This window comes from Schistocerca piceifrons, chromosome 2 (genome assembly GCF_021461385.2).
Source record: "Schistocerca piceifrons isolate TAMUIC-IGC-003096 chromosome 2, iqSchPice1.1, whole genome shotgun sequence".
NCBI classification, from domain to species: domain Eukaryota; kingdom Metazoa; phylum Arthropoda; class Insecta; order Orthoptera; family Acrididae; genus Schistocerca; species Schistocerca piceifrons.
In genome coordinates, this window is record NC_060139.1 from 930,374,672 (window position 1) to 930,495,066 (window position 120,395).

Genomic DNA, 120,395 nt, shown 5'->3' on the forward strand with positions numbered 1-120,395 from the left:
GGGCGAAAACTCGCTGAGTTCTCTTACTGGCGGAGTGGAAAGACTCTCATTTTGCCGGCTTTAAAGGTTGATCCGAACGACAGACATACTGCCTCACAAATGTGGACGAGAGACTGACCCAGACTGACCGACTGGCGAGCTCATAGCGCCCCTTAAATACACGTGAACAGGCAACCTTTCCCCTTTCTCACCAGAGGGTGAAACCAAAGCTGCGACTGCCACAGCGGCGCCACCGCCAGAATCGGAGGGCGACTGCTTCACACTACGCGCTGCGGCGCGCTCTTCAAAACAGCAATTTTTACCACAGCTCAGTCACATTTCAAAACCTCTAAGTCTCTTTTTGTCTGAACTTTTGCTGAACATTTCACTCCATACAAGGATTTACTCCATAGAAATACCCTCATAAAACACTTTTGTCCTGCTGCTGCCAATCTGCATTTTATTTTGTCTTTACTGTGGGCATCGTCATTTATTTTGCTGCCTAAACAGAAAAACTCATCGACTGCTATTAGTGTCTCACTTTCTAATCTAATCCTATCAGCATCACCTGATTTAATTGGACTACGTTACATTACCATTGATTTATTTAGTCTCATAATCTCTCTTCAAGGCGGTATCCATTCTGTTTAGGTGCTCTCGCGAGTACTCAGTCGTCTCTGACAGAATTACGAGTATGTGCTCAAAAGTAATGACTCCGAAATTTTATGTGAAAACTCTTAAGGCGTTTTAAATGTTATGAACGGCCTACATCTTCATTCTTCCTGTCTACATATTTGCAGCCCTCTGCCGCTAGGGGGGCTCCGACTTTCAGCGTGTAACATGGCGGCGCATTACATAGCTATAGTGTAAGTTGATCTCTGACAGATTAAAAGGAAGGTCAGCGTTGGTCGTAATATTGATGTTTTATTAATAGCAGAATCGATTTTCGATCACATAATGATCATCTTCGGTGCTGTACACATTAAACTCAGACATTGGTATCAAGTTATCAATAACCAAAACAGAGAAGCGAGTTATTGTGATCGCTCTCAGTTTTGGTTGCTGATAACTTGATACCAATGTCTGAGTTTAATGTGTACAGCACCGAAGATGATCACTATGTGATCGAAAATCGATTCTGCTATTAATAAAACATCAATATTACGACCAACGCTGACCTTCCTTTTAATTTAACATATATGGTCGTTGTGCACACAGCACTCCATGGAGTCGCCAATCAATAACGATCTCTGACAGTTGCTGTGGTCTGGGCATGGCAGTCTTGCGCACATACCTCAACCAATAACGTAACACTATTTTGTAAACGTCCCCATGGCAACGCCTCAGCGTTGTCACATCTGTTTTCCCTTGGAGCCGTCAGCATTTCACAGTTGATAGCTGGCAACAGCGCTGCGTGCTGTCAGATGACTTCTTACACTGTCTCAACTATATGCCAGTGCGTGACAAACATTATGCTGCAATTCAGTTTCGAATTCCAAGTGTTCGTCCACATATGGGGTTCCCTCTCCTTAAGCATGAAAGTGCCAGGTGACACACGAGCGCTGCATATGCGACAATCCGACGCCTTGGGTTCACTGTCAGCAATCATACTTCATACAGTCCCATCTTAGCCAAATCCAGTTTTCATCTGTTTACAAAATTTAAAGAACACCTTTGAGTACTTCACTTCGATAGCGATGAATTGGTCCACGGCAGAGGTGAGGAGGTAGCTCTGTTAACGAAGTCAAATATTCTACAGTGATGGTATCAAAGAATTTGGAGAAATGTGTTCCTTGCCAATGTGACTGCATTGAGAAATAAATAAGACGACATGCAAACTAAAGAGGCACAATGTTAACGTTTTTTTAAATTTAAATAACTTTATCAATTTTTTCATAAAAAATTCGGAGGCTTTAATTATGAGCACGCCGTCGTACAATGCACTAGGCAAAACGAAAGGCTTTTACTTCTCCTCCCTGAACATTAATTTCTTTCGAAATTTTTACTTAGTTTTCTTTAGTGCGTGTTTAGTGTACAGATCGAACAACACCAAGAAGAGGCTATAATTCTGTCTGCCATACTGCCTTCTCAACTACCGCTTTCCTTCCACGCCCTTTGACTGCTCTTGAAATGTCTATGTGTTTCTATACTCAGTGACTCAGGTCAGTGGGGCAGTCAGAACTTCTAGGAACGGAGTTACGTGGATGAGTAATTAAAGAATGTATGTGAAATTACTGTGGATGATGAATGAATGTAGGCGAAATGTGATGAGAGGAAGAATATTAATTAGTACTGCATGTGGAGGAACCACTTGCAAATGACTCTAAAAACAGAATTGTCCAAAAGCAAATAAAGGGTTGGGGTTGTTTTTGGGGGAGGAGACCAGACAGCGAGGTCATCGGTCTCATCGGATTAGGGAAGAACGGGGAAGAAAGTCGGCCGTGCCCTTTAAAAGGAACCATCCCGGCATTTGCCTAGAGTGATTTAGGGAAATCATGGAAAACCTAAATCAGGATGGCCGGGCGCGGGACTGAACCGTCGTCCTCTCGAAAGCGAGTCCACTGTGCTAACCACTGCTCCACCTCGCCAAATAAAATAACAATGAAACGGCGAAAGTTTTATCACTGAGGGTAATCTGTACGACTCACAGAATAAAATTATCAACATGAATAATGCTGATTTCTGAGTACATCCCCGCATTGGACAGTGAAACGCTGGATCTCGAATGCAGAAAAATTATACCCACATTCAGTTCAGTAGACTTTATTTGATTTTTGAATACAGTCTTCATTGCAAGTCTCAGAAAAGAACAGTCTGTTAGACTAATACTGCGCTATCATGTCGGTGTAAGTTATGAACTATGCGACATGGTCGATACAGCAAGAAACACGTGGTTCAAACTCTGCGTACAATTTTTGTAAGTTGAAATGCACTTGACCTTAAACTCAAAGACAGTATCATTGGTTCTTGTGCTTGCGCTTACTGCGTTTCACCGCTGCTATTATTCGCCGCACAATGAAGAATGCGGCGCAAAAGATGGCAGCCGCTGCCAGCAGCAGGATGGCGATGGCGTCGAGCAGCAGCAGCTGCCACCAGTACAGGTCGCGCGCCGCAGTGCGCATGTGCGGGGCCCCCTTGTGACGTATCACGTACTCCACCCACCACACGGCGCGCTCCTCTGCCTCCGCCTTGTGCTCGCGGAATATTGCTGACAGTTGCCTCATGTTGTCTCGGTACCTGCGGATGAAATGCAAGTGTGTGTAAAGCCGATTGAGAGGGATACAGTATCTGAATAAGATTAAAACTTGTAACGAGGCCGAGGAACAAAGGCAGATTGTTATCTCTGTGAGTGGCGCTGCAAGACGTCAGATATCGCCTAAACAAGCAACACTCTTGGGGAAAGGAGATGACTGTTAGAATTAACAAGGGGAGCGGAAGGAAATACGAGGGGCATTCAATAAGTAATGTTGCGCTTTTTTTCTCCAATAATTTCCGTAGAAAAATGCGGAAATCGTTGTGAGACGTAGTGGACGTTTCCGCTTAGCCCCTATAGTTTCATGAACTTCCGATAGGTGGGTGCTTACGTAACCTCGAAAATAACGTCTCTTTCCAAGAAGAGAGCTCTCATTGAGTTTCTTTTGGCGGAAGACGAGAGCATCACAGATCACAGGCGCTTGCAAGAATGTCTACGAAGACCTGTCAATGAACAAAAGAACGGTGAGTCATTGGGCGTGATTTCTACACTACTGGCCATTAAAATTGCTACACCAAGAAGAAATGCAGATGATAAACGGGTATTCACTGGACAAATATCTTATACTAGAACTGACATGTGATTACATTTTCACGCAATTTCGGTGATCTTGAGAAAGCAGTACCCAGAACAACCACCTCTGGCCTTAATAATGGCCTCGATACGCCTCAGCATTGAGTCAAACACAGCTTGGATGGCGTGTACAGGTACAGCTGCCCATGCAGCTTCCAACACGATGCCACAGTTCATCAAGAGCAGCGACTGGCGTATTATGACGAGCCAGTCGCTCGGCCGCCATTGACCAGACGTTTTCAGTTGGTGAGAGATCTGGAGATGTGCTGGCCAGGGCAGCAGTCGAACATTTTCTGTATCCAGAAGGACCTGTACAGGACCTGCAACATGCGGTCGTGCATTATCCTGCTGAAATGTAGGGTTTCGCAGGGATCGAATGAAGGGTAGAGCCACGGGTCGCAACACATCTGAAATGTTCAAAGTGCCGCCAATGCGAACAAGAGGTGACCAAGACGTGTAACCAATGGCACCTCATACCATCACGTCGGGAGATACGCCAGTTTGGCGATGACGAATACTCGCTTCCAATGTGCGTTCACCGCGATGTCACCAAACACGGATGCGACCATCGTGATGCTGTAAACAGAATCTGGATTCATCCGAAAAATGACATTTTGCCATTCGTGCACCCAGGTTCGTTGTTGAGTACACCATCGCAGGCGCTCCTGTCTGTGATGCAGCGTCAAGGGTAACCGCAGCCATGGTCTCCGAGCTGATAGTCCATGCTGCTGCAAACGTCGTCTAACTGTTCGTGCAGATGGTTGTTGTCTTGCGAACGGCCCCCTCTGTTGACACAGGGATCGATACGTGGCTGCACGATCCGTTAGAGCCATGCGGATAAGTTGCCTGTCATGTCGGCTGCTAGTGATACGAGGCAGTTGGGATCCAGCACGGCGTTCCGTATTACCCTCCTGAACCCACCGATTCCATATTCAGCTAACAGTCATTGGATCTCGACCAACGCGATCAGCAATGTCGCGATACGATAAACCGCAATTGCGATAGGCTACAATCCGACATTTATTAAAGTCTGAACCGTGATGGTACGCATTTCTCCACCTTACAAGAGTCATCACAACAACGTTTCACCAGGCAACGCTGGTGAACTGCTGTTTGTGTATGAGAAATCGGTTGGAAACTTTTCTCATGTGAGCACGTTGTAGGTGTCGCCACCGCCGCCAACCTTGTTTGAATGCTCTGAAAAGCTAATCATTTGCATATCACAGCATCTTCTTGCTGTCGGGAAAATTTCGCGTCTGTAGCACGTCATCTTCGTGGTGTAGCAATTTTAATGGTCAGTAGTGTATTATTTTCGAAAGAAGGTCACATAAACCTGTCCAATTTTCTGCGTCCCGGCCGTCCGTACACAGCTGTGCAATGTTGGAATGTCCGGATGCTCTTACTGGAGGTGATCGATGGATCACAAACACCTCGCTGCTGAAATGGAAATCTCTAGTGGTAGCCTTGACACAGTCGTCCAAAACCGGAGGGGGACTCAAAGGAGAGTGCCCGCAGCGTTTTTTTCGGTGTCTAGCAGAAGACCATCCGTGTGGAACTGCTCGCACACTACGAAGCTGATGGTGACAATTTATTGTCGAGCATCGTTACAGATCATGAAACATGGGTTCATCGCAAACAATTGGAAACAAAACGGCAATCCATGGAGTGGTGCAACACCACCTCTCTTCCGAAGGAAAAGTTCAACCCGCACGCTCAGCTGGTAAAGTCATTGGACTGTTCTACCTCATCCACTCTACAGCTATCTCGCGCCTTGCGACTACCATCTGTTTGGTCGAATGAAGTATGCACTCCATGGGCAGCAGTACTTGGAGGATGGGGAGGTTACTGATGCAGCAAGACATTGGCGTCGACGCCATCCAGCAGATGATGATGATGATGATGATGATGATGATGATGATGTTTGGTTTGTGGGGCGCTCAACTGCGCGGTTATCAGCGTCTGTACAAATTCCCAACCTTGCTCAGTCCAAACTCGCCTCTTTCTTGAATGATGATGCAATGATGCGGACAACACAAACACCCAGTCATCTGGAGGCAGGTGAAAATCCCTGACCCCGCTGGGAATCGAACCCGGGACCTCGCGCTCGGGAAGGGAGAACGCGACCACGAGACCACGAGCTGCGGACCATCTATCAGAGTGGTACCATGGGGGTCAAAGGCACTCCCAGTAAAGTGACCTAACGCCGTGACATAGGACGGAGTGAAACGTGCTGCAAGGGCGATACCTCGCTCCCGATTCGCGAGTACGTCTGTGGTGCTGCGATGTGAGGCTCTCTTTCAGTTGCTTAGACAGACTAGGCTGGTGCCGCGGGCTGAGCTAGATTTCTGGTCGTTGTCGTTGAAAGAGGTCGCTGGCGGTCTGGTTTGGCTACGAGGCGCTCGGTACAGAAAAATTCCGTTGGAGTTCGCTGGCAAGTAAGAAGAAACAGTGTAAACACGGCAAGTGTTGGGTTGGAATGTTTGGGGGAAGAGACCGAACAGCGAGGTCCTCAGTCTCATCGGATTAGGGAAGGACGGGGAAGGAAGTCGGCCGTGCCCTTTCAGAGGAACCATCCCGGCATTTGCCTGGAGCGATTTAGGGAAATCACGGAAAACCTAAATCAGGATGGCCGCACGGCAAGGAGGACGTTCCTCCGCTGAGGACAAGCCGTTACTAGCAGACGTGCTGGCTTGTGTCAACGTCTGTTTTCCAGATCTCGCTGGCGGAGTCGGTTTACCCGGAGGACGAAGCCTTGCTGCTCCTGGACTTATTGACACTGGGTGAGTGCCGTAATTATCCGCGTGCGTCGGTGGTTTTTCTCAGATCCGGGAAGTGGATTGTTTAGCACGATTCTTGGAATATTATTCGGCAGCTTGTCAGTTTGCCCCGTTGTGGTGCATCACTTTGTTCTTTTTTTCGACATGTACCCATATTGCTTGTTTAGTGCCCTTGTGGCGTGTTCATGTCGCTCTAGCAACGCCATATTCAGCCTCCCTCTTGGATGTAATTTTGGCTTCTATTGCAAAGCGTTTCTGCTTTATTGTGTTCACCTGTTGACTGAGCTTTAGGTGTTCAAAAAGGTTCAAATGGCTCTAAGCACTATGGGAGTTAACATCTGGGGTCATCAGTCCCCTAGACTTGAAACTACTTAAACCTAACTAACCTAAGGACATCACACACATCCATGCGCGAGGCAGGATTCGAACCTGCGAACATAGCAGCAGCGCGGTTCCGGACTGAAGCTCCTAGAACCGCTCGACCACAGCGGCCGGATTTGTGTGTTATCATGTCCGTTCTAGTGCCCCGCTGTAAATTTTTTGATGGGTGTTTGGCTATTTGTCACCTTTTGGTATTTCATGTTTGAATTTGGTAAACGCTGCAACCTTTCTCGAAGCACCCTTTTTTATAATTGCGTTAAAAATGGCGGTTGTGTTCAAGTGTTTTGGTGTGTTACAAAAGTCAGTTATAATCTGGTCCCTTAGGCCTGTGCCTGCGTGACCTGGGTGGACCCTGTGCATGCCTGTTTTGGTAGACGTGTCGGCTGAGAGCCTTGACCGCTTTTAGAACACGCTACTAGGGGTCACGCTTTACAGGGACCACTCTCTATCCTGCCCGTTATCTTTGGTATCTGTTTGTGAAGTTCACTATGTGCGTCTTTTATTTATTTATTTATTTTCTTAACTACAGAATCTTAAACCTGTTTATTAGGACATTTGGATGAAACCTAAAAGACTCCTGAAAGCGCACGCAAATTCTGTTACTATCTTGAAAGTTTTAATTGTTTTGTTTTATATTATTTCTAATGAAAGAATGATTCCCTTATTAAACTCACTTAAATACACGATAATTGCCTGGTGCTCAGTTCACATTTGTAATAATAATAATTTTTTTCCAATAAATTCAAAAATGTTTTAAACAAATAATTCTCAATTCACCCCTCCACGATAGCACCATTCCTAATGGGTTAAACCGCCACTCGAAGTGGCCACGCGGTTTGAAGCGCCATATCAGCGATTGCGCGGCCCCTCCCGCCGGAGATTCGAGCCCTCCCTTGGGCATGGATGTGTGTGTTGTTCTTAGCGTAAGTTAGTTTAAGTACTGTGTAAGTCTAGCAGTTTGGTCCCTTAGGAATTCACACACATTTGAACATTTTGTGTTAAACCGAGCACATGCAGTGGTACCGTAGTACTACGCTCCACGAAGAACACGTTCAAAACTAGGTTTCTGTAGCCAAAAAAAAAAAAAAAAAAAAAAAAAAAAACGGTGGGGAATAATACGGTGTGTTGGAATCGTGAGCAAAACCAACCTACCTTATAAGAAACATATATTTTGCATTACTTATTGTACGCTCCCATATGACGAATGTGGATCAGCCTGTCTATTAAGAGAGACAAGACAAATTTTTGAAGTGCAAGGACTAAGAAGTATTGTTAAACTTTCAAACGCACAAGAGATGAAGCATCAATTCCAGACAGTACAAGACATGACAGCAGACGGAAAATATGTTTAATGAGGAGACACCTGTAGGGGAATCTTATAGAATTGGGTTTACAGCTGGTAAAAGCACTTACCTTTTTCAACGATAACATTTTGATAAGTTAGTTAATTAATTGTAAGTTTCATGGTTAATAATATCGACCTGTCGCTAAGATGTAAACTGAGTCTATTTTACAATTATATTACAATTTCCAGTACAGAAATATGACAAAATGCTGACCATTTACACAAATATCTTCAGCTACGTTCTTTTTACTATCGTACAGTGATTTATATTTAACTATGCTCAATCATTCTCACTTAAACAAAACACACACACACACACACACACAAGTGCACACGCACGCATAGCAGGTGAAGAAATATTTTTGTGGCTGTATGCCTCACGCCTTCCAGTAACTTTCTAAGGCTGATTCATTTCTCTTTCTCGTATTATTTTTGTGCATGTTACTATTATTTTCAGTCTAAGGCGATGTGCTCCTTATGCTTTAGAATTCAGGTTCTTAACCTTTTCCACGTATCTTAATTTAGAATATTTTGAGTCATTTATTGATTTACCATTAGCTATTATTTCTAAAGGTATGTTCAGGGCTTGTACTGTTCTGAATTGTATTTATTATGTTTTATCTGAAATCAGTAACAGCCAGTTTCCAGAGACCTAGTCATCAGTTTTCAAGAAAATATCATTTGTATATCGAAGTATTAAAGTCTCCCGATTTGGCATGATTATAATATTTTCTTTAATAACGATACCCCCTCCGCAAACGATGTTGCAGACGCACACCTTTACAGTGGTGTTCGACCCCGATGTACATCGGTTTGAATCCTGCTGACAGATGAACTTTTCACTGCCGGTATTTGGCCAGCAAGAGGAGCAGTATGGGGCAAGGGAGGAGGTGGGTGGGGCGTAAACTTTCCGAACATTAGTCTTTACGCCTATGTACTGGATTAAGTTCCAAACTGGTCTGCAGAGCCTCGCAAAATGAAGGCATGTGGCACTGTTGATGGTAATATGTCCTTCGGATGGGGATTTTAAACTTGGCGACCCTCTGGGAGCTATGCAGAGGAGTAGGCGAAGCACTAGCACCAGATTTCACTACCTCCTTTCTTGCATCATCGTCATCATCTAAAACAAACTGAACACTAAACTATACACGCAGTCATTACACTTATGTATATACACTGCACAAATACATGTGTAATGCAGTTCTCGCTTATCAGCAAGGAAAGGAGTCAATGTGTGGAGAAGAAAAACCCCATTTCCAACTGAGCGACTGAAGCCACCTTGTGTTATATCTCAGCTAGAAATACCACAAGATATTTAATTGAATTTAAGAATTATAATAGCGGATCCAACATCTATCTCTGTGATACATTTGTAGTGATTACTCGTCATTCTGAAGATGCTGTTTCGATCTGTACACATCTTCGTTTACTTAATGCGACACAGTCAATCCTTTTCGTTAGATATCATGAAAGCCAGCTACCAGCAAGACCTCCATAATACTTGAGCTTCTCTTACTTTGTTCACTAATTTAGAAGTCTACACTACATGTACAGTTAATAAACGATTTCGGTTTCAATTAACATTGTTCAAATCTTTTTATCTAAATTACATCAGCGCGCACAGTGGCATTATGCAGTCTTTCTTTCCACCCTCCGAACAGGAAAGAAACGGGGGAAAACCTCATACGTGGTACAGTGAAAAGCGCTCTCTGCCATAAACGTCATAGTGGTTTACAGAGTCTCGACGCGGTTATGTGTGTAGAGCATTACATCGGATGCCCGAAGCAAAGATGACATCCTAATGAAGCTAGCAGAAACGAAGAAAAAGCTTACTTCCACAAAAAACAGTAAACTGACATCTCTTGAAATCTACGTCTTCACCAAAGTGTACATCTACGTATACATATATACATACATGGTGCGTGACGGATGGTACTCTTACCACTATCGGTCATTTGCTTTCCTGTTCCACTCGCAAATAGAGCGAGGGAGAAGTGACTGTCTCTAAGCCTTCTACGAGTCCTGATCTCTCTAATCTTATCTTCGTGGTTCTTACGCGAAATGTACGTAGACGGCAGTATAATCGTTTTGCAGTCAACTTCAAATGCCGGTCCTCTAAATCTTCTCAATAGTGTTCCTCGAAGAGAACGTTACCTTCCGTTCGCTGAGTCCCGTGTGGGTTCCCGAAGCATCTCTGCAGTAGTTGCATGTTGTTCGAACCTACCGGTAACAAATGCAGCAGCCCGCCTCTGAATTGCTTCGACCTCTTCCATTAATTCTACCTCGCGCGGATCCCGAACACTCAAACAGTACCCAACAACGTGTCGCACTACTGTGATAAATGCGGTGTCCTTAGAGGTGAATCATACTTTTTCTTCCAATAAACCGAAGTCCGCAATTCGCCTTCCCTATTACAGTAGTTACTTACTCACTCCATTTGATACTGCTTTGCAACTTTAGGCCTAGAATTTTTGTCGACGTGTGTCAAGCGGCATGCTACTAATGCTGTATTCAAACATTATTGTCTTATTATTCCTACTCATCTGCAGTAACTTCCATTTTTCTAGTTTTACAGCTTGCTGCCGTTCATCAACTAGAAATTTTATCTCAGTCATCTTGTATCCTCTACAGTCACTTAGCACATGCACTGTCCCATACATCTCACCATCATCAGCAAACAACGGCAGATTGCTACTCACCCTGTGGGCCACATCATTTATGTAAACAGAGTACAACAGTGGTCCTATCACACTTCCCTGGGACACTCTTCAGGCTACCCTTGCCTCTGCTGAGCATTTGCTGTTGAGGGCAGAAAACTGGGTCCTGTCACTTAAGAAGTATTCGAGTCACTCACGTGTCTGGGGCCGATTCTGCGTGCTTGTAACTTCGTTAACAGTCGGCAGTGTGGCACCATGTCAAATGTTTTTCAGAAATCTAGGAATATGGAATCTGCCTGTTTCCCTTCATAGTTCACAGTATATCATGTGAGGAAAGGACAAGCTGAATTTTACACGAGCGATGCTTTCTAAAGCCATACTGATTTGTGAACAGTAGCTTTATCCTCTCAAGGAATTGTGTTATATTCGTACAGAGAATATTTTCAAGGATTCTGCAGGAAACCGATGTGAAGGATACTTGTCTGTAATTGTGCGGATCCGGTTTTTTACCCTTCTTCACCTGCGCTTTTTCCCGGTCACTTGGGACTTTGCGCTGGGCGAGAGATTCACGATCAGTGCAAGCTAAGTAAGGGGCCAGTGCTGTTGAGTATTCATTGTAAAACTGACTAGGGATTGGATTAGGACCTGGCGACTTATGCGCTTTCAACTCTTTCAGCTAGGCCAGGGATGTTTATTACTATGTTCTCCGTACGGGAGTCTGTGCGATGGTACAACGACGGTACGTTGGTAAAATTATCCTGCATGAATAATTTCTTAAATGCGAAATTTAAAACTTCGGCTTAACTTTTGTTGTCTTCTACTGCCGCAACACATCAACGAGAGAGAGGATAGAAGCCCCAGACCCACTCAGCGATTTTAAATAGGACCTGTATTTTCTGGGGTTATCGGCAAGATCTTTTGGTAAGGTATGACGGTGGTATAATTTTGTAAGCTCCACGCATCGATCTTTTTACAGACGCACAAACTTCTGTTAATGTTTGTCTTTCGTCATCTGAGCGTTCTCCTTTGAACCGAGAGAGGAAAAACCTTTGCTTCTTCAGCATTTCTCGAATTTAGTTATTAAAACACGGTGGGTGTTTCCCGTCCTTAATCCACTTACTTGGTACATACTTCTCGAGAAAATCATCTACAATCCATTTAAACTTTGCCCACAATTCCTCTACGTCCGTTGTACTGGAACTAAATAATATCAATTCATTGTCTAAGTGGGATGATAACAACTGTCTGTCTGCTCTTTCTAGTAGAAATACTCTTTCTAGTAGAAATACTCTCTTAGCCATCTTGATTGTTTTACTAACTTTAGTAACCAAAGTCTCTGTAATGACATCATGGTCACTAGTCCCTGTCTCTACGCTGACGCCGTCGACTAGGTCAGACCTGTTTGTAGTCACAAGATCGAAAATATTTCCATCATGTGGGGGCTGTGGAACTAGCTGCTCAAGACAGTTTTCGGAAAACGTGTTCGAATGAACGTCGAACCACTGTCTGTCTGTACTCCCGGCAATGAGTCCATAGACGTCCCAGTCTGTACTCGGTATGTTAAAGCCTTTTCCAGGTAATATTGTGTAATCTGGGTATTTCCGTGATGCTGGCCGTATAGTTTCTTTGAAATGGTCTAAAACAGTCACAGCGGAGAAGAAGTGAAACGCTGAACGTAAGAAACCTGAAGAAGAAACTGGAAGTATTAGAAACTGGGTGCAACAGAGCGAAGATAATAATTAAATGGAAACAGTACAAAATGAGGAAGTAATAGAATGAATAGCTAGAGAAAAGAATATGTGAAAAACCTTGGCCAGAAGAAAGGAGAAGTTAAGGGAACATACGCCGCTGTCACAAGGAATAAGAACAGTACAAAGAAGATGGAGAACGGAATAAAAACTACAATAGTAGTAGCATATGGTATCAAAGCAAAGGAAAAAATGAAATGGTTGTATGGCGGTGCTGGCCCAGACTTCCCGTCTTGAGTTATTCGGCCACCTGTTACAAGTTTGGCTTCAAATGGCTCTGAGCACTATGGGACTTAACATCTGAGGTCATCAGTCCGCTAGAACTTAGAACTACTTAAACCTAACTAACCTAAGGACATCACACACATCCATGCCCGAGGCAGGATTCGAACCTGCGACCGTAGCGGTCGCGCGGTTCCAGACTGTAGCGCCTAGAACCGCTCGGCCAAGCCGGTCGGCTGTTACAAGTTTTTCTACGAGGGTTGGTCAATATGAAATGCAACATTTTTCTCTGAACGCAGATTGGTTTTATTCAGGATTCAAACACATAATAAAATTTCCAACTCTTTTTACTGTAGAATCCCATTTTTTACCATAATCTCCGTTCATTGTGACGGTCTTACTCCACCTTACTGGAAGGGTCTGCATGCCCTCATGGTATCACTCTACTGTTCGACGTTGGAGCCCACGTCTTACTGCTTCAATAGCCTCCCAACCAACTACGTACTGCTTTCCGCCAGGTGCATCATTAATTGGGCCAAACAGACGGAAGGGGCGAGAACGAGGCTGTAGCCGCGCCGGGTAGCCGTTCGGTCAAAGGCGTCTTGCCGCTGTTCGCGTGGCTCCCTCCGTCGGGGGTTCGGGTTCTCCCTTGGGTGTGTGTGTGTGTGTGTGTGTGTGTGTGTGTGTGTGTGTGTGTGTGTTGTCCTCAGCCTAAGTTAATTTAAGTTAGGTTAAGTATTGTGCAAGCCTAGGGACTGATGACCCCGTAAGTTTGTTCCCATAGAACTTACCACAAATTTCCAATTTTCGGGGCTGTAGGGTGGATGAGGAAGAACAGTCCAATGAAGTTTAGTGAGCTCCTCCCTGGAGCACAGGCATGTGTGAGGCCTTGCGTTGTAGTGGAGAAGTTCGTTTGCATTTTTGTGACGACGAACACGCTGAACTCGTTTCCTGAGGGTAGCTCAATACACTTCCGAGTTGATCGTTGACACCACGATGGAAGACGTCAAACAGAATAACCCCTTCAGTGTACCAGAAGACCGTCGCCGTGACTTCACCGGCTGAGGGTGCGTCTTTTAACTTTTTCTTCGGAGGCGAGGTGGTGTGGCTGGCACACGGGAGAATCAACAGGTTTGCGCGACCTTGTTGCGATGAGGACAGACGCCTCTCCCAACGACTCACCGAGCTTTTGTTCTCTGCCAGGTCGCTGCTTACATTCTGCAAGCGCCTATGAATGTCTGCGATATACCAGTTTTCCGCCAGCAGTGACAGCTCTCTGACTGGAACGTACCTTCGTTGCAGACACCATTTTAGCCACACGACATTTCCATTTACCATTTTGAAGGCTACGTACTGCAGTGCCACCTATCGGAAGTTCATGAAACTATAGGGTCTGAAGCGGGAACATTCCACTATGTCGCGCAACGAACTCTACAGTTTTTCCTCCTGATATTAGCCGAAAAGAAACATGTGCTGCACTACTAACTAAACGCCCTTCGTATTTGACGCCATTCCGGTAACTTGCGTGTCTTTGCGATGAATAGGAAATGATGAGGACAATACAAATACGCAGTCCTCGACCGAAGAAACTCTCTGCTGCCACCTGAAATCGAACTCGTGGCTCCACGATCTACAGGCGGCGACTCTAACCAGTTGCCCACGAGCAGCGGGCAAAGCAGTGTGAAGTATGGCGCTTAAATTATTTGCAGTGATTCTGTACTTTGCCGGAACCTCTCACACACAGTAATATCGTTTTCTAATGTGTCTGTTTACGTTTTCATGTCGAATTGATCTTTCATGTGTTCAAGTTTCTTAACGCATATCAATATTTTTCATTTAATATATGTGTGTGTGTGTGTGTGTGTGTGTGTGTGTGTGTGTGTGTGTGTGTGTGCGTCTGTGTGTGTGTGTGTGTGTGTGTGTTACCGTGTTAGCGAGGTGACAAAATTTTGTCAAGTGCAACTGCTAACTGCCATGCGATTACTCGTAATCTTAATCAAAAAGTTTCAGTTAAAGTGAGAGGAGAAAGTACAAACTGGATCAGACTAGGAAAAGGAGTAAGACAAGGATGCTGTCTATCACCTACTCTTTTCAACCTCTACTTGGAAAATATGATTGACCAATGCTCATTAGATTACAAAGGAGTAGAAATTGGAGGAAGAAGAGTAGGGTGTTTGAGGTTTGCTGATGACATGGTCCTTCTAGCCACAGGGGAAAAAGAATTACAGGATATGGTGGACACCATTGCAGCTAACGGAAAAAAATATGGAATGAAAATTAAAAAAATAAAACAAAAGTATTGACTCTAGGAGGAAATAAGGAAATAAAAATTATGCTGAATGGAGAAATACTAGAACAGGTGCAAAATTTTAAGTATCTTGGAAGCAGGATAGACACCGGCTGGATAGCAATGGAAAAAGAGGCGTTTTATAAGAAAAGGAGAATTTTCTGCAGCGGTCTGGACAGAGAACTCAGAAAGAGACTCCTAAATGTCTTGTATGGAGCGTTCTTCTATATGGCGCTGAAACATGGACTATGAGGACAAAAGACAGAGAAAGGCTGGAGACTTTTGAGATTTGGACATGGCGGAGGATGGAAAGAAAAAGTTGGATGGACAGAGTAAAAAATGAACTTAGAAGAGTGGGAGAGAAAAGACAGTTACTAGATGTAATAAAGAGAAGAAAAAGAAATTAGATTGGGCATATATGAAGAAAGAATGACGGACTGATAAAAACAGTTTTAGAAGGTTATGTAGAAGGGAAAAGGAAGCGAGGAAGGAAGAGATACCAGATACTGGCTGACGTGATGGACGGTACAACATACAGTAGCCTTAAGAAGGAAGCAATGGATCGCAGTAAATGGAGAGGCAAAGGACCTGCTAATATAGCAGATAACTGATGATGATGATGATGACTCGTAGGGGCTAAAACATGAAATATGTGCCGAGTCACGAGAATGACTGGTTATTATCATAAATTAGCATAGATGTGTCAAAACTGACTGAATTCCATACACGAAAGTACTTACTTTGGATCATCAAGGATGGAACGTGTGCGCTGCAAGACGGTGTCCTTGCTGATGTCTTCCAGTAGTAGCTTCAGCCCGATCTCTGCTTCCTCCACCTTAGCCGCGTTGTGCTTCTGATCAGCGAAGAACGGGATGATCAGAAACGGAACTGCGTGGTACGCTGCTTCGTTCATGCTCTGAAGACCTCCCTGCATGATGAAGAGACGCACGTTTGGATGACCTGTGAAACGGAAACATCGCTGTATTCAGGCTGCAGTAGAACAGTGACTTAAATTCTATGAGAGTAAAAAAATCCGTAGCAGCTTGGTTTTATTCAATGATATCTATGTAATGGGTTGGTCATGGTTTCACTGGTTCTTGTTCTGAGTGCACTCCGAACCAGAACTACAAGGGACGTCTCCTCGCCAACATCTAAAATACTCCGTGAATGGCCCAATATCTAAATGACAATGCGTGTTAAAAGTGAATCAGCACCGGACGACATATTGAAAAATGTCAAATACAAAGCTAATCTCAGATTCGTCATCTACTAGTTGTGAGCATAGTGAATATGAAGATATGACTGATAAAGCAATGTAGCAAAGCGTAAATATTATAATTTATTATAAACTAACGAGTCATTTTCTATGTATAATTCTGTGGAACTGAAACCGTGGACAGAAAGGGTCCTTACCCCTTGCTCAAACGCTTTCCGGATCAACAGGAAGTTACTGATGTATCGCGTCCGTACAGACAACATCCAGCGAACGGAGCAGATGCTGAAACCATAGTGATGACAGTGGAATTCACTACGGAGGAATCATACAAATTTTTTTATGGATAATGTCGTTGCACGAGATGTGACTTGGCGCTACCAGTACTGTCAAAACGACGCTCACTGGAATCACGTATTTTATTACTCTTTAATGTAACTATTTTATTGAACTTTTAATATGTTTATTTTTCAGGTAGATTACCTAAAAATCAGGCCTACTATAATTCTGAAATAGTATCTTCATGAAAACTATTTTAGTAGGCGAAGTAGAGATTCATACGTTTATTTCTTTTTCTTATTGTTACTTCATCCCTCTCGTCCCACAAGGGCTGGGGTTGGTGTGTCAGCAGTATGCCATTCCGGTCTTCAACCAACAGCCTCAAAATATAAAGAAACACGAAAATAAATATAATTTGAAGGTGAAGGTGTTACAGATGTTTCTAAAATCATTAAAGTAAAAAAATTTTGGTGTTCACATAAAAATATTAAAATTGTGTCTTCCTTTGTTGCTTCTGTTTAAAAACGAATAAATAAAAAATAAAAACAGAAATATATGTTTAAAACACATTGCAGAAATGGTGACGTTCGTCTAACCACAGTATCGTACCTTTACTAAAAAGCTGAAGGACTTTCTCTGGGAAAAAAAGGATTTGGGAAGGAGAAGATTTGTTCTACAGAACTGAAGGGTGCGGGTAAGAAGTATAGAGTTCCGTTAGGTAGAAACTATGGAACGTAGGTGTTGGTGTGGAAAGTGGGGAGACAGAAAGTGAAGAGGAGGCTGGTGGGTGGGACACATCTGTGCTGTCAAGACGAGAAAGGATGGTGCAAGATGGAGAAGGAAGGGATAAGGGGGAGGGGCTGATATGGAATGGGAGACGTTGGGGAGAGTAATAGTTCGTAGGATGGATAAACACTGGGGCGGATTTCATTTTTTGGGAGAATGAGTCGGTTGAAGTTGGTATGGCATAGGGTATGGAGTGTGTGCAGATGCAGGGACTGTCGGATCTGTTTGTAAAGTGAAGTCAGCATAGCAGGTGTGGTGATCAGAGGGGAACAACGCAGTTACAGAAATCTATACTAGTGGCCATTAAAATTGCTACACCAGGAAGAAATGCAGATGATAAACGGGTATTCATTGGACAAATATATTATACTAGAACTGACATGTGATTACATTTTCACGCAATTTGGGTCCATAGATCCTGAGAAATCAGTACCCAGAACAACCACCTCTGGCCATAATGACAGCCTTGATATGGATGGGATGGCGTGAACAGGTAGAGCTACCCATGCAGCTTCAACACTATATCACAGTTCATCAAGAGTAGTGACTGGCTTATTGTGACGAGCCAGTTGCTCGGCCACCATTGACCAGAAGTTTTCAATTGATGGGAGATCTGGAGAATGTGCAGACCAGGGCAGCAGTCGAACATTTTTTGCATCCAGAGAGACCCGTACAGAACCTGCAACATGCGGTCGTGCATTATCCTGCTGAAATGTAGGGTTCCGCAGTGATCGAATGAAGGGTAGAGCCACGGGTCGTAACACGTCTGAAATGTAACGTCCACTGTTTAAAGTGCCGTCAGTGCGATCAAGAGGTTGTAATGGTCACCCAATCGTTGATATTCCTAAATTCGCGCTATATCACTCCAATATGCGAAGCTTGTTAGCACTTGATGTGGAGTATTGGGCTGGCGCCATTAAATTGTATTGTAGTAGTTGCTGCTGCTGCTGGCTGGCTCACTGCTGTCTCTTGATGTGAATGTTGGCTCTATATGTATTCGCCTAGGGGTAAAAAGATGAGGTCCGGTGTTATTGATGTGCTTGTTCATAAATAATGCACAACAACATAAGTGAACTTCAACTATTTATTGGCATGGTAGCCATCTTAACTCCGCTGACCATCCAAAGACGTTGTCACACTACAGAGTAACACTTCTTTTACAACACCTTTGAATTGTTTTTCCGCATAAGACAATAACACACACGCTTTACAAAAGTTCTATCAAGACTGAGCTGACGCGGCTTCTTGCTGCTTGTATTTATAACCTTGTCAAAGAACTGTTAAGAAGAGATGTGTTTTATAAGTCAGGCATCCATCTGTTATCGTAATTTGTGCAAAAAAGTTATTAATTTACATCGAGTGACATCATTTAACAGGTCATTAAAATGACAGACAGATTTGTCAACTTGTCAGAACAATTCTTAGTTGCAAAAATGCCGTATTTCAAAGGTACATCTATTGACTTCTCTCATTGGCATACATAAGTAAATAATTTGAGTTATTAAAAATTTCAGTGGTTTAAAATAGATGTGTTTACGTGAGTAGTGAGTGAAAACAGTCCTAGTGAATAAATAGGTTTCACTGGGTAATTTTTATTTGAGGAGATCCAAAATACGCAAATTGACCAATATTATTCGTATTTCATATTAATTATTTCAGTTGAATATAGTGTTTTTACATAATGACATCTGCTGTATCAGTGTTCAAGTGATGTTAACATTTGTGTGGGTCAGTTATTAATTATATTTTAATGGGTTGACTGTTTATCTACACATGTTATGCAGTCATTGCTAAAATACACAATTACTTTTCTATTATCATAATTGGCTCTGGCTCTGAGCACTATGGGACTCAACTGATGAGGTCGTTAGTCCCCTAGAACTTAGAACTAGTTAAACCTAACTAACCTAAGGACATCACACACATCCATACCCGAGGCAGGATTCGAACCTGCGACCGTAGCGGTCTCGCGGTTCCAGACTGCAGCGCCAGAACCGCGCGGCTTATCATAATTGCTAGTTAAATGGTTGAATTAGGATTGTATAGCATATTTCATTATAATAAAGCCTTTAATAAGTCCCGTTAGAAGGTGACCGAGACGTGTAACTAATGGCACCCCATACCATCACACCGGGTGATACGCCAGTATGGCGATGACGAATACACACTTCCAATCTGCGTTCACCGAGATGTCGCCAAACACGGATGCGACCATCATGATGCTGTAACGGAACCTGGATTCATCCGAAAAAATGACGTTTTGCCATTCGTGCACCCAGGTTCGTCGTTGAGTACACCATCGCAGGCGCTCCTGTCTGTGATGCAGCGTCAAGAGTAACCGCAGACATGGTCTCCCAGCTGATAGTCCATGCTGCTGCAAACGTTGTCGAACTGTTCGTGCAGATGGTTGTTGGAGGAGGAGGAGGAGGAGGAGATTAGTGTTTAACGTCCCGTCGACAACGAGGTCATTAGAGGCGGAGCGCAAGCTCGGGTGAGGAAAGGATGGGGAAGGAAGTCGGCCGTGCCCTTTCAAAGGAACCATCGCGGCATTTGCCTGTAGCGATTTAGGGAAATCACGGGAAACCTAAATCAGGATGGCCAGAGACGGGATTGAACCGTCGTCCTCCCGAATGCGACTCCAGTGTGCTAACCACTGCGTCACCTCGCTCGGTATGGTTGTTGTCTTGCAAACGTCCCCATCTGTTGACTCAGGGATCGAGACGTGGCTGCACGATCCGTTACATCCATGCGGATAAGATGCCTATTATCTCGACTGCTAGTGATACAAGGCCGTTGGGATCCAGCACGGCGTTCTGTATTACCCTCCTGAACCCACCGATTCCATATTCTGCTAACAGACATTGGATCTCGACCCACGCGAGCAGCAATGTCGCGATACGATAAACCGCAATCGTGATAGGCTACAACCCGACCTTTATCAAAGTCGGAATCGTGATGGTACGCATTTCTCCTCCTTACACAAGGCATCACAACAACGTTTCACCAGGCAACGCCGGTGAACTGCTGTTTGTGTATGAGAAATCGGTTGGAAACTTTCCCCATGTCAGCACGTTGTAGGTTCACCACCAGCGCCAACCTTGTGTGAATGCTCTGAAAAGCCAATCATTTGCATATCACAGCATCTTCTTCCTGCTGGTTAAATTTCGCGTCTGTAGCACGTCATCTTCGTGGTGCAGCAATTTTAATGGTCAGTAGTGTAGTTTGCGGATAGCACAGGATATGCGGAAAAATTGACGTTCAAAGACTTAGATAGACTAATAGACCTTAGTTGAAGTGTATGTCCATGCAGCATTCGCATAGGAGAGGACTCGTCGGATCAAGGTTTTATAGGCATGGAGGGTAGCGGGTGATATAATTCCCAAGTTTAGCCAGTTGACAGTGTTGGCTGTTTCAATCTGTTGTAGGCTTTTGCTGGATGATTTGTACCTGAAATGGCCATTTTGGTTGCCATTCGAATGTTAGTCTAAGACATTTTAGTGTCTTAGTTAACTGCATAGGACGGTACTAAATCGTGAGGTAGTATTCGTGGAGGCAGCGACTGTATGTGGTTCTTCTTATGGTTATTGTGTACGTTTTGGAGGAGTTGACCTTGAGGAGTCATTGGTGGCACTAGAAGGAAAAAGATTAAGGTGAATTTGGAGGGATCATTGGAATTTTTCGAGTCTGTGGTAAAGGGCGAGGAAAACGATGTCAGTAGCGTGCTGAAGGAAGTGAACTGATGGAGGGTGTTTGGGCATGTCGGCAGTGTAGCAGAGATAAACAAGAGAAGAGAGGATGGAGCCTTGGGGCGCTCTTGCAGTAAGAAGAAGGTACAGGAATTGGCATTGTTAATAGTGACAAATGATGGGCAATTAAATAGTAAGGCTGGAATGAGACGAACATTATGAAGTGAAAGTGGATTTTGAAAAGACGACCGGAATGTCATACATGTTCATCGGATTTTTTAAGGTAGAGGGATACAAAAACAGCGTATTTTTAGTTGTCGTGCGTATGTGTACTGATCAGTTTTTATTATACGATACGGCAGGGTAGGACAAAGGAACGAACATCGAACATAGCGAGTAAAGAGCCATCGAGCTTTTTTTCTGAACATTTTAGACGGAAGGATGCAAACCACAGATAGCGAGTCTATAGACATTCTCACCCAGGACACCCTCTGAAAATGATGAAGCCAGCCATTCCATAAAGGCAAGCTGTTCCAAGGCTGCTCCATAGGACCACCTAGTGGCAAGTACTTATAGCTAGTTTTTGTAACGGTAGTCCGTGGTCAATTAAGCACCAATCTCAAGACTGAATTCATGTGACACAATATTATGTATTAGGTCCTCTTATAAGGTACGTAGCTTACTTGTCAATGTATTCGAGTATGCTACCACATATGTTCGTTGTGCTTGAACTTTCATGAAAATTATGACGTTCTTGGCCGGTGTTCTGATGATAAGCTTTGTCCGAAATGGGTAAACAAATTTTTAGAAAGCAGACTGTAGTTATCAGTGACCAAATCACAAGTCTCCACAACGGTTTTATATTGTAACATATATGTTCGATCAAAGCTATGTAGGATTCGAAAAGGGGGGTCTGCTGTATGAGGACATACTCCGATCTTTCAGCGCACCTTTTCGACTAAGCAGCACAAAACTTTCACCGAACATGCACTGTACTCCACACCTTCTGATGGTAATGCAGCGAGACACACATTTTGCAGATATACCAATATTCCAGGACGCATAATGTTAATGCTTCAATCAATTCCAAAAGACGCTCTCACAAACAATTTGTAGGAGCCAAACATATATCCTGTACTGACAGACAAACGAAGAAACAGAATACATAAAACAATTTTTCAGCTTCATTCAAGTTTATTTACCTATATTCTTCACCATGGCAGCATGCTGCCTTTATTGGGTGCTTTACAGTTAAGCTCACATAAACTTTTAAATATACTGTATATGCCTTTGGAGTACGATGAGGTCTATTTCCTGGGTGTGCCAGTGAGGTTACATAAAGACCTATGTCCTGTTCAGAAAGATTTATTTATTTTTAGGGTGCACCATTGTTTTTGTTATGGGCTTCAGTCCGAGGAATGGTTTGATGCAGCTCTCCATGCTACTCTGTCATGTACAAGCCACTTCAGCCCTGCATAACTTTATTGGATGCTTTACAGTTAAGCTCACATAAACTTTTAAATATACTGTATATGCCTTTGGAGTACGATGAGGTCTATTTCCTGGGTGTGCCAGTGAGGTTACATAAAGACCTATGTCCTGTTCAGAAAGATTTATTTATTTTTAGGGTGCACCATTGTTTTTGTTATGGGCTTCAGTCCGAGGAATGGTTTGATGCAGCTCTCCATGCTACTCTGTCATGTACAAGCCACTTCAGCCCTGCATAACTTTATTGGATGCTTTACAGTTAAGCTCACATAAACTTTTAAATATACTGTATATGCCTTTGGAGTACGATGAGGTCTATTTCCTGGGTGTGCCAGTGAGGTTACATAAAGACCTATGTCCTGTTCAGAAAGATTTATTTATTTTTAGGGTGCACCATTGTTTTTGTTATGGGCTTCAGTCCGAGGAATGGTTTGATGCAGCTCTCCATGCTACTCTGTCATGTACAAGCCACTTCAGCCCTGCATAACTTTATTGGATGCTTTACAGTTAAGCTCACATAAACTTTTAAATATACTGTATATGCCTTTGGAGTACGATGAGGTCTATTTCCTGGGTGTGCCAGTGAGGTTACATAAAGACCTATGTCCTGTTCAGAAAGATTTATTTATTTTTAGGGTGCACCATTGTTTTTGTTATGGGCTTCAGTCCGAGGAATGGTTTGATGCAGCTCTCCATGCTACTCTGTCATGTACAAGCCACTTCAGCCCTGCATAACTTTATTGGATGCTTTACAGTTAAGCTCACATAAACTTTTAAATATACTGTATATGCCTTTGGAGTACGATGAGGTCTATTTCCTGGGTGTGCCAGTGAGGTTACATAAAGACCTATGTCCTGTTCAGAAAGATTTATTTATTTTTAGGGTGCACCATTGTTTTTGTTATGGGCTTCAGTCCGAGGAATGGTTTGATGCAGCTCTCCATGCTACTCTGTCATGTACAAGCCACTTCAGCCCTGCATAACTTTATTGGATGCTTTACAGTTAAGCTCACATAAACTTTTAAATATACTGTATATGCCTTTGGAGTACGATGAGGTCTATTTCCTGGGTGTGCCAGTGAGGTTACATAAAGACCTATGTCCTGTTCAGAAAGATTTATTTATTTTTAGGGTGCACCATTGTTTTTGTTATGGGCTTCAGTCCGAGGAATGGTTTGATGCAGCTCTCCATGCTACTCTGTCATGTACAAGCCACTTCAGCCCTGCATAACTTTATTGGATGCTTTACAGTTAAGCTCACATAAACTTTTAAATATACTGTATATGCCTTTGGAGTACGATGAGGTCTATTTCCTGGGTGTGCCAGTGAGGTTACATAAAGACCTATGTCCTGTTCAGAAAGATTTATTTATTTTTAGGGTGCACCATTGTTTTTGTTATGGGCTTCAGTCCGAGGAATGGTTTGATGCAGCTCTCCATGCTACTCTGTCATGTACAAGCCACTTCAGCCCTGCATAACTACTGCAACCTACATCCATATGAACCTGCTTACTACATACACTCAGAAAATTTTGCATCATCCTTTTATTTTGAAATTCATCTCACAGAAAACAAGAGTTGGCTATGTGCCATGCGTACAACTTCATTTGATCATTCTCAAAGCACCCAGATAAAAAAATAAAAAAATAAAAAAATACGTTCTGGACTGTCCCTTTGTTCGAATGCATGCTTGAATCCACCGTGGTATACCGTCGGACACATCATCGAGCCAGCCCTGGTGCCAAGTCCCACTGGACTCGCATTCGGGAGGATGACGGTTCAATCCCGCGTCCGGCCATCCTGATTTGGGTTTTCCGTGATTTCCCTAAATCACTCCAGGCAAATGCCGGGATGGTTTCTCTGAAAGGGCACGGCCGACGTCCTTCCCCATCCTTCCCTAATCCGATGAGACCGATGACCACGCTGTCTGGTCTCCTTCCCCAAACAACCAACCAACCATCCAATGGCGATCCTACGCATATCACGCATGGTGTGTGGTCATTGCGAAGTCCCAAACTAGCTTGTTTCAATCGATTCCACACATTTTCGATTGGGTGAGTGCCCGGTTAACTGGCAGGCCACTCCATTCGGTTGATCCTAGCATGCTGAATGAGTGTGTTCACGAGAACAGCATAATGAGCACGCTAATTATTATTCATCAACATTAAATCATTACGAAAATGTTAGGGATACAGTCATACTACTGGCTGCAGAACCTCGTCCTTTTAGCACAGAGCATTGATATTGCCCCCTACAACCACGAGAAGTGTACGGTGGCACCGTGTAATGCCACCCCCTAACATCACTCCACCCCCACCATGTTACACGTATGGGATACGGTGTTGGAGTTGTTCCATTTTACCGAGTTGTCTCGAAACACGTTGTTTGCGATTATCAGGGTACAAACATACGAGTTTCGCCTGTAAACACCCGACTCCAATCCTGGGGCTTCTATTCTGCACGACTTCTTGCCCATTTGTAATAGAGTTCATGTAATGTATGTCGTGGTACTCGCCATGCTCGTCGGGTATGGAGATTCACATCTAGCAATCATCTGCTAACAGTATGACGAGATAAATGGTTTCTTGTAGCCTCTTCGAACGCCGAATTAAGATTTGAAACACTTAGCCCAGGATTCCTTTGAATCCAAATTCGTAGATACCGATCATACTGTGCACCTGTCGAACGTGGAAGCCCTGTGCGGTGAAAGTATCTGTCAACTGGAAACCGATTTGAAGTGAGAGCCACATCACTTCGACTTCGGTACATATGTCTAGTGACGTCCGTGTTTGACAAGTGTTCCGCATGTAACGTGAAGACGCGAACTCGATCATTGTATGTGGTTCTCCTTCGTGGCATGATGGGCTTCACTCTGTTGTTCCACAGAGATCTCTATTGTGTCGCTACTGACGATTTAATTATAAGTGAAATGCTGAAATCCATTCGAGTGTGGCGCTCTACCCGCAGGTAGCGCTACGTTGACGATGTGTATGCTTATAAACAACGTCAGCGGTGACCCTTCGATTGGCACAGGAACAGTCACAAAATCAACACAGATGCACCACATATCGAGGAGACGGGAAACTTTTGCATATACTCAGACCATGATCTCCCTCTACATTCATTGCTACCAATACTTCCCTCCATTGCCAACTTAATGATTCTTTGACACCTCAGGATGGATCACAGCAACTGATCCTTTCTTTTTATCAAACTGTGCCGCAAATTCCTTTTTTTGTTTTTTTTTTTTTTTTGCAGTTTGGTTCAGTATCTCGCCTGTTATTCGACGTATCCATTTAATTTTCAACAGTCCCTTGTATCACCACGATTCATGTGCTTCTCTAAACTGTTTATCGTTCACATTGAATTTCCATACAAGGTTATATTCCACACAAATCATCTTCAGCAGAGACTTCCTAACAAATTTGTATTTTATGTTGGCAATTTTTTTCTTCTTGAGAAACGCTTTCCTTCTTATTATCAGCATGTATTTAGTATGGTTTTTACTTTGGCCGTCGTAATTGTGTTATAAATACCTACGCTTCTGCGTCCAGTGTGAATCCTTCTGGATGTATTGTCAGGTTACATTATAAAATACTTAAAATTCTCAAATACTAAAATAATAGACAGTTAGACAGTGTTGCCGTCATTATGTTATAGTCTCTGTGCATGATGGAGAGGTTGATTTTGAAATGGATGCATATGTATTCAACCATCCGCCACAGCACACTCAACGTACACTGAAGCGCCAAAGAAACTGGTATAGGCATGAGTATTCAAATACAGTGATGTGGAAACAGGCAGAATACGGCGCTGCGGTCGGCAACGCCAATATACGAGAACAAGTTTCTGGTACAGTTGTTAGATCGGTTACTGCTGCTAGAAGGGCAGCTTATCAAGATTTAAGAGTCTGAAGGTGGTGTTATGGTTGGCCAACGAGCGATGGGACTCAGAATCTCCGAGATAGCGAAGAAGTGGGGATTTTACCTTACCCCCATTTCACGAGTGTACTGTGAATATCAGGAATACGGTAAATCATAAAATCTCCGACATCGCTGCCACAGGAAAAAGACCATGCAAGAACGAGACCAACGACAACTGAAGAGAATCGTTCAACGTGGCAGAAGTGCAAATTGCTGCAGATTTCAGTGCTGGGTCATCAATAAGTGTCAGCGTGCGAACCATCCAACGAAACATCATCGATATGGGCTTTCGGAACCGAAGACCCATTTGTGTACCCTTGATGACTGCACAACAAAAAGCTTTACACCTCGCCTGGTCCCGTGAGCATCGAAATTTGACTGTTGATGACTGGAAACATGTTGCCTAGTCGGACGGGTATCGTTTCAAATTTCATCGAGTGGATGGACGTGTACGGCTATGGAGATAACCTCATTAATCCATGGACCCTGAATGTCAGCAGGGGATTTTTCAAGCTGTAGGAGGCTCTGTAATGGTGTGGGGCGTGTGAAACTCGAGTGATATGGAAGCCGTGATACGCCTAGATACAACTCTGAGATGTGATTTGTACGTAAGCATTCTGTCTGATCACCTGCATCCATTCATGTCCATTGAGCATTTCGATGGACTTGGAAAATTCCACACATAAAATTGCTACAGAGTGGCTCCAGGAACACTTTTCGAGTTTAAACATTTCCCCTGGCCACCAAACTCCATAGACATGAACATTATTGAGCATATCTGGGATGCCTTGAAAGGTGCTGTTCAAAAGAGATCTCCACCTCCTCGTACTCTTACGGATTTATGGGCAATCCTGCAGGATTCATGGTGTCAATTCCCTCCAGAACTACTTTAGACATTAGTCGAGTCCATGCCACGTAGTGTTGCGGCACTTCTGCGAGCTCGCGGGGCCCTGCACGATATTAGGCAGGCATACCAGTTTCTTCGGCTCTTCAGTGCACAACAGTGAAATATGTCAACAGAAAATCAACCGGGCCAAAACGCAAATAATCAAAGTAATAAGCTAATGAAAAATATTTATAAGCTAAGAAATATGTAAATAACAAATATAGTGTGTAAGAAAAATGTTAAGGAAAATGTTTTGTGAAATTCATTGAAGTTATTTGCATATCAATGGTGACAATGAAGTATCCGCACCAAGCTCTTTGTTGGCGGGAGAGCCCACGCATTGATACATAGGTAGCGGGGCGAGAAGCGCGCAGCATTGTCGACAGAACGCCCTTGAGTCAACCTTTCTGCAGTGAAGTTGTGTGTAGAGACAGAGCGGTGTGCCTGTGCGCCAACAGCTATAATTACTTGAAGAATACTATAATTATATAACTGGTAATTATTCATGATTTATTAAAAATCGACGTCATGAAGACATGAAAGGTATTTAAGTGCTGACTGCATATTGTAAGTTCGTTGTTACATTTTTAACCTATTTTGTGTAAACTATCCCCAAACTAAAGTTTTATAAATTGATTCATTATAAAGAGTTAAAAATTTATATTCAATCATGTTCAGAATACAAAAATGAAATTTTCACTCCACAGCGGAGTGTGCGCTGATATGAAACTTCCTGGCATATTAAAACTGTGTGCCGGACCGAGATTCGAACTCGGGACCTTTGCCTTTCGCGGGCAAGTGCTCTACCAACTTTTTTTTTTTTTTTTTTTTTTTTTTTTAACAAATAAAAACCTCTTGGGTATGAAAATAAAAGACGACGTTCTTCATAAATAACACAATATCCTTTGAAAACGTAAAACATAAAAGGTAGCTATATTTCTGCAACGGCCTTCTTTTGTATTTTTTGGTAACATAAATGAGTGTACAGTCTCACCATCAGCACCATTTCTTTTTTTTATTTTATTTTATTTTTTTTTTATTTTTATTTTTATTTATTTTTTTTTTTTTGGAGCACAAGAGAAAGAAAACAAATAGGCTGCAGATAGAGAGCTAGTTGTGAAAGGGATAAACATGTGTAAGGAGAAAAAAAAACTTAGAAGAGGAGGAGGAAAGAGAACTGAAATAAAATAGGAATACTTCCCGCGCCATGCTCCACTTTGGCGCGCCAGCAGAACAAAATGCATTCTATCATTGACCATTGAAGGGGAACGTGGGATCGTCCAGCCTTGGCTGGCACGGTTCGTTGAGATTCCAGCTTTGAGGCGGGTTGGTGAAAATGCTCTGTAAATAGTTCGCGAAAGTGGCCCGATAGTGTCGATGCCGGCGAAGGGTGTGGTGATACACTTGGAGGCGTGTCCAAAAGTCCGCCGGATCGACGATGTCGTCTCGGAAGAGGTAGTCGACAGCCATGCCACTGATCCATGTGATGGCGTGCCACTTAGCCGATGGAAAGTAGGTCGTGTCGGGATATATCATCATAGTGGGAGAAACGTGATGTGGTGGTACTCGGAGGTAGAATGCCACAATCTTCTGTACGAGGGTCCAGACAGCTGCTGCTGGCCCACACTCAAAACGATGTAAATCTGTATCTTCGACATTGCACTTGAGGCACAGGGGTGAGTCCACCAGTGCGATGCGATGTAGTTTCTGTCTTGTAGTATACTTGCCGTTGACGAGAAGGTACCACATAGAGGTGGTGTCAGTGGTGTGATATGGTTGGTGGATCGTTTTCCAAACTGTAGGCCATGAAACCTGGGGGTGACGTGTTTCGACGGGGTTGCGGGGTGGAGACTTTCGGAGAAGGCGGTAGATGTCGCGGGTGGTCGTCTTCCTGGTCCTGGGGAGCTCGGTGCATATGTAGCTGTACTCCAAAAAGAAACGGCCGATATGTGACATCGGAGGTGGGATGTGTGCCAAAGACGTCGGTGGGCGTCTCGAAACAGGCGCGAGCTCGGTGGTCAACATTCCAGTAAAACTAGCATTTTGGCTTTTCCATAACCGGAGCATAGTATTGGTGTAAAGTGCCGTTGTCCTGGCTCTCACATTAACCAGATCGAGGCCACCGTCCCGCTTCGGTAAGGTGAGAGCTTCATACTGGACTTTGAAGATGTGTCCAGAACAAATGAAATAGCCGAATGCCGCCTGTAACCTGGCCGCCATTGTCGCAGTGATGGGCAGAATCTGCGCTATATGGGGTATCCGAGCTGCCAGATGGGTATTGACGAAGGTGACTCTCTGGCACATATTCAGCGGGCGTAGTATGTGATTTTGTATGTTGGCCCGGATGCGTTGCAGCAGCGCACGAAAATTGATCGCCGAGGTGCGGCGAATGTCTCGCGTGTACACCAATCCGAGACAACGAATGGTGTCTACCAGTTGAAATGGAGCTACGCTGTCTGCGGGAAGGCCGCGGCCGATCTTCATGGCGCATGATTTTGCCACGTTCATAGCGCTCCCTGCCCCTGCACTGTAACGGGTAATCCACTGCATCGCAGCTTGTACTTCAGCCGCTGAACGTACGACGAGGGCCAAGTCGTCCGCGTAAGCTCGGCAGCGGAACATATGATCCCGGAGTGGAAAACCTGTCAAACGTCGCCGTAATCCGCAAATGAGTGGTTCCATCGCAATGGCATAAAGTACCGTCGACAAAGGGCAACCCTGCCGTACTGAGCGTTCAATCCGTATAGGTTCTGTAAGTCTGCCGTTGACGAGAAGTCTGGACGTTGCTCCACGAAGGAGCCGCATAATCACTTGCGTGAACGTCGGGGGAATTGCCATTCGGTCCATCACTGCGTTGAGGAATGCATGATTGACGCGGTCAAACGCTTGTTTGAAGTCGATGGAGATTAAAGCGCCTGGCAGTCGCGAGTGTGTTGCCACAGCGATCACATCTCGATATTCACTGAGGGCCGTCTGTATATTACGATCGCCGCCTAAGGATGTTTGTTCGTGGGAGACAATGTCCCGTAATACATGTTTGAGTCGCACTGCCAGAAGGCGTGTGAAAATCTTGAAGTCCGAATTGAGTAACGTGATCGGCCGATAACTGTCGAGTCGTGTTCCTCCTGCGGGTTTCGGGACTGGTACAAGTAAGCCTTCCATGAACATTGGTGGCGGGTTCGCCGCGCCGGACAAAAGTTCCCAGTACATGTCCCTCCATCGTGGCATCATCAAATCTTGGAAGGTTCTGTAAAATTCGAGAGGTAAACCGTCCGGGCCGGGAGATCGATTCAGAGACCCCTTGGCCACAGCGCCCTGGACGTCGTCGGTGGTCACTTCAGCAGTCAGGAGGGTTGCAGCTGCTGCGTTTAGAGTACCAAGTGTCTCATGGGCAACCTCAGCAATGGCCTCTGCACCGGCAGGTACTTCTTGATAGAAAAGTCTATAGTGCGTTGTGAATGCATCCGCAATGGTAGCTTGCGAAGTCAGCCGTCGTCCATCAGGTAAGTCTAAAGTTGTCATTAAAGCCTGTCGGCGTCGACGAACATTTTGAACAATATGATGCATAGAAGGTTCTTCACCATTAATCCTGTCTTGGCTGCGGGCTCGTACAATGGCTCCCTCTAGACGGCATCTGGTCAAGGATAGAATCTTTGCCTTGATGCGTTGAGCTTCTTTGAGGCGATCCGGGGATGGAGGATGATCCATGAGTTCACGTAGAGCGCTATAGTAGAAATCAGTTGTATGGTGATTCCACCTGGCTTTTGCTCTGCCATAGTGTATCAATGTGCGTCGGATGGCCGGTTTGGCGCACAGCAACCACCACTGCAGTGTGGTCTCGTAACGCATAATGCGTTGAACACAGGTGTGCCACGTGTCGGTGATCTGTTGTCGACATTCAGGGTCCCGCAGTAGCGCGACATTGAGTTTCCAGGGTCCTGCACTGCGCCATATAGATTGTCGACGTAGGTTCATGGTACAGATATAGATGTCATGATCCGAAAAGGCAGACGGCCAACGTTCCGCGTCGAGGAGTACTGATTTTAGAGCGTTAGAGATGTATACTCTATCAAGTCGGCTGGCGGAGTGGCTCGTGATGTGTCTATACCCCGGGCGGTCGCCGTGTATCACTCGCCAAGTGTCGAGGAGACGAAGGCGGCGGACGAGGAAGCGAAGTTCGGGACATGTGGTGAAATGGGGGTATTGGTCTGTGCGCTCGAGAACACAGTTGAAATCTCCACCTACGATGAGATGATCGTATCGACCGAGGAATAAAGGCGTGATATCTTCTGCGTAGAACTGGGAGCGATCCCTCCGTTTATCAGTGCCCGATGGGGCGTAGAGATTTATGATTTTGAGTCCTTCAACTGTTATGGCCACCCCTCGCGCTGTTGGGAGGTATGCGACATCGGAAACTGCAATTCCTTCTCGGAGGAGGATGGCTGCGCCTGTGTGTTCCATAGCTGCAGGGGCGGCGTACGTCTCATATCCATAACACCCAGTCCAAGTCGCTGTCCTCAGTTCTTGTAACAGGGCGATGTCGATGTCCGCTGCTCTTAGCGTGTCACGGAGCAGTTGAAGTTTAGCATGGGAGCCGATATTATTAGTATTGATAGTAGCTATTCGGTACGCCTGATGGGAGATCCGTGCTGTTGATAGGGTCGTAGCTGGTGAAGATTGTTGTTGTGGATGCTGGAAGTCCATAGAAGTCGCAGGATTCGCCGTAGAAACTTCCCCCATTTTAGTTTTGGTCGAACGGAGAAACAGATCTCATTTCCGCATCAGATGGAGGTGGGAAATCCGTGTCATCCGCCCATGAAAGGTGTCCGACAGGTTTGACATCGGCGAGAGGTGGCAGCGCTGGCCGAGTCGGCTCAATGGCGTCGGTGACAACAGGCGTGCTATGTTCCATGGCTTCTGGGAGCGGGGCTTGCGCACGATCTCTGTCGGACGGTTCACCGTCTTGTGGATGACGCGTCGCCGTGGCAGAGGAGAAAGTGTTATCGTGTTCTCCGTCGGAGTGATGTGGCATTTCTTCGTCCTGCGGAGGGGGCTCAATGGTCGATTCTGATGTCTTGCGGCGTTTTTTTCGTCGTTTGGGCGACTTCTGCTTTCGGCAATGAGTTTCGGTGTCTGAGGAAGGAAGAGATTCACGTCGTTCCGGTACAAAAGCCGCGGGTGCTATGATGCGGTCTTCATTCTCCAGAACACTCTCATTGGTATCCTTGTGATCTTCTAGCGTGGGTGTGTCCGGCTGTTGGACATGTTCACGGGTGGCATCGCCGGTGTCAAGGTGCTGGGACGCCTCCGGGTGTATCGGACCAGAGAGACGCTCGTGAACGGCGCCTTGTGAGGGCTGGACGTGCAGTGTCGCCGCATAGGTGACTGGAAGGGTGGTCGTGGTTCTGTGCGTGTTCGTATCGTCGGGCCTTAGTTGTGTGATGCGGCGTTGCAGGCATTCATTACGGACGTGGCCTTCTTGGCCACAACCGGAACATGTTCGAGGTTGTCCGTCGTAAATGACTACCGCACGGCAGCCGCCGATAGAAATGTACGATGGAACGTGCCGTTTGAGATCGATTCGGACTTGTCTCACACCATTAAGCACCGGATACGTCGTAAACTGTGCTCATGTCTCGGCTACGTGGCTCTGGACTTTTCCGAACGGACTTAGCGCCGCGATGACTTCATCTTCAGCCACCTCGAAAGGCAGTTCGAATACACGGATCGTCCGAAGGCCAAGTCCTGCATGGTCGACATCCACAGGCCCGACGTTTCCGTCGGAATGCCGAAATTTTAGTCCATGTCGCGTCCTTTGAATGATCTCGTTGCAGGCAGCGTCGGAAGTCATCTTAACATAAACGACGCTGCTAATGATCGATAGGTGTATGCCGATGAGTTCGTCACGCGGGATCTTCACGTCTTCGCGTAGGAAGCGTTCGACGGCCAGTGCTTTGGGTCGTGCGTATTCGTTTGAGAAGGTGAACTTAAGAGTGTTCTTCCTGTAAGAGTTGGCCATTACAGCTTGTTCGACTGAGAAGCGCGGTGACGAGGAAGTAAACAAAACACTCCGCGCGCGCAGCGGCGTGGACGGCCGAGCGCGGTGCGCACTGCTGCCCTGCCGAACGCAGACTACTGCCAACTGAGCTACCCAAGCACGACTCACGACTCCTCCTCACAGCTTTCATTCCGCCAGTACCTCGTCTCCTACCTTCCAAACTTCGCAGAAGCTCTCCTGCATACCTTGCGTACCTTATCCAGAGGAGACCCAGTAAAATATTGCGGAGACATGGCTTAGCCACAGCCTGGGGAGTGTTTCCAGAATGACATTTTCACTCTGCAGCGGAGTGTGCGCTGATACGAAACTTCCTGGAAGATTAAAACTGGGTGCTGGACCGAGACTCGAACTAGGATCCTTTGCCTTTCGCGGCAACATCCTTTCTTCCAGGTGTGCTGGTTTTGCAAAATATGCAGGAGAACTTATGCGAAGATTGAAAGGTAGGAGACGAGATACTGGAGGAATTAAAGCTGTGAGGACGGTTTGTGAGTCGTGCTTGGGTAGCTCAGTTGGTAGAGTACTTGCCCACGAAAGTCAAAGGTCTCGGGTTCGAGTCTCTGTCCGGCACGCAGTTTTAATCTTCCAGGAGGTTTCATTTTCAGAATAGATCAGTTTATCTCAGTCAATATCGTATTATTTTTCATTGAACCCAGTAACCACAAGATTTAACTGTTGTTGAGTTTCGTCAATTTTTTAAATTCAATAACGGCATTGAATTTTGCACCGGTAACTTCAATCAAAAAGGCAAATGAGTAATAAGTATAGTTTTAACTCACATGTTTGCAACTCTAGCAAATGAATGCCAACCCAAATAATTATCAACAGTAGATCAGAGTGAATATATTCCGACATGCAGTCAGATGATCTTATCCAGAGGTGACCCAGTAAAATAAAAGGTAAAGAAAATGTATATGTACGTTTTCAGGTTCACTGCATAGACAACCAGTGCTAAGGGCCACGGCGTAAGATTATGTGTTCACGTCGAATTAATCTTCTTCTTATCAGTCACATTAATATTGTTACCAACAAAGGCAGAAGGCGTAGAACATTGTATATGTTAAAGACTATCAGATCATACATGCTGTCAAAAGCAAGTCCGGACAAGAAAGCTGCAGGGCACAAAAAGTTCAACTCTCTTTCTTTTTTTCACTAGACGGAAAGTAAGTTAAATTATTTTATTCTTTGCTGGAAGGTTATCGTATAAACGCATTAAGTTCAATCATTATTTCTTTTATTTATTCGACGGAAAGGTTTGAACGGGTAATGTGGTGGGGTTTGAGACTGATGTAAAAACATTCTACCGATTTATCATAGCAGTTGACCGGCGTTGCAGGGTGAAACGTCATTGTGATGCCTCGTGTAAGGAGGAGAAATGCATACCGTCACGTTTACGACATTGATAAAGCTCGGATTGTAGCCTATCGCGATTGCGGTTTATCGCATCGCGATATTGCTGATCGCGTTGGTCGAGATCCAATGACTTTTAGCAGAATGTGGAATCGGTGGGTTCAGGAAGGTAATACGGAACGTCGTGCTGGATCCCAACGGCCTTGTATCACTAGCAGTCGAGATGACAGGTATCTTATCCGCATGGCTGTAACAGATCCCTGAGTCAACAGATGGGGACGACTGCAAGACAACAACCATCTGCACGAACAGTTCGACGACGTTTGCAGCAGCATGGACTATCAGCTCGGAGACCATGGCTGCGGTTACCCTTGACGCTGCATCACAGACAGGAGCGCCTGCGATGGTGTACTCAACGACAGACCTGGGTGCACGAATTGCAAAACGTCATTTTTTCGGGTGAATCCAGGTCCTGTTTACAGCTTCATGATGGTCGCATCCGTGTTTGGCGACATCGCGGTGAACGCACATTGGAAGTGTGTATTCGTCATCGCCCTACTGGCGTATCAAACGGTGTGATGGTATGGGGTGCCATTGGTTACACGTCTCGGTCACCTCTTGTTCGCATTGACGGCACTTTGAACAGTGGACGTTACATTTCAGATGTGGTACGACCCGTGGCTCTACCCTTCATTCGATCCCTGCGAAACCCTACATTTCAGCAGGATAATGTACGACCGCATCATAGCAGTTGACCGGCGTTGCCTGGTGAAACGTCGTTGTGATGCCTCGTGTAAGGAGGAAAAATGCGTACCATCACGTTTCCGACATTGATAAAGCTCGGATTGTAGCCTATCGCGATTGCGGTTTATCGCATGGCGATATTGCTGATCGCGTTGGTCGAGATCCATGTACGGGCCTTTCTGAATACAGAAAATGTTCGAATGCTGCCCTGGCCAGCACATTCTCCAGATCTCTCACCAACTGAAAACGTCTGGTCAATGGTGGCCGAGCAACTGGCTCGTCACAATAAGCCAGCCACTACTCTTGATGAACTGTTGTATCGTGTTTAAGCTGCATGGGCAGCTGTACCTGTACACGCCATCCAAGCTCTGTTTGACTCAATGCCCAGGCGTATCACGGCCGTCATTACGGCTAGAGGTGGTTGTTCTGGGTACTGATTTCGCAGGATCTATGCACCCAAATTGCATGAAAATGTAATCACATGTCAGTTCTAGTATAATATATCTGTCCAATGAATACCCGTTTATGATCTGCATTTCTTCTTGGTGTAGAAATTTAATGGCCAGTAGTGCATGTATGTTACAAATATCCTTCCTAAACCAATCGACCGATTTCAATCAAATTTGGTACACATATCACTTAGTGACTGCAACTCATCGCCGTGCGGGTCATAACCACGTACCTAACAAAGGGGTGGAAGTGTTTGTCAAAAAGCAATGCAAATCACGACGCGCTATTATCCATCCTTTAATCAACCAGTATTTCAGAATATGAGCTGTTAGAGTCTTACAACAAACTTTACAAACAATTTCGAATCGTCGCGATACTTCCTCTATCCGGCGAGCCCCACATAACGATAAAAGAAAAAAATTTAACGCTTACTACAAAAAATGGCTCTGAGCACTATGGGACTCAACTTCTGAGGCCATTAGTCCCCTAGAACTTAGAACTAGTTAAACCTAACTAACCTAAGGACACCACACACATCCATACCCGAGGCAGGATTCGAACCTGCGACCGTAGCGGTCTCGCGGTTCCAGACTGCAGCGCCTAGAACCACACGGCCACTTCGGCCGGCTAACGCTTACTACAGTTTCGCTGTTCGTGCAATAAAACTTCCTAGACAAAGCATAACGTCTTAATTTGTTAGTTCTTCACTACTAACTGTAGCCAACGGCCTTGTCGCAGCGCTAACACCGATTCTCGTCATATCACCGAAGTTAAGCGCCGGCGATCTATTGATCGTCGTCTGGGTCTGTCGAGTGCTGTTGGCAAGGGGTGTGCACTCGGCCCTTGTGTGGCTAATTGAGGAGCTACTTGACTGAGAAGTAGCGCCACCCATCACGAAAACTGTCAACGGCTTGGAAAGCGGTGTGCTGACCAGTTGCCTCTCCGTGTCCGCATCCGCTGACGACTAAGAGCTGAGGATGACTCGGCGGACGGCCGGTACCGTGGGGCCTTCAAAGCCTGTTCGGACGGTGTTTGTTTGTTTTACTGCTAACTGTATTCGCGACGCATTTTGCAGTTCGTATTGACATATACCATTGAATGTACCAGCAAAATTATATCGTTGTACGACACATAGCTCCGGAGATATGACGTCAAATACGGAGACGCCTAAAAACTGTCGTGTCATATATAACGTTTTAATTTATTACTTCTTTACTACTGATTCTATTCACAACATATCTCGAAGGCATACGCGGACAAAGCCACACGTAAAAAGCTCACCCTAAACCCCTGGAATAATTTAAACAAAGTTTGATACACATTAATTACGATCTAGACAGAAATATTACGGGTGTAGGAAGCACCAGCCTCTTGCTGGGTTGAGAGTTAGAACGTTGACAGAGAGGCTGGGGAGATAGCTGTGGGGAACGAGAAGATGGATACAAATAGGGTGGGGGAGGACGAGATGGACAGAGAGGGGGGAAGAGGAAGAGACGGGCAGAGAAGGAAAGAGGAAGAAGTAGACAGAGAAAGGGAGAAGCAGATAGAGACACAGGGAAGGGGGAAACGAATGGAGAGAGAGGGAGCAGCAAATGGATAGAGAAAGATAAGAGGAGGAGATGGACAGAGAGTGGTGAGAGAATGAGATGAACAGAGAAATAAAACAGAAGGCGGTAGACAGAGAGAGGTGAAGGAGGAAATGGACAGAGACATGCTGAAGAAGGAGACGTAAAAGAAGACTGGAATAAATATATACTCTGGCAATGCTGGGTACTCAGCTATCTTCTGACTGGTTTGATGCTTCTCGCCACGAATTCCTCTCCTGTGCCAACCTCTTCATCTCACAATGGTACTTGCAACCTATCTCCTAGGTATGCGTTATGTATTCCAATCTCTCTCTTCCCCTGTAGTTTTTACCTCTACAGGTGCCCTCAGTACCATGGATTTCTTAACCATGATTTCTTAACAGATGTCTTACCATCCTGTCCCAACTTCTTCAGTATTTTCCATACATTCCTTTCCTCGTCGATTCTCCGGAGAATCTCCTCATTCCTCTTTTTACCTAATTTTCAACATTTTTCTGTAGCACCACATCTCAAATGCTTCAATTCTCTTCTGTTCTGGCTTTCCCACAATCCACGTTTCACTAACACACATGACCTACACGAATATCCTCAGGAATTTCTTCCTCAAATCAAGACGAATGTTTGATACTACGAATGTTTGATACTAGTATACGTCTCTTTGTTAGGAATGCCATTTTCGCCAGTGTCAGTCTGCTCTTTATGTCCATCTTGCTCATTCCGTCACGCGCTATTTTGCTGGCTAGGTAGCAGAATTCCTGAACTGCATCTACTTCGTGATCACCAATCTTAATGTTAAGCTTCTCGCTGTTCTCATTTCCGCTACTTCACATTACTTTCGTCTTTCCTCGATTTTCTCTCAGACCATATTCTGTACTCATTAGACTGTCCATTCCATTCAGCAGATCATGTAACACTTTCTCTCTTTCACTGAGGATAGCAGCGAATCTTATCACTGATATACTTTTCCCTTGAATTTTAATTCCACTTGTTAACCTTACTTTTATTTTCGTCAATGTATATATTGAAAACTAAGGGCGAAAGATTACATCCCTGTCTTACATCCTTTCTAAGCCGAGCACTTCGTTCTTGTTCTCCTGCTCGTATTGTTCCCTCTTGGCTCGTCATCTAACACATCCTGAATTTTCTTTCCCATTCTTCTGTATATTATACTTGTAAGCAAATTAGATGCATTCGCTGCTAAGCTGATTGTGAGGTAATTCTGGCAGTTATAGGCTCTTATATCTTCAGATTTGTGTGAATAATGTTTCTCCGAAAGTCAGATGGTATATCACCAGGTTCATATTTTCTACATACCAACGTGAATATTCGCTTTGTTGCCACTTCTCCCAATGATTTTAGAATTTCTGATCGAAAGTTATCTACCCCTTTATGCCTTACACGATTTTAAATCGTCCAAACCTCCTTACTTATGATTCCAATATTAGATTCCCTATATCTTCTATATCGACTCCTGTTTCTTCGTCTATTAGTTTATCAGATAAGTATTCCCCTTCATAGAGGCCTTCAATGTACTCTTGCCACCTATCCGCACTCTCCTCTGCAATTGACTGTGGGATTCCCGTTGTACTCTTACTGTCACCACCCCTACTTTTAATTTCACTGAAAGTTGTTTTGACTTTTCTATACGTTCAATCAGTTCTTCCGACAATCATTTCTTTTTCAATTTCTTCACATTTTTTATGTAGCCATTCGTCTTAGATTCACTGCACTTTCTGTTTATTTCATTCCTAAGTGACTTATATTTCTGTATTCCAGAATTTTCCTGAACATTTTTGTACTTCGTTCTTTCGTCAATCAACTGAAGTATTTCTTCTTTTACCCATGATTTCTTCGCGGTTAGCTTCTTTGTATCTACGTTTTTCTTTCCAAATTCCGTCGTTGCGCTTTTAGACATGTCCATTTCTCTTGAACTGAAATACCTACTGAACTATTCCTTATCGCACTATCTATGGCCTCAGAGAACTTCAAGAATATCTCTTCATTCATTAATACTTCTGTATCCCACTTCGCTGCACACTGATTCCTCCTGACTAGTCTACCGCGTGAGGTGGCGCAGTGGCTAGCACACTGGACTCGTATTCGGGAGGATCACGGTCCAATCCCGTGTCCGGCCATCCTGATTTAGGTTTTCCGTGATTTCCTTAAATCGCTTCAGGCAAAAATCCGGGATGGTTCCATTGAAAGGGCACGGCGGACTTCCTTCCCCGTCCTTCCCTAATCCTATGAGACCGATGACCTCACTGTCTGGTCGCCTCCAAAACAAGAACCCAATCCAACAATGATTAGTTTATTAATTTCAGCCTACTGTTCATCATTACTAAATTGTGATCCGAGTCTGTATCTGGCCCTGGTTACACATTACAATCCAGTCTCTGATTTGGTAATCTCTACTGGAATATGACGTAATTTAACTGAAATCTTGCCGTATCTCCCGGCCTTTTCCAAGTATACCTCCTCTTCTTGCAGTTCTCGCACAGAGCATTCGTTATTACTGGCTGAATTTTATTGCAGAACTCAATTAGCCATGCTCCTCTTCCATTCCTTTTTCTAAGCCCTTACAGCCGCAATCACATCCCCCATGACTCTTAGATTTTCATCTTCCTTTGCATACTGAATTACCCTTTCAATATCCTCATATACTTGTTCTATCCCTTCATCTTCAGCTTGCGACGTCTGCATGTCTATCTGAACTATCATTTCTGGTATTCGTTTGCTGTCGATTCTGATGAGAACAACCGTATCACTGATCTGTTTACAGCAACTCACTCTCTGCCCTACCTTCCTAGTTACAACGAATCTTACTCCCTTTATGCCGTTTTCTGCTACAATTGAAATTACACTACACTCATCTGACCAGAAGTCCTTGTCTTCTTTCCATTTCACTTCACTGACCCTCATTGTTTCTAGAATGAGGCTTAGCATTTCCCTTTTCAGATTTTGTAGCTTCCTTACTACGTTCAAATTTCTGACATTGTACGCCTTGACTCGTTGGTTTTCGTTGATTATTCAATTTTTTTCTCATGATCAGCTCGCCCTTGGGAGCCCCTCCTGGAGACGTGGATGGGGGTTTATTTCGGTATATTTTTCCAGTGGAGAGATCATCATGACATTTTTCAGTTACAGGCCATATGTACTGTTGGTTCAAATGGCTCTGAGCACTATGGGACTTAACTTCTGAGGCCATCAGTGCCCTAGAACATAGAACTATTTAAACCTAACTAACCTAAGGACATCACACACGTCCATTCCCGAGGTAGGATTCGAACCTGCGATCGTAGCAGTCACGCGGTTCCAGACTGTAGCGCCTAGAACCGCTCGGCCACCCAGGCCAGCTGTACTGTTGATAGACATTATGTGACTTTAATGCAGTGGTTTCCACTGCCTTCTGCACCCTCATGGCGTTGATTATCGCTGATTATTCCACTTTTAGAGACAGTTTCCTATCCCAAGGGGGAGAGAGTATACTTAATTCTGTCCGCTCCTCCGCCCCCTTTGATCAGGCCGTTAGCAGAATGTTGGTGACTTCTTGTTCCGGAAGTCTTCGGCCGCCACTGCCGATGAATTTTGTTCAAAATTTAAACGATGGCGGGGTTCGAACCAGGTACCGAGAACTTTTGATTACCAACCAACAAGGCAAACCCCTAGACCACGGGTTGTATAAAGTAAGAATAAAGGCAATGTCGCAAATATTACTCTGTACCAATTTATTTTTCTTGCATCCTCAGGGGGAACTGTTAGACGATGTCACCCTCTCGGCTGAGATGAGTCTCCGCACATTAATTGCACCTTACAGTTTCCGGAAACCGGATATCCGCTTGTGTCAATGATGTACAAAAATTCTCAACGTCCTGCTCAGAGCTTCCACTTGTAGACCATCGCTTCTATGGCAAATCTGCGCCTCTTATATCATCCCCCATCACTACTGCCAATATTGTTCCACGTTAAGGGTGAAAACTAAATGGTTTACCTCAACTCCCTCAACTCTATGGCGTCCGTCGCACCACCTTCAATTGATGTAGACACTATTTGTTCCTTTATTAGCAAATTATATTTTACATCTCAGAAAAATATTTTCTGCCATCTAGACGATTTGGAAAACCCATATTTTGATTTCAAATTGAGATTGAAATTTGGGTTATTGCTTCGGAGCACAGAGCGCAGTTTGAAAATGTTGATTTCATTTTAGCACAGTTCACAAAAACAATCGATTAACCCTGCTTCAGACAGATTTAGTGCAATGGAGAATGATAACTTACGGAGAACATCTTGCTGAGGTATCCATTTGCTGACCATCACATTGGCTGACTGCCCCGGCAAGGACTCGTTTTCCCACTTCCAGAGGACCCTCTGCGGCAGCTCCTGGAAGGCATCAACGAAGGCCTGGACCTTCTCCCGGGGCAGAGAGCTGCTCTTGGCGAGGGAGCCGAGGCTGAAGTAGACCGCCCCGTGCTCAGCGCCGTCCAGGAATTCCTGGATGTCCTGCAATCGTCAGAGCACGTCAGTACCTGCAGGAGACGCCAGTCAACGAACAGATTCTGTCTTTCTAAAGTAGCGAAAGCAGTCGAAAGGTCCTTAAAGAACGATTAAAATTTGCTGAATTCGTGGTCAGTAAAAGCGAAAAACATCTTATGAATGACTTTTCAGTTTTCAGATCGCATACAGGAGGTGGTTTACCTAGTTGAGTGTGGGACGGAATTTCTGTGCAGCGCTTCAAAGTAGTCCGATTTTGCATGTTTTTAATTCCTGGTTGTTTCACACTGACGACGCCTCTAGACCAGTGGTAGTCAATCGTTTTGCTCAAGTGCCAATACTGACATTGTAGGACGGCAACTCGGCCCCTATATTAACCGATCTTGTTAATTTGTAACCTACATAAACTGATATATGATGAGCTACAACAGACTGCTTATAAGAAGGGCGCGAAAAGTTGGCTGTCGGTCCCAAACCACTGATTGTTAAAAGGCGGAACACCTTGTCTATTGTTCTGTGTTTCAGTGTGCTACCAGCCTCAGCGACCCCAAAGTTTTGACATTATACTTGCCGACGAAGTGTTGCCTGAGTGACTGTTTGGTTAAGAACAGTAATTTTACTTATTTTTAAATGCTGTATGCAACATGTGACACCATCACAGATGTCTGTTAAATGTTTTGAATGTCATTTTTCTTCTACTCATTGCGTTATGCTGCAATAGCCTTAATTTAACTGCATATTCGTTGCTACAAATATGAAGCGCAGCTGAAGATGACCGTCTCTGTAATGCACATTCACGAATCCATGTTACCTCGCCGGCCGCGGTGGTCTCGCGGTTATAGGCGCTCAGTCCGGAACTGCGCGACTGCTACGGTCGCAGGTTCGAATCCTGCCTCGGGCATGGATGTGTGTGATGTCCTTAGGTTAGTTAGGTTTAATTAGTTCTAAGTTCTAGGGGACTGATGACCTAAGATGTTAAGTCCCATAGTGCTCAGAACCATTTGAACCATTTGAACCATGTTACCTCCATCTGATATTTATACCATGGCAGCTGATCGTTACGAGCCAATCACGTCCGTGAGCTGTCAGTACAGTAAGACAAGCAACAAAATATTCCAATTCACACATACTGTAACCTCCAGCGGGACCACTACTTACGCCGCTGCTCCTGAGTTAGCGACCACCTGTCCTTAGATCACAACCAAATTGGTCAACGTCAACTAAAATTAAGCACATCTTAAAATATTACTGTCTCTGTATTTTTGTCTGTTACTGAATCGGAAATCTACCGTCTTTACCCTAGAAATAGCAACGCATTTTCTTTAACGCGAATTACCAAGCATAGTTACTTCATGCACACTATAAAAAAGTTGAAAAAATCCGTTAATTGTTGTTGCCTTAGGTTAAAAACATGTTTTTTGAAGTGATACTGATGGCTAAGTAGGGTTCATGACCTGAAAATATATTTTAGCACACTCTGAGCAGTATCAACATACTTCCAGTAAATGGAAATGTCGTGTGGCTAGGGCCTCCCGTCGGGTAGACCGTTCGCCTGGTGCAGGTCTTTCGATTTGACGCCACTTCGGCGACCTGCGCGTCGATGGGGATGAAATGATGATGATTAGGACAACACAACACCCAGTCCCTGAGCGGAGAAAATTTCCGACCCAGCCGGGAATCGAACCCGGGCCCTTAGGATTGACAGTCTGTCACGCTGACCACTCAGCTACCGGGGCGGACCAGTAATTTGTATTATTGACATGCGGGGAGGGGATGGTACCCTACGCCCACCTTAAAATAATTAAAAATGCAAAATTCAGTCATTTTTTACTCAAAAAATACATGTTGATGTGTGAGTAACGACCTGAACCTGAGAATGTTGAATATGGCAGTGACTGGGAAACCTGACAACCACTACTAAGACTAAAATTTTATCATTAAATTTAATTGAAAAATTTAAGAAATTTATGAAATTTGGAAGAAGAAATTATTAGAAACAATAAACATTTTTTTTCTAAGCTTTAAAATGTGAAGTAACTGACTAGACTACAATATATTCGAAAGGTGGTTTCAAAGTACCCCCACTCCCCTACCCTCCTTGGTACTGCGAGGAATAAACATTTCTTAACGTTAGTAGTTGAATTCGGCTGCTGGTTGCTAGATCATATTATTACACAAGGTACGTCGGAAAAGATCGGGGAATGATCTCAGACAGTAAAAGAAACAATAATTACGAACAAAATATCGTTACTGGCCATCACAGTGATCACCGTTACACAGGAGAAACTTCTGTCACCGGCTGTAAAGTTGTTGGAAATTGTCAGGAAACGCTTCTTCCGAAATCTTTCGAGGCACACGTAGTCATGCGTTCTTGGATATCCACCACGTCTGCGTTCTCAGCGGTCTCAGTCGGCCCAAGTTAACTGGTCTTTAGTACCCTAATTATTCTCCAAGTATGGCGCCGGAAACCACCTTTTTGTTCCTCCTCCTTAAATTACCTCTGAAAGGCTTACGCTTCGCAGACATAGCTCGTCGCCACGCTGCTCCGAGCGACTCCAAAAGAAGCATTTGCTGACGCTTGCCAAGAACTTTACAACCCTTGTCGGAAGTGTGTTCTAGTTAACAGTGATTACTTCGAAGGCTAGAAAACGTATTCTGTTTGTAACTATTGTTTCTTTATTTTCTGAGACCATTCAACGAATTTTTCAGACGCATGTTGTACAATACGGTTGAGAGTCGGGGGCCTCTGGAATAATTGAGTCGGGCCGCAGTTTGACGACCACTACTCTGAACTATCAGACCATTTATACGAAAATTAGCGAAGCGTAATTGTTTATACAGACTGCTAGTTAAAAATTACAGTACTTGCGAACAAATCTCACTTAGTGGACAACGCTGATTGTAATCTCATTTCATCTTGTAAAGTTTTGGAAAGGCGTAGTAACGCTTGCAAGATAGGCCCTGCGCACATCAGCTTGTCTCCTGATAACTAATGCTCACCGGTCCTTGCTTAGCTAAGAAAGTTGGGGTGACGTAAGTAGAGCGAGTTTTTTCGCTTTGCTGTAGTCATTATCTTATATTTATCCACGTTTAAAAAGAGATACCTTTTATCACATCAACTGGAAATTTTATCCATGTCTTTGTGAAATTCGTTAGAACTGTCCAGCGGCGATATTTTTCTGTAAAAGCGGCATCGCCGGCTAACAATCTTACAGCACTGCTGATCGTGCCTGGTAAATCGTGTATGTATACTGAGAATGTGAGCTGTGCTCTTATACTTACTTGGTCGAATGTTTAATTTCTGTGGAACAATCGCCGTACATACTCCGTGTGTTCTGTTAATCAAATATTTTTCGAGTCAGTCACGTATCTGCGGAAATATGCCACGTGATCAACTGGATGAGTGCTGATGAGCAATGGTGTTCAGAGTAAATTCTTGTAGCACAAGCTGTATTACACGCTTTTTTTCCTGTAAATACTTTATCAATTTAAGGCTGTTAGTAAATTCTATACAGCTTTACAAACCTCGGCATTACTGTTTGAACACTAAGAACATTCTGTATTTTTGTTTCTCGGAATGTTACAAACCATTATATTACAAACAATGTATCATTTCTTCTCGTATGTGTGAGGATAGAGTCATGGTCTCGATTGAAAGATCAATTTTCCTGTTACCAATAAAAATTGATTTTGTTTCCACTTGGCGTTTCAGAGAGCTAAACCATCACTAACAGGTGGATTTATATGGGTAAGCACATGTGCATACAGCTTAAGGATACTTGCGGTCATCTTTGTTAACTTATGTGATTCATCTTTGCTCACTTCAGTGGTTAATAGGTGTATGTTATGTGTATGTGATGTAACACGCCAGAAAGAGGGCCAGATACCATTGGAGACAACGCCAAAGATTACCCAAAGTCGTAAATACTCATCTACAGGTACATACATATTCTTTAACCCATGATGTGGAGCAAGGAGGAGGATTTGCGTTATATTGTATTGTATTGCACTGGGGACCTAAAACGTCGGAGAGGCTTCGTCCCCGACGTAGCCCTCAGTCGTACACAACCCCACAACAGGCTACAGCAGTCCACTCACCCCACCGCCGCCCCACACCGAAACCAGGGTTATTGTGCGGTTCGCATCCCCCCCCCCACCCCCCACCCCCCCCCCCCCCCCCGAGGCAGATGGAAAACCGCCTTAAAAAACATCCACAGACTGGCCGGCACACCAGACATCGACACTAAGCCGCCGGGCGGATTCGTACCGGGGACCAGGACGCCTTCCCACCCGGAAATCGGTGCGTTTGACTGCACGGCTAGCCGGGCGGACAAGGCAGATTATACTTTGCACCACTGCTAGCCATTCCCCTTTCTGTTCCACTCGAAAATGGTTCAGGGAAAACTGCTATCTATATGCGTCTGTAAGTGCTCGAATTTTTCCTGCCTTGTCTTCGTGGTCCTTGCGGGAGATGTATGTTGATGGCAGTAGAATAGTTCCGCAATGAGCCACAATTGCCGATTCTCTGAACTTTCTCAATAGCTTCTCGCGAAAAGAAAGTCATAATCCCGGGGATTCTCATTTGAATTCACGAAACATCTCCGTAATATTTGCGTATTGTCCGACCCCGCCTGTTACTTAGTGCTTCAATGTCTTCCTTTAATCCGACCTCGTGGGGATCTCAGACACTCGTGCAGTACTCAAGAAAGGGTTGCACTTGTGCCCTACGCGCGATCTCCTCTACGATATGGCTGGTTCAAATATCTCTGAGCACTGTGGGACTTAACTGCTGAGGTCATCAGTCCCCTAGACTTTAAACTACTTAAATCTAACTAACCTAAGGACATCACACACATCCATGCCCGAGGCAGGATTCGAACCTGCGACCGTAGCGGTCGCGCGGTTCCAGACTGTAGCGCCTAGAACCGCTCGGCCACTCAGGCCGGCTCCTCTACAATAGACGAGCTATACTTCTCTCAAATTCACTCAATACAGCCAAGTCGAAGATTCAGCTACCTTACTACCGACCATACGTGTCCATTACATTTCATATCGCTTTGCAACGTTACGCCTAGATATTTAATCGACGTGGAAGCGACTAGCAGCGCACCACTAACACTGTATTCGAAAATTACGGGATCGTTTTGCCTGCTCATCATCATCAACGTACATATTTTATATTTAAAGCAACCTGCCAGTGCTTATGGCAAACATATTTTTCAAAAATAATCATCCAATATCCTCATACAGTCGTTCAACGACGACACTTGTCTGTACATTACCGCATCATTAGCAAACAATCGCAGATTGGTGCTCACCCTGCCCATCAGATCATGTAATATTAATTGACGTAAATCCACTTGACGAAGGAGGTTTCAATCTCCGAAAAGCATAGTTGAAATAAATTGAAACTGACAACAGTTAACATGTAATTTCAACCGATATCAAATTTGTTCCCATTCCAAAATTACATCCTGTCTGCTATCGCAGCAATACGGATCTTATACAGGGTGAAAAGTATTTAAACCGACAAACTCTGGGAGGGTGAAGCGAACTCAAAACAAATATTTTTCCCTAATGTCAATTTTTTCCTATGTGGATTATTTAAACCGTTGGAGGCCATATTACGAACTTCAGTTGTTAGAGGGCGTATTAAGCTCTTCTGTTGTAGGCAACTGCTGTCCACCAGTGTAGCAGTGCATTGTCTCTGTTTACTAATGGAGCGATACACCTGGAGTGAGTACACTGATATGGTTGGTACGTGCTACGTAGCGCACCACAACGGACGAGCTGCACAGCGGGTTTATCAACAACAATATCCTAATCGTCGTATCCCGCATCATACGGCCTTTGCTGCTGTGTACCAAAGCCTGCGTGAGACCGGGTCATTTAGCAGATTACCTGGGCAGGGACGCCGTCGCACGGTAGGAACGCTGAAATTTGAGGAAGCGGACTTGCAGCATGTGGAGCGGGATCCTTCAATCAGCACTCGTGCCATTGCACGTAACATGGGGACGAATCAGACAAATGTAAGAACAGTCTTTCGAGAGCTATTGTTACGTCCATTTCATTTCCAGCGTGTCCACAACCTGGAACCAGTTGATCATCCATCCAGAGCACAGTTTTCGCAGTGGTACCTGGAACAGTGTGAATGGCATCCCACATTTCCATCCTCTGTGTTGTTTGCCGATGAAGCAACGTTCGGGCATAATGTCTTCAACATGCACAATTCGAATGTTTGGAGTGAGGATAACCCACATGTCACAATTACTAGCGTTCAAGCGCTCATCAAGTGCGGTTCTTCAAAAATGCTTCAAATGGCTCTGAGCACTATGGGACTTAACATCTGTGGTCATCAGTCCCCTAGAACTTAGAACTACTTAAACCTAACTAACCTAAGGACATGACACATATCCATGCCCGACGCAGGATTCGAACCTGCGACCGTAGCAGTCCCGCGGTTCCGGACTGAGTGCCTAGAACCGCTAGAATACCACGGCCGGCCTGCGGTTCTTCTTTGTTTACGTGTCAATGGAGGCATTTTCGAAAATCTACTGTAATTCAAATTGGGTTGTGTTAATGTGTTGTCTCTTGGTCATAAAAAAATCGGAAAGTGTTTGTTGGTTTAATTAATATGCCGCCAGAGAAATCTTCCTCTACCGGTTTAAATACTCCTCATAGGAAAAAATGACATTAGGGAAAAATATTTGTTTTGATGTCCCCTACAATCTCCCAGAGTTTGTCGGTTTAAATACTTTTCACCCTGCATGCTGCACTCACCTTGGGTAGAGGTTCGACGTCTGTTTTCACGTGGATGCCAGGGATCTCGATGATGTTTGGCAGGTGCGGGCGTGGATACTCCAGACAGAAGTGGTTGTTGACGATGAGGAGGCTGTAGTTGCGCTCCGTCTCGTACACTGACGGAGGGTCCGGCCCAAACACATCCCTCATGATGGCCTCCTGGCCGGCCATCAAATCGTAGAACCACACGTAGTGGATCCAGAGGTAGAAGAACGCGTTGTACGCGCGCTCCCAGAAACTCATGTGGTGGGAGTAGCCGATCCAGACGTCCGGCATGTACGCGGGGTTCATCGGGTTTCCCATAGCGTAGTAGATGGGGGCGAATGGCGTCAGCGTGATGACGCCTACCATGGGAGGCGATCCAACCTTGTGGATCAGCCCGTAGAAAGCATGGTACGGAAACCACTCCATGACTACGAGATCAAAACTGTGGTTCCTCCTGAAAGAAATAGAACAAATTTGGGCAACTATATCGTAAGACACGAAACAAATTGTCAACGCTTTCTACAATGCTTCACTACCTTAGAACAATTTTGCAATATTTAAACTGTCTTCCCCTCCTACCAGTGAGCCTGACACTAAAATTGAGGACAAATGTTACAAGCTCTCTGTTGTTTAAGGAGCAATGAACGATTAAGAAATTATAATAATTATGATTCTGCGCTTACGAAACAAATATTGAACGTTATAAACAGTAACTACAGTATCACGAGCCGGTGAGATGATTCAAAGTAATGATAAAGATGGTCATATGTCGAGGACTTGCATCACACGTTTGGATATCTTGGATGAATGGACGAGAGCAGTTGAATACTTCTAATGCCATTGGGTGTAGCAACAATGGAGTCTGTGTTTATTATGAATTAAAAATGATTTTGATTGACCGAATCTCTCGGGTTATCAGCCGAGTCGGGGCGTCGTAATGTAACGTTTCGACGAGTTTCCTACTAGTCACCTTCAGACTTCGCTTGACGAATAGGAAACTCGTCGAAATGTTACGACAAGACGATGTTATGATTCGGCTGGTACTCAGAGAAAATTTAATCAATGAAATTAACCGAAAACTCTCCATTCTCATAAAGGATTTTGATGATAAGACGATTATATAATTTAGATATGGGTCATAAGCAAACTTTAATTAATGATATGGAGGGGAGAGGACCCCTGATTTCTAGTTGTAAAGGAATTGTACATTCTAGCTGGTAGGATGAATATATGCAGTCTGTTTTAGGAGACAGTTAAATTTGATTTGGGTAAAACGTCTAAAATTTTTGTTCTTGGTAGGATGTGTTGGTACAGTTGCTTTCAGTTGTGTTGGACAACGATAAGCGAATGCGAAGTTTGAAGTACATATTGATAAAAGTTAGGCAATATATCAGTATTAGAGATAGGTGTATGTTTTCAAAGAAATAGAAAATTGTGCACAGTGCCGATCGAGGTGTGTCTGATGAACTTTGAAACGATTCATGATCCTAAAGGTAGGAAGGTATAGAAAAAAAGGGTGAAGTGCATGATATTCGAGGAATTAGAAGAATGTATTTTATTTCTAATGAAGCGTAAATGTAGGGAACAATTTTTAAGGAGAATCCTTCGCAGGTCTTAAGGATACTGCATCAAGAGAGTCTACTGGAAACCGCTTGAAATGGATTTTAGAAGTTGTTGGAAATTCTAGAGCGTAGAATAAAAAGTTATGGAAATGACGTCATGAGCATATAGCCAGAGGTGGGTTTGGAATGTTGATAATTTAGAGCTGTTCAGGAGTGGAGAGAGGACAGACACTTGTGACACGCCACAGATAGAGTAGACGATATGGGAATTGGTGCTGTTAATAGCTATCCACTTTTCTCGAGTGACTAGATAGAAATTATGATGTATTACACACACACACACACACACACACACACACACACAGACTTGACCGTTGAGCCGCGCGTGATTAGCCGAGCGGTCTAAGGCGAGCCGGCACGGTAGCTCAGCGTGTTCGGTCAGAGGGTTACGTACCCTCTGTAATAAAAAAACTGAGTTAATCGATCATCAACGAACTTAATCAGATGTCTTACGACGTCCGCCCCGAACAGTTACAACGAACAAAAGCGAACAAAACGAGATTAAAAAAAAAAAAAAAGGCGCTGCAGTCACGGACTGATGGACTGTGCGGCTGATCCCGGCGGAGGTTCGAGTCCTCCCTCGGGCATGGGTGTGTGTGTTTGTCCTTAGGATAATTTAGGTTAAGTAATGTGTAAGCTTAGGGACTGATGACCTTAGCATTTAAGTCCCATAAGATTTCACACACATTTGACCATTTTTTTGACCGTTGAGCGACCCTCCACCCCAAAAACAACAACACGGAGAGCAGAGCAAAATGTCATATAGCTAGTAGTCTTTTCCAAGTTCAAAGAACATAGCAAATATTTTGTTGTTAAGTTGAAATGATGGGAGGTGAGTAACATACATGCGTTTGTCATCAACAGAAAAGACGGCTTAATGCGAGTCCCTTTGGGTAACAGGAACGGATAGGTACTGGTTTATGTTTTTTATTTATGCGTCGTAAGAAGGTAGATTTAGAGGTGTTGGTTAAGATGAGACTGTTGCATAGGGCTTTAACGACTGCGAGAAGGAACCATAATTTCTTTCAGATGTCTATTGCTGTTGTCGTGTCTAGGCTCACTGTTGTTTTTTATGTAGAATAATTGTTTTATGTCATGTTTTGCGATTTTTGTGATTCTGTCTGGCTCTCGAGGTTGCCCATGTACTGGAAGTTAGAAGTAAGTCGTGCGACAGCAGCGTCGGTGTGGTTACTGATTCTTTACAAAGGTGGAAGTTAAAGTGATGGTCATAAGAAAATACGAAGTGTTCAGAGAGATACAGAATTGTTGGATTTTATTAGATTCTAACATGGAGGGAGGCTGTTGTGGAAGAATGAGTAGAATGGCGGGTAATTACTGACCGTGAGGAATTGGAGTACTTTCCAGTTATTGAGATATTTTGTATGAATGACGCGCTACGCTTGATGCATTCCTTCTGGCGCTTCTCAGCGTTTGGTACAATTATGGGTATTAGTATTTGCTGCTGACACGTAATTTTATCCAATTTCATAGAGTAAAATCGCCAGGTTTCACAATAAGAAGTAGAGCTTGTGGAGGAAATGTGGTGCAGTCATAATTGATAGACACTGCTGGGAAGAGATCTCGTAAGGTGTGGCACAGAAAAGAGCGGCGATAGGTTAAGAGACAATTCCTGACAGGGACTCCAGTTGGATTGAGAATACTCTTAGAGAACACTCTGTTGGACGTTGGGGTTGGATAGGACAGGTATGTGGTTGCTTTGAATTGGTTCGAGAATTGTGTCATTAACGTGCTCAGAAACTTTAAGAAGTGCTAGGGGAACATCAGCCTAGGTTTATCACATAAGTTTATCAAAGAAAACGATTCCCTGACGTATCAGTTCTAGACGCCACTTCAGACTGTGTAACCGTAAATGTTTGGTGAGCAATCAAATCACAAGGCGAACTTGCAGCCAATAAACATAATGCAGAATCAAGACGAGCAACAGTGGCAGTAAGCCACGCTTGACCATGCTGAACATCCGCATCAGTTGATGATGATACCCAATTGGATGGGGACTGTCCCCATAGCAATTCTGCCATGCTTGTTAGCACATACGGGGTGTTTCAAAAATGACCGGTATATTTGAAACGGCAATAAAAACTAAATGAGCAGCGATAGAAATACACCGTTTGTTGCAATATACTTGGGACAACAGTACATTTTCAGGCAGACAAACTTTCGAAATTACAGTAGTTACAATTTTCAACAACAGATGGCGCTGCGGTCTGGGAAACTCTATAGTACGATATTTTCCACATATCCACCATGCGTAGCAATAATATGGCGTAGTCTCTGAATGAAATTACCCGAAACCTTTGACAACGTGTCTGGCGGAATGGCTTCACATGCAGATGAGATTTACTGCTTCAGCTGTTCAATTGTTTCTGGATTCTGGCGGTACACATGGTCTTTCAAGTGTCCCCACAGAAAGAAGTCACAGGGGTTCATGTCTGGCGAATAGAGAGGCCAATCCACGCCGCCTCCTGTATGTTTCGGATAGCCCAAAGCAATCACACGATCATCGAAATATTCATTCAGGAAATTAAAGACGTCGGCCGTGCGATGTGGTCGGGCACCATCTTGCATAAACCACGAGGTGTTCGCAGTGTCGTCTAAGGCAGTTTGTACCGCCACAAATTCACGAAGAATGTCCGGATAGCGTGATGCAGTAATCGTTTCGGATCTGAAAAATGGGCCAATGATTCGTTTGGAAGAAATGGGGGCCCAGACCAGTACTTTTTGAGGATGCAGGGACGATGGGACTGCAACATGGGGCTTTTCGGTTCCCCATATGCGCCAGTTCAGTTTATTGACGAAGCCGTCCAGGTAAAAATAAGCTTCGTCAGTAAACCAAATGCTGCCAACATGCATATCGCCATCATCAATCCTGTGCACTATATCGTTAGCGAATGTCTCTCGTGCAGCAATGGTAGCGGCGCTGAGGGGTTGCCGCGTTTGAATTTTGTATGGATAGAGGTGTAAACTCTGGCGCATGAGACGATACGTGGACGTTGGCGTCATTTGGACCGCAGCTGCAACACGGCGAACGGAAACCCGAGGCCGCTGTTGGATCACCTGCTGCACTAGCTGCGCGTTGCCCTCTGTGGTTGCCTTACGCGGTCGCCCTACCTTTCCAGCACGTTCACCCGTCACGTTCCCAGTCCGTTGAAATTTTTCAAACAGATCCTTTATTGTATCGCTTTTCGGTCCTTTGGTTACATTAAACCTCCGTTGAAAACTTCGTCTTGTTGCAACAACACTGTGTTCTAGGCGGTGGAATTCCAACACCAGAAAAATCTTCTGTTCTAAGGAATAAACCATGTTGTCTACAGCACACTTGCATGTTGTGAACAGCACACGCTTACAGCAGAAAGACGACGTACAGAATGGCGCACCCACAGACTGCGTTGTCTTCTATATCTTTCACATCACTTGCAGCGCCATCTGTTGTTGAAAATTGTAACTACTGTAATTTCGAAAGTTTGTCCGCCTGAAAATGTACTGTTGTCCCAAGCATATTGCAACAAACGGTGTATTTCTATCGCTGCTCGTTTAGTTTTTATTGCCGTTTCAAATATACCAGTCATTTTTGAAACACCCTGTATATAGTATAATATACGATAATTGAGAGTTTGAACAAAAGAATAAGCATGTGGTATTCACTAAGAATGATGAGCGGGGATTTGTGGTCCAATGGTGATGCTCTTTACGTCTCCAGTATTTACAGGCAGTGAGTCGTCTTAAAGGTGCAGGACGTAAGTCGTGATAATTATAGGAAGGTGCAATATGGAACTGGTGATTGGAGAGGGAATATGTGAATTACCTTTCATTTGTTCTGTACGAACGATTGTGGCGGAATAGAATACACTGCTATAGCATCACCATGGTTCATGATTACGGATCAAATTTAATATAAGTGAGGACTGAGGCGTTTAGACTAGGTAGATGAGTTGTTTAAAAAGATGTGAAATTGTTGATAAGAAAATGGTGCTCAAATGTTTGGTCGGGATATGAAACGAGTATCAAGAAAACTTTGTTACAGAATTTGAAGATTTTGGGGTGACAAATGCTTGTTGGATGTTGATGAGGAATCTTGAAAAGTGAAATGAAGAAGGGGTAGCAATGATTCAGGTAAGTATAGTTATTTCTGGCCTGTTAAGTTGTGTCTTGGGTTTACATTTGTAGAAGTTGATGAAATGATTTGGTTACAAGTAGTTCATGGAAGGGAGGTGGGGTTTGGAAACTATTTGGAAAGTGACGAGGTCTGCAGTACCGAAAAGTGGTTGAGGTTAATTCTTAGTCTACCAGTCAGGTAACAATTCTGGTCAGGACACTTTCGGCAGCAGTTGCACTAGGGACGGATTTTTAAGGATTCGATTTAATTTCAGCACGAATAGATAATTCCATAATCACATGTGAAATCATTTGTCGTGAAAAGGACTCATTGAATTTGCGGGTGAGGGTGGTCTGAATGTAGGACGTGATGATGTGAAAGATGTTAGTGATTTCTACCCTGGGAGGTAGTCTCAAGGTGACCTCCATGATAACACTGCGACAGCAGATGACAGAGATGAGTTTGTTTTGCCTACAGATAGCGAATAGGCGTAAATGTGGTATTTGGACCAAAGATGTTACAAGGAATTTTTTTGAAGAAGGCTGCTCCCTGTTAAAACTATCAAACTGCAACTAAATCTCAACCCTTGACTCTCGAAGGTAATAATACTCTTACCGAATAAGTACACAAACATGCCCGGAAACAAACCCTAGTTTCCAGAATGACTCTTCTACTCAGCAGAGAACTGTGCACTAGTTTTAATCTTATTGGCAGATTAAAACCGTAAGACGGGCAGGGACATGAACTCAGCATTCGGAGGAAGTACCTTTCCGAATTTCACAGTCTGTTCTCCTGCAAACATTGAGGGAAAAGAAGTGATATCGCGGAGAAAATGATTTATTCACAGTCTACGGTTATTTTTTCAGAATTAAAATTCCTTTTTTCCAAGAGGACTGGTCTCGGCGAGACGTAGGCCTTCAAGAGAGCTTTCAAGTTTGCTAATTAGAGAAATGAATTGGGGAAGTGAAGGAGTGAGAAGGGTAGAGGATCGTAAGTCGTGCCTGGCTAACTCACTAGATAAGAGCATTGCCCCTAGAGACGAGATTACATTTTCATGTCCAGATCTGGCAGACAGTTTTAATCTACCAGTTAGTTTCAGATCCTAGACTGTGAAGGGCCATTTTTGATCACAGCCTTTCTCCCGGGAATGTTATTTCGGTCAGATGTTATGAGAGCTAATAAAGAGTTCAGAACCTAAGAGACCGATAGGTTGAAGCTGGCCGGCCGGTGTGGCCGTGCGGTTCTAGGCGCTTCAGTCTGGAACCGCGTGACCACTACGGTCGCAGGTTCGAATCCTGCCTCGGGCATGGATGTGTGTGATGTCCTTAGGTTAGTTAGGTTTAAGTAGTTCTAAGTTCTAGGGGACTGATGACCTAAGATGTTAAGTCCCATAATGCTCAGAGCCATTTTTTTGATTGAAGCTGTGAAACAGCGAGGTCTACCCACAGAGTTCTGTGAGCAGCAGTATTGGTTGCAGAAGGCAAGGATTATTGCAGCAGTACGAGTTCGGGTCCCCGCTACGACATACCACATAAGCTGTTTAGGGGTTGAGAGATTTCATTTGGCGGATCTTTTTACATGCGTTTAATGGCAGAAGTCAGGATGTACTTAGTGATTTCTTGAGTTAAGAATTTTGGGTTGACAGCCGGCCGGAGTGGCAGTGCGGTTCTTTGCGCTACAGTCTGGAACCGAGCGACCGCTACGGTCGCAGGTTCGAATTCTGCCTCGGGCATGGATGTGTGTGATGTCATTAGGTTAGTTAGGTTTAATTAGTTCTAAGTTCTAGGCGACTGATGACCTCAGAAGTTAAGTCGCATAGTGCTCAGAGCCATTTGAACCTTTTTTTTGGGTTGACAAATGTTGTGTCCAGGTAGAACAAGAGGAAAAAATGGCCGGTAGTGAAGGTTGAAGCAACAAGTGGATACTGATTTTTGTTATCCATATTTGGCGTATAGGTTTAGAGGTTTGACGGTGATGAGTCGATTGATAAGCTACGTACAGACGAAAGGATGGGTTGTGGGATAGGAGAAGGTTGAGGATGTGAAAAGACGTGATGGTGTGGTTGATGTAAGTGGAGAGGGGAGTGGGATGTTTGTATCGCTCTAGCCACAAATATTTATGTGCATGTGGCACGAGTCGCTTTCAGAGAGTTCCGCAAGTCGGCAGTGTTGTTGTAGAGTCTATGTGTTTTCACGGGTTGATTCCGTTGCTCTTCTACTTGTAACTCGTGTTACTGTAGTTGTGTGGTGAGTTTCAGTTGTGTGGGCATTTCTAGTTAGACGAACATATGCGGACTGGGGGAAGGGATTCTTGTAAAGGAAAAGTGATGTAGGAGACATTTGAGGATATGGAGTGGGGTAGAAGGACGTTCATATAAAATTGCGTAAAAATACTTCGTTGATCGAGGTTGTATCTGCGTTATACTCACCTCATGAAGTCCAGAACTGCCGGTTCCTTAAACAGCAACGGAATAAATTTTGGCGGGGGATCTCGAAGCAATGAGAGACTCTGCGTTGGCGGCTGTTGAGCTAGTGTCACTTGGTCAATGTTCTTGTATACTTTGTATCCCACAGACAAATCAATTTCTGTTAGATTCTCGTTAGATATCTGCAATAGAAAAACACAATGACACCAAATTTAAAAGTCCTAGCAATGTTTACGTCACTGGCTTCTATAAAATGAGGGATAATCACAAAACTGCAGTAACTTCGCTCGAAAAATAAACAAAATGATGCAAAGCGATTCTTATCATTGTAGTAATGTAAGTTAGTTACATGTTTCTAGGATAATTTGCACGACTTTTTCGAAATGTTATGGAATGAGTGAGTTTACTAGCTACGCATTCTTGCTGTTTTTGTGAGCATCGATACAAACTGACCACTTACTGGTTACTGAACAGCATAATGGTTCAAATTAAATAAGAGAAAATGTATTAGCCTTCAACACAGTGCATGTAACTAGCGACACATTCAAAATATCATCTTTTCAGCTACATATGCAATCATTTATTATTAAATATTCACTTACTTTAGTGGATGCCTGTTGAACTCCGTTGTGAGCCATTCACAGCTAAGGTCCTTTTTCTATCGTCCACCATTGTAGCTGTGGGCATCACTAGTCTTTCCAAATTGTGAAGGATTAATTATTACACAAGATAATTGAAATGAAACTGTTACTACTTGCGTCGTCTGTACATAGTTGACGACTGCGTTTTAATGGCTGTATATCGATGCAAAGTGAGAAGTCTGTTAATTTGGTCTAAGTGCACCGGAGTGTCGCTCACTGGACGAACTGAGGCGGCGGGTGGTTGTCATATTGGAGACAAATCAGATATTTAATATTACGTGTTTCCTTGTTCAAAGACTGTGACAACAGTTTCTAAGTATTGAGTTAGTATCTAGAAATTTCAGCCACGGACAATCCAAGACCTACAGTATACAGGGTGTTACAAAAAGGTACTGCCAAACTTTCAGGAAACATTCCTCACACACAAATAAAGAAAATATGTTATGTGGACATGTGTCCGGAAATGCTTAATTTCCATGTTAGAGCTCATTTTAGTTTCGTCAGTATGTACTGTACTTCCTCGATTCACCGCCAGTTGGCCCAATTGAAGGAAGGTAATGTTGACTTCGGTGCTTGTGTTGACATGCGACTCATTGCTCTACAGTACTAGCATCAAGCACATCAGTACGTAGAATCAACAGGTTAGTGTTCATCACGAACGTGGTTTTGCAGTCAGTGCAATGTTTACAAATGCGGAGTTGGCATATGCCCATTTGATGTATGGATTAGCTCGGGGCAATAGCCGTGGCGCGGTACGTTTGTATCGAGACAGATTTCAAGAACGAAGGTGTCTCGACAGGAAGACGTTCGAAGCAATTGATCGGCGTCTTAGGGAGCACGGATCATTCCAGCCTATGACTCGCGACTGAGGAAGGCCTAGAACGACGAGGACACCTGCAATGGACGAGGCAATTCTTCGTGCAGTTGATGATAACCCCAATGTCAGCGTTAGAGAAGTTGCTGCTGTACGAGTACAAGGTAACGTTGACCACGTCACCTGTATGGAGAGTGCTACGAGAGAACCAGTTGTTTCCGTACCATGTACAGCGTGTGCAGGCACTATCAGCAGCTGATTGGCCTCCACGGGTACACTTCTGTGAATGGTTCATCCAACAATGTGTCAATCCTCATTTCAGTGCAAATGTTCTCTTTACGTATGAGGCTTCATTCCAACGTGATCAAATTGTAAATTTTCACAATCAACATGTGTGGGCTGACGAAAATCCGCACGCAATTGTGCAATCACGTCATCAACACAGATTTTCTGTGAACGTTTGGGCAGGCATTGTTGGTGATGTCTTGATTGGGCCCCATGTTCTTCCACCTACGCTCAATGGAGCACGTTATCATGATTTCATACAGGGTAATCTACCTGTGCTGCTAGAACATGTGCCTTTAGAAGTACGACACAACATGTGGTTCATGCACGATGGAGCTCCTGCACATTTCAGTCGAAGTGTTCGTACGCTTCTCAACACAAGATTCGGTGACCGATGGATTGGTAGAGGCGGACCAGTTCCATGGCCTCCACGCTCTCTTAACCTCAACCCTCTTGACTTCCATTTATGGGGGCATTTGAAAGCTCTTGCCTACGCAACCCCGGTACCAAATGTAGAGACTCTTCGTGCTCATATTGTGGACGGCCGTGATACAATACGCCATTCTCCAGGGCTGCATCAGCGCATCAGGGATTCCATGTGACGGAGGGTGGATGCATGTATCCTCGCTAACGGAGGACATTTTGAACATTTCCTGTAACAAAGTGTTTGAAGTCACGCTGGTACGTTCTGTTGCTGTGTGTTTCCATTCCATGATTAATGTGATTTGAAGAGAAGTAATAAAATGAGCTCTAACATGGAAAGTAAGCGTTTCCGTACACATGTCCACGTAACATATTTTCTTTCTTTCTTTGCGTGTGAGGAATGTTTCCTGAAAGTTTGGCCGTACCTTTTTGTAACACCCTGTATACACATCAAAAAAGTTTTGCATCATCCCGGTTCCCAGAACTCCTGAAGATAGACGTGGACTGTGGTTATTGTATCTCAGCCACAGTCCCTTTAACTGTTCAGAGATGTCACCAAACGCTCCCAAAGATGTAGACAACCATGCATGAGCAGCGCCTGTTAGAAGGAGGGGGTTCGACAGCCGATCAGTACCAGCCATTCCACGAGGAAGGAGGTACACAGCTCGTGTTGTCTGTAGTTTAACCATGCCTAGATTGTCAATACCGCAGTTCGATCGCGTCCGCGTTGTTACTTTGTGCCAGGAAGGGCTCTCAACAGGGGAAGTTTCCAGCCGCCTCGGAGTGAAGCAAAGCGATGTTCGGATATGGAGGAGATACAGAGAGACAGGAACTGTCGATAGCATGCCTCGCTCAGCATGCCAAAGGGCTACTACTGCAGTGGATGACAGCTACCTACGGATTATGGCTCGGAGGAACCCTGACAGCTACGCCACCATGTTGAATAATGCTTTTAGTGCAGCCACAGGACGTCATGTTACGACTCAAACTGTGCGCAATAGGCTGCATGACGCGCAACTTCACTCCCGACGTCCTTGATGAGGTCCATCTTTGCAACCACGACATCATGCAGCGCAGTACAAATGGGCCCAACAACATGCCGAATGAACCGCTCAGGATTGGCATCACGCTCTCTTCACCGATGAGTGTCGCATATGCCTTCAACCAGACAGTCGTCGGAGACGTGTTTGCAGGCAACCCGGCCAGGCTGAACGCCTTAGACACACAGTCCAGCGAATGCAGCTAGGTGTTGGTTCCCTTCTGTTTTGGTGTGTCATTATGTGGGGCCGACGTACGCCGCTGGTGATCATGGAAGACTGTACGATACGTGAATGTCATCCTCCGACCGATAGTGTGGCAGCATATTGGCGAGGCATTCGTCTTCATGGACGACTGTTTGCGTCCCCATCGCGAACATCTTGTGAATGACTTCCTTCAAGATAACAACATCGCTCGCTAGAGTGGCCAGCATGTTCTGTAGACATGAATCGTATCGAACATGCTTGGAATAGATTGAAAAGAGCTATTAATAGACGACGTGACGAACCAAATATAATGGGCGATATACTCCGAATCGACGTTGAGGAATGGGTCAATCAGGACCAACAGTGCCTTGATGAACTTGTGGAAAGTATGCTACGACGAATACGGGCTTGTATCAATGCAAGAGGACTTCCCACTGAGTAATAGAGGTACCACCGGTGTGTACGGCAATCTGAAGGTCTCGCTCTATGGTGGTACAACATGCAATGTATGGTTTTCACGAGCAATAAAAAGGGCGGAAATGATGTTTATGTTGATCTCTATTCCAATTTTTTGTACAGGTTCCGTAACTCTCGAAACCGAGGTGATGGGCGGCCGGAGTGACCGAGCGGTTCTAGCCGCTTCAGTCTGGAACCGTGCGACCGCTACGGTCGCAGGTTCGAATCCTGCCTCGGGCATGGATGTGTGTGATGTCCGTAGGTTAGTTAGGTTTAAGTAGTTCTAAGTTCTAGGGGACTGATGACCTCAGAAGTTAAGTCCCATAATGCGCAGAGCCATTTGAACCATTTTTTGAACCGTGGTGATGCAAAAGTATTTCTGACGTGTGTACATCGAAGACCGATATTTGTTGTTAATGGCTAGAGGGAATTATTTTCGACCCAATTCCAATTGCGCCCTGCGCTCTCTGCAGACATGTAGATAGATCATCATGTCGTCGACTACTGTGCGTAGAAAGCTTTTTGACAGTGGGCGAGTATTTGTTGTGGACGCACGAACGTTAACGCTGGAATGAAGATTGTTGTACTGATTACAGACACTACCTCGGTAAATAGGCAAATCATGCACAATATTGTGATCACTATCTGAAGTATATACAACCACTGTGACATTTCCAGTTCTTGGAGCCATGGTTATTTTATAGTCATCCAGGCAGAAAGCTATTGATTGTTGTTTCTTACCAAGAAAACTTGCCGAGTGTACGTTTGTTTTCACACGACATTGCGATTCAGTAAGCTGCTTTTGGTTGACGGGGAAACAGCGGAGAATACTACGCCCCGATTGGCTACTTTTGCGCGCGCCAAGACCTGTAGCTTCAGTACAGTTATTATTTGAATAAGACGTCAATAAGAATCTGCGAGTGTAAAACGTTTCTCTTCAATGAAGTCATTGGGATGTACGAGGGCGTTCAGTACTTAATGAAACACATTTTTGTTTTTGAGGCAATTTTGGTTGAAAAATGCGGAATTTGTTGTGGGACAACGTGGAATATTATCCCTTCAGCCTCTATAGTTTCATGAAGTTCCGATAGGTGCCGGTGCTATACGTAGCCTTCAAAATGGCGTCTGCCTCGGAGGGGCTTTACAAGCATAGGGCTGTCATTGACATTCATTTGGCGAAAAATCAGAACATCGTAGGGACTTGCGGAATGTCTATGGAGAATTGACAGTGTACAGAAGCAGGATGAGTCTTGGGCGAGACGTCTGTCATCATCTCAAGAATGTCACGCAAACATGTCCGATCTCCCGCTTGCTGGCCGGCCGCACACAGCCGCGGCTCCTGCGATGTCGGAACGTGTGGACACACTCAGTCGAGGTGATCAACTGATCACAAACATCCCGCTGCACTACTGGACCTCTTGTGGTAACACTAACACACGCGCCCACGTTGGGGTATTGAAAAGCGTGTCTGTGGGGTTGCTTGCCGCCTGACAGAAGACCCTGAAGAGCAGCGAGGGATTATCTGTGTGGAAATTCATGCTCGTTACGAGGCTGATCGTGACAATTTTTTGTCGGACATCGTCACAGGCGACGAAACATGGGTTCATCACCGCCAACCGGAAATAAAACGACAATCCATGGAGTGGCGCCCCACCAACCCTCCTCCAAAGAAAAAGTTCTAAGTCACATCTTCAGGCGGCAACGTCATGGCAGCTGTCTTCTGGGAGTCTAAAGGGGGTATCCTGTTTGATATCCTCAACCAAGGGGCAACGAGCAACTCCGAAGTGTATTGTGCTATCCTCAGGAAACGAAGAAAGGACTTAAGCATGTTCGTCGCCACAAAAATGCAAACGAACTTGTTCTTGTCCATGACCAGGCAAGGCCTCACAGAGAGAAGTTCACAAAGCTTCACTGGAGTGTTGTTCCTCATCCACCCTACAGTCCGGCTCCAGCACCTACCGATTTTCATACGTTTGGCGCAAGGAAGGATTCACTCCGCAGGAAGCGGTACGTAGATCTACATCTACATCTACATTTATACTCCGCAAGCCACCCAACGGTGTGTGGCGGAGGGCACTTTACGTGCCACGGTCATTACCTCCCTTTTCTGTTCCAGTCGCGTATGGTTCGCGGGAAGAACGACTGTCTGAAAGCCTCCGTGCACGCTCGAATCTCTCTAATTTTACATTCGTGATCTCCTCGGGAGGTATAAGTAGGGGGAAGCAATATATTCGATACCTCATCCAGAAACGCACCCTCTCGAAACCTGGCGAGCAAGCTACACCGCGATGCAGAGCGCCTCTCTTGCAGAGTCTGCCACTTGAGTTTGCTAAACATCTCCGTAACGCTATCACGCTTACCAAATAACCTTGTGACGAAACGCACCGCTCTTCTTTGGATCTTCTCTATCTCCTCCGTCAACCTGATATGGTACGGATCCCACACTGATGAGCAATACGCAAGTATAGGTCGAACGAGTGTTTTGTAAGCCACCTTCTTTGTTGATGGGCTACATTTTTTAAGGACTCTTACAATGAATCTCAACCTGGTACCCGCCTTACCAACAATTAATTTTATATGATCATTCCACTTCAAATCGTTCCGCACGCATACTCCCAGATATTTTACAGAAGTAACTGCTATCAGTGTTTGTTCCGCTATCATATAATCATACAATAAAGGATACTTCTTTCTATGTATTCGCAATACATTACATTTGTCCATGTTAAGGGTCAGTTGCCACTCCCTGCACCAAGTGCCTATCCGCTGCAGATAATCCTGCGTTTCGCTACAATTTTCTAATGCTGCAACTTCTCTGTATACTACAGCATTATCCGCGAAAAGCCGCATGGAACTTCCGACACTATCTACTAGGTCATTTATACACTCCTGGAAATGGAAAAAAGAACACATTGACACCGGTGTGTCAGACCCACCATACTTGCTCCGGACACTGCGAGAGGGCTGTACAAGCAATGCGCACACGCACGGCACTGCGGACACACCAGGAACCGCGGTGTTGGCCGTCGAATGGCGCTAGCTGCGCAGCATTTGTGCACCGCCGCCGTCAGTGTCAGCCAGTTTGCCGTGGCATACGGAGCTCCATCGCAGTCTTTAACACTGGTAGCATGCCGCGACAGCGTGGACGTGAACCGTATGTGCAGTTGACGGACTTTGAGCGAGGGCGTATAGTGGGCATGCGGGAGGCCGGGTGGACGTACCGCCGAATTGCTCAACACGTGGGGCGTGAGGTCTCCACAGTACATCGATGTTGTCGCCAGTGGTCGGCGGAAGGTGCACGTGCCCGTCGACCTGGGACCGGACCGCAGCGACGCACGGATGCACGCCAAGACCGTAGGATCCTACGCAGTGCCGTAGGGGACCGTACCGCCACTTCCCAGCAAATTAGGGACACTGTTGCTCCTGGGGTATCGGCGAGGACCATTCGCAACCGTCTCCATGAAGCTGGGCTACGGTCCCGCACACCGTTAGGCCGTCTTCCGCTCACGCCCCAACATCGTGCAGCCCGCCTCCAGTGGTGTAGCGACAGGCGTGAATGGAGGGACGAATGGAGACGTGTCGTCTTCAGCGATGAGAGTCGCTTCTGCCTTGGTGCCAATGATGGTCGTATGCGTGTTTGGCGCCGTGCAGGTGAGCGCCACAATCAGGACTGCATACGACCGAGGCACACAGGGCCAACACCCGGCATCATGGTGTGGGGAGCGATCTCCTACACTGGCCGTACACCACTGGTGATCGTCGAGGGGACACTGAATAGTGCACGGTACATCCAAACCGTCATCGAACCCATCGTTCTACCATTCCTAGACCGGCAAGGGAACTTGCTGTTCCAACAGGACAATGCACGTCCGCATGTATCCCGTGCCACCCAACGTGCTCTAGAAGGTGTAAGTCAACTACCCTGGCCAGCAAGATCTCCGGATCTGTCCCCCATTGAGCATGTTTGGGACTGGATGAAGCGTCGCCTCACGCGGTCTGCACGTCCAGCACGAACGCTGGTCCAACTGAGGCGCCAGGTGGAAATGGCATGGCAAGCCGTTCCACAGGACTACATCCAGCATCTCTACGATCGTCTCCATGGGAGAATAGCAGCCTGCATTGCTGCGAAAGGTGGATATACACTGTACTAGTGCCGACATTGTGCATGCTCTGTTGCCTGTGTCTATGTGCCTGTGGTTCTGTCAGTGTGATCATGTGATGTATCTGACCCCAGGAATGTGTCAATAAAGTTTCCCCTTCCTGGGACAATGAATTCACGGTGTTCTTATTTCAATTTCCAGGAGTGTATATAGCCTGAGGCTACGTATATTTGTGCTCACAGAACTAGAAAAGTAGTCTGTCGATTGACTTGAAATTTTACGTTAGGACAAATACAGAATATTAAAGAAACATAAATGTGAAGTGAACTTTTCTCTATTGCAATATTATACATATGTAGCCCACATTCGTCCAAATGTTTATTAGAATAACGTGTAAAAAAGCAGTCAAGTACTTTTTGAAATCAGTAGGTCAAGAAGATTACGAAATTTTTGCTGAAAACTTTCAAATTTGTGTACATATAATAGAAAAAGTTGTATGAAAAAACCTCGAAAAGTTCTTGCCTGACTCCATTCAAATTAATGCACAAAAAACTTAGACAGAAACAGCCTACTTACCTAAAATAGAAAATAAAAGAATCTGGCAAAATCAACTGCGAAAAAGAAATTGCTCCACTGTAAAAATGTGCAGTTTGGAGCATTAAAACCCCTTAGATAAATTTTTCTCCCATAAAATTTTTTTCTCATTATGTATGTTTTTGTCCGCAGCTCGTGGTCTCGCGGTAGCGTTCTCGCTTCCCCAGCACGGGGTCCCCGAGTTCGATTCTCGTCGGGGTCAGGGATTTTCACCTACCTCGAGATGACTGGGTGTTGTTGTGCCGTTGTTCATCATCAGCATTGATCCCCGTTACGGTCAGAAGAAGGAAACGGCAAACCACCTCCATTAGGACCTTGTCTGTTACGGCATTGCGGGTCTCCCGCATCGTTCCCCTAGGCTCTGTCTAGAAGTATGGGACTTCATTTCATTTATATTTGTAAACGTAAATTGTATACACAGCAATGTGCTGTTTTGTTCTTCACAGACGGTGTTCAAAGAAAACGGGGTGTTGTGTTTATGGCTTGTCGGCTTATGACAGAATAATACTACAGAATCTGAACTTGGAATAACAACAAACAAGGCTCGATGTCAGAGCGTGGAGGAAAAGGAGATGGAGAGAGCGTAGGAGAAAATAGACAGGAGAAGATGGACAGAGAGAAGGGGAGGAGGTGATGGATAGAGAGACGGAAAGAGGAGATAGACTAACAGATGGGAACGGGAAGATCGGCAGAGGCAGGGAGGAGGAAATTAGAACGTATATCCAATTCCCGTTCATATTAGGAGCCAGTGTTTTGTATTTGCTTTCCTTTCCACTTAAGCAGACTGAGCCACAGCACCGCGTCGTCGGGTACAGATACTATTGTATAAAAATGTACTAGCGGAACATGTACACTACTGGCCATTAAAATTGCTACACCACGAAGATGACGTGCTACAGACGCAAAATTTAACCGACAGGAAGAAGATGCTATGATATGCAAATGATTAGCTTTTCAGAACATTCACACAAGGTTGGCGCCGGTGGCCACATCTACAACGTGCTGACATGAGGAAAGTTTCCAACCGATTTCTCATACACAAACAGCAGTTGACCGGCGTTGCCTGGTGAAACGTTGTTGTGATGCCTCGTGTAAGGAGGAGAAATGCGTACCATCACGTTTCCGACTTTGATAAAGGTCGGATTGTAGCTTATCTCAATTGCGGTTTATCGTATCGCGACATTGCTGCTCGCGTTGGTCGAGATCCAATGACTGTTAGCAGAATATGGAATCGGTGGGTTCAGTGGGGTAATACGGAACGCCGTGCTGGATCCCAACGGCCTCGTATCACTAGCAGTCGGGATGACAGGCATCTTGTCCGCATGGCTGAAACGAATCGTGCAGCCACGTCTCGATCCCTGAGTCAACAGATGGGGGACGTTTGCAAGACAACAATCATCTGCACGAACAATTCGACGACGTTTGCAGCAGCATGCACTATCAGCTCGGAGACCATGGCTGCGGTTACCCTTGACGCTGCATCACAGACAGGAGCGCCTGCGATGGTGTACTCAACGACAAACCTGGGTGCACGAATGGCAAAACGTCATTTTTTCGGATGAATCCAGGTTCTGTTTACAGCATCATGATGGTCGCATCCATGTTTGGCGACATAGCGGTGAACGCACATTGGAAGCGTGTATTCGTCATCGCCCTACTGGCGTATCAAACGGCGCGGCGTGATGGTATGGGGTGCCATTGGTTACACGTCTCGGTCACCTCTTGTTCGCATTGATGGCACTTTGAACAGTGGACGTTACATTTCAGATGTGTTGCAGTACGACCCGTGGCTCTAGCCTTCATTCGATCCCTGCGAAACCCTACATTTCAGCAGGATAATGCACGACCGCATGTTGCAGGTCTTGTACGGGCCTTTCTGGATACAGAAAATGTTCGACTGCAGCCCTGGCCAGCACATTCTTCAGATCTCTCACCAGTTGAAAACGTGTGGTCAATGGTGGCTGAGCAACTGGCTCGTCACAATACGCCAGTCACTACTACTGATGAACTGTGGTATCGTGTTGAAGCTGCATGGGCAGCTGTACCTGTACACGTCATCCAAGCTCTGCTTGACTCAATGCCCAGGCGTATCAAGGCTTTTATTACGGCCAGAGGTGGTTGTTCTGGGTACTGATTTCTCAGGATCTATGCACTCATATTGCGTGAAAATGTAATCACATGTCAGTTCTAGTATAATATATTTGTCCAGTGAATACCGGTTTATCATCTGCATTTCTTCTTGGTGTAGCATTTTTTATTTATTTATTTATTTATTTATTTTTTATGGGACTTAACGTCTCAGGTCATCAGTCCCCTAGAACTTAGAACTACTTAAACCTAACTAACCTAAGGACATCACACACATCCATGCCCGAGGCAGGATTCGAACCTGCGATCGTAGCGGTCGCGCGGTTCCAGACTGTAGCGCCTAGAACCGCTCGGCTAATAGGCCGGCTGTAGCATTTTTAATGGCCATTAGTGTATGAATAATCTTGAGTATGAATTGTAGATCACTGATCGTTGTGAGCTCACTGCGTTGTGAACGTTGTTTGCCTAAGTCTAAATATTCGGGTCGTGTACGGTATCATTCCATGTGAGACAGCAATATCTGATGCAGAACAGCCGCCTCGCTTATCACTGCGTCGGGACCAACTACTTATGTTAGTAAAACTTACAAAACACTAATTTCTTTTCGGATTCGTTAAGGTCCAACTGCGTCCCCCACATGAAGTGTAGTATCACTATGGAAGTGCCTAAGCTCGAACGCTAAGAACCTTACTAAAATGTACTCAGAATATAAGTCGCTCATCCCATAAATAGTGTTACGAACCAGTCCCATGCATAGTGCGCTATTTGACGGTGCCATGCTGTATCTGAACTAGCAGGTACTTTACTTGTGTGCGTTGCATGGCTGCAGTAGGAGACTGTTAGTTTGAGTGTTCGCTTGTGGTTTAGAGTGAAAAGAGAGTTTAGCGGTATCAGGAGGCAAATTAAACTCTTGAATGTTGTCAAAATGTTAGAAGCAATGTTGCGACCTGCTAATAAGAAACGTAATAGGAGCATATGTTATGGAATTCACTAATATGTTATATAGCTTAATCATCCAAAAATGCAATCGAGACGACGCAAAAATGCATGAAGATACGAAGAGCTTGTACCTGGAGTTGGCTCATCCAGCACTACCAGGCTTTCACCGCCAGAGCAACAGGAACGTTCAATTGGAAGTCAGTACGAACCATCCTGGTCAAAATGTCGAGGATCAGTATACTACAGGATACTACTACATCCTGGCTTCAATTCCTATAGCAGACTTATGATGCACCTTAAATGCATCCGAAGTAAATCAAATTGCAATATAATAGTAGATTGTGTTGAGTAGCAAAAATCATGTGTTTTTGGTCCAGTTATATTGATATTATGTTTCTTCAGACTACCAAAACTCTTCTCATAGATATTGAACAGGAGATCGATTAAATGACTCTCCTGATGAAAAGTGCAGTTTTGTATGCGAGTGGACCACACCACTGTTTTTGGGATGAGCGATTGATATTCGAAGCAAATTTTTGTGCGGTTCTGTGCTTTTGATGTCACACACTTCCCTTGCCTATTCAAGTGAGGTAACGTTTGCAGGGGGAAGTTTATCTTCTCCCGTAGACTATCGTACCACCGTTAAAGAACTGAAGACGATACGCAGAACACTGACTGTATCGTAAAAATAAGCGTTTTGTTACCTTCATTACAATGTTCTTCATGTATTTACCTTGTACGACACAAGTACTGTATTGTCAGGCACCCATATCTCTCCACAAATTCTCGGTTTAGCTTGGGTTGAGACAGATTTGTTGTGATTTAGCAAGCACATCATTAAACAACCATTGAAACGAATACCTGCGGATTAAGCAGTACGTGGAAGCGGGGAGATCGAAGGGGCAGGAAGCTGGTCCCGGCGGAGGTTCGAGTCCTTCCTCGGGCATGGATATTAGTGTTTGTCCTTAGGATAATTTAGGTTACGTAGTGTCGGGGCGTGGAATGTCAGAAGCTCTAACGTGGTAGGGAAACTAGAAAATCTGAAAAGCGAAATGCAGAGGCTCAATCTAGGTATAGTAGAGGTCAGTGAAGTGAAGTGGAAGGAAGACAAGGATTTCTGGTCAGATGAGTATCGGGTAATACCAACAGCAGTAGAAAATGGTATAACAGGTGTAGGATTCGTTATGAATAGGAAGGTAGAGCAGAGGGTGTGTTACTGTGAACAGTTCAGTGACCAGGTTGTTCTAATCAGAATCGACAGCAGACCAACACCGACAACGATAGTTCAGGTATACATGCCGACGTCGCAAGCTGAAAATGAACAGATAGAGAAAGTGTATGAGGATACTGAAAGGGTAATGCAGTATGTAAAGGGGGACGAAAATCTAATAGTCATGTGCGACTGGAATGCAGTTGTAGGGGAAGGAGTAGAAGAAAAGGTTACAGGAGAATATGGGCTTGGGACAAGGAATGAAAGAGGAGAAAGACTAATTGAGTTCTGTAACAAGTTTCAGCTAGTAATAGCGAATACCCTGTTCAAGAATCACAAGAGGAGGAGGTATACTTGGAAAAGGCCGGGAGATACGGGAAGATTTCAATTAGATTACATCATGGTCAGACAGAGATTCCGAATTCAGATACTGGATTGTAAGGCGTACCCAGGAGCAGATATAGACTCAGATCACAATATAGTAGTGATGAAGAGTAGGCTGAAGTTCAAGACATTAGTCAGGTAGAATCAATACGCAAAGAAGTAGGATACGGAAGTACTAAGGAATGACGAGATACGTTTGAAGTTCTCTAACGCTATAGATACAGCAATAAGGAATAGCGCAGTAGGCAGTACAGTTGAAGAGGAATGGACATCTCTAAAAAGGGCAATCACAGAATTTGGAAAGGAAAACATAGGCACAGAAAAGGTAACTGTGAAGAAACCATGGGTAACAGAAGAAATACTTCAGTTGATTGATGAAAGGAGGAAGTACAAACATGTTCCGGGAAAATCAGGAATACAGAAATACAAGTCGCTGAGGAATAAAATAAATAGGAAGTACAGGGAAGCTAAGACGAAATGGCTGCAGGAAAAATGTGAAGACATCGAAAAAGATATGATTGTCGGAAGGACAGACTCAGCATACAGGAAAGTCAAAACAACCTTTGGTGACATTAAAAGCAACGGTGGTAACATTAAGAGTGCAACGGGAATTCCACTGTTAAATGCAGAGGAGAGAGCAGATAGGTGGAAAGAATACATTAAAAGCCTCTATGAGGGTGAAGATTTGTCTGATGTGATAGAAGAAGAAACAGGAGTCGATTTAGAAGAGATAAGGGATCCAGTATTAGACTCGGAATTTAAAAGAGCTTTGGAGGACTTACGGTCAAATAAGGCAGAAGGGATAGATAACATTCCATCAGAATTTCTAAAATCATTGGGGGAAGTGGCAACAAAACGACTATTCACGTTGGTGTGTAGAATATATGAGTCTGGCGATATACCATCCGACTTTCGGAAAAGCATCATCCACACAATTCCGAAGACGGCAAGAGCTGACAAGTGCGAGAATTATCGCACAATCAGCATAACAGCTCATGCATCGAAGCTGCTTACAAGAATAATATACGGAAGAGTGGAAAAGAAAATTGAGAATGCGCTAGGTGACGATCAGTTTGGCTTTAGGAAAAGTAAAGGGACGAGAGAGGCAATTCTGACGTGACGGCTAATAATGGAAGCAAGGCTAAAGAAAAATCAAGACACTTTCATAGGATTTGTCGACCTGGAAAAAGCGTTCGACAATATAAAATGGTGCAAGCTGTTCGAGATTCTGAAAAAATTAGGGGTACGCTATAGGGAGAGACGGGTCATATACAATATGTACAACAACCAAGAGGGAACAATAAGAGTGGACGATCAAGAACGAAGTGCTCGTATTAAGAAGGGTGTAAGACAAGGCTGTAGCCTTTCGCCCCTACTCTTCAAACTGTACACCGAGGAAGCAATGATGGAAATAAAAGAAAGGTTCAGAAGTGGAATTAAAATACAAGGTGAAAGGATATCAATGATACGATTCGCTGATGACATTGCTATCGTGAGTGAAAGTGAAGAAGAATTAAATGATCTGCTGAACGGAATGAACAGTCTAATGAGTACACAGTATGGTTTGAGAGTAAATCGGAGAAATGCGAAGGTAATGAGAAGTAATAGAAATAAGAACAGCGAGAAACTTAACATCAGGATTGATGGTCACGAAGTCAATGAAGTTAAGGAATTCTGCTACCTAGGCAGTAAAATAACCAATGACGGACGGAGCAAGGAGGACATCAAAAGCAGTTTCGCTATGGCAAAAAAGGCATTTCTGGCCAAGAGAAGTCTACTAATATCAAATACCGGCCTTAATTTGAGGAAGAAATTTCTGAGGATGTACGTCTGGAGTACAGCATTGTATGGTAGTGAAACATGGACTCTGGGAAAACCGGAACGGAAGAGAATCAAAGCATTTGAGATGTGGTGCTATAGGCGAATGTTGAAAATTAGGTGGACTGATAAGGTAAGGAATGAGGAGGTTCTACGCAGAATCGGAGAGGAAAGGAATATGTGGAAAACACTGATAAGGAGAAGGGACAGGATGATAGGACATCGGCTAAGACATGAGGGAATGACTCCATGGTACTAGAGGGAGCTGTAGAGGGCAAAAACTGTAGAGGAAGACAGAGATTGGAATACGTAAAGCAAATAATTGAGGACGTAGGTTGCAAGTGCTACTCTGAGATGAAGAGGTTAGCACAGGAAAGGAATTCGTGGCGGGCCGCATCAAACCAGTCAGTAGACTGAAGACAAAAAAAAAAGTGTGTAAGCTTAGGGGACTGATGACCTTAGCAGTTAAGTCCCATAAGATTTCACACACATTTGAACATTTTTTGGAGGGGCAGGATGAAGAGGATGCTGCTTCTCACAGTCCCTCTTGTAACTACATGTACAACTGTGACTGCAGTACTGTACAGATGACGTCCATGATGATCTCTTACGCTGGTGCAACAGAGTGTAATTTTTCAGTATGACGCCCAAGCTCGATCACAAGTGGCAGGATTTGTCTGCTCGACTAATGTCTTCAGTAGCAACAGAGTAATCATGTAGAGAAGTCCGTAATATCTTCCGGCCTGAAATTCATAGAGAATATTTGGGATCATCTCCGGACGGACGTTACAGTTCTGAGATCGCCCTCCCCCACACTCTCCCCAAATCTTTGGCATACTGAAAGGAAAAAGAAGGAAAATTAACGTTTAAACATCCGTTGACGACGTGCTCATTATCGTAGGAGCATGAGCTCAGTGACGCATTGGAGTATAACTATAACTACATAATTACTCTACAATTCACGCTTACGTATATGCCAGAGAGTTCATAGAAACCCTTTCAGAATATTTTTCTCCACTCTCGAAAACAAGCACCTAAATATTCCAGTGCGACCTCTGATTTCTCTTATTTTCTTATGTTGGTCACTTCTCTCTATGTAGATGGCAGTCAAACGAAATGTTCCCGCATTTCGTGAGAAGACGAAAAGATTTTGCCGCAACGAAGAACACTTGTATTTTAATGAATGCTACCCCAACTCGCTTTTCATATTTGTGACATTCTCTCCTCTATTTCGCGGTAATACAAAACGAACTCCCCTTCTTTGAAGTTTTTCAGTGTCCTTTGTCAGCCCTATTGGGTAAGGATCCCATACAGCGCAGAAATACTCCAGAAGAGGGGAAAAGCGTTGTGTAGGCAGTCTCTTTAGTAAATTTGTTGCATCCCCAACGTGTTCCGCCAATAAAACACAACCTCGGTTCGCATTCCCTACAACAAATTTTATGTGATAGTTTCACTTTAAGGCGTTTGCAATTGTAATCGTTAGGTATTTGGTTGAATCTACAAATTTTAAATTAGTGTTATTTATTGTGTAACTTAAATTTAACGGATATTTTTGGTAGGCACATGGAGAACCTCACATCTTTTTTAGTTCAGGGTCAATAGCCACTTTTCTGCCATACAGATATTTTGTCTAAATAACTTTGCAATTAGTTTTGATGTTTTAATGTCTTCACTAGACGCTAAGATCTGCAAAGAATCTAAGAGGGCTGCTGAAACTGTCTCTTAAGTCGTTTGTATAGATTAAGAACAGCGGAGCGCCTATAACACTCCCAAGGGAAACCCCAGATATCATTTCGTTTTCACCACATGACTTCCCGTTAATTACCAAGGACTGTAATCACGAAGCCAGACGCTCACAATTTGAAAAGAAGCTACTTGTAAGGAACGGTACTAAAATCCTTCTGTAAATCTAGAAATATGGAATTAGGTTAAGATCTGTTGGTAGCTGTCATTACTTTGTGCGAATAAATAGCCAGATGTGTCTCACAAGAACGATGTTTTCTGAATCAGTGCTGGTTATGAGTCAATGGAGCGTTTCCTTTTAGGTATTTCATAACGTTCGAGCCTATTATATGTGCCGAAATCGTACTGCAAATCAAAGTACGGTAAATCTGGATGCTGCATCTCTGTCCTCCCGAATACGAGTCCAGTGTACAGACGTAATGATATGTATCACGAAGAGACAGAAACATTGATAGAATCAGAAAAAAATTGCAAATGCGAAGACGAAACAGCTCATTAGCTTAATCGCCAAAGTGGAAGACTGTGGATGTATCTGTATTGAACAATACAATAAATTATCGTAACTCTGTCATTGGCTGATACACCCCTGCTCTCATATTTGATATACAGGGTGAGTCACCTAAAGTTACCGCTGGATATATTTCGTAAACCACATCCAATACTGACGAATCGATTCCACAGACCGAACGTGAGGAGAGGGGCTAGTGTAATTGTTTAATACAAACAATACAAAATGCACGGAAGTATGTTTTTTAACACAAACCTACGTTTTTTAAATGGAACTATGTTAGTTTTGTTAGCACATCTGAACATGTAAACAAATACGTAATCAGTGCCGTTTGTTGCATTGTAAAATGTTAATTACATCCGGAGATATTGTAACCTAAAGTTGACGCTTGGAACCTCCGACAGCTGCAACATACATCGCGTTTCTACAGAATGATCTGCCAACGTTGCTCGAAATTGTCCCACTGGAAAGGCGTCGACGTATGTTGTATCAGCATTATGGTGCACCTGCACATTCCGCAATTAACACTAGGCTGACCTTTGACACGATGTTCGACGGTCGTTTCATAGGACGTGGAGGACGCATAAATTCAGCCCGTTCTCCTGATCTTACACCTCTGGACTTCTTTCTGTGGAGTACGTTAAAGGAGAATGTGTACCGTGATGTGTCTACAACCGCAGAGGATATGAAACAACGTATTGTGGCAGCCTGCGGCGACATTACACCAGATGAACTGCGGCGTGTACGACATTCATTACGCCAGAGATTGCAATTGTGTACAGCAAATGATGGCCACCACATTGAACATCTATTGGCCTGACATGTCGGGACACACTCTATTCCACTCCGTAATTGAAAACGGAAACCACGTGTGTACGTGTACCTCACCCCTCATGGTAATGTACATGTGCGTCAGTGAAAAAGACCAATAAAAAGGTGTTAGCATGTGGACGAAATGTGCTGTTCCAGCCTCTTCTGTACCTGAGGTCCACCACCGTTCCCTTTGGATCCCTACGTAATTCGGTGCTCTCCGATACACACGATCGAACAGCGGAGGAGTGGTACTCAAGCGTCAACTTTAGGTTACAATATCTCCGGATGTAATTAACATTTTACAATGCAACAAACGGCACTGATTACGTATTTGTTTATATGTTCAGATGTGCTAACAAAACTAGCGGGGTTCCATTTAAAAAAACGTAGGTTTGTGTTGAAAAAACATACTTCTGTGCATTTTTTAATGGTTTGTATCAACCAATTACACTAGCCCCCCTCCTGACGTTCGGTCAGTGGAATCGATTCGTCAGTATTTGATGTGGTTTACGAAATATATCCGGCGGTAATGTTAGGTGACTCACCCTGTATATCTGCTACACTGCCGGAAAAAATGCAACACCCTCAAGAAAAAAGTCATTTCATTGGCAAGTGAGATGACACGCAGTTCATCGTTCTAGGAATATATGATAAATTTAGACCAAATGAAACGCACATGTCACAGTAAAGAGTTCACTAACAGTCGCATCAGTACACAATGTACCGCCCTCTGGGGACAGGGTGTATCCTCGCATGCAAACGATCATAAAGGTACCGGACGGCTCCCGACAATGGACACTTATAAGCATCCTGCGACCTCTGTTGCAATTCGGCAGGGGTTCCTACAGGCCCTGTTGAACGAGTAAGTTCCCGTTTCATCGCGTTTCATACGTGTTCAATTAGCCAGAGATCTGGAGATCTTGCTGGCCAGAGCAGTTGTTTTACACCAGGAAGACCATGGTATCTCGCAGAAACTATATGTCGATGTGCACTCTCCCGCTGTAAAAGCACACCACCTTCCTGCCGAAGAAATGGAAACGACGGGGGGATCACAGACTGTGCAATATAGCGGGCACTGGTTAGTTTGCCCTGCAGAAACACCAAATCTGTCCGAGAGTTTTAATTGATGGCTCTCTACGCCCTGAAGTCTGGAATGGGACCCGTTGTCGTGCGTGAGTGCTGTGTGGAATAGGCAGCTCACCAGGTCTACCCCATACATGTTCACGTCCGTCACTCGCTTATAGACAGAACCTACTCTCGTCACTGAAGACAATAGAGCGACAATCAACTCTTTCACGACACCATAGTAAACATCATTGGCGGTGTCATGGTATCAGCCTGATTTTAGTTTTGCTGCAAGCTGACAGTTCCCGATGCTTCCTGATGAACTAGCAGGTTCACTACATGACCAGACTTCGTCCTTGACTGTTGTTCGGTCGGCCACCATTGGTCGTACAATGCATCTGTCCTATGTGGACATCCAGAATCTGTTCTACAGATGTGGGAACGTTCCACGGACGAATTTTGAATACAGTGACACACCACCGATGCATTGTTACATGTGCAGTAATCCATCAATACGTCTATCCAGCTTCCCGCAGGCCACAATGCGACCCCAATCAGGTGGCTGAAGCTTACTCGTCGGTGGAGCATGGTTTTTACCCTAGAACGAATGATGCAAACACTGTTTACCTCCAAAATCAGCACAATCACTGCTTCCTAAGTCAAAACAGAAGGCCAACAGACAGGCCTCCTTAGCAGTATCGATCGCCAATGGCTGTGAAAAATGAGTCACTAAGACAACAACGTCTGAGTACGCTCATATTACGCCATGTTTCCGCTGAACAGTCTTGAGAGTGTAGCATCTTTCCGATAGTGTAACTATCCTGTTCAATACTAGATAGGTTTTCAAAATTAAATAAGAAAGAAGTAGGAAAATACATGTGATGAAATAGAAACTGTTAACAAGTTCACAGTATGTCACAACGAAAAAAAGAGAAACTTTTAAAATTTGTAGCTCACATGGAAAATTAGTGAGAAGACTATTATTTTAAAGAGTAGCATATCAATTTGAAGGCTCAATCAAAGACGAAATTAGGATAATTAATTCACACATGGACAAAAGAAATCCCGACATATTTTGTGGATATATTTTCTTTATCATTAAAGGTGTAAAGAGTCCGTTAACACTTACGTTGAGTGGGTTTGCTGTGAAGAACGTGACCCGGTGGCCCCTCCGCAGTAGAGCTTTTGTGAGGTATCGGAACGGCTGCTGGTGGCTGTAGGACGGTGCTGGAGCCAACACCAGTATGTTGTAGGCCAGACAGCCACTAGCCAGCATGGTGAGCACCAGAAGTACAGTTCCTGAAACAAGTCGTCAAGAGGGCTACATGTGAACTGTAATATTTGCGTATTAGACGCTTGTGGTGTAAGATGGCAAGAACTATGCCCTTTACATGAAGTCATTAAAGATCACCTAACTCACGTTGAGCGAACAGTAGGGTTGAACAAAATGACTGACAAGGCACAATACATTTTGTAGAGGGTATAGTATGGATGTAGTGGAATAATTAATGTCGGGTGATGGTTTTAAAGTAATTCACACGACATGAGAACTTTGTGGAAACGAGTCGATTTACTGGACGCTAGTTTACCCCAGGGAAATATTTAGAGTTGACGATGGGCGGCCGGGGGAGCAGCTAAGGGAAGCGACAATTGGCAGCTTAGGGCGGCTCAAGCTCTGAGAAAGCGGTAACGGTGCGCGGCCTCCAGCCGCCTTAAGATGAGTGACAGTGAGTGGGTGGTTGACCCTGACTCCATGCTGGTGTACCAGGAAACAGACGGAGAACTTGTACGCCTGTTGATAAATGTCCGTTGTCTCGTTTTCTGTGAAACATGAGAGAAAGCCACGCAAAGCTACGGTGGAGCGGTCAACAGAGGTCAAAATATGCGCGTTTGTGACTATAGCAACTTCACGCTGAATTCACGGTCCACAAAGTCTGAAGTAAATCAGGTGAAGAGCGACAGAATGAAATACGCCAGCCTCTGATGGGAACGTAGGACCGAGGAATTTGAAGTACTCTCCTGGGAGTCAGAATTCCGGAAAACTTGGTGTTTGTGCAGACGCTAACCTTGATGGGTGGCCTGGGGGGGGGGAGCTAAATAGAAGAAGTTGAGAGGAAGGGAAATTCTGTGGGAATTTGTTCATTTCCGAGAGCAGGCATTGGTCAGCGCTGGGAAGCGACGCATAATTAACGCGACTTGCGCTGCAATTGGCGTAAGTGATTTTGCTGGAGGGGAAACCGAGGCGAAGAGCGGACTGGCAGAAATCTCAATAGAGGTCTTCTGTTCCCAGCTTGCCTAGAGTGTGGACGTGGCATTCTTTACTCACCTTGCCTGGGAAAGAGTGAGCATCTCTGCTGTTTAGGACCTAGCAAATGGAACGATTGAGCTTGGAGATAGGAAGTTTTGGTTCAGCTATATACTGAGCAAGATAGCTAGGAGTGAATAGATGTGCACAGCCTTGCAGCACCACGTGTTGGCTGACGTCTGCACAACGACGCCGCTCCGCCATGCTGAATCCGGTGATATCGCGCCGTCTCCGGCCACTGATTAATTTGTTGGATCACGTCGGCAAAGTTTCCACGAGGGTTTCATGGGCCGTGTATTGTAGAATTCTTCTCGCACTTTGCATTACGCCTGGGTCAGTGGATAGGAATTACTTTTGAGTTATCGCGCTTTACTCCACACAAACGCAATTTATTACCACTGCCTGATATGAGAGTCTTGTAATGTGATGACTGAAGGTCGGGAGTTAAAATAAATTTGTGCTAATCGACTGCATCTGTTTTCAATCAAGTGGTTGAAATCCCAAATTACTTTCTTAATTAATTTTAGGTTCAACATTTGCATCTGGTGTTCAATAGCTTGAATATAACATCTGTGGTGTCACCGCCAGACACCACACTTGCTAGGTGGTAGCTTAAATCGGCCGCGGTCCATTTAGTACATGTCGGACCCGCGTGTCGCCACTGTGTGATCGCAGACCGAGCGCCACCACAAGGCAGGTCGCGAGATACGGAATAGCACTCGCCCCAGTTGTACGACGACTTTGCTAGCGACTACACTGACGAAGCCTTTCTCTCATTTGCCGAGAGACAGTTAGAATAGCCTTCAGCTAAGTCCATGGCTACGACCTAGCAAGGCGCCATTAGCCTTACAGAGTTTGATAGTTATCGTATGAAATGTCTCATCAAGAATGCTGTATTCACAACAAGGATAAATTAAAGTTAAGTATTCGAGGAGCTGCATACTTTTCTTAATAGCATTCAATACTTATCCTGTTCCAGAATTCACGCCCGTCTGCGTTAGATAGCGTGCATTTCGGCCTCCTCTATCTACAAGGTGTTGGTACATTTGCCAACACATCAACATCAATGTGCACCCCTTTTTAATTAAAAGTGATCAATTCTGAATAAATTAATGTCAACACTGCCACCGCAGTTCAATCAGGAGTCACAGAGCCATATTACTTTTTTGCGTTATCCGGTATTGTGAAAGTTTTTGCACTCTCTGTTGATCTGTTAGTCAATTAATTGGGGTGAACAGACGCCAAAACCAGCTAAGTGACGGGTGGGGTGTTACAGTGGATATAACACACCATAGTACAAGAATACGCCACTGTAAGGAACAATTCAGAGACCATTAGGTTATTCTCGAATGGTACAAACAATTGCACTATTGTGACTCCAAACATTAGAACAGACTTCTGCACTGTTCTGTCACATTAATGTGACCACCTGCCAAAGCCTGAATGAAGACCGTTTGTAGCATGCACCGCTGTGAGACACGAAGGAAGAGAGTCGGTGAGGTACTGGAACGTACCGACAGGGATATGGAGCCTTGTCGACTCCAATGCCGTGGGTCCACAGCTCGTGGTCTTGCGGTCGCGTTCTCGCTTCCCGACCTCGGGGTCCCGGGTTCGATTCCCGTCGGGGTCATGGATTTTCACCTTCCTCAAGATGATTGGGTGTTTGTGTTGTCCTCATCATTTCATCATCATTCCTTAATGTGGCGAGTTTGGACTGAGCAAAGGTTGGGAATTTGTACGGGTGCTGATAACCGCGCAGTTGAGCGCCCAACAAACCAAACATCATCATCATCCAGTGTCGTGGACAGCTGCGTTAGATTTCTGGGCTGAGGATCCATGGTGCGAACATCTGGATCGAGATGGTCCCACAGATTCTCGATTGGGTTTCCATCCGGAGGTTTGATGGCCATGTGAGTAAAATCCTCGTACACCGCGAGCTGTGTGACACGTTGCATTGCCCTACTGGTAGAGGCCATCGTGCTGAGGGAAACCAAACTGCATTCAGTGATGAACGTGGTCCCAAGGATAGATGCACACTTGGGTTGGTACAGTGTGCCTTCCAGAATGACAAGATCACCCAGGGAATGCCACGAAAACATTTCTCAGACCACAACGCTCCTTCTTCGAGCCTGTATCCTTCCGTCGATTGTTGCAGGGTGTTTGTTTTGAGTCAGATGGAGCATAAAACATGATTCATCTGCAAAGGCAACCTGTCGTCACTCAATGGACGTCCATTTGTGCTATTGGCGTGGAAATTTCAGCCTTCATCGCCAGTGAACAGGAGTCATCGTGCTGCATGAACCAGACCGCCTGCTGCAGGGGCTCATACGCAGCAACGGTCGCTGAACGGTTGTTGAGGATAGCCCCTTGGTTCGTCAGGGCGGTCAATTGCTCAACAGATGCACATCCATTAGCTCGTACACATCTCCGAAGCCGTCTTTCACCCGTGTCATCTGTGGCCCATAAGGAACAATTTCCTCGGCTCCAGTTTCGGATACCGCAATTTTACCAGGACGGTACACTTTTACCACTGCAGCACGCGAACGGTTTACAGACTTACTCGTTTCGGAATGATCATGCCCGTTTGAATGTCAGATAAACTGCTCCGTTTGCACATTGCGACAACGGCTGCACTGTTTTCCATGTCCTCCGACACGCTTTATATACCCTCCCCTTCTAGTGCTTCCACCTGCTGTCTGAGAGTTGACGGAGAACATAGGTGGATAGTTCAGAACAAAGCTGTAATGTAAGTAGAAGTTCCTAAGCTTCCACGGCCAGTGCCAATATGAATAGAAACATTTACAGTATCAGGCTGTGTCATTATGAAACACTATTTAGTGTCTTATTTCTGTTGTAAGGTGGCTACAGAAGCCACATTCTGCGATACCACTGGACAGTTCGAAGTAAAGTTTGCTACGGATGGGTGGCTGCTTAGTAGGCTACTGCCTGTGTTACTCTCCCTGGTGACTGGTAGCCTGTATCCAAGGGTAATGTTCTCCTGCAGTGAGACACCTTACTAAATATAGGCTTCGATCAGAAATCGGCAGTTAAGGTAGAATATTCACAATTTCTAGGTGTATGCATTGATAAGGGGTTGAACTGTAAAAAACACACTGCTTTCGTATGGCATCATATTCTGGGGTAACTCATCATTGAGTAAAAGAGTGTTCATTGCACAAAAGCGTGTAATCAGAATAATCGCTGGAGCTCATCCAAGATCACTGTAGCCTCACAATATATATATATATATATATTCACTTATGAAATTTATTATTAACAATCGAAACGAATTCAGAAGTAATAGCAGTGTACATGGCTACAACACTAGGAGAAAGGATGATATTCACTACTCAAGGTTAAATCTAACTTTGGCTCAGAAGGGGGTAAATTATGCTGCCACAAAAGTCTTTGGTCACTTACCTAACAGCTTTAAATGTCTGACAGATAGCCATATAGCTTTGAAAAGGAAATTAAAAGAATTTCTTAATGGCGACTCCTTCTACCCATTAGATGAATTTTTGGATGTAGTAAGTGGGTAATTGCCCCAACCCCCACCAAAAAAAAGTAAATAAATAAATATTGAGTGTCGTGTAATATTTTGTGTAATGTAATATCTTGTATAGACACCTTTTATTAATCTGACACGTTCCACCTCATTACGAAGTGTCGTATTCATAATCTATGGAACAAGTACTAATCCAATCTAGTCTAAAGATGCTGCACGGCAGTTCTCTTACGGCCGCTTGGTGATGGTGTTGTGCTCGCCCGATGTGGAGCTACTAGCAGGCGAACACACGCGGCCCGATGGATTGGGATAGCTAGCAGCCAGGCCGTCATTAACTCGTACCCATCCTCCCCGTAAATGCTATTAGGGCGTTTAATTATTCCAATAGTGTTTCCAGTTTTTGGCACCTGCATAAACGACTGTCGAGCTAGCACATGGAAATTAACAGATCGGTCAGAGTCCTCTAGATGTTCAGCTATACCTGATTCGTAGTGTTGACCCAGTCGCACGCAGCGTTCATGCCTCGACACTTGATTGCTAATCGGTCTCCTGGTTTCATCGATATACGCTTCGCCGCATTCACATCGAAGTTTGTGGAGACTTGCATTGTGGAGAGCATCGTGGGCCTCAACAAATTTCTGATGTTGCGCCTGCTGTGGAATGTTGGTTTGATTCCTCTGCTGTGAAGCACATGGCCTGCATCGCACACACAATCTCTACGCCTCTCATATAACATAAGGGAGCAACGGGAAGATATTCTTTTCTTCTTTTGTCTGTTGTTGGACTCAAGCGCAGGGAGAAGTAGGTACTTTAGTTGTCTTATTGTTTCGTAACGACGCTGCCTAATACCCAAAATAATTTTGCTGTATTATAATGTTATACTTTGTCTGAACTATAGTGAAAACATTGATGTCAAGCTCAAGCCTTTGAAAAATTATCGAGAAAGGTTTTCTTATCCAAATCAGTGTCTTTACTTGTGATTTTTCTTCTCTAAAGCTTCGTGTAAGGTCAATATAACTAATCACGAATGCTCCCAGAATGAATTTAGCTCTAAAGTGGAGTGTGCGCTGGTTTGAAACTTCCTGACACGTTAAAACTGTCAAACTCCATTTCTTCACGTGCAGTCTTCCAGATGTGCTGGTGAAGCAAAACAGCAGGAGAACGTATGAGAAGTAGGAGAGTAGGAGACATGTACTGGCCGAAGCGCAAAGCTGAGAGGACGGGGGGGGGTTCGTGAGTCGCGCCTCGATACGTCTGTCAGCAGAGAATCTGCACCCGAAAAGCAAATTTTTGGGTTCCAGTTTCAGCACTGCATATTGTTTTATCATGACTGTGGTATCAGATACTTCATTGAATTATTCATTCTTTTGGTACGACTTGTTTACCAATTTCTTTCAAATATTCTACCAATTATTGCGAAATAAAATACATGTCCCCCGCCACGATTTCATCTCTTGTGCCAACGTCTTCATCTTAGAGTAGCACTTCCATCCTTCGTCCTCAGTTAATTGGTTGCATGTATTCTGATCTCTGTCTTCCCTACAGTTTTTACCCTCTGCAGCAGGGCCGGCCACGGCGCACCAAACAACACGCGAGATGGCTGTGCGGGCAGCGTGTGGCCCGACGCTCGATCTGTCTCAGCTCTGCAGTGTCCTTTTTGGGAGTACCTGGTTCAGCGCGACATTTCACTTGGCATTGCGGTGTGGCATTTTTCGGCCGGCAGGACTCTTAAGTTCGACAGAATCGTAGTGTCACCGCTGTTTACCCTTTGCTATATGTTCGTCGTGTTAAGTATGTTCAAAGTAGGTCTAGTGGCTGTTTGCATAAAAAGAGGTAGTCTAACGATGTATCATGATAAGCCTTTAAAACTGAATGGAAATGACAGAAGAGAGGGATGAGAACTGTCAGTATCTACTGTACGGTCGCACAGTCGACGTGGGCCGCAAATTTGCTATGAGGCGACATTACCATTCCATGCAGAAACAATTCAATGGTTTAGTTAACAATGAAAGGGCAAAGAATTACGGTCGAGAGACAGAGTGCATTGTTCGGCACGTCCATTGAATCAAATCGTTCAAATGGCTCTGAGCACTATGGGACTCAACTGCTGAGGTCATTAGTCCCCTAGAACTTAGAACTAGTTAAACCTAACTAACCTAAGGGCATCACAAACATCCATGCCCGAGGCAGGATTCGAACCTGCGACCGTAGCGGTCTTGCGGTTCCAGACTGCAGCGCCTTTAACCGCACGGCCACTTCGGCCGGCTCCATTGAATCTTCGCGCTAAACTTGCAATCATAGAGCACGTGAAGAAATTAGTGTATGAATAGTACACACACCAAAAAAAGTTTTGCGTCGCCTCGGTTTCAAGAGCTCCGGAACCTGTACAGAAAATTGGAATACAGATCAACATAAACATCATTTCCGCCCTTTTTATTGCTCATGAAAACCACACATTGCATTTTGCACCACCATACAGCGAGACCTTCAGAGGTGGTGGTCCAGATTGCTGTACACACCGGTGCGTCTGATACCCAGTAGCACGTCCTCTTGCTTTGATGCATGCTTGTATTCGCCGTGACATACTATCCACAAATTCATCAAGGCACTGTTGGTTCAAATTGTCCCACTCCTCGACGGCGATTCGGCGTACATCCCTCAGACTGGTTGGTGCGTCACGTCGTCCATAAACCGCCCTTCTGAACCTATCCCAGGCATGTTCGATGGGGTTCATGTCTGGACAACATGATTGCCACTTAGTCGAGCGATGTTGTTTTCCTGAAGGAAGTCATTCACAAGATGTGCACGATGGGGGCACGAACTGTCGTACATGAAGCGATTGCCTTGTCAATATGCTGCCGATATGGTTGCACTATCGGTAGGAGGATGTCATTCACAGTATCGTACACCCGTTAAGGCGCCTTACTTGACCACCAGCGGCCTACGGCGGCCCCACATAACCACCTCAAAACAAGAGGAAACCTCCACCCTGCTGCACTCGCTTGAAAGTGTGTCTAATGTCTTCAGCCTGACCGGGTTGCCTCCAAACACGTCTCCTACGATTGTCTGGTTGAAGGCTTATACGACACTCATCGGTGAAGAGAACGTGATGCCAATCCTGAGCGGTCCATTCGGCGTGTTGTTGGGGCTATCTGTACCGCACTGCATGATGTCGTGGTTGCAAAGATGGACCTCGCCATGGACGTCGGGAGTGAAACTGCGCATCGTGCAGCCTATTCCGCACAGTTTGGTTCGGAACACGACGTCCTGTGGTTGCACGAAAAGCACTATTCAACATGTTGGCGTTGCTGTCAAGGTTTCTCCTAGCCATAATCCGTTGGTAGCGGTCATCAACTGTGTAGTAGCCCTTGGCGGCATGAGCGAGGCGTATCATCTTAAGTTCCTATCTCTCTGTATCTCCTCTATGTCCGAACAATATTGCTTTGGTTCACTCCGAGACGCCTGGACAGTTTCCTTGTTGAGAGCCCTTCGTGGCACAAAGTAACAATGCGGATGCGATCGAACTGCGGTGTTGACCGTCTAGGCATGGTTGAACTACAGACAACACGAGCCGTGTACCTCCTTGGTGGAATGACTGGAACTGAAAGCTGTCGGACACCCTCCGTCAAATAGGCGCTGCCCATGCATAATTGCTTACATCTTTGAGCGGGTTTAGCGACATCTCTGAACAGTGAAAGGGACTGCGTGATACAGTATCTACAGTCAATATCTATCTTCAGGAGTTCTGGGAACCGGGCTGATGCACTATTTCACTTCCAGTTGCGACTGTTTTCGATGAAATTCAGCGAAGAGTATGGAGACTTTATATTCTACTGAAAAGTGCATTGGTTAAGTCAGGGGGTATGCCTGGAACGATTTTTCAATTTAAAACCCATCATCGTTGAATTTATGAAGGAAAACGTAGGGCAGGAACGAAAATTAGGACAACAGGAATGGGTTCCATACGCCATTATTTAAACAGGTTTGACTGTACCCTGCCCATAGTAAGACTTTGTAAGGTGGGAAACAAGTTATTTGTGATCTGGTTGGGATACATTTAAAAAGAAAATCGCTTTGTAGATGGGACGCAAAAAAAAAAAAAAAAAAAAATGGTTCAAATGGCTCTGAGCACTATGGGACTTAACATCTGAGGTCATCAGTCCGCTAGAACTTAGAGCTACTTAAACCTAACTAACCTAAGGACATCACACACATCCATGCCCGAAGCAGGATTCGAATCTGCGACCGTAGCGGTCGCGCGGTTCCAGACTGAAGCGCCTAGAACCGCTCGGTCACTCCAGCCGGCAATACACAAAACAACAAACTGATCAATATTCCAAGTTAGCTGTTTAAACAAGTTAATAATTACGACAGTAAAATTTGTTTTGACTAGCGTAGACGCACAGCGTACCTAAAATAAAAATTATACGTAACGCAATACGTAAGACAAAAATTTGTATTCACTCTACTATGTAAAACACAATTTTTATTTTTTTTCACATAGGGGTCACAATATACCAGTTACCTGAATAAAGTTTCATTCTAATATCAATTAAGGTGTTCGAGTTATTAAATTTCAAAATATTTGTAAAATCTGAAGATCATGACAATAGTAGGATGATAGGGCTTTGAGGACACTTTTGATCTCAAATTGATGTACAAATTAATTAAATCGATCAATTAGTCGGACAGTGAAGTATCGTACTGTACAGAAACGCACCCAGTCACTTACCACCATAGGTTCTTCAGATGCTCTATTTTCGATATGTATATGTCTATGCTTGTGTTTCGGATTAATACCATGATCCAGGATAGGCCTGAGTTAGTGTTCGAATGTGGATCCAATCCGCGTTATATCCAGAATGCTGTCTAGAGGTGGATCCACAATCCGCTACGTGCGAGACGGAGTTCGAAGGTGGATCCAGCAGCGAGAGGACTGGGTCAGGTTTATGGGAGCCCTCCACGACACTTGCATAGACATAGACATGCAGAAAATAGAGCTAATGCACTGCATCTGTAGAATATATGGTTGTAAGTGACTGGGTGCATTCGAGTACAGTGCTATATTACACCGTCCGACTAATGTGCTGTTATATCTTGTACATAACAATAATACTTACGAAGGAGTGTCTTCATCCTTCCAACAGACATCTAGCACACAAAAGAGCGGAATTGGGAGGTGTGATAGGCGCAACAGGATGCGTTGGTTGGTTGTTGCTACGGGAGAATCTAGACTATATTGTTACCAGATATAGGTAACATAAATAGCATCTAAGACGTTATGTTCTGTATCAGGAGTAATTTAAACGTGTTTACGCCTCTACAGAATCGTTTTGCGAGGAGTTTTTCGTTATTTCCAGGGCTTTAGCGCTATCGAAAATAACGTACGAGTGGTGGAAATTGAGACTTCGCGATTGCTAATACGCACGCATAGTCTCTATATGAATGGGTGGAGAGCTGTAAGCGGCGGACGGTGCAAATACATAACTTGCCGACTGTTCATTTATAAATTACGCTGCCGGGGAGATGCACTCTGTAGGTGGAAAAAAGGGGAACTCTTACAGTCCAGGATGCTAATCGCAGTAGACACACTATCAAAAAACGAAAACTTGTTACTAGAATTAAAAGAAGAAAACGAAATCTACAGTTTGAAGGTGTCCTTACAGGGTTGCGGGAACGCATCAGTGTTTGGAAGGTATAAACAAAAGTAGCAAAGATCATCTCGTAAGCAACAAGAGCTTATACTAATCGGAAAAAATATCAGAGCAGCAGCAGAAATCAGCTCTGTGCGCATGTTGCAGAGTCTGCAGACAAGCTCTCTGATGTGTCGAAGCAGTACGCAGAATTGTTTCCAGACTTCGAGTTTCCAATCTGCACCACTCGTTGAATCTCATCTAGGTACGAATCGAGAGCTACTCTACTTTTCATGATCGTCCTATCCGAAATGCTTGCGTATAGATCACGGGGAATAGGAGAATTCTTAGCATTGTTAGTGGACTGGTGTATAAGACACGCAAATATCTTGGTATAAAACTAAGCACTACCTGGGTATGCGAGCAATATGAACATATGCATACGGAAAACTATCGAAAAAACATGAAAAATAACATATTCTCGGTAAAAATCGAGGAAAACCTGGTATGTGTTTTATTTCTACCATCTTATGTGTTGTGGGAGCGACATAGTTTACCCCATGAAATGTCCAGCTTTCTGTGAGAGCCAATGGATCGAAATGTGTTAATGTCGGGGTAGCACCTGACACACACCTCAAAGTCATGGTAGAAAAACAAAATGTATGGAAGTGTCCAAAGCTGTAGTCATACATTGCTTGGATGTGTTACAGCTGAAAAACAATGTCTGAAACTGCTTATGAAAGACCAATGCAGGAACCCTCTCTTGTGATTGATAGTCTGTGGGATATGGTCCTACACCAGTAAAGGTGACCAAACTTTACACGGGTCTGTGCAAGCAGCTTTTATCACTGGACCCTGCTCCATTGTAGCAATATATATATATATATATATATATATATATATATATATATATATATATATATATATATATATATATATATAATATGCTCGTTGTGAACATGCACATGGTATTTGTTTCTTGATATATTGGAAGAGAGAGGCGTGATAAAATATTATAGGACGTTCTATTACAAGGAGTGGTGTAACTGATTAAAGTTTAGATGCAGATAGTTGGTAGTTCTTTTTTACCTACTCCAGAGTTACAAAATAACAATGCAGATTGCTATCGAAAGTCACAAATGACTGTAAAGAAGCTGATCTCTGTCGGTATTTCATGTGTCTGAAATGAATGTAATGCCCTCATAAACGATAATTTGTAATCTTCTAACATTTTGCGTGGTGTCTGTTTATTCTAAGTCGTGTCTCCCTACCACTTTCGCGCAACGACGCTCTGAGCGTGTTTGTCAGGGAATTGACTAGTTTGAACCTGGGACCTGTTGCTGGTAAGGAGACGCCAGACCACGCATGACATGTAGTGGAAGGGGTTCAAGGCTTTCCTATTTTTAGTTAGCCGGTAAAATAACGTCGAAAAAGCAGTTAAGGTTACCACTGGAAATTTTATTCTACTCACATTGTTTATAAATTGCACTACTGATAAAAGGAAATGTTTTAATACAGGATGTTAAAAACCAACTGCGTTCAACAAAAATGTGAACGAATATTCCCTGAATGGGTTTCCAAGTTCTACAATGGATTGAAGGATGACCTATGCCATATCACATCTATAATCTAGGTTTAAATTAAGTTTCACAAAAGAGAAAACTATCAAAATGGTCTACAGTGACCCTCAATTATAAAACAGAAAAATAATCGCGTTTCAGATTTTAACTTACGTAGCAAATGTGAATACCATGAGCTTTAATTGACGATCGACACTAGTATTACGTAAAAAGGGGATGTAACAGATGAGACTTCTGCAGTTCTGAGTGAAGCTTTATGCGCTGTTATGCGGCATCGCGTGCGTTCATTACCTTGTCAGTGTTCGTCAGGGGGCGGCGGGCAGCACAGCTCCGCTCACCTCGCCGTCTCGGAAGCAACTCCCTCCTAACTTCTCCTTACTACAATTTACCGAAGTTGGTTTAAAAAAACTGTCTAGCTGTGTTTTCATCTGACCAATCAGGGTCTCAATGTTAACCTTAAGCTCCGCCTACAAAAATTATGTCTATCCAATGAGAAACGTTATACTTTTCGTGGTGGGGCAATGTTTTTAAAGTCTGCAACGTAACAGAGACGCGAAAAAGTCTCACGCTAAAACTTGCAGCTGGTGTGGTCCTTTTAGTGTTATCGTAAGATCTATACTGTTCTTCTGGAGGGCTCTATCTTTTAACATGGGCTGGGGGGTGGTCCTGACGTAACAGAGACGCGAAAAAGTCTCACGCTAAAACTTGCGGCTGGGGTGGCCCTTTTTGTGTTATCGTAAGATCTATACTGTTCATCTGAAGGGCTCTAGCTTTTAACATGGGCTGGGGGTGGTCCTAGCGGTTAGCTGGAGACGTGGGTGTCTGTCCCTTATCGTGGGGCCTTCCAGCTTAACACGGTTCTGCTCTCGGCTTCTGTTCTCGTTTCTCCCCTCGGAACTGCGTCTGTCTCACGGTGGTAAGGTATGACATGCATTTAGGCATTCTTGTGTTAGTCTGTGGTATTCCATTTACTCACTCGTTACTCGTATTACTTTGGTTAGTTTAATGTCACGATTTATTCAGAGCTATGTGACATACTACTGGATTTGCTTATGATGTCAGGGTTTTCATGGAAGGTGTTGGATTTGCCTGACACCTTACAATCTGAACGTGTGGAATGCTCACAATCTTCACTGATTTCCTCATAAAACTGTATCTATTCTCGTGTACTCATGACTGCTTTTATTATTATTGTAACGATTGTGCGTTTAAAAATATATAGAAGTCCTGTGTTGTTTTATACTTCATAACCTCTAATTATAACTGTTGAATTATAGCTCCTTGAAGATCCCAGAAGTGACAGTGTTTTCCCGACATGTGAGTAGATTGCATGAAAGAGGCTGTTCTGTGATGACCAAATCACTTACGAAACTACAACACAAGAATCTGCTGCTATTTTGATAGAAACTTTACACACAGGTCGCTAGAGGCGAGTTACGAAGCGAAAATTTCGGATATCACCATGCACACAGTATTTGTTTTCAATGTATCAGTGGAATCTTATTAGCGTGCTCTGCTAGGTGATATTGGGAGATTCCATTACAAGATATACTTTCACGTTTTGATTTTCTTACATTTTGTAAATGCCAGTGCGATGTAGCATCACAATGGCAAAATTGGATTTGCCATAATGTACAAGACAACATCCCCTGGAATTACAGCTTCTTGTTGCCTGACATAAATGGTGGTTTTTCTGACACGTGAGCAAGTGGTGTGAAAGGCTGTATTCTGTAATGTTATATCACATGTTTGAAATGTTTGTAATACACACATGTACGACAATTTATTTACAATGAACTGAAAGTTAGGGACAATCTCAAACCATGTTATTTTATCCATCAAACTGAAAGAAATGACTTAACATAGATGCCTTTCTTTCTTACTGATCAATTTCATTAATTTTCATATCAGTGTGATATCAAAAGTGTCCTCGTAGCTCATCACCCTACTATTGATGACGTCCAGGCCCCTTAAGATACATGTTTAACCTAAATCCTATATTTCTGAATCATTAAAGCCTATATTATGTTTTTAAGGTACCTCAGCGACATCCTTAACGTCCATTTTCCCAACTGATAGTTTCACCTTTAGTGTGAATGTATTGCATTGTTATAAACAATCGCTCAAGAACACCAACGCTAGGGTAACGAGAACATGATCAATGTAGACAACATGTTTCAAACTGTTGCTGAGATGCGCTTATATTGTTACTCTCTCCAAATAAATTTATTGACAGCGCTGGGTCAAATCCAGTTTGCGAAGTCGTGTAACACACGTCACATAACAATAGAGTACAAGTAGTCGTAACAGAAACCGCCCTCAATATGACACGCTCTAGATATATTCCAATAACTCAAGGAATTTCAGTCCAGAAACACCGAGCATTGATGGAGAAGAAAGGTAAAGAAAGAAAAGAAAACGAAAGAAAAGTGAAGGAAAGAGAGAGAGAGAAAAGTAGAAAGAGAAAATGAAGAGAAACGATACATCTCCGTCAAGTCAGACTGCTTCACCAGCAATAACAAAGACCTTAAGTGAAACTTAGACAGCCAGAAGATGGCGCTTTCGCTCCTAAATACATAGAAATAAAAACCTAAACACAGACATTCGATAGATGCTTATTCATAAAATGCATATCCTACAATGTCTTTGTGTGCCAAATCAAACAGTTATGGCTTCATTAAAAATGCTAGACAAATAATGCATAAAAGAACTTTTGAATGTATGGTATGTCTATAAGCATTTGTGTGTGTGTGGGTTGGCTGGGTGGGTGGGTGTAGGTTGGTGAGTAGGAGGGTGGTTGTACGTATTTACACGTGGAGTTGCGTGTAATTAATGAAATGTAATTATTCGCAATCTTTTAAATGTTTAGTATATATTTATATATTTCACTGAGAAAATATATTATGTATCTAAATCTATTGAAACATTCTACATCACAGTTTTTCATCACGATGTGGGACCATTCCTGTAGTTCACAGGAAGGTCAACTATGGGAATGATCGTAGATAACTACTTGCAAGTTATATGTTGGAAATATTAACATTACAAATAGAACTATAATAATAGAACTATAACAAACACTTCATAATTGATTTAATTACGAAAAAGACATACAGATTCCAGACGCAGCCACCTTCCTCTCATTTGATGTGGAGAACATGTATTTTAATACAGCAATAACAGAAACAATAAACATTATAGAAGATCTTACAAGGTGCAATACACTACCATATGATCACGTCAAAGAAACACTCAAGCTGCTAGAGCAAATAACAGAACTATTTACAGTTCAATGACGAATTCTATTTACATAGTGAAGGATTAGCAAAGGGATCCTCAGCGAACCATAGCAAACATATTTACGAGTCGTATACAACAAATATTTGACAAAATACTGTCAACAGATGCGCCCATAGGGGGAGTGGGTGTGCGAGTGAGAGCACCCGCCTCTAGCGAGAATTAATGTAGTTTACGAACTTCAAAAAGGACCTGTGACCTTATGGCCCGAATTTTTACGACCGAAAAATACATTGAAAATTAATATTAAAATGAAACATACACTTTTTAAATTAATAGACCACTTAGCATAATATCAAATAAAGGCAGATGATCACACCTCTGCCTACCTTTCATTTCGCCTCAGTTGCTGACTCTGCACCTATAACATCATCTAATCAGTTCTTCCCCACCTAAACTTGAATCTCGATATCTCCTGTTCTCCGTGCCCCCCTCCCCACCCCCACCCCCCTCACCATTTATCTTCAAAATATCAAACTGTGATGAACTTTTAACACATTTTCTCTCATTACACTGACTCAAACCTTTCCCTCCACACACACACACTCACACACACACACACACACACACACACACACACACACACACACACAAAGTTATATTGCCAAAGTTGGCAACAGGTTTACTCACGATGTACACCTAAAACAAATGAATGAACGTAAACTCTGAGCTCAGTGGTGAACACGAGAAAACTGCAGTAGTGTTCTTTTGTGAAATTTGACAAGTGAGGTGAAATGGAAAAATCAGAAATGAAACCTAACAAAAAGTGGGTTCATAAAAGACGAAAATTTGCGAAAAGTGATTGTGTCACCACGTGTAATACTTTTTTTCGATATCAACCAACGCTATCAACGAAAGAAAAAGTACAGGATTTCAGCACAACAAGAGCAAAAATTACGTAAGTAAATTGTGCGCTAATTTTATAAATAAATAATGCTTTTAATGTATAAACATCATTCTGTAGAGACATACTACGTATACCACATTTCCAAAACGACCACAGAATACGCCGTATAAATAAAATTGAAACGCGTTCGGTGAAAAGTATTCGTAATTGAAGTATGCTTAAGACAGTAAAACTAATAATGACTATTTATATCAGCTGTTATGCTGGCCATGCAAACAAACATATTGTGAAAAATAAGATAGACAAGTGCGAAAAGGGCTCACGTTCTGGGGTTTCGTTTACGTTTAATTATGTACTAGTATATAGATAGCTAATCTGTAGTTATGCCGGCCGGAGTGGCCGAGCAGTTCTAGGCGCTTCAGTCCGGAACCGCGCTACTGCTACGGTCTCAGGTTCGAATCCTGCCTCGGGCATGGATGTGTGTGATGTCCTTAGGTTAGTTAGGTTTAAGTAGTTCTATGTTCTAGGGGACTGATGACCTCAGCAGTTAAGTCCCATAGTGCTCAGAGCCATTTTTTGTAGGTTATGATGAGTGAGTTTTCGAATATCAAAACATAAATCACCTTATCTTGAGGTTGCATTGACTTACAAGCATAAACATTTTACACCGCCAAGCAACCGTAGACTTTAGGATTTGACACCAATTTAGACTTGATACCTTTACCTGCTCCCGAGAAAAAGCGGTCTTAACAGAAGGACAACAACCTGATCCTATATGGGTTCGGCGGCCGGTGTGGCCGTGCGGTTAAAGGCGCTTCAGTCTGGAACCGCGTGACCGCTACGGTCGCAGGTTCGAATCCTGCCTCGGGCATGGATGCGTGTGATGTCCTTAGGTTAGTTAGGTTTAATTAGTTCTAAGTTCTATGCGACTGATGACCTCAGAAGTTAAGTCGCATAGTGCTCAGAGCCATTTGAACCTATATGGGTTCTATTTTTATCGACTGAGGTACGTTACCCTAAAAACGGCGTTTATCTACCCTGTGAGTGGTAGCATAGCAAAGACGAAATGCCCCACGTTGATACATATAAAGCATCGTAAAACAGCTATCATACATCACAATTTATACGCAAGGTTAAAAAATATATTTGAACGTTTTCTAATTTCTCATTGGGGTAGATATTTCGGATGCCAGTGGCCACGGCGTCGTGACCTTATGCACACGAATACTGAAAGCTGAAGCAGCTTCCATCGTGTTTTCATTAATAGGCTCCATTCCCTTCTCTTGGTCGACAAAATTAACTTGATGGAAAGTAACCGTCACATATAGACGTGAACGCATTTTCTTTGAACTGCGCGATATGAAAACGTACCACATAGCATTTGGGCGTTATTGTACCTCTAAAAAGCGTAGAATGTGCAACAGCCGTCATTGTTTGAAAGCATTAAGTTTGTTTACGTACTTATATTCAATCGGCGGCCCTTGTCCTTCGCGTACAGTGCCGTTTGATCTGTTAAGAAGTTTAAATTCTGTGTACACGCCGCAGTCGGTTAAGAGATTTTCATGCAGTAGTGACGTCAGAAAAATAAGATATCGGATTTCTTACCTGTAAAAGCACCTCCCATTTCTGCGTGTTTCGATCCCACTGCGATCTGAGCAACACGCAGCAAGCTTCTGGCGTGAGGCAGTTTCCGCTGTTGAACTTCAGGAGTGTCAGATAGTGGTCTAATTGAAAGCTAGGTCATCGTGTCTCCATGGAATTTTCGCGGCGTGCCAGTACACTATGACTTGTGCTTTCCAATCTCCTGGCTCCACTGCACAGTACATTTTCTCGTTCCGCAGTATTAGACGAGTAACGTTTGTAAGCAAGTTTCCGATGAGTTACCTCTCTAGCGCGATAATCACCGGCGCAATGCCGGAATCAACGACCTTTACATAACGGCTTGCGTCGGCTGTGTACGCTTGCTACTGCATGTGCGTGACGTAGCATCGATACGGGACAGATGAACGGCAGTCTTATCGCAGTGGATGCCCAGCACTTTCCATTAAATGCTGTAGTCCAGGCTACCGACTGCAGTACGAAACCACAGGAAAATATGCAATAAATCCTCTCCGAAATTAAGCTTCTGTTACCGAAAATAACGTTTGCAGTAGGGTGTAGTAACAGTGTTCAACGTCCATAGAGGATTGTGACAAAAGATATAAACGGAATTACAATATGCAATAGTAGTGATGATAATAGTAGTAGTTTGATTCATCCGTGTATTATTTTTACAAGAATATTGGGCATTTTACGATATTACAATTTAAGAACAACAAAAATTACGTAATTCATACATATAGGTATTTACATATTTGAATCGGTTATTTATGAAGGGGCTCTTGTTACTAAAAGAAAAGTGTTGGGAAATTTAAAAAAAAAAGACTTTTTTCCTGCTATTACTAAATACGATAAGCTTTTTATTCTAGTTATTTTGATTCTACAAACTGCTAGTAATAACGATGATTAAAAACAATTTTATTGTTTATATTGCATTATAGTGCCTATCAAGTTGTCTGACAAGAGTCCTTTCATAACTAAAGGGCTGACAATAGCACATCCATAGAGACAAAGGTAAAAAAAAAAAAATGCAATGAATGATTGAGACTTTTTGAAGGCTATTTATTTTACATTAAACATTGTATACACAACTGAGATTGGCTATAACAGATACATGAGAATGGGGTTTTAACAAACACAAAGGCAAAGGTCCCGAGTTCGAGTCTCGGTCCGGGACACAGTTTTAATCTGACAGGAAGTTTCATATCAGCGCACACTTCGCTGCAGAGTGAAAATCTGATTCTGGAAACATCCTCCAGGCTGTGGCTAAGCCATGTCTCCGCAATATCCTTTCTTTCAGGAGGGCTAGCTCTGCAAGGTTCGCAGGAGAGCTTCTGTAAAGTTCGGAAAGTAGGAGACGAGGTACTGGCAGAAGTAAAGCTGTGAGGATGGGGCGTGAGTCGTGCTTGGGTAGCTCAGTTGGGAGAGCACTTGCCCGCAGAAGGCAAAGGTCCCGAGTTCGAGTCTCGGTCCGGCACACAGTTTTAATCTGCCAGGAAGTTTCAACACAGATTAACAGTAAAGTCTCATATAATTAAATTTCACAGTTCTTTTTCAACTGTAGGCCACTGAATCACTTCGTCATAAAGGAAATCATCTTCCTCAGGGACGAACTGGACAGCATTCCTTATATCATCCATTTTCTTTTTAGGAATAGGTATTCTTTCAATGTATGCTTTGTGTGTGGGTAGAGAAAAGGATGATTGTGTCGGGATAGCTAATCTGAATGTCTTATAGAGGATTCCACTAACAAAAGCTGATACTGTTTCTTTTCCTTTACTTGATTGCAGGAACGAGAATTCATGGTCGTTAGAAATAGTAAAATATTCTCTTTTCCCTTCTTTTCAGATTTGGTTTCTTCTGAAGCAGTACTTTTATAGAACTGAGGCCACTATTTGTGAATATCCAAAATATTTTCTGTTTCTATCAAATCAACGCTAAACTTTGTATTGTACACCTTAATATCACTTTACATACTTCTTTTTTTGTGTAATATCGGTCACATTTGCTTACTTTTCTTTTGATAAGGCCAAAGACTCTGTCACAGGGCAGATGAGAGTGGCCCCTTAAGCGCGGTCTGTACACAATCTTTTTGAATCTTCCACTGTCTGCCTCGGGCATGGATGTGTGTGATGTCGTTAGGTTTAAGTAGTTCTAAGTTCTAGGGGACTGATGACCTCAGAAGTTAAGTCCCATAGTGCTCAGAGCCATTTGAACCATTTCTTCCACTGTCTCTAAGAGGAAGTAGGAGCCTAATCATTGTGTGTTATCACTGTAGAGGTACAATTCATCAACATTTTGTGGTATATTATCGTTGATATACTTCATTATAAAAGATCAAACTTCATTGCTGCCATATCCTGCAACTGTGCAACAGCTACTCGTTTTGCTGTATCATTAAGCTGAGGGTTTTTGATTCGCGTATTAAGCATCTCACATTGACAGCAAGTGTCAGTTTTGGGTCTTCCAAACCGGCAGTTAAAATGTTCGTTGAACACCTTATGATAAAGATTATGTTTTGCATCACCGTAGTATTTTTCTAACAACTTGTTGTACATTTTCTTTATGTTAAGCCTTGCTTCCAAGTATTGTATTTCTTTCGACGAGTAGTGACTAATTTTTAGGGAGAAAGACTTAGTGTGGTCTTTGATTTCGTCGGTATAATCTTCTGGAAAAGTCTTACGGTTCTTCTGTTGCCCTCTCAAATCTCCAGGCGACTCACCTTTTAAAATCAGCTCTTTCGGTCTCCTAACTTTAATATCCCCTATGGCATAAAAACTCAGAAACACTTTTTTGCAAACCTTAACTCGTTGTCTACCAGCCATAACGAGAAACGTAAATCCGTTCACATGTTCAACAGAATGCGTAGGTTTGGTAAACTATTCTTTGTCATCTGTGTGATTATGTTTCAACCTAGACGTTCTACTTTTCACTGGATGGGCTTTGATAAAATTTGTTCATCTTTGCTTGCAAAGCTTCCGCCTCTGGTAAGAATGCCAATTTGGTCCTGCTCAGAAAACTTGTTGAAACATTTCATTCTGCACCTACAAAATGCAGAATACGTTAGTCCCATTGTACTTAAAATCAGTTTAAAAATGTAAGACTTAAAGGTATATGGTAATTGTAAGTTAGGGCTCACGTAGAAAAACAAAACGCAATAAACTGAAGCATAACCTACAACAAAAACCTATAGAACTGTCTAGATCTAAGGTATTTCAAGATAAATCAAGTGTGCGAGAATGGTGTCCCTGTTTCTAGTGCTTGAAAAATATTCCCTTTGTAATTAATATACTCATCACCACGGATTCTTGCATTTTTAATACGAATTACATCGTAGTTCTCGATCTTATGGTTATTTGGTGAGTACGAATGTATGTTGTAAAGCTATAAGTCAAATAGTAATGCACTGCAAGCAAGACTCAGTTTTTGCAGATATAAGTAACTTTCTTTTTGCTTTAATTAATTAGCTGTTGTAGGTATGACTATAACTATGCAATATAGAGTTAGCTATTTCAATGTTAATACAGATTGTCTACAACTTGCTTGTTGTTACTGTAGATCTTGACTCATTTGACATCTCTAAGGGTTATCCATCTATAGTTTAATTTCGTTACAGATCAAATTTTGGGCTTTGTATTAGCAGCATAATAAATGACCTTCATATATGCAGAGAGACTCTGCTTTTAACCCTACACATTCACAAACAGAAGAAAATCTCAATTGTGAAAGGGAACTATTTCAAAATCCTTGCACATGTATTTCCATGAGTTGAGAGTTAGGATGGATATTGGTCCTTGGATGTAAAACTTGATGAATTTTGAGATGACATATTCTTAACATCTAGCTCAATACACAAGTATAATCAACGGTTCCTATCTTTATATCTTTTCGGAATCTGTACTGGATTAAGAAAAAGTCAGAAAATATATGCGCTTATTTTGTGTAAATACCTGACGTTATGCACATAAAGGAATTTCCTTTCTTACAAAAGCATACTAAAACATTTCGAACATATTCTTGTGGAATCGTTAGACAGCTAATGCTACGTGAGATATTGTTATTTTGTCTTCCACTCCTGTGGAAGAGGTGAACTACAAGAACTCACAGTGCAAACAAGAAAACAAAAATTATTCATTAAAGAACAGTGATTCTGTCGCTTGTTAAAAAGAACTGTCAATACGTTTCAACTTGACCACATCTAAAAATGACTAACCTAACCATTGGATTATTATCAAGAATTTCGGAGAAACTAAGTTAACTGCACTACTACATGTGTGACGGTAGTATTACAGTGCGCTGGATTGCCAAAATCAGTGCTTTATTTCAGTTATAAATGAGAAATCCTGTAAATGCCAGCTCCACTTCACACTGCGCGTAACGACAGAACTCGATTTTCTGCCCCGAGTCACGTGACGTAGACGGTGGTTTCAAACCTTAACAAGGCAGTGATGCGGACATCGCAGGCTGTACGTTGTTTTGAAGTCAGAGTGGGCGGGGCCTGCCACCATTTTAATCAGACCAGAACACTAGAAGACTACTGTTTACGATTGCTTCTTGTTCATTATTTCTGTCGGGTGCGCGCAAAAACTGTTTTAAATACTAAGAGCTATAGAGCTTCGTGAACAACATAGTGTCAGGAAGGGAATTTCGAACGTTTCTCTGTTCTTGAATGCGTATTTGCTGTATAAATACGAAACATTTTGCCTCGTTAATGTAACTTGTTTTTTGCTGCTGTGTTTCGGATAACCAGAACAGAAGGAAGTGATGTGACAAGCATTGTTTCGTAATTCATTAAGTCCACTTTTACTGTATTTGTATCGATAGCAGACGAACTGGAACTCCGAAACTTTTGTACGTTACATTTTGAGCTTTCACCTCGTTTGCACAACGTTTTTAGTGTTCACGCTTGCAGAAAACTTTCCTACGTGTTCTTTGATAGCCCGTACACGTGTGCAATGAGGAAGGACGCTATCGTATCTTGTGCGTGTCAACAAAGTGAATTATTATTGAAATGTCAAAGAAACAGAACTGCACAGAGGTATACCTCTATGTAGAATAGAATTCTTGTTTTATTGGATTGTCATTGCATTAGTCTCACTGTAGTTTACCCATCTTCTCACTTCGAAATCTTACCTCTGATGAGTAGCCAATAATAGCAACTTACAGGGTAAAGAAACGATATAATCATTTTAACAACTTCCAGCATGTCGAATACTATAAATGTGATTAAGGAAATGGTCTTAAACCCTTAAATACATTAAAATGGATATTTTGCTTTAACAAGTGAGCTAGTAACTTAGTAGTTTTAGCCCGACCTGTATAAGATGTAGACTTACTTTTCCAGCAGTAAGCTATTTGCTTCTTTTCCCGGAATACTTCTGCTCAGTAACTCTGTCAGTTTTTCAGGAATACCAAACATAGCACAGCTGGAATGTACATCTACTTTGGTCATCTCCTTGATTTTACTTTTTAATTTCATTTGGATCTTTACAAAGTACAGGGTGATTATAATTGAAGTTAAACTTTCAAAACACTGTAGAAATAACATCACTGGTCAGAATGACGTCAAATTACAACGGAATATTATCGGAGGAGGAGGAAACCGTATGGCATAGTGTGAAAATTGATCGATAGGTGGCCCTGTATGTATCAGAACACGGCTTTTTTTCCTTTCGCGTCTGCGTCGTTCGCCATGATGGTCTTAATGCTGGATCGCGCTCTGCTTGTAAAGCCTTATTACAAGAATAATGACTGTGCACACGTCGCTCTGAAGAAGTTCCGGACACTGAAGGTTTTGAAGAAGAGGTGTTGGTCCGATAACTTCCGTGGGTCTGGAGAAAATGATTCGAAAATTCGAAAAGACGGGTTGTTTTGGTGTGCAACCTGCTAAAGGGAGGAAACGAATTGATTTGACATCAGTGGAAGCAGTGGCTACAGCAATCCAGGAGGAGATGAGCGGTGGTGTGCAAACGTGCAGTGCACGGAGGATTGCCCGAACATTGGACATACCCGTGAGCACGATACGTAAAATCCTACGAAACATTCTTCTTTAGTTATCCATTCAAAATTAACCATCCGCACGAGTTGCTTCCTGCTGACCTGCCAGCAAGAGAGTCCTTTGCTTTAGAATTTCCTGCTCGCATGGAAGTGGACAATGATTGGCCATGGGAGGTTTTATGGGCAGACGAAGCCCTCTTCCATCCGACAGGATATGTCAATATACAGAATTGTCTAATATGGGCAACGAAAAATCCACACGCAAACCAACCAGTACCACTTCATCCTGAAGAGGTCACTGTCTGGTGCGGGTCTGCGGCATAGGGCCATATTTTTTCGAAGAGCCAGGTGCTTCTGGTCCTGTTACCTGTACTTCACTGGTAAGCACTATGTCTTTTGTGCAACCACGTCATTCCAGCTTACCAGCAGCGTGGATGTGTGGATGGGATCATTTTTATGCAAGACGGCGCACATCCGCACATTTAAAATCCAATTAACAATCTGCTGAAGCGCCATTTCGGAAATGCTAGAATTATCAGCTGCCATTTCCCTAAAGCCTGGCCGTCCCGATCACCTGATCTTAATCCGTTTGACTTCTGGCTGTGGAGCTATTTGAAAGATGTTGTGTTAAGTGCTACAATTGCAAACTTAGCTGCATTGGAGGCAGGCATTGCGCAACACATTCTGAATGAGTCCGGAAACACTTCGATCAGTTGTGGAACGTGCTGTTTCTCGGTTTCAACTTGTTGCAGAAAACGGTGGGCAGCATACTGAACAAGTTTTGCACCAGTCACACGGAAATTAATAATCCGATTTGATTTTGATTGATCCTTTTTATGGAATTTTTCGCCTCAGGACAGTTAAAAACAGATTTTTCCCATCCGATGTGATATTACCTTACCGGGGTGGGTGGGCTTACGAAACTAACATTATCACACCTGTACACCCATGCACGCTGAGTAGTACAGCTTGTTTAACGTCAAACGTACACCTTAGCATACGTTTTCCCCGTTCTCCGATAACATTCCGCTGCAATTTGACGTCATAATGAGCAGTGGTGTTATTTCTACAGCGGTTTGAAAGTTTAATTATGATTACCCTGCATATAAATCTGTACCATGCTTTGTGATTTACCAGTAGTTACTTAGTTTCGTATTCCATAGTCTCATTTGCATGATAAATCGTAATGATATGGAACGAGTCATTATATACAGACTATTTTTTTTGTAAATATGCTTCCATGCTGATCATTTTAGTTTAAGTTTTTTAATTAAAGACAGACACGTTAGTAATTTCTACCCATTATCATTTACATATTACAGTTATAGAGAGTCTTTCGCGGAGTAAGAGGAGCTAACAAAGGCAAACATTTTTAATTTAGTTTCAAATTTTACATTGCCATGTGTCAGCCATTTAATATCAATGAGTAAGTTATCAAAAATATTTGTTGCAGCATTGTGAATCCCTGTTTGTGCTACAGACAACTTTAATGCGGCCTAATGAAAGTCATTTTTTCATTCTGGTGTTGTAATTACGTACCGTGCATCATTGTTCCTGTTGGAGTGCTGTGGATTATTTACAACAAACATCATGAAGGAATAACTATACAGTGAAACGGATAGATTGCTACTCACACGTGGAGCACAAGGCAGGCACGACAAAAAGAGTGTTCATATAAATTTTCACCCAAAGCCTTCTTCAGAAAGGAAGCGCAGCACACCTACACATTTATACAATTATGCACACAAAACTCACGCACGTATGACCGCTCTCTCCGGCTGTTCTAGTCGGGATCTTTATCAAAGGGCGAGAAAATGTGAAAAATTAATAATAATTATCGGCGAGAGGAATTTAGGGCATGAAATGCTGCCCCAACAATCAGAGCGGTTACATAGCTCTGTGTAGGGGACGAGGCCGTTGATAAACTGTGGCTCGGATGTCTGAGCGTTTGAGACTTGGAAGATGTACTGACTCACCCTTTAGATACCACTAACACGTAAGAGATATACTGTACGAACACGCTCTATCAGCACTGCAATACGTGGGTGAAAAGCAACATAGTTCATTCTCGTAATACTACAGTAAGTTTTCGTGACAAGACCTTGTCTACACTCAACAACGTTATCTGTGTGACTTGAAATAATCGTCTGTACTAACACTACGATGTCACGTAAGATTTGATATTCAACTTCTCACGCTATAAATTACACTACACAATATCACTATGTATGAAAGAATGGACACTACATCACTTTTCGTGGAATAACGAGTCAGTGGTAGCTATCTGGATATTAATTACATAAACGCGTCTATCAGGATTCACTAGGTTCGACAGATAAACAACTACCAAAGCTAGTATCAATCACCAAGAAAATACTAATGCGAGAGCCTACGAGGAGGCCGGCCGGAGTGGCCGAGCGGTTAAAGGCGCTACAGTCTGGAACCGCACGACCGCTACGGTCGCAGGTTCGAATCCTGCCTTGGGCATGGATGTGTGTGATGTCCTTAGGTTAGTTAGGTTTAAGTAGTTCTAAGTTCTAGGGGACTTATGACCACAGCAGTTGAGTCCCATAGTGCTCAGAGCCATTTTTTGAACCTACGAGGAGTAGGGCTGATGTATTTACTTTGCCAATTACAGCAACCTGTAGTGAAGTTTACCCTGTGTACTCTGACAACACCAACGAAACACTTTTTCAACAACGTAGATACCTGAAACAATATCTTTCGTATTTAACCGATGAGTACGTCATATACTTCCGTTGCCTCTTGTAGTTGCTCCTTTCTTAAAGCTTCAACTAATAATTGTACATAAACACAATCACTGTGAGCGATATAAACTTTTATGTAAATCGGAGAATACTCTCACAAGGCAAAGACGTAGTTTTATACCCCTTATATCTCGTTGCCAGTCAACGATAACGTCTATAATTAGCTCCTAGCTGCAACAATATCCTTGACTATATTGAAATTTAATCCTAATAAACTGTTTCGCTAATCTCAGCTTTTCAGAATTAAATGGAATAACTTTTCATCTATAATTTATCACTCTTCCATAACACGCAAACTTGCTTTTCCAGTCTGAAGACTAATTACCTCTCTTTTAGTTGCAAGTCGATCACTGACAAATACTATTCCTTCTCTTTAATTTTCTGAACTTTGCTTTTACCAGTATTCCAGTCTTAATTTATTGGCCTTTGGATTTACTTTATTTCGAAAAGATATACTCAGGATATTATTGTGCTTTCAAATAAGCCTTTGGTTTTTTTTCTTTTCTTTTAGTAGTTTGGGTATAAAGGACAAGTCAGGTGCTGACTTTTTCAGTTTACAACTTTCCTTTATTTCCTGCAATTAAATCATCCACAGGTATGAGTCAACGTTTTGTTTTTCGAATGCTGGTTCTCTATTCAAAATCCTACTTAGAGGACATGTAATTAAAAATGAAACAAAAAACCTGACTGTCACCAACACTTTTCATCTATAGGAATTTCAAATAATCAGGCAAAGCTGAACGATTTCAGGCGTTGACCCACTGATATTTAAAACTCAAAACACAGCACTCGATGATCTCTTTCAGAAAGAGTTAGCGTGTTCTCTTGTAAATGGAAAAAGCCATCAGTTTCTCAATAAACTTCCGACTGTTCCTCAATAAATAAATATTACGTAGAACGACCGTTCTCTTTAATATAGACTACAAATTCAGTGCGTCCAACGAGATTTCCGGAGTTTACTATAATGCGACGCTCATGCCGAAGTCACACATTAAGTCCTAACCAAATATCGCTAAGCCACTATCGCTCAATGCTTGCGTTCACCTTTTCAACCACAATAATGCAATGCAACGCTACCATCCCTCAGTGCGTGCTTTAATCCTCAACCACAAAATAACTAAACGACCTCACGTGAACGCGTCTCTTCACATACACCATCCATGCCTGCCATCGCGTGGCAATTAAGCAGCCCAACGCACCATTAATCTCACACTTCAATAAGTCGGAGCTTTTCCTATATCTGGCGAGTCTCCACTATACCAAATTGGACGAAATAACCATTTTCTACACCAGCCGGTAATCTTTTCAAAATCTGTTTCTAAATGACTTAGAACTGCTTCATAAAAACATAAAAAAATTATACAAACAACTTAATTTCTTCATTCTTCTAGGACACAAAAATCGATAGTAAGTTGAGGTGATACAAACAAATGATGGGCTTTTTTCTGGCTGAAGCCGGTGTGGCGCATTATAAAGGAAATGAATAACACAGGAAAGAGGGGAAAGAACGGACACTGAGGAAAGTAAGACAAACCTAAAATCTATTGACAGAAATAAAACCATTACAAAAAAAGTAAACAGTGCAGCAATAATTAATGTACACTTACGAATGAAATGTGATTCCTTTAAACTTTATATTACGATCGGATCGATTAGTACATCCACAAACATCGCAGGCTGGCATTTTTGATGAAACAACTACGTCTCCATACAGTCAAAGCACCACCCAACACTGTCGAAACGGGGCACGGGCGCGTCAGAGTGACGTCACGGGAAGGAACCTATCACCGCAGTTGGGCTAGCTAAGATGGCGGACATCGGCTTCAAGTTTGTGACATAATGACACTTCCCTTCTTCTTTTACCTCCATGGTGTTACTCTAGGAGTTTCGACCTCCAGGAAAATGAATATCTTTGCATAGATGTATGAACGAAGAGACATTTGAGGAGCATCTGAGTTCAAGGAGAGACGAGGACTTTTGCTAATGTCGCAGTAGTGTATGCAGAATTAATCTGTCGAAAACTTCGTTAATTTCTGAGAAAGAACTGTTTATCAGTGGTAGAAGGAGAAGTAGTTTCTGAGGAATATTGGTCATTGAATTTGTAAGACGGAGAACGTCGTAATACAAAGGAGAAGATGGGAGAAGGAGATGAGAGAAGATTGGAAGAAAGAAGACTAGAATATTTATCGTAGAACACACCAAGGAGACTTACAATATATCACATCAACAGAACTCTTCAGAGGCAACAGCAAGCCAGCTATGAAAATTGAGCTGCACTACAGCTCATTACGATCAGTCTAGTATGAGCTATCTACGTGTTTTTCTAATTGGACTGAGACTTTTAGATACGTTGCGTTGCAGCTACGAGTGAAACAGACTACTGCGAGTAAAACGGGCTGTAGTCATTTGTGGTAGCGAACTGTCTAGAATCCTCAAAATTGTATATAAATATGTCTGTGGGCCGAGCTTTCAAACAGTTTAAGTTTGTGATGTGTAAATAAATGGGCAAACTGCACGACAATGTTCATATTCAACTAGCCGTCCACTGCTGTTTATGAAAAGCAATGTTCATAGTACACAGATGCATAGTTTCGCTGCGATATATGCTGATAAAATTTTCTCGAGCTTGCAGCCGCGTCCAGTGGTTTAAAATCCACAAGCTTTCGGCCGAGTTCTCGTCGGCCGTTGCCAATGGCTGGGATCGCGAGAAAATTTTATCAATGTTCATAATAGTCAGTTAAAATGATATGTCCCCTCCCGCTGCGTTTCGAACAGCGAAAGTTTATTTTATGGTGTATTTTGACAGTTTGACACTTCTGAGCAGACGCAATGAGCGTTATTTAATTTTCGGTATAATTTTCTCTTAATCATGAGATATTCATCGCCATATTGGCGCCAGGTCATCGATCAACGAGACAACGGAGCTTTGGCACCAGAGATCTTGGAGCAGTCGTCTTAGGTAGGAAGCTGCAGAATACACATCTTTACAATTACACTGTCGACTGTCAATCGACATTTCACTGCTGTGGGGCATCGACACATACTCAACATGACAAATATTGTTGAAGTGTGTTAAATGGGCTCGAGTTAGTTTTCGGTTTACGTTTTCACAGTCCTCCTGTAGTAACACCTCAAATGGAAATTACATTTGCACAGTATGAGACTAGATCGATATCAGAACTTTACGTAGTTTTACATAACAAAGTATGATGACGTAATGATTTATGCAGAGGATTTTAGTTTTCTATTGCTTCGTTACTTTGTGGTAATTCCAAAGCTAATATTTAGCAACGACATTCCGAAGACATAGGGGATAAAGATGAAATAATTTTTGTTTTATTGATAATGTCAACTCACGTGATTAAAGATAGTGCTCCTGATGCAAAACATGCTTTTTTAATCAGTCAGAAACGACTTGAAGTCGATGAGACGTGGTATTTACTGGTATTAAGAAAAACGTGGAGGGGAGGCCCCACGATTGTACCTTTTTTTTCACACAACCTGTTTTTTTAACAATTTCATAATTTTGTTTTCTTTACAAATTAACAAATTTGTAAAATGAATGAGCTTTTACAAGAGAAATAAAAAAAAGAACAACATGACAGTAATTACAATGGCCCGGACCTGCAGCCCGCCCGTTATCGTGTGTGTCCGGAGCTTGTGGTCGTGCGGTAGCGTTCTCGCTTCCCACGCCCGGGGTCCCGGGTTCGATTCCCGGCGGGGTCAGGGATTTTCTCTGCCTTGTGATGACTGGGTGTTGTGTGCTGTCCTTAGGTTAGTTAGGTTTAACTAGTTCTAAGTTCTAGGGGACTGATGACCATAGATGTTAAGTCCCATAGTGCTCAGAGCTATTTTTATCGTGTGTAACAGCGAGGTTTATTACCGCTCTGGACACAGTTTCTCTTATTAAATGCCCTTCTTCAACAAATGAAAACATAGGCAATATTGATGACAAGAGTGTTTCAATTTTTTTTTATTTGGAAACTGTATGTCGAAAGGTTCGGGGTTAAGATGCGCAGCTATGCTTAAAGGTTAAAAAAATTAGGAACAATTATGACAATGAACAGGCTTGCTTCAAAGCGAGCAACCTTTTCACTTCAATCAGCAACAAGGTGCGACTGGATCCCGACCCGTCCCTTTGACAGTCTTATTCTCACTAGAGCCCTGGTGACAGTTGCCTATTAAGATCTCAAAAGTTAAATTGCTTCTCAGTTATGAAGGCTGCTCTGAAGGAACGTTTTAAAACTTACGTATGAGCACTTATTACAAGAGAACTCACTCGGCGGAACCACAAGATCCAGCTAAAAATACGCCAATAATGACACGGTCTTTCAAAGACAGGAACGCACAACTTAGTGCAACAGGTAGTTTAGATCATCTCAAAGACAATTACAATCGAGGAACTGAACTGGTTAACATCTAAATCTAACCACAAGACACCTGTTCATTTAACGGCAACGTGTCCCTTGGTACAACTGTTCCGACTGTATTTCCGACCAGGAGCCGATTCATTAAAACATTAATGATCGGGTATGAAGTAGAAAGGAAGGGCAATATAATATCAGAACAAATTTTCGAACGACAACTAGTGCCTAGTGCAATACTGCGGCCTCTATTTACGACCAAAGAGCCGACCGAAGAAGACTCTGAGGATCGGGTACAAAACAGAAAATAATTAGGTCGGGTAGACAATGACACCAGTCACCACGAGGATTACAGAATGTTACTCCCCTTTATCAGCTAGCAGCTCCATGGATCCACGGTGCCACGCGGCGATTGCTGAGTGGTGCTGATGACAATCAGGTAGAAGGGGGCAGCCAGGCCACAAGAGGTCGTCTGACACAAACGTTGCCAACCAACCGACCGGATTTCGGCCTGCTGCTTGTAGTAGACGCTCACCCCGGTGAAGTACTCCGGTACCCTTCCTCTGCGCAGGCCCTCCTTGCGCAGCTCGTGGCTTTGGCCGCTCAGACCTCGTGGCCGCCTCTTATCGCGACGCTACCGCCTTTCCCCAGACTTGGTGCCTCCTCCTCGGGCCAGCGAACCCGTATATATATCGGCAAACAAAGAGCTTCTTAGGACACAACCCACAGATTCCAATTCTTCCTCAAGATACTCAAGATATTGGCAACGGGGCCGCAAGAGGGATACTCGATACTACCCTTGAGCTAGTGGCGCCAGACAGAACAGTCTACTAACATAATGGCGCCTAGCTCAGTCGAAACTGTTTCTAGCCACATTATTTAAAGCTCATTTACTTTGTTCCAATCACGGAGCATTTCTTTCTTTGTTTCTTGTACTCCTTGGTAATTAGTTTCGACCAGGGACAGTATGAATTCTAACAAATTAAAATTGCTGATGGTAATTAGTAAATACCTGCGAAATTTACTAGCTTCGTAAAAGACGGTTTCGTATACAAAGTTGCATTGCATAGCCAAATATCCATCTTTAATAGTAAACAGTAACCCAGAGCCATTTACTGCAACAGCAGCACTTGCTTAATTATATTATGTATGTTTTATCTGTTTATGTGTTTCACTTATATGAATTTATTTTGTGTGGGACTGGAGTGTGCTTTTGTTCCATATCAGCGAACTTGGTCAGTTTTTCTTCATAAATAGACGATATCTACCAGATAATATCACAGACATATTAGTTCAGGAGGGAAAGAGCCTGCATTGGATTGCGTTAAATGGGCAAGTGGATGGCGCTTTAATCATAAACAGTTGACGAAGCGTGTAGGCGAACGTTGTTCTGTAGGACCTACGTTACGTGCAGCAAAGTTCTTTCATATTTTACAACTTAGCTGACACGATGGGGAAAAGTATCAGCCGTATCAGCTGCATACTTCCTTGTAAGACACTGTGGAAATCATTATAGAACACGTAGCCGAATGACAATCCCGTCAAAGTTTCATAGAACAATCTTAACCGATCATTAGTGGTAATAGGAATCAGTCGAAATTAAGAAGAAGACGTTAGGGCAGTTTTAGGACCATCAGACCTGTTAATCACAGATTTTGATGAGACTTGCGTACGTTGTAGAGGGATCTGTCCTGAGTACCAGACTAGCGGCTTTATTCAAAAAATTGGTCGGATTCTTCAAACAAGAGTTGACGACTTGAATCATAAATTTAAAAATGCAATTTTGACCTTCAGGGACTCAGGGAAATTCACGAAAGTGCCACCCGAGTAGTTTTTAAAATCTGTCTTTGTTCCGTACGTGGGACAAGAAATTTTTTTTACGTTACTGAACATTGAGGATAGGCTGAGCCGACACTTAATGACCACATGTGTGAAGATGAAAGAGTAGCATGCTTCTGCACGGTAAGAATTATCCTGCCGAAAGTACTCCGCTTCGCCAATCCCGTGATGTCTCTTTTTACAGGCAGGTTAAAATTTTTACGCAAAAAATTCAAAGTATTTCCCATATGCTAAAGACTAATAGAGAATTCGCTTCGAGGGCAGATTCCGAAAAGAGAAAGTTAAACTTTAATTCTGCATCAATTTTTTGCACCTTCTTTCTCAGTAATGATCAAATACGCTTGGTTCCCATCGAAGTGCCGGCCGCGGTGGCCGTGCGGTTCTGGCGCTGCAGTCCGGAACCGCTGGACTGCTACGGTCGCAGGTTCGAATCCTGCCTCGGGCATGGGTGTGTGTGATGTCCTTATGTTAGTTAGGTTTAAGTAGTTCTAAGTTCTAGGGGACTTATGACCTAAGATGTTGAGTCCCATAGTGCTCAGAGCCATTTGAACCATTTGAACCCATCGAAGTTGATTGGAAAAAGAACTATTTCTTTAATTTAAACAAAATGTGTTTTCCGATATCGCTTCTGAAAAATCCGTGCGCTTGCAAGGCAATAGCTTTCATTAAATGAGCGCGGTGCTCTATGAATATGTGTTTTATTTACTTCGCCGACAACTACCATCCGGGATTCCGTTCTAGCACAGCAAGCCATGCACCCTACAGCTAGTGAGACGTTACAATCTACTCTGTAACAAACGGTATAAACATCTGAAGATATTTTGCAGAAATAATTCATTTGTTAATGAAATAACTACGGCGAAAACGACTATTTTTGAATAATTTTTCATGAAGTAACTATTTAATGTTATTCTTTATAAAGAAATTGGAAAAAAAAGAAAAAAGGTGCGCGGGCGGGGTTTGAACCCTTACTGCTAGCGTCAGAGCCGTGGGACCCATTAGTAGGCTCGCTCGGTCGAAACGTTTTTCACATTTCGAGTGCAAGAGTTACGCATAAAACTTAAATGTCGATTTGCTCGGAAGCTAGGGGACGTCGCATGAAAATCCGCTACCCAGGTATTCAGCCTGGATCCCACAACAACATACCTAAAACTCATCACAATCGGTGATTAACAGATCTGACGATCCCATCGGTAATTTAAAATTAAGAAAAAGTGTTGCTAGGGCACTGTTCCGCGAAAGGTAAAGGTCCTAGGTTCACATCCAGGTCCGGTACACAGTTATAGCTTACCAGGAAGTTTCCAATCAGCGGACACGTCACTGCAGAATGAAAAATCGCTCTGGATTGTTGAAAACTAATACATGCATAAGTTTCACTTTTCCCACCATCGGCTTCATTATGATGCGTCTGTCTTCAGACACAATAGCTCCGCTTCTCTTGCTATTCCATTTTCTTCACAGTGAGGTTGTCTTCCACTTGTATTAACGTCATTCAGATTGACCGCACTGGAAGATGTGCGCAAGTTAATCATTGTACCATACGATGGTACAGTGTTACGGATACGCCCACCAGCTCACTATGGTTTGATCCTATAATGTAAGCTTTCACTGCTGGTATTAACATGACTTAAAGCTTTAGGAGTGACAGGCTGTTTTCCATACTATTCCAGATACACCAGGGAGATAAAAGAATATTTAAGAACGGCAAAAGATATACGACATCCCTTGGCTATACCGGGTGTATATAAAATTCCTTGTAGTTGTGGACTATAGTCTGATTTAAAATAGTTTTCACTTGCCATTTGAGCTCCGAAGTTGCGGTGTTATCTCGTCACGTACAATCTGCAGGCAGCCGCCACACCGCATCGCTCTCTGCGGCGATAGAAAGGTACTTTGAGGCCACTATCTTCCACAAGAAAATCTCAAATGAAGGTACTGTGTAGACCTCTATAGTGCCTCTCGGCATATCAGAAGTCTGTTCTTAATTATAATAAGGGAAAGGGTTACGTTAATATTTTTGAAACAGATTAAATTTTGCCGTTCCTAAACAGTTTCCAACTTATCACGTGAAATCTCAAAAACTAATTCTCTCACAGCAATATCTTTTTTTATTACTAAAATATTTCGCTCAGCAACGAATCCTTAAAAAAAATTTTCGTACTGCATTGCGTTTCCTGTGCACTTGGTTCTGAAAATGGCGTCTTTGTGCAATTGTTTGGGTATTTAACTCGTAACAAGTATGAAGTTTAAAGTCTCTATCTCCCACAAAAATAACATAAAAATTGTGAAATTTAGACATAGTATTGCTCTCATCTAAGCACGTCAAAAATCTTTTCTTAATTTTAATTAGGGTCGGTGTTACGTTGGTTATTTAGAAAGGAGAAATTTTCGCGTGCGGAAAAGTTTCCTTCTTGTCATTACATACCTCGAAAAACATCATAAACATTAAATAACGTCTTGGTGTCTTAAAAAAATGATATATATTTAAAATGCAGTATAACTTACTCTCACACGGCATGAAAGAGAAATTGATCGAATTAAAGTCACAAACACCAGATTTACACTACTGGCCATTAAAATTGCTACACCACGAAGATGACGTGCTATAGACGTGATATTTAAACGTCAGGAAGAAGATGCTGCAATAAGCAAATGATTAGTTTTTCAGAGCATTCACTCAAGGTTGGTGCCGGTGGTGACTCCTACAACGTGCTGACATCAGGAAAATTTCCATCCGATTTCTCATACCGAAACAGCAGTTGATCGGCGTTGCCTGGTGAAACGTTGTTGTGATGCCTCGTGTAAGGAGGAGAAATGCGTACCATCACGTTTCCGACTTTGATAAAGGTCGGATTGTAGCATATTGCGATTGCGGTTTATCGTATCGCGACATTGCTGCTCGCATTGGTCGAGATCCAATGACTGTTAGCAGAATATGGAATCGGTGGGTTCAGAAGGGTAATACGGAACGCCGTACTGGATTTCAACGGCCTCGTATCACTAGCAGTCGAGATGACAGGCAACTTATCCGCATGGCTGTAACGGATCGTGCACCCAGTCTCGATCCTCAAGTCAACAGATGGGGACGTTTGCAAGACAACAACCATCTGCACGAACAGTTCGACGACGTTTGCAGCAGCATGGACTATCAGCTCGGAGACCATGGCTGCGGTTACCCTTGACGCTGCTTCACAGGCAAGAGCGCCTGCGATGGTGTAATCAACGACGAGCCTGGGTGATCGAATGGCAAAACGTCATTTTTTCCGATGAATCCTGGTTTTGTTTACAGCATCATGATGGTCGCATCCGTGTTTGGCGACATCGCGCTGAACGCACATTGGAAGCGTGTATTCGTCATCGCCATACTGACGTATCACACGGTGTGATGGTATGGCGTGCCATTGGTTACACGTCTCGGTCACGTCTTGTTCGTATTGAGGACACTCTGAAGAGTGGACGTTACATTTCAGATGTGTTACGACCCGTGGCTCCACCATTCATTCGATCCTGGCGCAACCCTACATTTTAGCAGGATAATGCACGGCCGCATGTTGCAGGTCTTGTACGGGCCTTTCTGGATACAGAAAATGTTCGACTGCTGTCCTGGCCAGCACATTCTCCAGATCTCTCACCAATTGAAAACGTCTGGTCAATGGTGGCCGAGCAACTGGCTCGTCAAAATTCGCCAGTCACTACTCTTGATGAACTGTGGTATCGTGGTGTAAGGTGCATGGGCAGCTGTACCTGTACACGTCATCCAAGTTCTGTTTGACTCAATGTCCAGGTGGTTGTTCTGGGTACTGATTTCTCAGGATCTATGCACCCAAATTGCGTGAAAATGTAATCACATGTCACTTGTAGTATAATATATTTGTCCAATGAATATCCGTTTATCATCTGCATTTCTTCTTGGTGTAGCAATTTTAATGGCCAGTAGTATAGATGAAATATGGATTCGACTTTGCACCGCCAGGATGACAATCGATTACCTATCAGAGATATTCTAGTATTCATAGCCATGTGATGGTTTTGGTGCCTCTATACGGCCTATATTTTCGGCAATCCCTTGACTTCTGATTGCAGTTCGCCTCTACACCTACGAAGGATGTCTGTGGAATTAGGAGAGGAAATATGAGGGTAATGTGTTATGTTTTCACCACATCCAACTCGGAAGTTTAAAATAATGGAATATGGATTGCTGCAGCATTTTCCCATTTTGAAATGCTGTATTAATGGCACCATACTACACTTTGTCGATGGACCGCGCCATTTCGTTGTGCATGTTCTAGCGGTGTTCTACGGCACTGTGACGCGATAATTTCAGCTTGCAGTTGACATTTGGAGTCAGGGACCTCGCTGAAGGCCGTTGCTCACAACGGCACTCAAAACTGTATGTCTTCAGCTGGACAGGACGCAGACGTATACCTGGAAACAAACCATAAATTAATTATGCAAGTTCGTTGTTTCGAGGGGTAATTATAGCTTTGTGACTACCGCTCGTAAAGGGTGAAGCGAATTTCTCATTGGCAGCAGAGCCAAGAGGAATAAATATGCATGTTACTGTAAACGTGTGAATTTCCTCACAGTTAAGGGAGCTTTAATATGACAACCACAGAAAGGTCGATCACCCGATGTGGCATGTTAAATCATTGATAGCCATGTCCCTTTTAGATTTTAACAAAGCTAACGGTCGAGTGGGCTACAGCAGCGAACCACGCAATGCAAGTTCGCGTGTTTCCCCCTACTTTCACCCTCATTTTAGCGCACCGAATCCGCCGCACGCACGCAACAGTCAAAGTCAATGCTCTCGCAAGCTAGGTATAGAGGTATTGATATGTGAGCTGAACAATGGCGTATGAGTGGTGACTATCTTCGATACTGAATCGGTAGCTCAAACATAGGCCGACGATGTTACATCTACATCTACATCCATACTCCGCAAGCCACCTGGCGATGGCCGGCCGAAGTGGCCGTGCGGTTAAAGGCGCTGCAGTCTGGAACCGCAAGACCGCTACGGTCGCAGGTTCGAATCCTGCCTCGGGCATGGATGTTTGTGATGTCCTTAGGTTAGTTAGGTTTAACTAGTTCTAAGTTCTAGGGGACTAATGACCTCAGCAGTTGAGTCCGATAGTGCTCAGAGCCATTTGAACCATTTGAACCACCTGGCGATGTGTGGCGGAGGCTGACAACATTTAGCACCATATGACCATTAGTTGGTATGTCCCTGTCTGCCAGGAGAGGGGCGTGCACCATGATGAGTAAACATTCACAAATAAATTAAGAACAATGACATACAAATTTTTGTATACATAGCAAGGAAATTAATTATAGGCCCTAGCCAACTACATTAAAAGAAAATGCTTTACAGACATTAGATTTACAGTGTGTCATAAATAATCATCAAAATTCTGATTCATTCACCATCGGCTATGGTAGTACTGGGTATAATTGGAGCAAGCACAGTAGCCAGAAACTCTTGACAATTCACCAGTTAACCAGATCTGCTGAACAAGTCTATCCAACATAAAATATACCAACTACTTCCCATAGAGGAAGACAACAATGTCTGAGGATTCTTGTATCCAAATGTATCAAAGCGTCTGACAAAACAGAGAGCATTCAGTCCACCTATTTGAACTTCTTGCACTTCCTGTCCGGTTGGAGAACCTCAGGGACTCGAAATGAAATGCTACAAAACCTTTGCCTCCAGAAATATCTATTTTGTGACTTTGCTATGTCAGAGTGCCAACTTAGGGCAACAGACTGCAGGTATTTAAGTTATTTTAGATGGTTACGGGTATAGTTTTTCAACGCTTGGGCTACATTCACGGAAAATACTTTGGTTCGCCTGGGTCTTTAAAGAAATGTTCCTCTTTTTTTCCTTGGTGTCATTCAATGCTCTTTTCTTACTTTGCAGATCTTTATCTTATGATAAGCACTATGTATTAGAGGTGCGAAACGTGAGTGTGTGTGTGTGTGTGTGTGTGTGTGTTTACTGCGTATCTTCCATTAGTACATCATCGTAGGAGTAATGGCATTTCCTTGAAATATTACATCTATTGTCTTTTTGAGATCTCTCACTCTTCCTCAAATCAAAACAGAATCTGTAATCAGTGAATAATGAATCAGTCTTTTTTTGGCCTAGTTGAAGAAACTAATTCATAAATAATAATAAATGTAAACATAAACTACATGAATAATTTCCTGCGTGGCTTTAAAATTTTTTACATTATTGTGCATTAAAGTTGATTTTGAATCAATGCATACAAATTTTGAGTGTTCACATAATGAGTTTGTTAAATATTAGGCATGATGATTAATTGCTCATCAATGACAAAAATAAGGAAGAAATGTGTTGCAAAAAAGGATATAAAAATCAGTGAAAGATTAATGCATTTTGAGTACAAGGAAACTTCACGCAAGGGAGAGAATGTGACTGCAAATATTCTCTCTCTCTCTCTCTCTCTCTCTCTCTCTCACACACACACACACACACACACACACACACACACACACACACAAAAACACACACACACAAAGAAAGAAAGAAATATAAGGCACCTATGTACACAGTTAATGCAATCATAGAATTAAGAAATATACCTCTGTATAAAAAAATTATTTATACACAGTTAAACATTTCACGTATCAGACAGTCGGTCTTTGGAATAGTTACAATAAAATACTATAAAAATACTGCAATGTGCTTTACTTCTGCGACATTGGTTAAAGCATGAGCACAGTACTCCTTAGCAAATAGAAGATACAGTATCAATGTTCATTAAAAATCAAAATGGAAATGTAAGATTTGAGTCACATAAAAATCAACAATACACATGTAATGGGATGTTCACTAGTCCATAAACAATAAATGAACAACGGCATCTCATTGGCAAACGTGTTAATCAGCAGTGGTTTATTTGGTATTGACTTCATTAAAATACTTTTCACGCGTATACAGTCACAACTGCTTTCAGTTTTGGTGTCACAATGATCACAGCCACGATGGTCGATTCACGGAATCATACGGCTGACGTATACTAAGTGCAGGGTGAAGCCAGGTGGGAAGTAACAACACTGGATAAGTAATTAGTCGCCCTCAGGAGACACCACACTAGCCTTCATAATGGCTTCAATCCGATGAACAAGAAATTTCCTAAATTTCATTAGACACGTCATATGCAACTAAAAACAAAAGTGAATGTATCCTGTAGGACGTTAACTGCTACGGTTCACTCAATTTTTCAAATACTCCAATACATTTTCCACGAGATTACACAATTTAACGCCACAGTCGGGGTTCGGTAGGTTGCCCTAGAGTTCATGAAATCGGGAACATTTGATTGCAGCCCTTGGCACAGTGGCGTTGCCATATTAGGAAACAGCGATCATGAAGTTACACAATGTCCAGTGACATTAATGTGACCACCTATCACAAGCCTGAATAATCACTTTTGCGGAGTGGACCACTGCGACACTTATAGCAAGACAGTCACTGAGATTTTGGAAAGTATCGACAGGGATGTACAGCCAGGCCGACTCCAATGCCGTGGCCAGCTTCACTAGGTTCCTCGTCTGAGAATGAATGTCCCGACGGCCTGATCATGGTGATACTACAGATTCTCGGTTGGATTTAAATCGAGCTTTTTTACACGTTGTATTGTCATGCTGGAAGATGTCACAGTGCCGAGGAGAAAAAAACTGCATGTTGTGGTGGATTTGGTCCACAAGAATAGATACATACTTATAATGATCCATTATGCCTTCCACAATGACGAGGTCACACAGGGAAAGTCACGAAGACATTCCCCAGATAATAACGCTCCCTCCTGCAGCATGGATCCTTGCAAGGAGTCTGCTTTCTGTCTGATGGAGCATAAAACGTGATTCGTATGGAAAGACGAAATTCCAGCCTTCGTCGCCGATGAACAGTGACCAACATGGCTGGTAGCCTCTTCGTTCATCCGGCCGGCTAGTTGCTAAACAGTTGGACGTCCATTCGCCTGTACAAATATCTGCAACCGTTGTTCACTCCGGTCATCTGTGGCTCTTGGTGCACAACAGTCGCTTCGGCGCCAGTTTTGGATAGTGACATTTTGCCACACGCTGTATACTTTAACGACGGCGGCACGCGAAGAGTTTACAAAACTTTGCCCCGAAAGCCAATAGTAATGCCATTTTGCACGTTTGAAAAATCTTTCAGTTTCCTCGTTACGACGACGACTGCACTGTTATCCGTGGGGCCGCGTATATATCCTCCACTGCTAGTACTACCACCTGTAGTCTGCGGCCATAGACACGGGTTCACAGGTAGATGCCGTGTTTCTTGACTTCCGCAAGGCGTTTGGTACAGCTCCCCACAAAGTATGAGCATATGGACTATCAGACCAATTGTGTGATTGGATTGAAGAGTTCCTAGATAACAGAACGCAGCATGTCGTTCTCAATCGAGAGAAGTCTTCAGAAGCAAGAGTGATTTCAGGTGTGCCTCAGGGGAATGTCGTAGGACCGTTGCTATTCACAACATATATAAGTGACCTCGTGGATAACATCGGAAGTTCACTGAGGCTTTTTGCGGATGATTCTGCGGTAACAATGGAAAATTGTACTGAAATGCAGGAGGATCTGCAACGAATTGACGCATGGTTCAGGGAATGGCAATTGAAGTGTAATGTGCTGCGGATACATAGAAAGAAAGATCCTTTATCATTTAGCTACAATATAGCAGGTCAGGAACTGGAAGCAGTTAATTCCATAAATTATATGGGAGTAAGCATTAGGCGTGATCTAAAATGGAATGACCATATAAAATTAATCGTCGGTAAAGCAGATGCCAGACTGAGATTCATTGGAAGAATCCTAAGGAAATGCAGTCCGAAAACAGAGGAAGGAGGTTACAGTACACTTGTTCGCCCAGTGCTTGAATACTGCTCACCGGTGTGGGATCCGTACCAGATAGGGTTGATAGAAGAGACAGAGAGGATCCAACGGAGAGCAGCGCGCTTCGTTACAGGATCGTTTAGTAATCGCGAAAGCGTTACGGAGATGACAGATAAACTCCAGTGGAAGACTCTGCAAGGGAGACGCTCAGTAGTTCGGTACAGGCTTTTGTTGAAGTTTCGAGAGCATACCTTCACCGAGGAGTCAAGCAGTATATTGCTCCCTCCTACGAATATCTCGCGAAGAGACCGCGAGGATAAAATCAGAGAGATTAGAGCCCACACAGAGGCATACCGACAATCTTTCTTTCCACGAACAATACGAGACTGGAATAGAAGGAAGATCCGACAGAGGTACTCAAGGTACCCTCCGCCACACACCGTCAGGTGGCTTGCGGAGTATATATGTAGATATAAATAATTGTAGCACACTGATATCTAACACTGGTTGTGGTCACATAATGTGAGTAGAAGAAACGGGAACACTTGGTGGAAGTAAACATCCTGGTGCATGTTAATGACAAACTGAATGCTAGTGGGCGCAATTAGTGGAATGAAAACATCACAGAACCGCCTCCGACCTGACCTACACCCTCTGCATAAAGTGGTTTAACGCCTTATTAGATAGTCGCTGCTGAAGACTCTTTGCGTCAGTTGAGAAGAGGCAAAACACTGTCCAGTTGAAGACCTGCAATTCTGTGTGCCGCTATGGAAAATGGCCTTTAGCGGACTCCAAATGTCTACTGCAAGCAGTTCCCTGCGCAACGGTCGCTCCTTAACTGATTAAAACAAATCTTCATTCTTTCTTTCTTTTGCTTGTGCCGTTTTTCCCGCGGCTACGCAGGGTCGGCATGGTTAATCGGATGTGGCAATGTTAGTTGAAGGGGATGCCCTTCCTGCCGCCTCCCCATAGCCCCCTGGGAAGGAATTAGTGTACCCAACTGTCTGCGACTAGTGTAATCTGTGGAATAGTGCGAAAGTGTTCCGATGTCTGCGAGCCGTGCAACTGAGGCGGGAGGTGGGGACCATCCCGGTATTCACCTGGGGGATGTGGAAAACCGCCTAAAAACCACATCCAGGCTGGCCAGCACACCGGCCCTCGTCGTTAATCGGCCGGGCGGAATCGATCCGGGGCCGGCTCGCCTACCCGAGTCCAGGAACCAGCGCGTTAGCGCGCTCGGTTAACCTGGCGGGTCTAAAACAAATCTTTATTCGCTGACAGTAATAATTCCTGTAGTTTTCGAAAACAGCTGTCACTGACAACGTATGACACTTGTATCCAGTCCCTGTTGGTTAGGTTCCTTTTTATTTATTTTTTTAAATTTTTTTACGAGCTCTGTTCCTAAACCGTATTTTAAGGGCGGATCGAGAAGTTTCCGAAGAATCTTGAATCGGTATGCCAATCAGGTAAAATCGTCCTGAGCTATGTGACAGTCATTCCACCAAGGCACCATGTTGAAGATACCCGTTCCGTGAAACACCTTGTCTTGC

The 120,395-nt window shown here is 43.5% G+C and overlaps 1 protein-coding gene across 1 annotated transcript; it reads right to left on the minus strand.

Moving 5' to 3' along the window:
- Positions 1 to 2,936: 2,936 nt before the first annotated feature.
- Positions 2,937 to 95,022, minus strand: LOC124776001 (UDP-glucosyltransferase 2-like). The gene is made up of 7 exons (XM_047250843.1): positions 95,004 to 95,022; positions 77,361 to 77,530; positions 57,110 to 57,288; positions 48,940 to 49,399; positions 41,946 to 42,168; positions 15,963 to 16,182; positions 2,937 to 3,216 (listed from the first exon to the last, which is right to left on the minus strand). Exons 1-7 carry the CDS (start codon positions 95,020 to 95,022, stop codon positions 2,937 to 2,939), a joined length of 1,551 nt encoding a protein of 516 aa, XP_047106799.1.
- Between the last annotated feature and the right edge of the window lie 25,373 nt (positions 95,023 to 120,395).

Coding starts and splice junctions, on each gene's coding strand:
- LOC124776001 (XM_047250843.1), bottom strand. Junction 42,169..48,939: donor ACGTCGAACCTCTACCCAAG/GTGAGTGCAGCA, acceptor TGACGATTGCAG/GACATCCAGGAATTCCTGGA. Junction 16,183..41,945: donor ACCTCAGCAAGATGTTCTCC/GTAAGTTATCAT, acceptor TCCGTTTCACAG/GTCATCCAAACGTGCGTCTC.